Below are 144,179 nucleotides of genomic sequence, written 5' to 3' on the forward strand. Positions count from 1 at the left end.
ATGATCAGAGATTAAGGGAGCTAGGGCTTTACTCTTTGGAGAGGAGGAGGATAAGAGGAGACATGATAAGGAGGATGAGAGGAGACATGATAGAGGTATACAAGATATTAAGAGGAATAGATAGAGTGGATAGCCAGCACCTCTTCCCCAGGGCACCACTGCTCAATACAAGAGGACATAGCTTTAAGGTAAGGGGTGGGAAGTTCAAGGGGGATATTAGAGGAAGGTTTTTTACTCAGAGAGTGGTTGGTGCGTGGAATGCACTGCCTGAGTCAGTGGTGGAGGCAGATACACTAGTGAAGTTTAAGAGACTACTAGACAGGTATATGAAGGAATCTAAGGTGGGGGCTTATATGGGAGGCAGGGTTTGAGGGTCGGCACAACATTATGGGCCAAAGGGCCTGTACTGTGTTGTACTATTCTATGTTCTATGTTCTATGAAATGTTCTCTTTTGCAACAAATTAAATCAGCCAGGATTGTGCAGAGGGCAGCTGCAAGAGTCACCAAGCTTCCAGTGCCAATGTAGCATGCCCACAACTCACTCACCCTAAGAATACATCTTTGGAATGTGGGAAGAAAGCAGGGCACCTGGAGGAAACCCGCACAATCACAGGGAGAACATATGAACTCCTTACAAACAGCAGTGCAAATGAAGCTCTTTCATACAGACACCGATGTAAGGCATGTTGAGAACCGCTACATTACTGCACCACCCGTATTATAAATTATGTGAGCTATGTGAATATATTGAATCAAACAAGAACCAGTCTTCAGTTTTTAATTTAAACTGGAAGCGGTAATCAGTTTGAAGTTAAAGCGGCAGCTTTGCGAACGGGCAGAGCTGCCTACAGAGCACAGGCTACTGCCTTACATCAGGGAGTTGGCTGCTCAAGAAATATGGTGAGTAAAATGATCAAAATATAGTCTTTTATGCATCAACCAAGCGTAAGACAATGGGGTTATACTAACTGCCTTACAACAAACCAAGCAGCATGGGCTACATATTTGCACTGTTGTGACCGATTTCAAAGAAACTTGCAGACCAGCCTGATGGCATCACTGAGCACATCAAACATGGTCACGGGCATATTTGATCAATCCATAGTTTGGATGACAGCATTAATTTTTGCGTGCCTGGGATCTCTGTCCTCAGAAGATTTTAGACCATCTGGTGAACTACTTTGTCCCAGCAAAGGTGTTTGAACATTCAGATGTGTCTGTCACTTCAGTGGTAGCATTAGTAGACTGAAAATATTAAAGTAAACAAATTCATTGTAACTATTGAAATTGTATTGAATCACCTGCTGCTACCTTTGATCTTAAGGGTATAAAAATGTGAAGCACTTTGAATTTGAGGGACTTTACTAGAAGGTCTCCAGGATAATGCTTCCTTTAACTTTCCCAGACATGCTCAAACAAATACAGTTCACCTACCACTGAAACGATTCCATGGCATCATCACCCTGGCTCCACACTCATCATTGCAGCATTTAAATAAGAAAGGCACCTACATTAGATTCCTATTTGTTGACTACAGCTCTGTTTTCAATACAATAATTCTAAATAACTCATCTCCTAACCCCTAGGCCTGGAGATCTATACCTACCTGTGCAGCTGGATGCTTGGCTTCCACGCCAACAGAGCAGTCAACAGAATAGGCAGCAATGCCTCTATCATGATTATTCTCACCAGTGGCCCACGTGGCTGGGTCCTCAGCACTTTCCACCTCAGATACAACTCCATGGTCAGATTCTGCTTTAACTCTACCTACAAGTTGGCAGCTGACATTACTGCAATGGGTCAGATCTTGAACAACAGAGGGATTGAATACAAGAAGGAGATAGAGAGCCTAGAGACATGATGTCAAGACACCAACCTCGCCCTTTCCTTCAGCAAAACATAAGGACTGGTCATCAACTTTAGAGAGGGGGGTAGTGTACACTGAGAGTCTGTATCAATGGTGCTGAGGTATAAATAGTTAAGAGATTAAAGTTCTGAGATGTAAGTATTAATATGGACTAGCCACGTGGATGATCTAGCCAAGAAAGCATACCAGACCTCTACTTCCCTCAAAGGCTAGAGAAACTTGGCATGTCTTCGATGACACTCATTAATTTTTATAGAGGCACTGTAGTAGAGGTTCCCAATATTTTTTATTCCCTGGACCAATAACATTAAGCAAGTGGTTCATGGGCTCCCAGGATGGGAACCCTGCACAGTAGGAAGCATCCCATCCAGATGTATTATGGCTTGGTATGGCAGCTGTTCTGCCTGAGATGACAAAGAACTGCCGAGAGTTGCGAGCACAGCCCAGTCCATCACGAAAGACAGCCTCACCCCCATTGACTCTATCTACACTTGCAGGAAAGTAGGCACCATAAGTAAGGGCCCTGCCCAATCTGGAAGGTCTGTTGTCTCCACTTCCATTGCACAGAAGATACAAAGGTTTGAGAGTATGTACCACCAGACTCAAGTGCAGATTATATCTTGCTTTTATAAGACTAATGTTTTAAACTTTTGATCTCCCAGTCTATCTTATCATAACCCTTACACTTTATTTGTTTGCCTGCACCTGCTCATTCTGTAACCCAACATTTTGCATTTTTTTTACATTTTGGACTATTTCAATGTACTTACTGTATGTATGGCATGATCTATCAGATGGCTCACAAGCAAAAGTTTTTCACTGTTTCGTGGGACATGTGACAATAGTACACCAATTTCCAAATTATCATCACTAACTTCATTCTGGAATTCCTCACCCTGGAACAATTCTATTAAACCTTACCTGCACCCTCTCTTCACATTCATCCTAAAGTGTCATGACCAGAACTAAACACAACACATCACAGTGTTACCCAGTCGACATTTCATACTTATTTAAACATGATTTCTCACCAATATGGGTGATGTAAATGAACTGAACACCCTGATGCCTTCCAGATCATTGCCAAGAGACTTCAACTAGGCCAGCCTGAAGAGGTCACTGACAAACTATCACCAACATGTCACCTATAGCATTGGAGGAGCCTACAGACTTAACCGTGTCATTTCATGTTCACACTTCGGCAAGTCCGATGTCCTGGCTATACCTCCCCTCTCAGCTTACAGGCTGAGAATGAGGACCCCAGCATCAGTGGAGAGGTCTGCGAATGTACGGTCAAGGGAGGCAGAAAAGCATTTGTTGGACTGCTTTGAATCAGAGGACTGGACAATATTCAGGGAAAAGCAAGAGAAAATCTGCAGATGCTTCAGATATGAATGAATGTACCACAATCATCACTGTCTTCAAGACTTGCCTGGATGAGTGTGTGACTTCAAGAACATACCATACATACTCAAACCAGAAACCATGGATGAACCAAGTGATTTGCAATCTGCTGATGGCTTTAGCGTTCAAGACCAGCGATCCAGAACCCTACAAGAAGTCCAGGTATGACCTAGGATAGACCATTGTGAGGCAATTCTGTGTGAAATTAGACACAATCCGATGCATGCCAGCTACAGCAGACTTGCAGGCCTTTACTTCCTCTTAAATGAAACCTAACAGCTTCACTCTTCGATGAGCTCAACACCTTTTACGCATGCTTCGAAAGGGAGAATCACACTACATCTGTGTGAATTCCACAGCGTCTGCCGACCCCATGATGTCTGTCTCAAAGGCCAACGTCAGAAAATCCTTCGAGGCTGAACCCATGCAAGGTGTCAGGCCCCAATGGTGTCCCTAGCAAGGCACTGAAAACCTGTGCCAGCCAACAAGCTAAAGTGCTCAAGGACATCTTCAAGGTCTCATTGCTGTAGTCAGAGGTTCTCAGCTGCTTTAAATGGGCACCAATCATACCACTTTTCAATAAGAGCAGGGTGAGGGGCCTCAACAACTGTCTCCCAGTGGCACTCACATCCACTCTGATGAAGTGTTTTAAGAGGTTGATTATGGCTAGAATTAATTCCTGCCTCAGTAAGGCCCTGGACCTGTTGCAATTTGCCTATCACCACAAAAGATCAACAGCAGATGCAATTTCACTGGCTTTCCACTCAGCTTTGGAGCACCCGGACAACAGCAACACCAACTGTATGTTAGGCTGCGATTTTAAGTACAAAGGAAGGACACAATAGTATTTTGCATAGTCAATCAAGAATTCAATAAAGACCAGATGAGAAGCTTGCCTAGTTTTTTTTATCTGTCAAAGAGTGAGGAATGATCCAAGGTTTGGCTAAATTAAACAGCGGGCCAGATTGAAAAGGTCATGGGGTCAGAGCCGGAGGAGAGGGATGGGCTGGTGTCCAGCTTGCTCCTCCGTGGGGTTTATTCATTTCTGTGCTGAACTGAGGCTGTGGCCTGCAGCTAAATGGTTCCTGGATCAGCTGTAGCTCACTTCTTGGCTGTGAACTCACTTACGTGAACTTTAGTTGTGAATGTCATTTACTTACTTTCATTGTTTGCATGATTGTTTTATTTTCTGCACATTGGATGTTTGATGGTCTTCTTATTAATGGTTCTTTCGGGTTTCTTTGTTGTGTGGCTACCTGTATGGAGAGGAAATCTCAAGGTTGTATATAGTATACATACTTTGATAATGAATATACATTGAACTTTGAGCTATTCAGGTTCATCATATTCAGCATTGAAATGTTGGCATTTCTACATACACACATTTCCACATCAAACTCAGAGCATGACAGGACAGAAACAGGCCATTCAGTCCATCTAGTCTGTGTCCAATATTCGACCATGGGCATGCTTTGTCACACAGAGGTCCAGCCTCCACCCTGATCTCATACATCAAGGTCTTTATATGCCAACCTCAGCATGTCAGGCAGAGGGGCTGGTTGATGTTTCAGGTCCAGAGTCTGCATTAGGACTGACAGTGCAAGAGGGAGTGGAGAGCCAATGTGAAGGTGTGAGGGGGAGAGGCGAGGCAAGAGCTGGGAACTGATGGATGGACACAAGAGAAACTACAGATGCTGGAAATCCAGAACAACACACAAAATGCTGCTGAAACTCAGCAGATCAGGCAGCGTCCACAGAGAGGAATAAATAGTCGATGTTGTGAGTCGAGGCCCTGCATTGGGACTGGTAGAGGGATCCAGATGGGGGAGGGGTTGATGGACAGGTAGGGTCAGGTGGATCCAGCTGAGGGAGGGGTTGATGGGCAGGTGGAGACACATGGGGGAGGAGTCAGGTGGGGGATAGGCCAATGGGCAGTGGAGTCAGGAAGGGGAGGGGCTGATGGTCAGTGGAGTTGTGGGGAGGAGGGGCTAAAGGGTAGGTGGGTGAGGGTTGGTGGCAGGTGGAGTCAGTTGGGGGAGGAGAGTGTGGTGATAGTGTGCAGAGACTGAGAGGGATGGGGGGGGGAGGCAAAGGCCTGCATAACACGGATACATAATAAGGAAGGTGGTAAGTGGAACCTGGTTTCTTGTTGTTATAGCTGGGGGTGATGATGGGGACAAGCCCCACCACCTATTAAATGCTCCCAAAGGCAAGTGACTCAAACAGCCTCTGACAACCAAGTCCAGCTCTTGGCCTTCATGGATGGCTTAGCTACTAGGCCTAGTGGAACTGTTCCTACTGACAGGAGAAGGGACAAAGGCAGATTACAGGTGCCTCAAAACCATTCGCTTCAGGCAGATGGGCCTCATCAGCCATGGTTGGCAGCTCATCTAGGAGAAGGAAAGCTGTGATCTCAAACCTCTGCTGCCTTGCGGCTACACCTACACATGGGGAAGGCTTTGGGGGTAAACTCCGAGGGAAAAATCCTGAACTGGAGTCCATAAGACAGTGCTCTGTTTAATTCAACGCTGCTGGTACCAAACCGTATTGGTCTCTGCTGTTCCTTGGGGTTCATCAGCTGCATAGAGAGGTGGAGCTTACTACATGGGCAACAGCTCGCTCTCCATATCGTACTGCCCAGGCTTGCGTATCTAGACAGCTAGGACACAACATCCATGGTTGATCCTGACTGATGAAGGCCTCGCTCAAATGTGACCAGATAAAGTAAGGATTCTGAGTAGCTGGGAAAGATTTAGAGCCTTAGCTTTTCCCCTGCCTCTCTGGAATGTGGAAGGAAACTCAGGCAGTCACAGGGCGAATGTGATTCCTCACGGACAGAGCGAGAAGTGAACCCGTGTTGCTGGAATTGTAATAGCATTTCGCTAAGCGGTACACTACGGTGCTGCCCCAGTGGGAAGAGGGGAGGGAATAGAGGACACATTGGGTTGAGTTTGTGAGTGACAGGCAAATGGAACGAGGGTGGGGATGGGTGTTGGAAAGTATGGTGGGGTAAAAGAGAATCCATGTGTTTCAGAAGGAGAGAGGGCGAGGAACAGAAGAAGAACAGTTTACCTGAAATCATCAAATTCGATGTCCCCGCCATTGGGTTATGGATTACCTCTGGCTTGCATTTGGCATCATGCAGGTAGAGGAGGGGGCTGAGGATGGTGTGGGAATGGGGAAGAGAGTTGCTTTTGGGGGCTCAAGATGGCCAGTGTGGGCACAGCAGGGTGCTTGGCAAAGTGCTCTCTCATCTGTAGAGCAGGCCACGCTGAGAGCTTGTAATGTGACAGGAAAGGTTGGAGGAGGTGGGTGCACATCTCTGCCTCAGCTGGAAGGGCTGTTGAGGTCAACGTATGGTGCTGAGGGAGGATGTGCTGGTACAGGAGCTGCACTTCCTGTGGTTGCAGGTGAAAGTGCCTGGAAACAGTTCCAAGAGGATGAATGGGATTATTGCAGACAAGTCTCTTGCCGATTATACACAGAAGATGAGTGAATGGAATCAATGCTGGTTTACTTGGAACTTGTCTTTAAAAGGACAAAGACTGTTTTGCTAGAGAGACATTACCATTTCTAAGGGATAAACATGCATTCCCAGACTTAGCAGACACTCAACTGTGATTTACTTTACTAGTCTAGACCCTGGGATTCAAAAACTTTCCCCATTCCTTATATTCTGTCTGGGTAGCCTCCAGACTGATGGGATGATATCAATTTCTCCTTCAGGTTAAAAAAAAATTCCCACCCCCTCCCCTGTTATTCTATTCCCCACTCTGGGCTCTTACCTCTTCTTACCTGCCTATCATCTTCCTCGGTGCCCCTCTTACTTTCCTTTCCCCTATGGTTCAGCCTCCTCTCCTCTCCTATCAGATTCCTTCCCCTCCAGCCCTTTATCTTTCCTACCCACCTGACTTCACTTACCACTTTCTAGCCACCCTCCTTCCCCTCCCCTCACTTTTTATTCTGGTTTCTTCCCCCGTCCTTTTCAGTCCTGAAGAAGAGTCTGGGTTCGAAATGTCGACTGTTTATTCACTTATGCTGAGTTCCACCACCGTTTTGGAGCCCTGGAATGGTTCAGCACAGAAACAAGCGCTTTGGCCCATCTAGTCCTTGCCAAAGCCATTTAAACTGCCTACTCCTATCGACCTACACAGGGACCATAGCCTTCCATTCCCCTACTATCCAAGTGCCTATCCAAACTTCTCTTAAACGTTGAAATCGTGCTTGCTTGCACCCCTTGTGCTGGCAGCTCATTGCACACTCTCACAACCCTCTGAGAGAAAAAGCTTCCCCTCATGCTCCCCTTAAACTTCTCACATTTCACACTTGATCATGACCTCTGGTCGTTGTCCCACCCAACCTCAGTAGAAAAAGCCTGCTTGCATTTACCCTATCTATACCCCTCATAATTTTGAATTTGTCTATCAAATCTCCTCTCAGTCTTCTACATTCAAAGCAATAAAGTCATCACTTATTCAATCTTTCCTTATAACTCAGGTCCTCCAGACCCACTGACGTCCTTGTAAATTTTCTCTGTACTCTTTCAACTTTGTTTACATTTTTCCTGTACGTAGGTGACCAAAACTGCACATAATACTCCAGATTAGTCCTCACCAACGTCTTATACAACTTCAACATAGCACCCTGCCTTCTGTAGAATGCATTGATTTATGAAGGTCAATGTGCCAAAAGGTTTATGACCTTATCTATCTGTGACACCACAATTATGGACCTGTATTCTTAGGTCCCTTTGTTGTACCACACTCCTCAGTCCCCTGCTGTTCACTGTGCAAGACCTATCATGGTTGGTCCTACTGAAGTGCTTCTGCTTGGTACTGCGCAAGCACTGCCGGACGGCTGTTATAACGCACAGTCAGTGTGAACGGCGTGGGAGTTAAATTGGAAAAAAAGCTTTTTTGACTAGATCCCCTAAATTGATTTGATTGAGTCTCTCTTTAAAAATATTAATATCAGAAATACTGCGCAGGTCTGGCAGCAGAAGATTCCACTCTCTTGTTGATCTTGGGTAGAGGCAGTACTGGTAGCAAATCTTATTGAATGAAGGAGAGTACCCCTGTGGCTGTGCGTCTTGACAACAGGTACTCCTGTTTGAGTACTGCTGGGGGAGACAGCTTACCTAGGGGAAGCGACAGTGGCCGTGCCTCCGGCACAGAGTCCGGCCCTGTAGCTCAGAAGGGTAGGGCAAGGAAGAGGAGGGCAGTTGTGATAGGGGACTCGATAGTAAGGGGGTCAGATAGGCGATTCTGTGGACGCAGTCCAGAGACCCGGATGGTAGTTTGCCTTCCTGGTGCCAGGGTCCGGGATATTTCTGATCGCGTCCAAGATATCCTGAAGTGGGAGGGTGAGGAGCCAGAGGTTGTGGTACATATAGGTACCAATGACATAGGCAGGAAAAGGGAAGAGGTCCCGAAAGGAGAATATAGGGAGTTAAGAAGGGAGTTGAGAAAAAGGACCGCAAAAGTAGTAATCTCGGGATTACTGCCTGTGCCACGCGACAGTGAGAGTAGGAATGTAGTGAGGTGGAGGATAAATGCGTGGCTGAGGGATTGGAGCAGGAGGCAGGGATTCAAGGTTTTGGATCATTGGGACCTCTTTTGGCGCAGGCGTGACCTGTACAAAAAGGATGAGTTACACTTGAATCCTAGGGGGACCAATATCCTGGCGGGGAGATTTGCTAGGGCTACTGAGGTGACTTTAAACTAGAATGGCTGGGGGGGGGGGGGCGGGTCGGAATCAAATTAAAGAGACTAGGAGAGAGGAGGTTAGTTCACAACAGGGGCATGGGAACCAGTGCAGAGAGACAGAGGGGTGTAAAATGAGGGTAGAAGCAAAAAGTAGTAAGGTGAAAAGTAAAAGTGGCAGGCCGGCAAATCCAAGGCAAAAATCAAAAAGGGCCACTTTTCAATATAACTGTATAAGGGCTAAGAGTGTTGTAAAAGCGAGCCTGAAGGCTTTGTGTGTCAATGCAAGGAGCATTCGTAACAAGGTGGATGAATTAAAAGTGCAGATTGTTATTAATGAATATGATATAGTTGGGATCACAGAGACATGGCTCCAGGGTGACCAAGGATGGGAGCTCAACATTCAGGGATATTCAATATTCAGGAGGGATAGACATGAAAGAAAAGGAGGTGTGGTAGCATTGCTGGTTAGAGAGGAGATTAACGCAATAGAAAGGAAGGACATTAGCTGGGAGGATGTGGAATCAATATGGGTAGAGCTGCATAACACTAAGGGGCAGAAAACACTGGTGGGAGTTGTGTACAGGCCACCTAACAGTAGTAGTGAGGTTGGAGATGGTATTAAACAGGAAATTAGAAATGTGTGTAATAAAGGAACAGCAGTTATAATGGGTGACTTCAATCTACGTATAGAGATTGGGTGAACCAAATTGGTAAGGGTGCTGAGGAAGAGGATTTCTTGGAATGTATGCGGGAACCAACATGTCGAGGAACCAACTAGAGAGCAGGCTATTCTAGACTGGGTATTGAGCAATGAGGAAGGGTTAATTAGCAATCTTGTCGTGAGAGGCCCCTTGGGTAAGAGTGACCATAGTATGGTGGAATTCTTCATTAAGATGGAGAGTGACATAGTTAATTCAGAAACAAAGGTTCTGAACTTAAAGAAGGGTAACTTTGAAGGTATGAGACATGAATTAGCTAAGATAGACTGGCAAATGACACTTAAAGGGTTGATGGTGGATATGCAATGGCAAGCATTTAAAGATCGCATGGATGAACTACAACAATTGTTCATCCCAGTTTGGCAAAAGAATAAATCAGGGAAGGTAGCGGACCCGTGGCTGACAAGGGAAATTAGGGATGGTATCAATTCCAAAGAAGGAGCATACAAATTATCAAGAAAAAGTGGCTCACCTGAGGACTGGGAGAAATTCAGAGTCCAGCAGAGGAGGACAAAGGGCTTAATTAGGAAAGGGAAAAAAAGATTATGAGAGAAAACTGGCAGGGAACATAAAAACTGACTGTAAAATCTTTTATAGATATGTGAAAAGAAAAAGATTGGTTAAGACAAATGTAGGTCCCCTACAGACAGAAACAGGTGAATTGATTATGGCAAGCAAGGACATGGCAGACCAATTGAATAATTACTTTGGTTCTGTCTTCACTAAGGAGGACATAAATAATCTTCTGGAAATAGTTGGGGACAGAGGGTCCAGTGAAATGGAGGACCTGAGGGAAATACTTGTTAGTAGGGAAGTGGTGTTAGGTAAATTGAAGGGATTAAAGGCAGATAAATCCCCAGGGCCAGATGGTCCGCATCCCAGAGTGCTTAAGGAAGTAGCCCAAGAAATAGTGGATGTATTAATAATAAATTTTCAAAACTCTTTAGATTCTGGACTAGTTCCTGAGGATTAGAGGGTGGCTAATGTAACCTCACTTTTTAAAAAAAGGAGGGAGCGAGAAACTGGGGAATTATAGACCGGTTAGCCTAACATCGGTGGTGGGGAAAATGCTAGAGTCAGTTATCAAAGATATGATAACAGCACATTTGGAAAGCGGTGAAATCATCGGACAAAGTCAGCATAGATCTTTTGAAAGGAAAATCATGCCTGACGAATCTCATAGAATTTTTTGAGGATGTAACTAGTAGAGTGGATAGAGGAGGACCAGTGGATGTGGTATATTTGGATTTTCAAAAGGCTTTTGACAAGGTCCCACACAGGAGATTAGTGTGCAAACTTAAAGCACATGGTATTGGGGGTATTGATGTGGATAGAGAATTGGTTGGCATACAGGAAGCAAAGAGTGGGAATAGACGGGACCTTTTCAGAATGGCAGGCGGTGACTAGTGGGGTACCGCAAGGCTCAGTGCTGGGACCCCAGTTGTTTACAATATATAATAATGACTTAGATGAGGGAATTAAATGCAGCATCTCCAAGTTTGCAGATGACATGAAGTTGGGGGACAGTGTTAGCTGTGAGGAGGATGCTAAGAGGATGCAGGGTGATTTGGATAGGTTAGGTGAGTGGGCAAATTCATGACAGATGCAATTTAATGTGGATAAATGTGAGGTTATCCACTTTGGTGGCAAAAACAGGAAAACATATTATTATCTGAATGGTGGCCGATTAGGAAAAGGGGAGGTGCAACGAGACCTGGGTGTCATTATACACCAGTCATTGAATGTGGGCATGCAGGTACAGCAGGCGGTGAAAAAGGCGAATGGTAGGCTAGCATTCATTGCAAGAGGATTCGAGTACAGGAGCAGGGAGGTACTACTGCAGTTGTACAAGACCTTGCTGAGACCACACCTGGAGTATTGTGTGCAGTTTTGGTCCCCTAATCTGAGGAAAGACATCCTTGCCATAGAGGGAGTACAAAGAAGGTTCCTGGGATGGCAGGACTTTCATATGATGAAAGACTGGATCAACTAGGCTTATACTCGTTGGAATTTAGAAGATTGGGGGGGGGGGGATCTTATTGAAACGTATAAAATCCTAAAGGGATTGGACAGGCTAGTTACAGGAAGATTGTTCCCGATGTTGGGGAAGTCCAGAACGAGAAGTCACAGTTTGAGGATAGAGGGGAAGCCTTTTAGGACCGAGATTAGGAAAAACTTCTTCACACAGAGAGTGGTGAATCTGTGGAATTCTCTGCCACAGGAAACAGTTGAGGCCAGTTCATTGGCTGTATTTAAGAGGGGGTTAGATATGGCCCTTGTGGCTAAAGGAATCAGGGGGTATGGAGAGAAGGCTGGTACAGGGTTCTGAGTTGGATGATCAACCATGATCATACTGAATGGCGGTGCAGGCTCGAAGGGCCGAATGGCCTACTCCTGCACCTATTTTCTATGTTTCTAAGGGGTTTCCAATATGTGAGGTCCAGTTTGCTGTTGAGTTGAACTGACCCTGTGACGAACTTGGATGTTTGATGGAGTGATGTTGTGAACTTCTTTGAAGATGAAAATTAACCGTAGTTTAATACGACGCAAAACCTCGCATTTAGTCTTTGTTAAATTCCATCTGACATTTTTCAGCCCATTTTTCCAGCTGATGCAGATCCCTGTGCAAGCCATGATAACCTTCTTCGCTCTCCACTACACCCCCATTTTTGGTGTCACCCATCCATAGATTTGCTGATCCAGTTAACCACATTGTCATCCATATCAATGACCTGGATGATAAAGAACAACAGACCCAGCACCAGTCCCTGCAGCACACCACTAGTCACAGGCCTCCAGTCAGAGAGCTAACCTTCTACTACCACTCTCTGGTTTCTCCCACAAAGCCAAGGTCTAATCCAATTTACTACCTCAGCCTCAATGCCAAGCAACTGAACATTCTTGACTCACCTCCCATGCAGGACCTTGTCAAATGACTTACTAAAGTCCACATAGACGACATCCACTGCCTTACCTTCATCCACTTTCCTGGTAACTTTCTCCAAGCACTCTACAGGATTAGTTAGATGTGATCTGCCATGCACAAAGCTACGTTGACTATCCTTAATCAGTCCACGTCTATCCAAATACTTATATATCCGGTCCCTTAGAATACCTTCCAGTAACTTTCCCACAACTGATGTCTATAAATGACCTATAATTTCCTGATTTATGATTGGAGCCTTTTTTTAAAACAGTGTAAAAACATTGGCTATCCTCCCAATGCTCTGGTATTAAATTGAATTGACTTTATTACATACATCCCTCACATACATGAAGAGTAAAAATCTTTACGTTATGCCTCCATCTAAATATATTAGTAATTTGTAATAAATAGTATGTACAACAGGACAGTCCATATAACATAGAAATATGGTTGTGTCGGTGTGAATTAATCAGTCTGATGGCCTCGTGAAAGAAGCTGTCCCAGAGCCTGTTGGTCTTGGCTTTTATACTGTGGTACCATTTCCCAGATGGTAGCAGTTGGAACAGTTTGTGGTTGGGGTGATTCAGGTCCCCGGTGATCTTCTGGGCCCTTTTTACACACCTGTCTTTGTAAATGTCCTGAATAGTGGGAAATTCACATCTACAGATGTGCTGGGCTGTCCGCACCACTCTCTGCAGAGCCCAGCGATTGAGAGAAGTACAGTTCCCATACCAGGCAGTGATGCAGCCAGTCAGGATGCTCTCAATCATGCTCCTGTAGAAAGTTATTAGGATTTGGGGTCTATGCCAAGCTTCTTCAACTGTCTGAGGTGAAAGAGGCACTGTTGTGCTTTTATCACCACACAGCTGGTGTGTACAGACCACGCGAGATCCTTGGTGATGTGTATGCCGAGGAGGCTGTTCACCCTCTGAACTCCAGATCCATTGATGTCGTTAGGGGTTAGCCTGTCTCCTTTCCTCTTGTAGTCCAAAACCAACTCCTTTGTGTTTGCAACGTTGGGGAGAGGTTGTTTTCTTGACATCACAGTGTCAGGGTGATGACTTCTCTGTAAGCTGCCTCTACTATTTGAGATTTGGCCAATCAATGTGGAGTCATCAGCAAATTTAATTAGCAGATTGGAGCTGTGGGTGGCAACACAGTCATGGGTATATAGAGAGTAAAGGAGGGGGTTTAGGACATAGTCCTGAGGGCCACCTGTGTTGAGGGTCAGAGGAGCAGGTACCTCCCCTGTCGCTAAGTATGATGTAAATATCTCTACTAGGGCCCCAGCAATTTCTGCACTTGCCTCCAGAAGGTCCGAGGCGACACCTTGTCAGGCCTATCCATCCTGATTTGCCTCAGGGTAGCAAACATCTCTTCCTCTGTAATCCGTGCAGAGTTCATGAAATTAATGCCACTCACAAAACTAGTCACACCGTACTCAAATTTATGTGTGTTGCTTTGAACTTGCAGCACCTACAGAATTTATTGTGTTTGTGATTTGTTGCTTCCTCATTCCTACAAGTGTTCTTTTTGTCCAAGGCAAAATTTGATGGGTGTGCACTGAACTTTGATGCCAGTCCTCAAAAGTTACAGAAGCAGAGTTACATTGTAATCTGAATCAGTTTTATTATCACTGATATGTCATGAAGTTTTGCAGCAGCAGTACAATCAGAAATAGATTAAAAATACATAAATAACGCAAAAAGGGCAAAATAGTAAGGTTGTGTTCATGGACTGTCCAGAAACCTGGAGACAGAGGGAAATTCAGTAGTGCCAAATATGAAGTTAGTGACACATTGGGTTGTAGCGGCCTCGCCAGTTCCTACAAAAGGTGCAAATGTTTGTGTTAAATGCTTTTCTTGTAATTGCAAGATCCTGGTGGACAATGGTATTACAAAATATGTCAGGTCTGGTTCACGGATGAGGCTAACAGCAGGGGAGCTACAGGGCCTTGGTTGTCGCTCAGACCAGGCCCTCATGCCCTGGCATCAACTGCTACAGCAACTCGGGGAAGGAGGTGCCAGGGGCTGTGTGTGTGGAAGAACAGAGGCACGGTAGTAAAGTTGGAATCCATACTGGGCTGGGGGCTGTCTGCTGTCGACCAGCTTTATCATGGGTGCTGTTCTCCAGTGTTCGCTCTCAAGCTAAATTGGATGAGGAACTGCTGTGTGCTTGTTCTTAGGGAGGTGGCTCAGGACAACATCCCACACACCACCAATCTTCAGGCCATGCTGTTTGGGGATTAGTGTTCATATTACTTTGAGAGTGTATGTGCTACTGTAATTATATGCGCTGTATTTTGCACCATGGCCCAGAAGAACACTTTGGTTGAGCTGTACAAATGTATATGGTTGAATGACAAATAAACTTGAAATTGAAGCTGTTCCTAAAGTATTGAGTGTGTGTGTTCGGGTCCCTATACCTCTTCCTTGGTAGCAATGAGAATAGGACATATCCTTCATGAAGGGTCCCTTAATGATGGACACTGCCTTCTTGAGGCACCATTTTTGAAGTTGTGCTCAATAATGGGTTAGAGGGAGCCCACAGTGGAACTGTGAGTCTCACCAGGAGTATTCGTGATCATTAGTTCTCACTGCTTACTTGCAGGTTCACAGCTGCTGTTGATAACTCATTATTGCACCAAGCAATTAGCTATCATCAGGGCAGACATTTTATAATCATTTGCACATTTCATTTAGTACAAGTCCCAGAAAAGAACTTCAATCAATATTTGAATCTGCCTTCCATTAGTACTGTCTTTTTACACTGGCTCTGACGGTGGTGTCTGAAAAGACGATGCTGTCCAAGTTGCATGCCATCTTGGACAATGTCTCCCATCCATTACATAATGTACTGGGTGGGCACAGGAGTACATTCAGCCAGAGACTCATTCCACCGAGATGCAACACAGAGCGTCATAGGAAGTCATTCCTGCCTGTGGCCATCAAACTTTACAACTTCTCCCGTGGAGGGTAGACACCCTGAGCCAACAGGCTGGTCCTGGACTTATTTCCTGGCATAATTTACATATTACTATATGGTGCAACTGTAATGAAAACCAATTTCCCCCGGGATCAATAAAGTATGACTATGACCATGGCTCCTTGCGTACTGTGAATAATAAACCCGCCTTCAACTACAGCTGCGCCAGGACTGGAGTTATCTATCCATGTAGCTTGAGAAACCGGGGAAAGCTCTTGAGCAAGAGGAGAATAGACTCTCTGTAGCTTTGTTCTTCGAGCTGCCATAGCAGGCAGTGATGCATCCAGTCAGAATGCTCAAACTCCCGACGAATTATTGCCACTGGTGTGCCTTCTTGATTGCACCGGTGTGGTGAGCTCAGGATAAACCCCGAGATGTTGACACCTAGGAACCTTAAGTTGCTCACTCTTTTCACCACTGACTCCTCCATGAAGACTGGTGTGTTCTCCTGACTTCCCCTGCCTGAATCTACAATCAACGTCATTAAGACAAAGAAATTGAGTGCAAGGTTGTTGCTGTCAAACCCACTCTGTATCACTCCTGTACACCCATCTGAGATTCTGCCAACAGTGTCACCAGCAAATTTACAAATGGCATTTGAGACCCAAAGGAACAATCTTGTACAGAAAAGGAAATGAAGAAATAATTGAACAGGCTAAAAGGTATCCTCATTATTCAAAACAACAGGAACAAAAACCCAGGTTAGGAAGTTGGTTAATGGTGATAATTTCAAAAGCTACAATGCAAAGTCTCTGGTTACCTTTGACCACCTTGCTACTGAAGCAGACCCCTGAAGCCCATGTGGTACCTGATGTGCACCCACCACTCCATATCCAAAAATAAAATTAAAAAAATAAATCACTGACCAGTATCTTGCCAGGCCACATGCCAGTCCTCAGTAGGTTAAAGGTGGGGAGAGTAAGCAACTTCAAACCCCTGGCATAAACTGTCCTAGACCCAGAACATAGATGCATCTACAAAAGTGGCACACCTGCACCTTTACTTAGAAATTTAAGATCTGGCATGTGAGCAAATACTCAAACTGACAGATGCATTGTTGAAAGTAACTTGACGGGTTTCAGCACAATTTGGTACAGCAATTCCAAACACACAAGAATATAAAAGCTGCAGAGAGTAATGGACACAGTCCAGTCCATGTCAGGCACAGCCTTCCGCACCACTGACATTATCTTCAGGAGGTTCTACCTCAGGAAAGTGGCATCCATCAATGTTCTCCACCATCCAAGTCATGTGCTTTCCTGTTGCTACCACTGAGCAGGAGGTATAGAAGCCTGAAGTCCCACACCACAAGATTTAGTAACAGCTGCTGCCCAACCACCATCAGGTTCTTGAACTGACCTGAACAACCCCAGTGTTGCCTCAGCAGTAAAACACTATGGAGCACCTCTTGCACCACCATGACGTATCCCCGATTGTCTTTTTTTTTCGCATTGATGTCTTGATTTGCAGTTTTATTTCCTCTTTACTGTCTTGTATCATGTACAATTTATGACTTTTGTTATGCTGTTGGCAGCAACCTTTTCATTGCACTGTACCTCACCACATCTGTGCACGACAATAAACTTCACTGGACATCCACTCCGCAACATGAACGTGGGACCTGGAACATCAGAACCTCTGGACGATCTCAGTGACAGACCTAAGTATTGCTCTGGTCTTATGGCTCAGGAGTGCAGGCACTGCAATTTCAATCAGATGGCCAGTTATAACGAACAAGGCAGCAAGTTCATCTTTTGGACTCCTCAAGCCTTGAGGGTGAGCTTCACCACTTACCTCAGCAACTTCCACTGGGAAAAGTCAGCAACCGTCTTATTCAGTTTTGGATCACCAACACAGAAATAGCATGCCACAATGACTGCACACACGTCAACCAAAAGCTTCAGGTAAGACCGCGGACATTAAGAAACGTGGTGTATGCGCCAAAGGTAGGAGATGTGGCTTCCTGGGAGACTGCAACATCACGGTTTAATGGACAGCCATGTGGCAGAGCACTAATGGCAAGGACGGACCAGAAAGCCAAAGTCAACAGGTCTCATCTCTTCACAAAATACTTTCTTTTAGAGAGGGACGGTGGTAACAGACCCTTCCAGCCCAACTACCCCACACTGCCCAAATGTGACCAATTAACCTAGTAACCCGCATGTCTTTGTATTGTGGGAGGAAGACCGAAGCACTCGGAGAAACCCATGCAGTCACGGGGAAAACACAAAAACTCCTCATAGACAGTGGTGGGAATTCAGCCCCCATTGCTGGTGCTGTAATAGCATTACGCTAACCAATATGATACCAGGTCATCCCCAGCTTGAGCGTGGTCTTGTAATAATTTTGTTAGTAGAAAGAACTTAAAACAATGGCATCCCCTACCCAATCACTCAAGCTTATTACATCAGCACATCTGTGGTTCTTGCACAGAAAATATTTCCATATTAACATCATGACAAGTTCAGACATTCCCTGAACCATTGCCTAAATTGTCCTATTATCCACAACCCGAATCAGAAGTTATTGCAAGACGACTGATGCTGCAGTTTAAGAAACCAACGGAAACAGCCCATCTCAGTTTACCTGATATGCCATCTAGCAACTCCCAATCAACAGCACAAAGCATTGTATCACAAGAGTTGTATTGTTGTGAAGCAAGTCCATCTGGACTGGTTTGATGAGTAGAGGAGTCAATCAACCATAAAAACAATGTTATCAATTGAACGAAAGGCCCACCTTCATTCAAGGACAAAGCAGCAGTTCCACTCACACTTGAATGCAGTTTCACTCCAATATCTGCTACCCTGAGATGGCTGCAAGGAAAACAAGGTAATAGGCCAGCACACACAAAAAGCTGGAGGAGTGCAGCAAGTCAATGGAGCAGAAATAACAGTCGATGTAACAGGCAGAAACCTGTCACTAGTTTATTTACCTCCATAGATGACCTAATGAGTTCTTTCAGCATTTCGTGTTGTTGCTCATGATTTCCCACATCTGCACTATCTCTAGTGTTTAAGGTAAACAGCCACACTTCGTGGAGAGTGTACAGAGAAAGTGTAGAAAGGGATCAAGGGTCCTTGTCATGGATTGCCCGAGGAAGCTTTTTAAACAGAACTCTGATCTACAGGATATTCCCAGAGATACTCCTCTGATCTATGGGTTGCTTGCAGACACATTCCAGGCTGAAGTAGCAGACGCCAAAGGACATGAACTTTACGCAGCCACGGCACAGGCTTTCTGGGTGAGGACTACCATTTAGCCACCCTGGACATTAAAAGGGCCAAAGCCCTGTGTAAGCGCACGCAAACATTTGAAGTGTTTTGTCCAGAAAGGGCGGTTTTGTCTACAGAATGTGTTAACTTGGTAACTTTAAAAAAAAATGTATAAATTAGATAACACTGATAGAAGTCATGCATTATATTTGAGACAAGTGACTGCAGAGAAAGGAAACAACATGGAGGAACTCAGCAGGTTAAGCAGCCTCTGTAGGAGGAAAGGGTTTGTCAACATTTAGCATCGAATGCAGGGTTTCAATCTGGATCAATGATTCCACAAAACCATATGACCATAAGATATAGGAGCAGAATTAGGTTATTTGGCCATTGGGTCTGCTCCGCAATTCCATCATGGCTGATCCAGTTTTCCTCTCAGCCCCAATCTCCTGCCTTCTCCCCGTATCCCTTCATGTCCTGACCAATCAAGAATCTATCAATCTCTGCCTCAAATATACATAAAGACTTTGCCACAGGTAGCTGTGGAGGCCAAGAATTCCACAGATTCACCACTCTGGCTGAAGAAATTCCTCATCTCCATTCTAAAAGGACACCTCTCTATTCTGAGGTTGTGTCCTCTGGTCTTAGACTCTCACCAGAGGAAATAGCTTCTCCACATCCAATCTATCAAGACCTTTTACCAATCGATGGGTTTCAATGAGGTCATAGAAACATAGAAAACCTACAGCACAATACAGGTCCTTTGGCCCTCAAAGCTATGCTGAACATGTCCCTACCTTAGAAATTACCTAGGGATACCCATAGCCCTCTCTTTTTCTAAGCTCCATGTACCTATCCAAAAGTCTCTTAAAAGACCCGATCGTATCTGCCTCCACCACCGTTGCTGGCAGCCCATTCCACGCACTCACCACTCTGAGTAAAAAAAACTTACCCCTGACATCTCCTCTGTACCTACTCCCAAGCACCTTAAACCTGTGTCCTCTTGTGGCAACTATTTCAACCCTTGGAAAAAGCTTCTATTCACACGATCAATGCCTCTCATCATCTTATACACTACTATCAGATCACCTCTCATCCTCCGTCGCTCCAAGGAGAAGAGGCTGAGTTCACTCAACCTATTCTCATAAGGCATGCTCGCCAATCCAGGCAACATCTTTGTAAGTCTCCTCTGCACCCTTTCTATGGCTTCCACATCCTTCCTGTAGTGAGGCGACCAGAACTGAGCACAGTACTCCAAGTGGGGTCCTGACCAGGGTCCTATATAGCTGCAACATTACCTTTCAGATCCTAAATTCAATTCCACGATTGATGAAGGCCAATACACCGTATGCTTTTTTAACCACAGAGCCAACCTGCACAGCTGCTTTGAGCGTCCTATGGGCTCGGACCCCAAGATCCCTTGGATCCTCCACACTGCCAAGAGTCTTACCATTAATACTATAATCTGCCACCATATTTGACCTACCAGAATGAACTACCTCACACTTACCTGGGTTGAACTCCATCTGTCATTTCTCATCCCAGTTTTGCATCCCATCAATGTCCCACTGTAACCTCTGACATCCCTCCACACTATCCACAACACCTCCAACCTTTGAGTCATCAGCAACTTACTAACCCATCCCTGCACTTCCTCATCCAGGTCATTTATAAAAATCACGAAGAGTAAGGGGTCCAGAACAGATCTCTGAGGCACACTACCGGTCACCGGCCTCCTTGCAAAATATGACCCGTCTACAACCACTGTTTGCCTTCTGTGGGCAAGCCAGTTCTGGACCCACAAAGCAATGTCCCCTTGGATCCCATGCTTCCTTACTTACTCAATAAGCTTTGCATGGAGTACCCTATCAAATGCCTTGCTGAAATCCATATACACTTCATCTATTGCTCTTCCTCCATCAATGTGTTTAGTCACTTCCTCAAAAAAATTCAATCAGTCTCATAAGGCACGACCTGCCCTTGACAAAGCCATGCTGACTATTCCTAATCATATTATATCTCTCCAAATGTTCATAAATCATGCCTCTCAGGATCTTCTCCATCAGCTTACCAACCACTGAAGTAAGACTCACTGGTCTATAACTTCCTGGGCTATCTCTACTCTCTTTCTTGAATAAAAGAACAACATCCGCAACCCTCCAATCCTCCAGAACCTCTCCCGTCCCCATTGATGATTCAAAGATCATCGCCAGAGGCTCAGCAATCTCCTCCCTCGCCTCCCACAGTAGTCTGGGGTACATCTCATCCGGTCCCGGTGACTTATCCAACTTCTGATGCTTTCCAAAAGCTCCAGCACATCCTCTTTCTTAATATCTACGTGCCCAAGCTTTTTACTTTGCTATCTATATGCTCAAGCTTTTCAGTTTCAGATTACCCCTCATCCTTCTGAATTCTAGTGAATATGGGCCCAGAGCCATCAAACGGTCTTCATACGACAAGCCATTCAACCCTGGAATCATTTTCATGAACCTCCTATGAACCCTCTCCAGTTACAGCACATCGTTTCTAAGATAGGGGCCTGAACTTGCTCACAGTACTCCAAGTGAGGCCTCACCAGTGCTTTATAACATTACATCCTTGCTTTTATATTCTAGTCTTCTTGAAATGAATGCTAACGTTGCATTTGCCTTCCTCACCACAGACTCAACCTGAAAACTAACCTTGAGGCAATCCTGCACGAGGACTCTCAAGTCCCTTTGTGCCCCAGTTTTTCGTATTTTCTCTCCATTTAGAAAATAGTCGACCCTTTCATTTCTTCTACCAAAGTGCATGACCATACATGTCCTGACACTATATTCCATCTGCCATTTCTTGGCCATTCTCCTAACCTGTCAAAATCCTTCTGTAGTCCTTCTGGTCACCTCACTATAGGAAGGATGTGGAAGCATTGGAAAGGGTACAGAGGAGATTTACCAGGATGCTGCCTGGTTTAGAAAGTATGCATTATTATCAGAGATTAAGGGAGCTAGGGCTTTACTCTTTGGAGAGGAGGATGATGAGAGGAGATATGATAAGGAGGACGAGAGGAGACATGATAGAGGTATACAAGATATTAAGAGGAATAGATAGAGTGGATAGCCAGCACCTCTTCCCCAGGGCACCACTGCTCAATACAAGAGGACATGGCTTTAAGGTAAGGGGTGGGAAGTTCAAGGGGGATATTAGAGGAAGGTTTTTTACTCAGAGAGTGGTTGGTGCGTGGAATGCACTGCCTGAGTCAGTGGTGGAGGCAGATACACTAGTGAAGTTTAAGAGACTACTAGACAGGTATATGAAGGAATCTAAGGTGGGGGCTTATATGGGAGGCAGGGTTTGAGGGTCGGCACAACATTGTGGGCCGAAGGGCCTGTACTGTGCTGTACTATTCTATGTTTTATGTCCCTCTACTTCCTCATAACTATCTGCCCCTCCACTTACTGTCTGCCAACTTTTCAACAAAGCCATCAATATCATCCAAAATCATTGACACACAAGGTAAAAAGAATCAATGTCAACGGTGGCCTGTGGAAGACCACTAGTCATGGGCAGCCAGCTAGAAGTGGCTTCCTCCTGCCAATCAGTCACTGCTTTTCCATGCTAGAATCTTTCCGATAATACCAAAGGCTCGTAACTTGTTAAGCAGCCTCAGGTGTGGCACCTTGTCAAAGGCCTCCTGAAAATCCAAGTATACAACATCAACCAACTCTCATTTGTCTGCCCTGTTTGTTATTTCTTCAAAAAATTCCAACAGATTTATCAGGCAAGATTTTTCCTTGAGGAAACCATCCTGACTGACCCATTTTATCATGTGCCTCCGAGTAGCCTGAGACCTTATCCTTAATAATCGACTCCAACATATTCCCAACCACTGAGGTCAGACTGAATGGCCTATTGATTTCCTTTCTTCTACCTCTCTCCCTTCTTGAAGAGTGGAGGGACATTTGCCATTTTTCAGTCTCCCAGAACCATTCTAGAATGTAGCAATTCTTCAAAGATTACTAATGCCTCCAAAGTTTCTTCAGCCACCTCTTTCAGAACTCTGGGGTTTACACCATCTGGTCCAAGTGACTTATCTACATCCAGACCTTTTAGTTTCGCCAAGAACCTTCCCTCTAGTTATAGCAGATTCAGACACTTTATGACCCTGACACCTGGAACTGCCACCGTACTGCTAATGTCCTCTACAGTGAAGACTGATGCAAAATACTTAGTCAGTTCATCTGCCATTTTGTAGTGCCCCATTATTACCTCTCCAGTGGGCTGATATCCATTCTCACCTCTCTTTTACACTAAGTATCTGAAGAAACTTTTGGTATTCCCTTTATTATTGGCTAGCTTACATCTACATTCCATCTTTACCTTAATAACTCTTTTTTAGTTACTTTGTTGGTTTTTAAAAAGCTTTCCAGTCCTATTGATTTTTAATTAACTTCCTACTAATTTTTGCTCTATTATATACCCTCTTTTTGGCTTTTATATTGACTTTTACTTCTCCCATTAGCCACAGTTGTGTTGCCTTCCTTTTAGAATACTTCTTCCTCTTTGGGATGTATATACCCTGTGCCTTTCAAATTGCTTTCTGAAATTCCAGCCATTGCTGCTCTGTCATCATCCCTGCCAGTGTTCATTGCCAATCAATTCTGGCCAACTCTCTCATGCCTCTGCAATTCCCCCGTCTCCACTATTACACTGATACACCTGACTTAAGCTTCTTAAATTTCAGGGTGAATTTGATAATATTATGATCACTTCCCACAAGGGTTCTTTTACTTTGAGCTCTCTGTTTGAATTCTGGTTTATTCTAATGCAGAATAGTTGATCATCTAAGTGAGCTCAACCATAAGCTGCTCTAAAAATAAACATTTCATAGGCACTCTAGAAATTCCCCCTCCTGTAATCCAGCACCAACCAGTTTTTCCCCCATCTACCTGCATATTCAAGTATCCCATGACTACTATAACATTGCTCTTTTGGCATGCATTTTCTACCTCTTTGTAATTTGTAGGCCACATCCTTACTACTATTTGGGGGTCTGTATACAACTCCCATCGGGTCTTTTTACTTGCAGTTCCTTAGCTCTATCCACAATGATTCATCACCTTCTGACCCCATGTCACCCCTTTCTAATGATTTGATTTCATTTTACCAACAGAGCAATGTCACCCCCTCTCCTATCCTTTTGACACAACGTGCATCCTTGGACATTGTGTCAAAAAGCTCCCAGCTACAATTTTTCAGCCATGATTCAGTAATACCTACAAAATGCCCGCCAATCTGCAACTGTACTGCAAGTTCATCTACCTTATTCCACATACCGTGCACATTCAGATACTGTACAACACCTTCAGTCCTGTATTCACCCTTTTCAGTTTTGTCTCTTCCTTCAATGGATGCTGCTCGAGCTGCCAAGTTCCTTCAACAGGTTGTTTGATGCACTCTTTTTGCTTTTCTTAGTACATATATACTCCTGTTTTTAAATGAAGAAAAAAGCTGTGATCTGAAAATCAAAATGGTAGTTGGAGCACAGAAAATTTAACGACTAATTGACAACAGTGGGTTCTTCAGCACTGTTAGAGATGGTCCACACACCAAGAGCCAAAAATGGAGGTGAATTCACCAGTGATAGAAGCAGTCAGCAGGAATGAACACTCTGAAGACCCTTTCTGGGACATGAGCCCCTTTAGCTCCATCTGAATTGAACTGACTATTTCTTACATTCTTCACATACACGGGGAGTAAAAATCTTTATGCTACTTCTCCATCTAAATGCGCAGTCACAGTAATTCATAATTTATAATAAATAGAACAGTCGTGTAATATACAGTACACTCAAGTCACCATGAGTTCATCAATCTGATGGCCTGGTGGAAGAAACTGTCCTAGAACCTGTTGGTCCTGGCTTTTATGCTGCAGTACGGCTTCCCAGATGGGAGCAGCAGGAATAGATTGTGGTTGGGAAGACTGGGGTCCCCAATGATCCTACAGGCCCCATTTTTTTTTTTTTTTTTTTTTTTAAAAAACACACACGCTGAGGCCAGCTTTGCTGCCACTTCAGACTATGAGATGGAGAAGGCCAAATCTGCACTCAATCTCTTCAAGGCCTCAAGATCTGACAAAATCTTATTCTCACAAAACTCAAATTCAGGGAAGAGTTTCAGTCATAATCCACAATTTGATTGTTCACATCTTAAGGAAGAGGAATTTCAGGGGACCCAAGTACTACCTGGTACCATTATCCAATAGCCCTCTTGTCTACAGTGATGAAATGCTTTGGCAGGTTGATCATGGCTAGAATCAACACCTGTCTCAGGTAGGACATGGACCCACTGCTATTTGCCCATCACCATAATTGGTCTATAGTAGATGATATCCCAATGGCTCTCCAGGCAGCCTTGGATCACCTGGACAATACAAATACCCATGTCAGGATGCTGTTCATTGATAATAGCTCAGCATTTAAAATCTTTTTTACAACCCTGATCAAAAAGCTACAGAATTTAGGCCTCTGTACCTCCCTCTGCAACTGGATCCTCGACTTCTTAACCGGAAGACCGCAATCTGTGCAGATTGAACGTCACATCTCCACCTCACTGACAACTAACACTGGCACTCCACAGTAGTGTGTGCTTAGCCCACTGCTCTACTCCCTCTATACCCATGACTGTCAGGCTAGGCACAGCTCAAATGCCATCTATACATTTTCTGATGATACAACCATTGCTGGCAGAATTTCAGATGGTGACAAGAGGGCATACAGGATTAAGATATATCAGTTCGTCGAGTGATGTCACAGCAACAACCTTGCGCTCAACGTCAGCAAGACCAAAGAGCTGATTGTGGACTTCAGGAAGGGCAAGACGAGGGAAGACAAACCATCAGAGGGATCAAAAGTGGAGAGTGTGAGCAATTTCAAGTTCCTGGGTGTCAAAATCTGAGAAACTAACCTGGACTCAACATCTTGATGCAGCTACGAAGTTAAGACAGCAGATATATTTCATTAGGAGCTTGAGATTTGGTTTGTCAACTTAAAAACTTCTACAGATGTACCATGGAAAACATTCTGACTGGCTACATCACTGTCTGGTATGGGGTGGGGGGCAGGAGGGAAGGGAGGAGATAGTTACGGCACAAGATCAAAATTAGACAGCCCCATCATGGCTGCTCTCCTCCGTAGAGTCCAAGACATCTTCAAGGAGCAATGCCTTAGGAAGGCAGCATTCATCATTAACGATCCCTGCTACCCAGGACATGCCCTCTTCAGACTTTTTACCAGTGGGAAGGAGGTACAGAAGCTTGAAGGCACACACTAAGCAATTCAGGAACAGTTTCTTTCCTTCTGACATCCATTCACAAATGGATATTGAATCCATGAACACTGTCTCACTTTTTTTTAAATTTGTTTTTGTACTACTTATTTTAACTTGCCTATTTAATAGACATACATACTTGATACAACTCAGTTTGTCCATCTATATTTATCATGTATTTCATTGTACTGCTGCCACAAAGTTAACAAATTTCACGAGATAAGCCAGTGAAATTAAATTTGATTCTGTAGGTTAATAGCAATTAGTTATCTGAAGCTGGTAACTACAGTGGAGTGTTTCTGCTATTTTCCAAAAGGGAAGTTACTGGCAGGATCCCAAGGACTCTCTTCCCTTAGCTGAGAAGATACCTGTGGAATCAGTGCTGGTTCCATACATCCAGTTGAGATTCTTTACCGTGTGGCATCTCCTGAGCAGCACCAGCCACAATGTGGTCTGACCTAAAATAGAGTACATTATAGGCTCTTCGGCCCACAATGTTGTGGCAATCTTTTAACCTACCCTACGCTCAATCTAACCCTTACATCTTACATTGTCTATAACCCTCCATTTTTCTTACACCCATGTCTCCAAGTCTCTTAAATGTCCCTAATGAATCAGCGTCTACCCCTGTTCCCAGCGGACCTCCTCTAAAAAAGCTACCTTTGACATCCCCCCTAAACTTCCCTCCATTCACAATAGAAGCTACTACAAAATGTTGAAGGAACAGATCAGGCAGCATCTATGGAAAGGGATAAACAGTCAATATTCTAGAGGGAGACCTTTCATCTGGTATTGACCATGGCCAGCCTGTAAAAACTTTGCTGGCTGCTCATTCTATGCTCCTTATAATCTTATACAGCTTCATCAAGTCACCTCTCATCCCCCTTCACTCAAAGGTGAAAATCCCCAGCTTGTTCAGCCTTTCTTCTTTGACCTCAGAGTCATAGACACCATTAGGAGAAACTTTAAATTTAGCTGCCCAACTGAAATTCACCCTGCTGCCAGTGTCCTCACCATAACCCTGGTAAGGGAGGCTGACAGGTGCTAGTCCTTGCCCAAGGGACACCTGGGAGTACCAGCGACAGTTAAGAGGTAGTCCATCATCCTCATAGCCCTTGCGGACCCCTGCGCCTGGACGCAGTTTTACATCCTGGCAGCAGGGTGTTGAATGACAGCATCGGCGGAGGAACTCAGCAGCTCAATGGCAATAATGTCAACTGCGCAGGCGGAAGAACGCCATAATGGCATCGACGGCTGGGCAATTTGGTCAGCGAGCGACCACTGCGCTGTGAGAAGGTCATGGGGGACCACTCTCAGAACCCTCTTTCCTCCAAGACAACCACTTTCACTCTATGACAGGACCAATGAATGACAATAACCCTTCCGTGGGCAGTGGGACCCGCAGGCTGTATCACAGCAACAATGCTACTGCGGAAGAGGCTGGCGGCACTTCAAGTACCTCTGGTCATAATGACGATTCTGGTGGAAATCCTCTTCCAGGAACCCCAGAATCTGACACAACCAGTGCTGGAACGAAGACCCTCAGACTTAACAAACATTATATCAATACTGGCACTTTGAATGTTTGCACTCTAGGAAGCACAGGAAAACTTCACCTTCTCATTGATGAAATCAGCAGAATCGGCTGTGATATCATTGGAACAACAGATCAGATGGTCTGACAGAGGTCATTTTACAACAAAGAACAGCTACACAATGTACTACTCTGGATCTGAGAAACGAGGAAGAGCAGGTGCTGTGTTCATCTTGAAGCAAGAAATAGCTAAAGCAGTACTAGTCTACAACCCATTGAACGAACGACTAATGTCCATCCGCGTACAATGCAAGCCTTTCCCAATCACACTCATTGTCAACTACTGACCAACTAGCGGTGCAGAGGAGGAAGAGCTTGAGGAACACTACAACAACCTGCAAGGCCTCATTGATGATACTCCGAAAACTGATGTTGTGCTCATTTTAGGTGATTTCAATGCAAAAGTAGGTCAAACATCTCTGAATAAGGAAGTCACCAAATGAACGGGGGACACGGCTATTTGAGTTCTGTCAAGATAACCACCTCTGTATAATGAATACAATGTTTGATCAACACCCTTGGTGCGAATACACATGGACAGCTCCTGATGGTAAAACCAGGAACCAGATTGATTATATCCCCACCAACAAAAGATAGAAATCAAATATTCTGAAATCCAGGATGTATCTGGGAGCTGACAGTGATACTGATCAACTGCTGTTGGCCAAGTTGAAGCTCAGGGTTAAGAACATAAAACGAGCAAAACCACCAGTCAGATATGAGCTCTCAGACATACCAAATTCTTTCAGCATAGAGGCTGGCAACAGTTTTGAAGCCCTACTGAACTTACAAGAAGAGGTCGAACCAGAAGAACTTTGGAATGAAACAAGAGATGCATTGACAACAGCAGCAGAGAAACACATTCCAAAGTGACGCAAGCACAAAGGCGCAGAATGGATCACAAATGAAACGTTGTATGCAGTAGAAAAGAAGAGATTGATGAAAGGTCAGAAAGGAACAAGTAAGGAATACAAGGAGCTGAAGCGTGAAGTACAACGACAGTGCAGGCTTGACAAAGATGAGGCCAACAAAGGCAACAGCAAGATAGTTTATGCTGCAGCAAAGGAACTTACCGACACCTTTACATCAAGAATTGGTGGTGTGACGAGAATACACATAAATTAAGATGTTTGCTGGCCTGGACTAGCACCAGTGGCATCAGTAGTTGGTCTGCCACCTGTCCTCAGGGGAAGGAGAGAGATAAGGAACAATGAAGCAGCATTTGGAGATGTTAATGAAGGAGCCATCAGTCTGGGTATTGTCAAGAGCGGCTCCCCCTTTGAACCCTGAACTGTTTGAAGTGATGGACAGGCGATACCCGAGCAGGTGGATAAAAAGGGACAGGTTCGCTAAGGCAGGACACACACGACACCCGAGGTAACGAGACCCTGGAAGCGGTGCGTCTCTCACAAGTCGGTGGGAAGTATCGGGCCATAAACGCACAGGGTGGAAAGGTACGATCAGCGGGAACCTGGTGTGTGTCCACCCTCGCTTGGGTGCCGGGTTCACTGCAGAGGATCGACCGCATCTGGAGGAGGGGTCACAGTCGGTGACCTCAGGTGACATCACAAAGGACTCGCCCGAAAGCTGCTTATGAGCAATATCGCAGGTCTGTGAGTGGAAGCCGTTTCTGAATGATCAGTCATTCCCGTTCTCTCTCTCTCTCTCTCCCCCCCCCCACGTTGTCCATCGCCATGGCAACGATTACTGCGAACTGAACTAAATTGGACTGAACTTCGTGTCACTTTGAAATTGGTCATTTACCCCTAGACAATGATAGAGCTTGATTGATCCTGTTATCTTAATTCTGTGCACATGTGTTTATCATTGCTGAACTGTTGCATTTATTATCCTTTCGATTACTGTGTTGCTTGTTTCTTTAATAAAACATTCTTAGTTCTAGTAATCCAGACTCCAACTGAGTGATCCATTTCTGCTGGTTTAGCAACCCAGTTACGGGGTACGTAACAGTGGAATCAAAAATGACGAAGGAAAATTGCTGACAGAAGATGCAGATGTGAGGGAAAGGTGGCCCGAGTACACCAAGAAACTCTATGAAAATCACGAGAATGAAAACTGTGACAAAGCCATTGGCTGGACAACACTAGAACATAAACCAGAACCACTACTGTCAGAAGTAGAAAAAGCAATTAAGATCAAAAAGAATAAAGCTCCTGGTCCAGACAACATTCCAGCAGAACTACTGAAAGCAACAGGCACCTCAATGGCCCACATCTTGCACCACATTGTCTGTGCCATCTGGAAGACTGGCAAATGGCCAATAGACTGGTGCAAATCTGTCTACATTCCAATTACCAAGAAAGGAGACCTCCTGCAGTGCAGTAATTACAGAACAATTGCATTGATATCACACGACAGCAAGGTTCTATTCAATCATTTCTGAGAGACTAATCAACTACGTAGATAGAGAAATTGCACTCGAATATGCTGGCTTCAGGAGTGGCCGAGGTACCAGGGACCAGCTCTTCAACACGCGCCTAATAATGGAGAAAATGAGAGAGGTCAATATCCCCTGTACATCTGCTTCATAGACTACTCAAAGGCGTTTGACTATGTCCAACACACCAAACTGTGGACGACAATGATTCAACAGGGCGTGGCAACACACCTAGCGACTCTTCTTGAAACACTGTATGCTACACAACCCTCCAGCCTTCGGACCACATCTGGCCAGACTGAATCATTCTACAATGGAAAGGAGTCCACCAAGGCTGCATCCTTTCTCCACACCTTTTTAACATCTACACTGAGATGATCATGAGACTGGCAATTCCAAACGACACTGGCATTAAAATAGGAGGAAGAACCATCAGTAACTTGAGATACGCAGATGACCCAGCCCTGCTAGCCACAACGGAAGAAGACCTACAAGCACTACTCAATAATGTTGCAAAAGTCTCTGCTGAATTTGGATTGCTGATAAATGGCAAAAAGATCAAAGTTATGGTGATAAACAAAACTGCAATTCAAGCTGACATTTACATTGGAAATGACAAGATCGAACAAGTGTCTTCCTTTGTGTACCTTGGCGCAGAACTAAATGACACAAACGAATGCAGCAAGGAAATAAGGCAAAGGCTAGCAATGGCACGCACAAGCACTACCAACCTCTGGAACATCTGGAAAGATAGATCTGTGAGCACGGATACCAAGATACGCCTCCTCGAGAGTCTCGTCTGGCCAGTAACCCTATGTGACTGTGAAACATGGACCCTAAAGGCAGCTGATGAAAAGAAGTTGACAGCATTTGAGATGTAGACATACAGACGGATCCTCAGGGTGTCATACATTGAAAGCAGATCCAACAACTTCATCCTAGAAAAGACTGGCACGAAACCAATACTTCCTGAAACCATTATCCAAAGGAAACTTTGCTATTTTGGACACATCTCAAGAACTGATGACACACTGGAACGCACTGTGCTTGAAGGCAGAGTAGAAGGAAGCCGCTCCCGAGGCAGACAGAGGACAACCTGGATCGACAACATCAAGAAGTGGACCAGCCTCACCGCCAGAGATGCAAGAGGTTTGACTGCTGACAGATCGCAGTGGAAGAAAGCGGTTGCCGAGTCTCTGGCAGAGTATGGCACATGACGATGACTGAAATTCATCTGTCTGACGATGGGTCTTGGTAGTCACAGAAATGTCCATCGATTCCCAGCCTCTTGAATTTCTCCTCAACATGATCACGACAGGATGTAGAGCTGGGCGGGGTAATAGTATGTGGAGTTCAAGCCAGAAGGGCGTGACTCTTTGTATACTGGTTAGAAGATTTGATCAAAGGAGGAAATGTCACCATACCTCCTGTTTCATAACTGTGAATGGTCACTTCCAGAGAAGTCCCACTCTGACTACAAAGAGTATTTGTTAAATACTAACAGTCCAGGTGGTGTTGATGCTCAGGACTCATGTATCATATAACATAGAAGGGAACAGCACAGGAATAGGCTATTTGAACCAGAATGCTATGCCAAACCAGCTAAAAAAACAAATCAAAAACATCAAAACACCAATCCCTCCTACCTACACGTTGTCCATATCCCTCCATCTTCCTTACATCCATGTACCAATCCAAATATCTGAAAAGCCTCTAATGCATTTGCTTCTACCACACCAGGCATCCACAACTCTGAGCAAAAAAAAACTTACCCCTCGCATCCCTCTTTTCACCTCTGGTATTAGACATTTTAATCCCAGGAAAAAGATACTCCCCATCTTCTCTATGTCTCTCATAATCTTATAAACCTCCATCAGATCTCCCCTCAGCCTCTGGTGCTCCAGAGAAGCCAAACCAAGTTTATCCAGCCTCTCATGATAGCACGTGTCCTCTAAACTAGGCAGCATCCTGGTAAACCTCTTCTGCACTCTCTCCAAAGTCTCAACGTCCTTCCTATAGTGGGGTGACTGGAACCGTATGCAATACTCCAGATGAGGCCTAACCAGAGTTTTATAAAGTTGCAATATAACCTTTTGACTTTTGATTGCCTTGCCTCAACTAATAAAAGCAAGGATTCCAAAAGCCTTCTGAACCACCTTATTGACCTGTGTAGCCATTTTTGTGGGGTTATGAACTTGGATCTCAACATCTCTGCGCAGCAACAGTTAAGGATCTTGTCCTTTACTGTGTACTATCTCCTTGCATTTGCCCTACCAAGGTGCAACACCTTATATTATTCTGGGTTAAACCCCCTACTGCCATTTCTCTGCCCATATTTATATTGCGCTATTCTTTACCAGTCTTCTACACTATCCACAATCCCAACAATCCTGGTCTTATCTACAAGCTTACCAACACACCCATCTACATTTTTATCTAGGTCAGTTATATACAAAGAAGAGGATCCAGCACAGATCCCTGCAGAACACCACTAATTACAGACCTCCAGCTCGAATAAGTTCCTTCAACCTCTACCCTGTCTTCTACATACAAGCCATTTCTGAATCTAAACAGCCAATTCACCGTGAACCCCATGCATCATAATCTTCTAGATTATCCTTCCATGAGGGACTTTTTCCAAACATCTTACTAAAATCCATGGAGACAACATCCATTGCCCTACCCTCAATCTCTCTCGCTACCTTGTCAAAAAACTCAATCAAGTTAGTAAGACACAACCTGCTCCACACAAAACATGTTGGCTTTCCCTAATTAGGCCACAGGTTTCCAATTAATTATATATTCTACCCCTAAGAATTTTCTCCAGCAATTTCCCTACAACTGATGTGAGACTCACTGGTCTATACTTCCCAGGATTTTCCCTTGTTCCAGTCTTAAATAGAGGTACAACATTAGCCACTCACCAGTTCCCTGGGGTCAGGCCTATGGCAAGAAAGGATGTGAAGATACTAGTTATGGGCCCCAACAATCTTGTCTCTTGCTTCCTTCAACAACCTGAGGTAAATCTCATTAGGCCCTGGGGACTTATCCACCTTAATACTCATTAGGAGCCCCAACACTTCTTCCTCCTTGACCTCTGAACACTAACATAGTTATAGACTCAGCACTGATCTCCCAGACCTTCATATCATTTTCCTTGGCAGATACCAAAGCAAAATACTCTAAGTACCTCACTCATATTCTCCACATCCAAACAGATGTTCCCCCTTTATCCATGAGTGTTCCTACCCTCTTCCCTGTTATCCTTTTGCTCTTCATGCATATATAGACTGCCTTGGGATTCACCTTAATCGTACCTGCCAAGAGCTTTTCATGGCCCCTCCTGGCTTTCCTAATTCCCTTCTAGTTCTTTTCTGGCTTCTTTATACAGTTGTTTTATTTGATTCGAACTTCTGAAGCTTTACATACTTTTCTTTTTTCTTCTTGCCTAAATTCACCACCTCTGTGGACATTCAATGTGTTCTCATCTTTCCATCCCCATCCTTCCTTCTAAAAGGAAGAGAACTTTCCTAAACTCTGTGCAATTGATCTTTAATCACCCTCCACATGTCTGAGGTGGACTTTTCAGAGTCCAAATTAATCCTTAGCTCATGCTTAATATCCTCATGATTTGCCTGATGCCAATTTAAAACTCTCTGGCAAAGACCAGAGTTAAGGAGTTATGGTCACTGTTGCCTAACTGCTCACCCATTGAAAGGTCAGTCACCTGGCCAAGTTCATTACCCAACACCAGGTCCAGTATAGCCCCTCTTCTCATTGGACAATCCACATATTGATTTAAGAAACCTTCGTGAATACACTTAAATTCTGCCCCGTCTAAACCCCTTACAGTCCCCATTTATATTAGGGAAGTTGAAATCCCCATTTATTTAAAAAAAACACATTCCTTAATCTGATTACGTATCAATTCCTCAATATCCCGGTGGCTATTAGGGAGTCTGTAGTACAATCCCATCAGTGTTTGCACCTTTCTTTTTTCCTGAGTTCTAGCCAACTGGACTCTGATAATCCCTCCATTATGTCTCCGAGTGCAGCTTGATATTGTCCCCGATTAGTAGAACAACTCTTCTTCTCCCCTCCCCACTCCTTTTACCTCTAGCCTTTCTAAAACCGGTACATTAATCACCCATTTCCGCCCCTCTCTCAACCAAGTTTCCGTAATGGCCACAACATCGTAGTTCAATGTACTGATTCATGCTCCAAGTTTATCACCCTTACCCATAATACTCCTAGCATTAGAATATACACACATCAAGGTATCAGACCCATCATACCTGTTATTTCAATTTTGCCTTTCAATAATTTCTCTGACATCTACCTTCCAGTCTGATCCTTCCTTTACTGACCTAGTGCTCCAGTTCTCAGCCCCCTGCAAAACTAATTTAAACTCTCCCGAGTAGCATTAGCAAACTTCCTGGCCAGGGTATTGGTTCCCCTTCATTTCAGATGCAACCTGTCCCCCTTGTATATGCAGCCCCCCTGGCCACCCTCAGGGTCGCTCGGCTCGCTGTCGTCTAGGGAAACAGCCTCGGCCCCGCCAAACTGGGTAATTCGTTTGTGTGGATGATGTGTGAGGTACCCCACCCCGCCCAAATAACAGACATTACACCAGATGCAATTAAATGATTTACAGTTTATAGATATTACTGGAACTATATAATTAAAAGAGAATAAAATATAAAAGGAAAATAAAAGGCGCCACACTGATCAAAGTTCAATCTCTTCGTGCACAAAAACCGTTGGAGCTCAAGGACCTTCTTCTTCACCCTGCGAACCCTCGGACCACCTCGACCGGCCGCCTGGGACCAACAACGGTGGTCGACCAGAGGCTCCACACGAGCCCGTCTCCGTCTTCTCGCCGAACGTCCCGCTCGGGGTCCGACCCCGTTAGCGGACTCACAGCACCTGGTCCATCCTCTGTCTCGCTCTCCCGCCTTCTGCCCCAAAACCCCGCGCATACAGTATCTTCAAATACACCAAAACCATAACAACTATCCCAATTGGTTAATAGCACCCTCTTATCACCCTCTAAAACACAATAAGCTGCTAGCGCAAACTTTCTCAGCGTTAAAGCACAACAAAGCCGCATTCCCCAGATTAACATAACAAAAACGCCATTTTAATTAGCCTCCGCAGTAACATAAAAATCGAAACCTCCTTACACTCTCCCCCCACCAAATAAAGTCATGTCCTCATGACTTCTAAATAACTCGCCACCCAGTCCTACAGACACACAACACACACATACACAGATACACACAGTGACAGTGCTCCCCAAACAGTGGACCTTACTCCCGTCCCACGGGCGCTAAATAGGCCAACCTATCTGGGAGCTTCTTAACCCTCTGAGACCTCCGTACCCCCTCACCTAAACCCACAAGGCTCAGACACTACTAGGGATACCTCGGGCCTGCTTGCCAACTCCTCTCTCACTCAGGCCACCACTACAGCTCGGAGCCCCCAGTCCCATGTCCAGGGCCCCGCCTCTCCTCCTTCCCAATCCTGCCGCAACTCAGACTGCCCACAGCTAGCCCTCCCCACTACACCTGACTCAGTGGGAGAAGGGCCAAAGGTCACTTCCTCAATCACGGGGAAGTTAGCGAAAGGCAGCATGTTCCACATGTGCAGCACATCATCCTTCGAATCCATATCCTTCCTCATTCCTTCGATCAGTAGCTGCTGTTTGAGTTTCTCCAAACTGAAACATTTAGCCGGGGCTATCCCTTCAGCCTCCTGCAGTCGAGACGTCAGCTTCTTCGGGGACTCCTTCAACTCTCGCCACAGCCTCAGCAGTTCTGACTCAGGGTTCCTGACCATCTCAATCTGGGACGCAGTTACCCCACCAGCTTCTTCCACCCTGACTTGAAAAGCAGCAGTTAAAGAATGTTCAGCCTCCGGTTGTTTCTTCCTGAGGACGTCTTCCAGGTCAACTTTCAGTTTTTCCACTTCATTTAAACTCACGATTGTCACCTTCAGGTTCCTTTCAAGCGTCCGCCTCCCTTTTCCGAGACCGGTCCTCCATTTCTTTACCTCCTCGGGAGTGTAGTCAAACTCCCCTCCCTGGGCTATCGGTTTTCTGTTGACCTTAGTCAGAACACTTCCTTGATCTTCCCCAACTTGTAAATCTTCCAATCTGTTCTGAATGGACGTCTTGAGTTTCTGCTGATACCTTCGAAGGTGGGTCATTGTTTCTTCTCGCTGGATTAATTCGTCAGTATATGACCGCAGTGTGGTGCAAATCCCCTCTCTTCCCTGTGTCTCATTCAGATTGACGACCTGGGTTTCCATCCCCCAGTCCACCACCGTCTGTCCCAACACCAGGAAGTTCAACTGGTATGTCGGGTCATTTTCCTCACATTGCACCAAACTCCTCCGGCCAAAAACTCCTCCACATTTGACACTTCGCTTCGGTCGCCCGGGCTCACCCACTCGCCTCGCCTCATAGTCCCCCAAGGCGAATCCAAGCTCTAGGCGGTCATCCACATACGTCAAAACTCCACACACCTTCACTTCCCCCACGGTTTTCCTCATGCCCCGCGGGAAGGATGCAGGGGCTCCGGATATGCCCTTGGGCATCTTTTCGGATCGGAAGAATCCTAGGGAACTAATAAAGGCCATCTTCGGCTCAACATCCACCCCTCAGATGCAGCACATTAAACCACGTCGCATCATCCACACACACGCTGCCTTCATCTTCCACGCCGCCAGGGTCCAGTTGCCGCGACCTCTCTCTCACTGAGGTGTCTTCAGCGGTCAACTCTCCTCCCTCATGGTGGTTCGGAGCATCTACTAAGAGGGTGTCACCCTCAGCTACTTTCCCCAAGCCGTACCACCGCTGGGTCTCGTTTAAATTCGGTACCGGCTCAAGGCTGCTACACACGTCCTCAGAAGCAACTCGACACGCTGGGTGCCCAGACAATGCCCCCATGAACTCCAGGGTCATTAACCAATCATCGTCTTCTGGATAACTACTACCACTAGTACCCAAAGTCTCCGGTGCCCTTGCGGTTGTCAAGGGTAAATGCTTCAGACACCGGTTGTAAAACGAACTGTCCAACAACTTGATCTGTGCGCCGGGGTGGAGGATAGCATTAGCATCGCTTCCCTCTATCCATAGCGACACCCTGGGGCGTGGCCCCTCTAAGCCTTCAGGAATAGGGTCTTTTCCTTGCGGAAGTTCAGTGGTACATTGCTAGGAACGTGTTTCCCCAGAGACTGCAGGCCGTACCCCCTACTGGGCCTCCACTAAGTTTCCCGACACCTCTCTGATCAGCTGAACAACTGATCCCCTGAAATGATCTCCCTGGCTCTACAAGCAATTTAGCCGCCCTCCTCGCCAGAGAAGACACACTGAAAACTTTCCCCCCTCTTTCAAATAACTGACAGCTGTCACTACGGTGTAAGTGAACCTGACAGCTCTAACACCGTCACCAGCCCGCCTACTCAAACTTTCAACCAATCCCTGTCGCTCTCCCTCAACCAAGCACTGCCACTCATCTAACAACTGAGAGATCCGCTCCGCCCACGTCTCACACGTCTCCGCCCCTCTTGGGGTGGACACTATCCCCAGTGCCAGGCGGAGCCTGCCAGAGCTAGAACATTCATTCGCAGACTCTACCTCCAAATCAGACCACTCTTTCCTCTCTCTCCCAACTGCATGGACAGCCCCGAGTGCCACCTCTAACTCGTCAATGCTAGTCTGAACTCGAACGAAGACCGCACCCACAACGCATACAGCAATCAACAGCAAATAACCCACAGAGACACACATTACAGATTTAATCAGGGCACCCACACAGCATACCAACAGACTCAAGCATCCCAGACAAAGCCCCCACAATGCAGCCCCCCTGGCTACCCTCAGGGTCGCTCGGCTCGCTGTCGTCTAGGGAAACAGCCTCGGCCCCGGCAGACTGGGTAATTCGTTTGTGTGGATGCTGTGTGAGGTACCCCACCCCGCCCAAATAACAGACATTACACCAGATGCAATTAAATGATTTACAGTTTATAGATATTACTGGAACTATATAATTAAAAGAGAATAAAATATAAAAGGAAAATAAAAGGCGCCACACTTATCAAAGTTCAATCTCTTCGTGCACAAAAACCGTTGGAGCTCAAGGACCTTTTTCTTCACCCTGCGACCACCTCGACCGGCCGCCTGGGACCAACAACGGTGGTCGACCAGACGCTCCACACGAGTCCGTCTCCGTCTTCTCGCCGAACGTCCCGCTCGGGGTCCGACCCCATTAGCGGACTCACAGCACCTGGTCCATCCTCCGTCTCGCCTCCCGACTCCCCGCCAAAACCCCGCGCATACAGTATCTCCAAATACACCAAAACCATAACAACTATCCCAATTGGTTAATAGCACCCTCTTAACACCCTCTAAACCACAATAAGCTGCTAGCGCAAACTTTCTCAGCGTTAAAGCACAACAAAGCCACATTCCCCAGATTAACATAACAAAAACGCCATTTTAATTAGCCTCCGCAGTAACATAAAAATCGAAACCCCCTTACATATAGGTCACTCCTTCCCCAGAAAAATGTCCAATGATCCCAGATCTTGAAGCACTGTCCCCCACATCATCTCCTCTGCCACTCATTCATCTGTGCTATCACCCTACTCCCTCCCGCACTAGCCCGCGGCACAGGGAGTAATCCGGAGATTCCCACCTTGGAGAGCATTCTCTTCTCCCTCTTTCCCAACTCTACATACTCAATGCATAGGACCTCTTCCCCTTTTCTGCCTATGTCATTGGTGCCAATATGCATCATGACCTCAGGCTATTTCATACTTGTGTTCTTTCCAGTTTAATGGCATCATTCATTTAGTACCCTGCTGGAAAGAGTGCAAAAAAAAAATCAGAGGATGTCGCCAAGACTTGAAGGCTGGATTTATAGAGAGGCTGAACAGTCTAGGACTTGACTCATTGGGACCAGAAGTGAATCTGTAAAGGGCATATAAAACCATGGAAGGCAGAATAGGGTGAATGCAGTCTTTCTGAGTTGAGGAATCAAAAAACTAGGTATAGGCTTAAGGTGAAAGGGAGAGAACACAAGGGGCATTTTGTTTTCATCCAGAGGATGGTCTGTATGTGGAATGCGCTGCTGGACAAGGTAGATGCAGTATATTAATAGACAATAGACAACAGGTGCAGGAGTAGGCCATTCAGCCCTTTGAACCAGCACCACCATTCACTGTGATCATGGCTGATCATCCACAATCAGTACCCTTTTCCTGCCTTCTCCCCATATCCCTTCACTCCACTATCTTTAAGAGCTCTATCTAACTCTTTTTTGAAAGAATCCAGAGAATTGGCCTCCACTGCCTTCTGAGGCAGAGCATTCCACAGAACCACAACCCTATGTGTGAAAAAGTTTTTCCTCAACTCCGTTCTAAATTGTCTACCCCTTATTCTTAAACTGTGGCCTCTGGTTCCGGACTCCCCCAACATCGGGAATATGTTTCCTGCCTCTAGCGTGTCCAATCCCTTAATAATCTTATATGTTTCAATCAGATCCCCTCTCATCCTTCTAAATTCCAGTGTATACAACTCCAGTCGCTCCAATCTTTCAACATATGACAGTCCCACCATCCTGGGAATTAACCTCGTGAACCTACGCTACACTCCCTCAATAGCTAGAATGTTCTTCCTCAAATTTGGAGACCAAAACTGTACACAATATTCCAGGTGTTGTCTCACCAGGGCCCTGTACAACTGCAGAAGGGCCTCTTTGCTCCTATACTCAATTCCCCTTGTTATGAAGGCCAGCATGCCATTAGGTTTCTTCACTGCCTGCTGTACCTGCATGCTTACTTAATACTTAAAAGTACAGTACTTGGGCAGGTATGTGGATAGAAAAGGTTTACAGCAGGGGTTTCCAACCTTTATGCCATAGATGCCTAACATTAACCAAGGTATAGACCAAATACAGGTGGTACAAACATCCTCAGCGCAGGAGATTCTGAGGGCAGTGTGCCAGGTACCTCCTCATTACCTACTCTCCTTCCAGGACAAGGTCAGAATCAGGGATGTTCACAAATGATTTGTGTTCATTCTCATTCTTAGCTCTTCAGAAAATGAGTAATCCATGCCCAATGCAGCAAGATAAATCATTCATGTTGCTGTGACAAGCATTCATGCAGTGAGCAAAGTTTAATGTCCCTCTCTTGAAATACAAAGCATTTTTAGCACCAATACTCACACCTTAATGCTAGTCACTTTGGGCAGATGGGGCTCATCAGCTGTGGCTGGCAGCTCATCTAGAAGAAAATTGATCTCAAACCTCCACTGCCTTGCAGCTATATGCATCATATGGAAGGCTTCTGGAGTAAACCCCAAGGGAAAAAGGATAAAAAGTTTAGGGGTAACACGAGGGGGAACTTCTTTACTCAGAGAGTGGCAGCTGCATGGAACGAGCTTCCAGCAGAAGTGGCTGAGGCAGGTTCGATGTTGTCGTTTAAAGTTAAATTGGATAGATATATGGACAGGAAAGGAATGGAGGGTTATGGGCTGAGTGCAGGTCAGTGGGACTAGGTGAGAGTAAGAGTTCGGCACGGACTAGAAGGGCCGAGATGGCCTGTTTCCGTGCTGTAATTGTTATATGGTTATATGGAACAATCCAGAGTGGGACCCTAAGGCAGCCTGCATTGAGTTCAGTGCTGACTGGCAACTCCTGCGATGCTGCTGGAACCAAACTGCTGTTCCTTTGAGTTCATCAGATGGGTGGAGAGAGGGAGCTTGGACTATGGGCAATGGCTTGCTCTCCTTGTACTGCCCAGGCTTGCGCATCTAGACAGCTAGGACACAATATCCATGGTCAGCTCCAACCGGAGGCCTCAGACAGACCCACAACTTCAAAACACTGACCTGAAACATACTTGGACCAGTTATATAATTACTTTGGTTACAAGAGCTGGACAGAGGCTTGGCAACTAATAAATGGCTATTCCTACCTGCCACCACCATCTCCTGAACACAAGTAGTTTGTGTAAACGGTCTGCATAACATTGTGGGCCAAAGGGCCTGTACTGTGCCATAAAGCTCTATGTTCTTTGGAGTATGTTTCTCAACACCACACAGGATAAACTGCAAATCAAATGGAACTCCATCAATTCAACGTCTCTGCTGTAGAGCAGCTACTCTGACAGCACATCTATCAAAGTGCTAAGGAACCTAGAATGAGTTGTCAGCAGTGGCAGAAGCAGTACAAGTGCTTCTAACAACCTGCATCTTCACAATCTCTTCCTCCTTCCTAGCCGACCCACTTAAATATTTTCCAAGTGTTTCCTTCGTCTTCCTAAGAAAGCTGTCCACTGAGCAGGAATCACCATGTACTAAGCTTCGGAAAGAATTCCAAGGGCAGAAACTACAAATGTAGAAACTAGAACAGAAATACTGGAAATGTTGTTGATGACAACATTCGGATGAAAGGTTGGTAACAATCAACTGCCTTGTCAGAGAAAGTAAACTGACAAGTATTTCCCCATAGACGTTTATTACAGGTTGAAACATGGCATGCCACATACATGCCAATATATTTCTCAATTCTAATTTTAACTCGTTGCTGAGAGCGACTTGTTTTTGACCACACCTGATGAAATGCAAGCACTGGAATATATAGGCAAGGTTTGACTTAACACAAGTGCAGTTGCACAACTTGTTATTTGGAAATTACAATTAAAAGTGGCCAAAGTACTCAAGGTATGCACAGCAAGATTCAGTATCTACAGAACTGCTGAAGGGTGAAATTGCGTCAAGTTGTCAACAGCTTGGCCACAGTGATTTAAAAAAATTTAAAATCAAAAGTAAAAAAGGAGTGACAAACAGCTTAGCCTTAAAAAAAAAATTGTACAAGATGGAGGTAATGACATTTAGGACTCTTAATAAGGAGAATCAGAAATCGACACACACGAGAGAAAATCTGTAGATGCTGGAAATGCTGCCAAAGGGTCTCGGCCCGAAACATCGACTGCACTCTTTTCCATAGATGCTGCCTGACCTGCTGAGTTCCTCCAGCATTTTCTGTGTGTTGCTTGAATCAGAGTCAGGTTTAATATCATTGACAATTTGTTTTGCAGAAGCGGTACAGTGCAGTACAAGAAATTGCTCTGCTGCCACTGGAGGAAGCTATTCCTAAAATGTTGAGTGTGTGCCTTCAGGCTTCCGTATCTCCTCACCTCCTCCCTGATGGTAACAATGAAAAGAGGGCGTGTCCTACGTGATGGGGGCCCCTAATGATGGATGCTGCCCTTTTGGAGGCATCGGCTTGTAAAAATGTCCTTGATGACGAGGCTTGTGCCCATGATAGAGATGGCAGAGTTTACAACCCAAACAGAAATCCAAACAGTAAGATATTGGCACCCAAGGGTAAGGAAAAGAGAGAGAGAGATTTTGGACATTGTGGAGGGAACACCATAAATGCCCACCATTAAATCCAGAAGGTAAAGTGAAAGTGTTGATCCAAATTCAGATGAAAACTGGTCATCTTATTTGGACAATGGAATTCAGTGATCAGTAGGTAATACTGGAGGAGAGATCACCAGTGGTAACAGTACCAAGGTAGCAAACCTTATTAATGACCTCATGAATGGTATCAGAATAGGCTGAGGAGGCTATGGTGACAAAAACCTGACACTAGATAAATGAACATAGAAGCCTACAGCACATTATAGGCCCACAATGTTGTGCCAACCATGTAACCTACTCGAGAAACTGCCTAGAATTTCCCTACTGCATAGCCTTCTTGTTTCCAAGCTCCATGTACCCAAGAGTCTCTTAAAAGACCCTATTGTATGCACTTTTACCACCTTTGCTGGCAGTGCATGCCACGCACCAACCAGTGTGTGAAAAAAAAAACTTACCTCTGACATCCTCCTGTACCTTCTTCCAAGCACCTTAAAACCATGCACTCTCACGTTAGCCATTTCAGCCCTGGGAAAAAGTCTCTGATTATCCATGCAATCAATGCCTCTCATCTTATACACCTCTATCAGGTCACCTCTCATGCTCCAGTGCTCTGAGAAAAAAAAAAAGGCCAAGTTCACTCAACCTATTCTCACAAGGCATGCTCTCCAATCTAGGCAATATCCTTGTAAATCTCCTCTGCACTCTAGTATCCAAATTCCTCCTGTAGTGAGGTGACCAGAAATGAACACAATACTCCAAGTGGGGTCTAAGGTCTTATTAACCTCATCAAGAACTAAATGAGTTGATCAACAAGAGTAGTTCGAGGCAATAGGGCCATGACAATGAAGCAGTGTTACTAACAGTCAAAGGCTATAAAGGCCACGAGAATCAGAATTGGCACATGAAATTTTAACATTCCAGTAATACCCATGTCAGGCTGCTGTTTATTGATTAAAGCTCAGTGTTCAACACCATCAGCCCCTCTGTACTAATCAACAAGCTTCAAAACCTAGGCCTCTATACCTCTCTGCAACTGGGTTCCTAACATCCTCATTGGTAGACAATATAGTCAGTGGGGATCAGAAACAACATCTCCTTGCTGACAATCAACACTGGCACACCTCAAGGATGTGTGCTTAGCACACTTTGCCCACGTTTTTGACTGACTACGCACAGCTTGATGATCACCTACAAATTAACCAAGAGGGGCCAATATCCTGGTGGGAACGTTTGCTAAGGCTATTGGGGAGAGTTTAAACTAGAAATGCTGGGGGGGGGGGGGGCGGGGTCAGTGAGAATAGAACTGGCATGATGGAGGAAAGGGAGGTCGGCGCACAAGTAGAGAAAGTTTGGAGACAGTGCGAGAGGGAGGACAGGCAGGTGATAGAGAAGGGGTGCACTCAGTCTGATGGTTTGAGATGTGTCTATTTTATTGCAAGGAGTTTCATGAATAAAGCAGATGAGCTTAGAGCATGGATCAGCACTTGGAGCTATGATGTTGTGGCCATTACAGAGACTTGGGTGGTGCAGGGGCAGGGATGGTTACTTCAAGTGCCAGGTTTAAATGTTTCAGAAAGGATAGGGAGGGAGGCAAAAGAGTCGAGGGTGTGGCACTTGATCAGAGATAGTGTCACGGCTGCAGAAAAGGAGGAAGCCATAGAGGGGTTGTCTACAGAGTCTCTGTGGGGTGGAGGTTAGGAATAGGAAAGGGTCAATAACTCTACTGGGTGGGTTTTTTTTAATATATAGACCACCCAATAGTAACAGGGACATTGATGAACAAACAGGGAGACAGATTCTGGAAAGGAGTAATAATAACAGGGTTGTTGTGGAGGGAGATTTTAATTTCTGAAATATTGATTGGTATCTCCTTAGAGTGAGGTGTTTAGATGGGGTGGAGTTTGTTAGGTGTGTTCAGGAAGGTTCCTTAACACAATATGTAGATAAGCCTACAAGAGGAGAGGCTGTACTTGATCTGGTATTGGGAAATGAACCTGGTCAGGTGTCAGGTCTCTCAGTAGATGAGCATTTTGGAGATAGTGATCACAATTCTATCTCCTTTACCACAACATTGGAGAGGGATAGGAACAGACAGGTAAGGGGAACTATGAGGCTATTAGGCAGGAACTTGGAAGCATAAATTGGAAACAGATGTTCTCAGGGAAATGTACTGAAGAAATGTGGCAAAGGTTCAGGGGATATTTGTGTGGGGTTCTTAGTAGGTACATCCCAATGAGACATGGAAAGGATGGTAGGGCACAAGATCTGTGGTGCACAAAGGCAGTTGCAAATCGAGTCAAGAGAAGAGCTTACAAAAAGTTCAATAACACTGGGTAATGATATGAATCTAGAAGATTACAAGGCTAGCAGGAAGGAGCTTAAGAATGAAATTAGGAGAGCCAGAAGGGACCAGAAGGAGGCCTTGGTGTACAGAATTAAGGAAAACCCCAAGGCATTCCACAAATATGTGAAGAGCAAGAGGATAAGACGTGAGAGAATAGGACCAACCAAGTGTGACAATGGAAAGGTATGCATGGAACTGGAGGAAATAGCGGAGGTACTTAATACTGAAATAAAGTATTCATTCAGTATGAAAAAGGATCTTGGCAATTGTAGGGATGACTGCAGTGGACTGAAAAGCTTGAGAATGTAGATATTAGGAAAGAGGATGCGCTGGAGCTTTTGGAAAGCATCAAGTTGGATAAGTCACTGGGACCAGACAGGATGTACCCCAGGCTACTGTGGGAGGCTAGGGAGGAGATTGCTTAGCCTCTGGCAATGATCTTTGAATCATCAATGGGGACGGGAGAGGTTCCAGAGGAGTGGAGAGTTGCAGATGTTGTTCCCTTATTCAAGAAGGGGAGTAGGGATAGCCCAGGAAATTATAGGCCAATGAGTCTTACTTCAGTGATTGGTAAGTTGAAGGTCCTGAGAGGCAGGATTTATGAACATTTGGAGAGGCATAATATGCTTAGAAATAGTCAGCATGGCTTTGTCAAAGGCAGGTTATGCCTTAAGATCCTGATCGAATTTGAGGATGTGACTAAGCACGTTGATGAAGGAAGAGCAGTAGATGTAGTGTAATGGATTTCAGCAAGGCATTTGATAAGAAGGTACTCCATGCAAGGCTTATTGAGAAAATAAGGAGGCATGGGATCCAAGGGGACATTGCTTTATGGATCTAGAAGTGGCTTGCCCACATCAGACAAAGAGTGGGTGTAGATGGGTCATATTCTGCATGGAGGCTGGTGACCAGCTGTGTGCTTTAGGGATCTGTTCTGGAACCTTTATTCTGATTTTTATAAATGACCTGCATGAGGAAGTGGAGGGATGGGTTAGTAAATTTGCCAATGACACAAAGGTTGGGGGTGTTGTGGATAGTGTGGAGGGCTGTCAGAGGTTACAATGGGACATTAACAGGATGCAAAACTGGGCTGAGAAGTGGCAGATGGAGTTCAACCCAGATAAGTGTGAGGTGGTTCATTTTGGTAGGTCAAATATGATGGCAGAATATAGCATTAATGGCAGAACTTTTGGCAGTGTGGAGGATCAGAGGGATCTTGTGGTCTGAGTCCATTGGACACTCAAAGCTGCTACACAGGTTGACTCTGTGGTTAAGGCGGCATACGGTGCATTGGCCTTCATCAATCGTGGAATTAAGTTTAAGAGCCGAGAGGTAATTTTGCAGCTATACAGGACCCTGGTCAGACCACACTTGGAGTAGTGTGCTCAATTCTGGACACCTCACTATAGGAAGGATGTGGAAACCATAGAAAGGGTGCAGAGCAGACTTACAAGGATGTTGCCTGGATTGGGGATCATGCCTTATGAGAATAGGTTGAGTGACAAGTTTTCTTCTTGGAGTGACAGATGATGAGAGGTGACTTGATAGAGGTGTACAAGATAATGAGAGGCTTTTCCCCAGGGCTGAAATGGGTAGCACGAGAGGGCATAGTTTTAAGGTGCTTGGAAGTAAGTACAGAGGAGATGTCAGGGGCAAGTTTTTTTTTTTTAAAAAAATAATACAGAGAATGGTGAGTGTGTGGAATGGGCTGCCGGCAGCGGTGGTGGAGGTGGAAATGACAGGGTCTTTTAAGAGACTCCTAGATGGCTACATGGAGCTTAGAAAAATAGAGGGCTATGGGTAAAGCCTAGGTAGTTCTAAGGTAGGGATATGTTTGGCACAGCTTTGTGGGCCAAAGGGCCTATATTGTGCTGCATAATTTCTATGTTTCTAAATTCTCCAGTGACGCAACTGTTGTCAACAGAATCTGAGATGGTGATGAGGAGGCTTACAAGATTGGCTGGCTGAATGGTCATGCAACAACCACCTTGAGCCCAACATCAGTAAGGCTAAAGAATTGATTGTGGACTTCAGGAAGAAGTTGGAGAACACAAACCAGTCTTCAAGGGGTTAGCTATGGAAAAGGTGAGCTGCCTCAGGTTCCTAGTCATCAACAGCTTAGAGGATATATCCTGGACCCAACACGTTGATGCAGTCATGAAGGCAGCATGCTGACAGCCATATTTCATAGGGAGATGGAGGAGATTAGAAGCAAAGATTCTAGAAAATTTCTATAGATGTAGCATGGAGAGCATTGTCTGGTTGTGTCACTGCCTCTGCTGGGGGTTCCTGTCCACGGGATTGAACAAATGCTGCAGACGGTTGTATACTCACCCAGGTCCATCAACAGCCAGCCTCCCCACTGTTGAAGGCATCTTGATAAGCCATTGTCTCAAGAGGGCAGCATCCATCATTAAGGACTCACTTTTCAGAACATGCCCTCTTCAGCAGGGAGGATGTACAGGAGCTTCAAGATCTGCACTCAATGTTTTAGGGACAGTTTTGTCCCCCCGCCTTCAAATTTCTGAACAGTCCATGAACATGTCACATTTCACTTTTTTGCAGTTTTTTAAAGTTATATTCCTTACTGTAACTTTTAGCAATTTTGTTACATTGCACTGTAATGCTGCAAAACATATTACATTTGTAAATTATAATAAATCCAATTCTGACATTTGAATTTCAAGAGAAATCTTCAAACAAGTGAGGTAATTGCACATTTTTCTGAATGCATTGAAAGGTATAATATCCTGTCTTTCAAGTGATCGGGAAAGTCCAAAAATATCCATCAATTTTTCTCTCCCCCTCCCCCCCCCTACTACTTTCTTTCAGGTATGAAAAAAAATGGGAACAATTACACCTGGGGAAATTACCTCCACTTCAGTTTAAACTCATCTGAAACTTGGCCTGTAAGAAAGGCGAATACAAAGCTCTACCACTTTGGAAAAACTGCTTCAAGACCCTGGGCAACTTGACGTACAAAGCACTTTGGATTATTTACTGAAACTGAAAATCATTTGCCACATTCCTTCATTAGTAATAGTTTCATGAGCAGAATATGCTTGAGCTAAAGGATCAACTTATTGCATTAGTCACCATCCATGGCTTCCTCTTCGACAGTGACTCAGGAATAGATCTGACAACCACGCCCAGCTGTAGAAACAGTATTAGTTTATATCCAGTCTTAGTATTTCAGTGAAGCAACCTGTGGTATGAACTTCTATTGGCTGTTTGAGATAGGCACGCAGTTTTAATATTAGACTACAAGACCATAAAAACACTGGAGCAGAATTAGACCAGTTGGGCCATTATGCCTGCTCCACCATTCCATCATGGTTGATTTATTATGCCTCTCAACCCCATTGTCTTGCTTCCACCCCACTGGCTTTGGTGCCTTAACTCATTAAGAACTTATCAATCTCTTTAAATATACTCAATGCCTTGGCCTTCACAACCATCCATGATAATGAATTCCATGGGTTCAACAGCCTCTGGCTAAAGTCCTCCTTACCACTGTTTTAAAGGGAATGTCCTTGTATTATGAGGCTCTGCTTTCTGGTTCTAAATACCACCCCCCCCCCCCCATAGGAAACATCCTCACCGCATCCACTATCAAGGCCCTTCACTATTCAATAGGTTTCAATGAGATCCTCTCATTCTTCTAAACTCCAGAGAAGACAGGCCAAGAGCCATCAATCTATCCACTTGGTAAAATTTCCTGGAATACTATGGCCTCATATCATTTAGCAGTCCCTCATGTGTGGCATCTTTTGAACAATTACATAGTTTAAGTCATCGCTTTAAATTCTGGGATTTGTAGGCATATCAAAATCATCACTGACTTAAACGTGAACTATTGTGTCAGCAGCAGTGTAATGATAAAATTACTACAAGTGTTCATGAACCATTCAGACTTCCAAGGGTAAAGAGGAAGCTGTTGTTTCTGAATCAGTGGTTTGCCAGGCTCCTGTACCTCTTCCTTGGTGGTGGCATTGAAGAGGACATATACAAGATGGTGAGGATCCTTGGTGATGAATGCTTCTTCCTTGAGATATTGCTTCTCAAAAACATCCTCAGTGGGAAGGGTCTCAGCCTGAAGCGTCGACTGTACCTCTTCCTAGAGATGCTGCCTGGCCTGCTGCGTTCACCAGCAACTTTGATGTGTGTTGCTCAGTGGGAAGGGTTGTGTCTGATGCAACGGACTCAGTCTACAATCCCCAATGTTAGAGTATCTCCAATTTGATTAGAGCTTACAAAAGATTGACACTTAACTTGCACCAATAAGGCCTGGCTGACTACAGCTGAGAAAATCCTACAACCCAATTCCCTTAGCTTTTACCCCAATTGTGATAATCTAAAAAGACCATCATGTGCCATGGTAATTCTGATCAGCAATAATTCAATTAATTATGGAGTTTCATGGATGAATCCTGTTGCAATAAAAAACATTGGAAAAATCTGTCCAAAGTTATTACTTTAAGGCAATTGAACACATATCTAAATATTAGATTTCAAAACATGTTCTCAACTGTCTAACTGGTGTGACACAGTACCTGTGAAAATGTTGCTCCCCTTGTTACAAAACTATTCACTGGCTCATCTAGCAATGAAGATCATGTACATTTTATTTTATTATGGGTGTGATAAAAAGAACCATGAGTCACAAGTGTTGTGTGCCACCTTGGGCATAATGCGTTCACAGTTCACCACAACTGCCTTGGACTCACATTCCACCTACTCTGCTCCTCTACATTCTTATCATTAGTTTACACTGGTAATTTATACTAATGAACATGACAGCGCATGTTTGAACATGGGAGAAGGCAGAGTGCCTGGAGAAACCGCAGTCACCAACAAAAGTTCCAGGGTGCTGGAGGCCAGAAATGTATGTGGGGGTTCCTGGAACTAACTGCAGTAGCACAGCACTCAATTCTGCCGCCTTGTAGCTGAATCTAAATCTTAGGTCCTGCATGGGTAGAATTTACACACTACCCCGACCATGGAATTCTCCTCGTGTTCCAATCATCATACAGGAGATGAAGTCCAGGGGATTGTTTGGGCAAAGAATAAAAATCAGCCAAGTAGAATTCTCCAGGAGTTACAACCAGTCTTACTGCTGTGCAAATACAATGTGATATTTGTAGAATCTGTGGTAAAGTTACATGCTTGTGTAGAGTACAATGCAACAGCAAGTTTCCTCAGTACATTAGCTACACAAGGAGCACACTGTAAGCTAGAAAGTGATCTGCACAAACACAAAACAACCTGAAGCACTTAAATTTCATGTTTATTTTATTAAAAGCTTAAAAATTATCTTGAGTAACCTCACTATGCCCTGTACATGAGCAAACAAATTTAGAACCACAGGTAAGCTCATGAAATTGCCACCATCTGTGCCAGTGATCAGTATAGCCAATAAAGAACAACATAACAATATTTGTCAAAGTAGCAACACATGCATTAATTCTAAGCAATGATTACATCCCTTCATTTCTACACACCCTGCTCAAGATAAAGATGAGCTATTATGCAGTCAGTTTGAATCCCATTAGATTCATACCTGCCTGGATTCAGGTTTTAATACCGAACAACACTGGGCTTGAAATGCAGTGGTGCTGTGTGAAAGGACTGCACTATAATTATGTCAGTGCACACATCTATATTAGAAAAGGATTCCATTGATACCTATTGGCTGGGTGGTTGAGTGGTCCAAGCCCGGGCCCCAATAATGTTTGGCACCATTCTAGCCAGTTACCTCATTGCTCAGAAATGATCTGGAATTCAGAGGAATTCCCCAGCATTGTTTAATTTGCTCTAAGCATTTTTAAAGTGCAACCAAGTTAACTCCATCCCGACTTTGTTCAGAAAGTTGTCAATCATAGGTGTTTGAATTTAGCATTATAAGTGCAATGTGGAATGTTCTGGGGGCAACCAGTCAAGCCCTGAATTAGATTTGTGCACAAAGTATACCTGAATGTGATAATGAAAACCAAATACTCTGAAAAACTTAGCAATGTGGGCAATGCTTCCATCCAGTGCAGCAACTTCTAAGTGCAAGTACACCACGCTGATACCTGAATGATAAGCATGTCTTGTCAATATTCAGACCACAGGATGTGGACCGATTCATCTATATGGATGTACACAAGTAATTGATGCATCATTCACAGGGATTGTTAACATCAGATAGATTCATTTGATTTGACTTTTTCCAACAAACCTGGAACAATACCACTATTATTTCAACTATGATTACTTTAATACCTGCTGGCAAAAATACCATCCTATTTGGAAATAACCTGAAAGGCTCAAAGGAAAAAATCTCTTCTCATTCAACTATCAGTGGCAGTATTCTTTTCCCAAGCCAGTTACAATCACCTCTGAATACTGACTGAAACCCAAAAATTGATAGAGCCCAGAAATCTAATTAAGCCCATATTAAAATTCAGTCCACTGATTCAGCCCAAACATCAATTGCAGAACAAAACCACAGGAAGTCGGGGGGGGGGTGGAAAAAATGCAATTTTAAATTCATTGCAACAATGAAACTAAAACAATTCAAACTGCAACAGCCAAGCCTTCCTTTTCATTAAATGGCAACTATTCAAAAATGGGACACCACAAGGTTTAGGGAAAACTCCCAGATTCTGAGACCAGAATTCACACTGAAGGATCAGATAGATACCAGGGAACTGTGACAGACTTTGGTTTAACCAGGATACCATTTCCAGTTCATCAAATTCTCCTCCAATGGGAAAAAAAAAATCAGGCATAGTTCCATCTTCGCCATCCAGAATTTTGCTGAAGTTATTCAAGACTCAAATGAATAATTGGCATGCACTTCGTGGAGTCTGTAACTTTCGCGATTCATCTGTTTTAAAGAAAAGCACTCATTGAAGACTAAACAGGTTCCAGTTCCTATAAATAGTGAGTATACAATTATAATCAGTCTTTAATCACAGCCAAGAATCTCCACCTTGTTCAGTACGAATGCACAGTATAATATTTCCAACAGGTGACGTGATGAAGTTCATGGTTTGCTGGATTTCACCTGTGTGTGAAAGTCTGTCCATCACCACATTGTCTACATGGGATCAGACAACAATTAAGAACTACATCCTTGGTTAAGGAGCATCTTTCTTCAATAAATGGGAGTCCAAGTTTCAGCTCAACTCAATTTAAAACAGAACTGCATTCGGAAGGAAAATGAGTGCAGGAGGCTGTGGAGAAAAGTCAGAGGTCTGCCAAACAATGGGGGCATGTTGGTTGGCACTGATGAAGTTTACAGGTGTAAGCTGGGAAACACCCATTGGGCATACAAGTGATAGGATACTAGGGCACAAACGTACTGGTTATTTGCCCAAAATAGTACTTCAAAGACGAAGGTTCCTTCATGAACTAATCATGGCTGAATTAAAGTATTTGGAACTACTCAAGCAGGATCTGTACAGAGAAAACATTAACATTTGAGAATTAGTTCTGAGGGATTAATAACGTGAATGGTTTCTTTCCTCATGTTTCACAACTTACTAGCCATTTCCAGTTTTATTTGCATTTCAGTAGCATTGCTTTTGAATGACAGCTGGAGATAAAGTAGGTGGTCTTAAATGGCAGCAATCCTGTGTTGGAGAAATGGGAATATCAGACTGGCTGCAGTAGGAGAGGGTGGAAATCCAAGGGTAGTTATTACAATATCACTTGCACTGTTGGTTGAGTATATGGGAAGGAAATCCTGACGTATGGGATTATTTGGAATGGTAGAATCCACCACCAGATGTGGGTGGTAAAATGCTAACTATCACTTTGAACTGGGTGCCAATTTCATTCAACTACTCCACAGAGCAAGGGGGCTACTATGGTCTTGAAGATGAAGTAACTACTGTGGTTATCAACTTTCAAAGGCATCTAAAGCTAGGAAGACTGACAAAACCCCCAATAGTTGTATATTGTATAAACTGTCAATTGATAATGCAAATTAAATTACTTTTCAGTCTGCACTGACATCTAGTGGTGGGAGCTGCACAGCCTCTCTCCAGGTTGCACCTTGTTCATCGAAATTGCCACTTCTGGTCAAGTTCACCCATCAATTAGCACATCAGTAACCACATAGACCAGGAGTTGGATTGTGCCCAGTGAGTGAGAGTATGACAAGATATATTTTCCACTTAGGTTTGCAGCTAAAGATCAAAAAGCTATTGTGAAGTGCTGCCTTTTTAGAGTTGCACTGTACCCAGAGAACAAAATTCATTAGAAAAGGCAAATAAAAATAAGGCAGGGGCCAATGGAGAGGCCATTGTGCAAGTGGGCTAGTGCTGGAGTAGCTTTGGGTCAGTTTTGGGAGAAGTATCTAGTAAGTTTCTTTATTTTTCCATTTCTCATCTGTTAAGGCATCGTTAGAGTGGTGAGAATGGCTCCACAGGCAATGTTTTGTTCTGTGTGCAAGATGTGGGAATTCTGGGAGACCACCAGCCTCCCAGATAGCCACATCTGAACAATCTCCAGCTCCTCTAAGAATGTGTTAAGGAACCAGAGCTGCAGCTCAATGACCTTCAGCTCACAGGGCAAACTGAGGAAGTGATAGGAGCTACCTCCCAAGTTGCAGGAGGCAGGTAACTGGATGCGTGCCAGAAGGACGAGGAATTGCAGCCAGTGCCAAGTACCCCTGTGGCTCTTCCCTTCAGTATACCACTGAATACAGTTGGGGGAAGGGTTCAACCTACTGGGGGAGTCACTGCAACCAGGTCTCTGGCACTGTAACTCAGAAGAGAACAGGGGTCAAGGGGATTGCAGAGGTGATGGGAGGTTCCATAGTCAGAAGAATAGACAAAATTCTGTAGATGCAATAGAGACACCTAGATGGTTTGTTGCATCCTAGGTGTGGGTCAGGGATCAGGTCCACAGCATTCTGGTGGGGGGGGGGGGGGGCAGGGGGGGTGAACAACCAGTAGTCTTGGTACATATTGGCACCATTGATATGGGTAGGAAAGGCGAGGATGTCCTGGAGAGAGAATGTAAGGAGCTAGGTGGAAAGTTGAAAAACCAGGACCTACATGGCTGTAATCTTTGGATTGCTGCCTGTGCAATATGCCAGGGAGGACAAGAATGGTATGATTTGGCAGATGAATGCATGGCTGAGAAACAAACTCTGCTCTTTGCACTGGATTTATGGGTCATTGGGATCTCTTCTGGTGAATGTACGACCTGAACAGAAGGGATGGGTTATGCCTGAACCCAAGGGGAACCAGCCAGGTTTGCTAGCACCATTCGTAAGGGTTTAAACTAATTTGGCAGGGGGCATGGAAACCAGAGTGATAGTGCTCAGGATGGGGTATTTTTTTTTTATGAACAAAAGCAATGTGTAGTGAGACTGCTAGCAAGGAGAGACTGATAGGGCAAAATTGCAGTCAAAAGAATGAGTTGCAGTGTAAAAGGCAAACAAATCAAAAAGGTGAATAGAGGACTGAAGGTGTTATATTTCAATGCATACAGTATACAGAACAAGGTAGATGAACTTAAAGCACAGTTACAGTTTGGCATGCATGACACTGTCAGCATCACTGAATCATGGCTGAAAGGATAGCCAGGAGCATTACATCCAAGGATACACATCGTATGAAAGGACAGGCAGGAAAGGCAGAGGGGGCAGAGTGACTATTAGCAAAAATAAATAAATAAATAAATCAAATCCTTAAAAAGAGGTGACATAGGATTAGAAGCTGTAGAATCACTCTGGGTAGGGCTAAGAAACTAAGGGTGAAAACACTCTGATGGAAGATATATACAGACCTCCAATCAGTAGTAAAGATGTGGTCAACACTAACAAGATCTAGAAAATGCACATCAAAGGGGCAATGTTATGATAGCCATGGGGGATTTCAATATGCAGGTACAAGAGGGGAAAAAAAAAATCAGGTTGGTGCTGGATCCCTAAGGGGGAATTTCCAGAATGCCTATGAGAAGGCATTTTAGAGCAACCTGTACACACTGCAACAGATATTAGGTGTTTTCAGATTTATTCACTCTGGAGACAGTTTCTGAAAATCTGTGTTTTTGGGGGGTGAAAACACCGTTTTAGTGTGGACAGACAGACAAAAAGAGAAAAAGCTTTGTTTTCAAAATTATCCGGCGTAGCGTGGTCATAGCCTAAGAGTCAGAGATAATGAGGGAGTCATCAGTCTCATCTTTGCCTAGATGGAGGTGTGAACTGTTGGAGTTGCCAGGGTAGAGATGTTAGGACTGCATTGTAAGTAGCTGATAAGTAGTGTCATTCCACACGCTCCCCCCCCCCCCCCACCCCCATTCAAGAATGGGTTTTCCAGTTTGGCAAAGATTGTTTCTTTAACCCCTCTTTCAAACCACCCGTCCTCCCCATCTAAAACGTGAACAGTTATCAAAGGAGTGTCCTTGTCCTTTATGGGTAGATACACAGCATAGTCTTGACGTGAGGTATTAGCCCTATGTTGGGCCATTCATTTGTGAAGTGGTTTTGTCTCGCTGATATACAGATCTGTGCAGTTCCAACTGTATTGGACAGCATATACCATATTGCTGTTTATGTTCAGGTGTAGGATCCTTGGGATGGATGAGTTTCTGTCTGAATGTTTGTAGGTTTAAAAAAAAACAACACACAGGGAACAGGTGTGGTCAAGGTAGCCACAAGATTAAGGCTTCTCTTAAATACTTGCACCCCCCATCTTCATTTGTAATGTTGGTGGACACATTCTCCGTATAGTGATGCACCCCCAACTTGTGTTCTAATGGGTGATAATCGTTACTCTTCTTTTAATATTAGGAGATTAATGAATATTGTTTATATGCCTTCACCCAGAATCCCAGAATGTGTTATTTCATTGGATGCTGAGAAAGCTTTTGACAGAGTTGAATGGACATATTTATTTAACAACCTTGAGAAATTTAATTTTAGTTGGATATTTATATCTTGGATTAAACTAATAAATCTCACCCCTTTGGCTTCGGTATTTATTAATAATCAAAGATCCCCTCCTTTTCATCTATCCCATGGTACTAGGCGGGGTTGTCCTCTTAGTCCATTACTATTTGATATTGCTTTGGAATGGGTTGCTATTCATGACTCCCCTAATATATTTGGCATTACCCGTGGAAATGAGACTCAAATTATCACTATATGCAGATGTACCATTATATATTTCTAACCCAGGAAAATCTATTCCGGCAGTATTAACTTTGCTTGCTCAGTTTAGTAGTTTTTCTGGTCATAAACTGAACCTAGGTAAGAGGGAACTTTTTCCATTAAATATGCAGGTTCCCATTTATAGAAGTTCTCCATTTAGAGTGACTACTGACTATTACTAAGAGACACGAGGATCTATTCAATTTCAACCTTTTACCATTAATCAGGTTAAACAACTGGTTACTAAGTGGTCCCCATTGTCCATCATTAATTGGCCAAATCAATGCTATTAAAATGATTATTTTACCTAAATTTTTATATTTTTCAAACAATTCCAATTTTTAATTCCTAAATCCTTTTTTGATGTTATTATCCAATGTTAATGTATTCTGTGAGGGCTTGCACCTCATGAATGTTGATCCTGACCCAGGTGTCATCCACAAACCTGAACCAGTGAGTTGGGGGTTATCCGAACACTGTCACAGCACAAAGAATGTGCCCACCAATATTACAACTAAAGAGAAGGAGCACAAGTATTTAAGAGAAGCCTTGAAAGCTTGCAGCTACCATGACCAGGCCTTCATCAAGACAGGAAAAAAAAACCCCAGCAGGGACATCAGCCCAACAGAGAGGCAAGGAGCAAAGCAGACAGAAAAGTCATCATCCCGTATGTAGCTGGAGTTTGAGAAACTCAGCAATTTCAACACCAAATTCTGTTTTTTTTTCCAAACCTATAAACACTGAAACTCATCCATCCCAAGGATTTACACCCAAACGGAACAATATTGTACACTATCCAATGCAGTGAGAACTGCACAGATCTGCATATTGGCAAGACAAAAGAACTGCTTCACAAACACATGGCCCAACATAGGAGGGCTAATACCCCAGATCAAGACTACTGTATATCTAAAGGGCAAGGTGCACATTTAATAACAACAAGGTGCACATTTCAGACAGGGAGGACAGGTGGTTTGAAAGAGTGGGTAAAGAAGCCATCTTTGTCAAACTGGAAAACTCATCCCTGAACAGAGGGGTGGGGTACAACACCTATCAGCTACTTACAATGCTAACACCTTAAACTGGCATCTCCACAACAGTTCACACCTCCATTTATGCAAAGATAAAACTAATGACCCTCATGTTACTTCTACGACTCACTCATGCAATTGCTACACCTTTCAACAACCTAGTTTACAAGCTGGAAAACTACCCACCATGGATTTGAACTGAAGAAGCCTCTTGGATGAGTGGCAAAATTTTGACAAAACAGGAAGACCAGTTGGCTTGATTTACTACTGCTTGATATACAATGACCTGGATGACTGAGAACCTTCATGGACAGAAGTAATATTGTGACTTTATAAATCACTGGGGGGCTCACTTGAAGCATTGTGAGCAGTGTTGAGCCCTTTAACCAAGAAAGGATGTGTTGCTGTTGAAGAGGGTTCAAAGGCAGTTCACCAAAATGATCCCAGGATTGAAAAGGCTCGTCACAAGAGCACTTGCTTGCTCTGGGCCTCTACTCAGTCTCAACCCAGTTTCAACTACACATTTCTCTATGGATGCTGCCCAACCCAAGTTCCTTCTTAGTTTTTTTGTTCCAAATTCCAATTGCAATCTCTTATCTCCATAGTATCCTAGGCATCAAGTTTGTGAAAAACATCCCAGAGCACCATTGTCCAAAGAAATGCAGTGTTTATGCCAACATTCATGACCATGCTAGCTACGGGATTGACTTCAGCATTTTAAATGAGAAGTGGGCACCCCGGGGAGAAAGCAGCCCAAATGCCTTCAAGAATACGAGGAGGATTCAGTCCTTGCAAGGAAGTAGTACTGCTCAGTCCAGGACTGTGCCTCAATGTTGATGGCACCACAGTTCCAAGCTAGGTGGAGATACCTGGAGGGAAGCACCAAATAGTGGAGTTTCCATGTTGCCCTCATCCCATCAGTGGTGGATTTGGTCATTTATTGGGTGATGATAGCAGACCCTTGGGGGATTCAAAAACCCAATGCTTCCGGCACTCTTCATCCTAGCACCCTTGCCATTTGACAATTTACAAATGAACATGAAGGCATGAAAGATTAAATGACAGTGCCAGTTAGCCACTCGTAATTTACCTCAGAACAATGAAGCCAAATTAGATAAAGTTTAAATTTATACCTACTCATTTGCCCCCTCCCCACAGGAAGTTTCCCCAATCTCACCTCAGGCAGTGGTAACTGCAGACTCGTATTCTCCTGCTCCACATCCCAGTTCTGGCCTTCTCGGCAGGCAGTAAGCAAGCTGTATTTCCAACACTAAAGCAAAACCAATGCATTACATTTCATACCGTCAATCTCAAGTCAATTTTTGTCTAAACACTTACCAATTGGTGAAAAACTACCTCCAAATTTCCTTCCTGCTCTACCTTTCATCTGATAATTCTTCAATCCAAATACATTTCTGGAAACTGACATTCCATTTCCTCCAGCCACACCTCAATGGCATCAGTTTACATTTTTAACGACTGTACAGAAACAGCAAATTTATGGTGGGTAAATCCTGGTAGCTGTTTTATTTGGGTACACACCAAGATTTAGAGCAGTGAAGAAAAAGCCTCATTATGCAGCTTGTCCAGCAAGCCAGCAACTTGAGATGCCACCTGTTCTGAAGCACAACATGGAACATTAGAAAATAAAGATCCCACCCCCTCCCACTGGGCAGAAGATACAAAACCTGAAAGCATGTAGCACCAGACTCCAGGACAGCTTCTATCCCACTATTGAATGGTCTATTACAATAGGATAGACTGGACTATAAACCACCTTATGATCTTGCATTTTGCCTACCTGCACTCTGCAGCTGAAATACTAATCGCAATTGTATTAGCTTGTTTAACCTCAATACACTAATGATTTATCTGTGCTCTACAAAGGTGGCTCAATAGTGCCCCGGATTTTAGAAGTTTTGTCAGTTTCAGACAACAAGCCAAATCTACACAAATTTCTATACAGTAGGGAGCATCCTAACTGGTTGCATCACAGCCTGGTATGGAAACTGAGTAGAACCGGGTGGGGGGGTGGGGGGGGCACGGACACACACACACAGCCTCATAGTGCATCTATACTGGTGGTGTCTGTGGAGATGTTGCCAATCCATACTGACTGGTCTGCAAGTGACGGATGAGTTCCACAATGAGGAACAGAGTCAGAGCACTAAAACAGAGGCCCCTCAGCCCATCTAGTCTATGCTAAACTTTTACTCTGCCTAGTCTTATCAACTTGCACCCAGACCATAGATCTCCATACCCCTCCTATCCAGCTCATTCCATACTCACCACACTTCATGCAGTGCTCCCTCCCTCTTACTCCCCTTGAATATTTCACCTTTCACCCTTAACCCATGCACTCCAGTTTTGGACTCACCCAACCTCAATAGGGAAAAGTCTGCTTGCATTTATCCTTTCTGTACCAACTTTGTATACCTCTATCCCTGAAATGTAGAAGATTGAGGAGAGATCTGATGAAGTCCTAACCTGTTCAACCTTTCCCTATAACTCAGATCCACAAGTCCTGGCAACATCCTTGTACATCTTCTCTGCACCTTTTCCATCTTACTGACATCTTTCCTGTAGGTAGCTGACCAAAACTGCACACAACACTCCAAACTGGGCTTCACAATGTCCAACATAATTTCAACATTAAATCCCGACTCTGTACTTCATAAGTCAATGCATTGAGTACAATGTAGAAACAGAAAACCTACAGCACAATACAGGCCCTTCTGCCCACAAAGCTGTGCCAAACATGTCCTTACCTTAGAAGTTACGTAGGGGTACCCATAGCCCTCCTTTTCTAAGCTCCGTGTACCTATCCAGGAGTCTCTACAAGACCCTATCGTATCCGCCACCACCACCATTGCCGGCAGCCCATTCAATACACTCAGCACTCTGCATAAAAAAATTGGCCCTAATAATCCCTCTGTACCTGCTTCCAAGCACCTTAAAACTGTGCCCCCTCGTGCAAACCACTTCAGCCCTGGGAAAGCACCTCTGACTATCCATACAATACCTATCATCTTGTACACCTCTATCAGGTCACCTCTCATCCTCTGTCGCTCCAAGGAGAAAAGGCTGAGCTCACTCAACCTATTCTCATAAGGCATGCTCCCCAATCCAGGCAACATCCTTGTCAATCTCCTCTGCACCCTTTCTATGGTTTCCACACCCTTCCTATAGTGAGGCAACCAGAACTGAGCATAGTACTCCAAGTGGGGGAGTAACCAGGATCCTATATAGTTGCAACATTACCTCTCGGCTCCCAAACTCAATTCCACCATATGCCTTCTTAACCACAGTCAACCTGCGCAGCAGCTTTGAGCATCCTATGGACTCAGACTTCAAGATCCTTCTAATCCTCCACTCTGCTAAGTCTTACCATGAATACTATATTCTGCCATGTTTGACCTACCAAAATGAATCACTTCACCCTTAACTGGGTTGAACTCCATCTGCCACTTCTCAGCCCAGTTTTGCATCCTATCAATGTCCCACTGTAATCTGACTGCCCTCCACACTATCCACAACCTTTGTCATCTGCAGATTTACTAATCCATCCCTCCACTTCCTCATCCAGGTCATTTATAAAAATCCACGAAGAGTTGGGGTCCCAGAGGCACACCACTGGTCACCAAACTCCATGCAGAATATGACACATCAACAACCACTTTGCCTTCTGTGGGCAAGCCAATTTCTGGATCCACAAAGCAACATCCCCTTGGATCCCATGCCTCCTTGCTTTCTCAAAAAGCCTTGCATGGACTACCTCATCAAATGCCTTGAAATCCATATACAATACATATACTGCTCTACCTCCAACAATGTGTTTAGTCACATCCTCAAAAAATTCAATCAGGTTCGTAAGGCACGACATACCCTTGACAAAGCCATGATGACTATTCCTAATCATATTATATTTCTTCAAATGTTCATAACTCCTGCCTCAGGATCTTTTCCATCATCTTAACAACCCCTGAAGTAAGACTCACTGGTCTATAATTTCCTGGGCTACCTCTACTCCCTTTCTTGAACAAGGAAACATCCACAACCCTCCAGTCCTCCAGAACCTCTCCAATCCCCATTGATGATGCAAAAATCATTATCAGAGGCTCAGCAATCTCCTCCCTCACCTCCCACAGTAGCCTGGGTACCTCTCATCCAGTCCCTGTGACTTATCCAACTTTCTTTCCAAAAGCTCCTGCACATCCTCTTTCTTAATATCTATGTGCTCAAGCTGTCAGTCCACTGCAAGTCATCTCTACAATCACCAAGATGCTTTTCTGTAGTGAATACTGAAAAAACTCATTAAGTATCTCTGCTGCCTCCTCTGGTTCCATACACACATCCACTGTCACACTTGATTGGTCCTATTCTCTCAAGCCTCATCCTCTTGCCCTTCACATACTTGTAGAATGTCTTAGGGCTTTCCTTAATCCTGTCTGCCAAGGCCTTCTCATTTGGCTTCCTGAATTTGTCTTGCACTCCTTCCTGCTAGCTGTATAATCTTTTGGATCTCTATCATTACCTAGTTTTTTTGAACCTTTTGGAAGCTCTTTTCTTATACACCACAGTTCCTGTACCTTACTATCCTGTGCCTCATTGGAACGTACCTACGCAGAAATCCACACAAATATTCCCTGAAAATTTGCCACACTTCTTCCATACGTTTCCCTGAAGACATCTGTTTCCAATTTATGCTTCCAAGTTCCTGCCTGATAGCCTCATTTCCCCTTACTCCAATTAAATGCTTTCCTAACTTGTCTGTTCCTATCCCTCTCCAATGCTATGGTGAAGGAGACAGTGATCACAATTCTATCTCCAAAATACTCTCCTACTGAGAAATCTGATACCTGACCAGGTTCATTTCCCAATACCAGATCAAGTATAGCCTCTCCTCTTGTAGGCTTATCTACATCCTATATCAAGAAACCTTCCTGAACACACCTAACAAACTCCACCCCATCTAAACCCCTTGCTCTAGGAAGATGCCAATCGATATTTGGGAAATTAAAATCTCCCTCCACAGCAACCCTATTATTACAGCTCTCCAGAATCTGCCTCCCTATCTGCTCCTCAATGTCCCTATTACTATTGGGTGGTCTATAAAAACACTCAATAGAGTTATTGACCCCTTCCTGTTCCTAAACTTCCACCCACAGAAACTCTGTAGACAATCCCTCCATGACCTTCTTTTCTACAGCCATGACACTACCTCTGATCAACAGTTGCCTTCCTCTATCCTTTCTGAAACATCTAAAGCCTGGCACTTGAAGTAACCATTCCTACCCCTGAGCCATCCAAGTCTCTGTAATGGCCACAACATCATAGCTCCAAGTACTGATCCACACTCTAAGCTCATCCGCTTTGTTCACAATACTCCTTGCATTAAAATAGACATCTCAAATCATCGGTCTGAGTGCGTCCCTTCTCTATCATCTGCCTATCCTCCCTCTCACACTGCCTCCAAGCTTTCTATTTGTGAGCCAACCACTTCTTCCTGTCTCTTCAGTTCAGTTCCCACCCCCCAGCAATTCTCGTCTAAACTCTCAATAGCCTCAGCAAACCTCTCCATCAGGATATTGGTCCCCCTGGGATTAAAGTGCAACCCATCCTTCTTGTACAGATCACACCTGCCCCAAGAGATTCCAATGTTCCAGAAATCTGAATCCCTACTCCAATCCCTCAGCCACACACATTTATCCTCCACCTCATTTTATTCCTATACTCACCGTCACGTGGCACAGGCAGTAATCCTGAGATTACTACCTTTGAGGTCTTGTTTCTCAACTTCCTCTTAACTCCCTGTAGTCTGTTTTCAGGACCTCCTCCCTTTTCCTACCCATGTCATGGTATCAATATGTACTACAACCTCTGGCTGTTCTCTTTTCCACTTCAGGATATAGTGGACGTGATCAGAAACATCCCAGACCCTGGCACCTGGGAGGCAAACTACTTTTAAAAAAAGTAGTCAAAAACTGTTTACCTGTGATGCCACTTAAGAATTATGGATCTGCATTCTCAGATCCTCCTGTTCTACTGCACACCTCAATGTCCTACCTAGCCCATACACCCAGGCTTACACTGGTTGGTCCTTACACTGCCGGTTTTCAATCTATTGCATCACCTGGTTCAGATTCTGCTGCAAGCTTTGATAGACTTGTTCACTGTCCCACTACACCTGAATCTTGGTTTCATCTGCAGACTTGCTGATCCTGTTTACCACAATGATATAGATGACAAATAACAGACCCAGCGCTGATCCCTATGGCATTCCACTAGTCACAGGCCTCAAATCCACAATCTCATGAAGCCAGTGTCTAATCCAATTTATTACCTCATCTTGAAAGACAAGCAACTGAACCGTCTTGAAAAACTTCCCATGTGGGCCTTAAAATCCACTACCTAGCTTTCAACTGTTCTGGTAACTTTCTCAAACTAGCATTGGTTAGACTTGACTTACCACACACAAAGCCCTTCCACAATATTCCTGACTCTCTTCCCAGCCTAATCCTCGAATAAAGTACAGTATGTCTTTGCTAAGAGGGTAGTTTGCAAGACTTCTTCCAATTCTCATCTTTGTATATAGATAGCAAAGGGCACTGTGTCTTCAATTCAATAAGTTTAGTATACACAGACGCTCCACTAGCCTACTGTGGCCGCCCTGACAAAGCATCCATTTGCAGAAATCCTAGCCTAACCCACCTTATACTTTCTGCATCCACTCCACAATCCCCCAGCTTTCCCCACAGAATTTGACCCCAAGCTCCCCCCTCCCACTTCACCCTACAGAGACTGCCTGAGGTGCTAAGCAGTCAGTATTTCCTAGTTACAACCTACAACCATCAACCAGAAGAAAATTATGGATGCCTCCCCAACAAAAACAGCCCACCTGTCCAGAAGAGAAATTCCAGACTTAGAGCTTTGACATTCACAGCCAAACTTCACTGAAGAGCTAATCTGATTTGCAGTGAACACAGTAGGGGACAGCATAAACAAGCATTTTATATCAATGCAGCCCATTGCCAAAGGAAGTCAGAAGTACCATTTTGCAAACACTTACAAACCCCATTTCCAGAAAAGTTGGGATATTTTCCAAAATGCAAAAACAAAAATCTGTGATATGTTAATTCACGTGAACCTTTATTTAACTGACAAAAGTACAAAGATCTTCAATAGTTTTACTGACCAACTTAATTGTATTTTGTAAATATACACAAATTTAGAATTTGATGGCTGCAACACACTCAAAAGTTGGGACAGAGGCATGTTTACCATTCTATTACATCACCTTTCCTTTTAATAACACTTCTTAATCGTTTTGGAACTGAGGATAGTAATTGTAGCAGATTTGCAACTGGAAATTTTGTCCAGTCTTGCTTGATATAAGACTTCAGCTGCTCAACAGTCCGTGGTCTCCGTTGTCTGATTCTCCTCTTCATGATGCGCCATACATTTTCAATAGGAGATAGATCTGGACTGGCAGCAGGCCAGTCAAGCACACACACTGTCTATAAAGCCACACTGTTGTAGCCCATGCAGAATGTTGTCTGGCATTGTCCTGCTGAAATAAGCATGGACGTCCCGGAAAGACATCGCCTTGATGGCAACATATGTCTTTCTAAAATCCTAATATATGCCTCAGAGTCAATGGTACCTTTTTATACATGCAACTCACCCATGCCGTGGGCACTGATGCACCCCCATACCATCACAGATGCTGGCTTTTGCTGATAACAATCTGGATGGTCGTTTTATCTTTGGCAGGGAGAACTCGACGCCCATCTTTTTCCAAAAACTAGCTGAAATGTAGACTCGTCTGACCACAGCACACGGTTCCACAGTCTTTCGGTCTATCTGAGATGAGCTCGGGCCCAGAGAACTCGCCGGCATTTCTGCATGGAGTTGATGGATAGCTTCCTCCTTGCGTAATACAGTTTCAAGTTGCATTTCTGGATGCAGTGACAGACTGTGTTGAGTGACAATGGTTTTCCGAGGTACTCCCGAGCCCAGGTGACTACAATTGTCACAGTAGCATGACGGTTTCTTAGGCAGTGCCACCTGAGGGCTCGAAGATCACGCGCATTCAACAGTGGTTTCCGACCTTGCCCTTTACGCACTGAGATATCTCAATTCTCTGAACCTTTTCACAATATTATGTACTGTAGATGTTGAAAGACCCAAATTCTCTGCAATCTTGCATTGAGAAATGTTCCTTTTGAACTGACTAACAATTCTCTCACAAATATCAGCACAAAGGGGTGAGCTACGACCCATCCTTGCTTGCAAAGACTGAGCCTTTGAATGATACCTCACCTGCTACCAATTTCCCTGCTTAATGTGGAGCCTTCCAAACCGGTGTTACTTGAATACTCTGTGCACTTTTCAATCATATTTTAACTGTCCCAACTTTTGTTGAGTGTGTTACAGCCATCAAATTCTAAATTTGTGTATATTTTACAAAATACAATTAAGTTGGTCAGTAAAACTGTAGAAAATCTTTTCTTTGTACTTTTGTCAGTTAACGTTCACGTGAATTAACATATCAGAGATTTTTGTTTTTATTGCATTTTGGAAAATATCCCAATTTTTCTGGAAATGGGGTTTGTACATTAAATGGTTGCACAATGGCACTTATAACACTGGGTAAACCAAGGATAGTTTTAGGTAATATTACCTGCACCATCAAATGACACAAGGACCCAAATTAATTGTTGACTCACCAGAAAAGCCATAACTGGAAGGATGACCACTGCCAGGCCAAGCAACACTATCAGTACAATCGCAAAACCAGGGAAGTGAGGAGGTTTATGCGGTCTGTCCAGTCTTGCATCTGAAAATCAAATGTTTCCTACTTTAGTCTGTTGGCTTCAGGTATTTTCCCCCCACCCCCATAAACAATGATTGTTGACAAAAATGCTAGACAGCAATGAGATCATGGTACAGTGATGCTAACACCAAGGATTTGTTACATCTGCTTCCAGCCCGCTTTCCAGTTCTGCACATCACTGCTTTGAAGGGGCCCTCCTGCTCAACAAGACTTGAAGGAATCTAAGCCCACACCCAGCTCTTGACTCAACCAGCACTGCCCTAATAACTGCAGTACAGCAACTCAAAGTCATAAGGGAATTTACCAAGTTCCTTGGTGAGCAAAACCAGTTTCTTCAGCACTGTGTTGCTCAACATTTTCAGCATCTGCAGAAACTCGTGCTTAGTATAGTAACACTGACTACTTCGCACTACAATGGATTTTCTAATTCTGTTACTTAGAATGTACAATTTATTTAATTTTTTTAGCTGGTGAATGCTGCTTACATACAGTCCCTGGGATGCAGCTACATGCTTTGTAGCAAACGACAGTAAGCATGACTGACATTCTCAGAAACCCCACCACCAGGTTCAGGCACAGTTACTACCCCTCAACCATCAGGTTCTTGAACAAAAGTGAATAACTACTCGTTCTATTTTTGCTATTCCCACAACCAATGATCTCACTTTAAGGACTCCACCTTGTTGTTTCATGCTCTCGATGTTTATATTTGAATTTGCACAGTTTGCTGTTCATTGATCCTGTTCACAGTTACTGTTCTGTAGATTTGCTGAGTATGCTCGCAGGGAAAAAAAAATCTCAGGATTTGTGGTAACATGCAAGTACTCTGGTAATAAAGTTTTATGTTGAACTTTGCAATGCTTGCATGTCTGAACAGAAGGCAGCCTTTCAGCCCATTGCGTCCAGAGCAATTCATTGTTTCTCTTCACCACCCCCTACCACTTTCACATCCACACTTTAGGCAACAGTAGCTAGCTCACACAGGGATGGGAGCTGAAACCGAGGCAGTAACAAGGAGAACATACTAACTCTGTACAGAGGCCAAGAATGAACTTGCATTGCAAGAGCCAAAACTACACACCCAGCATATTTGACTTGTTCATTATCTGTCATCCATAGATTTAAATTAAATTTACTATATTTCTTACATACTTCACATACATGAGAAATAAAAATCTTAACATTACATCTCCATCTGAATGTGCAAGTTATAGTAATTTGTAATAGTATGTTCAGTAACAGTCAATACAGCTTAGAAATACAATTGCATCAGTGTGAATTAATCAGTCTGATGGCCTGGTGGAAGCTGCTGTCCCGGAGCCTGCTGGTCCCGGCTTTAATGCTGTGGTACTGTTTCCCGGATAGTAGCAGCTGGAACAGTTTATGGTTGGGGTGAATCTAGTCCCCAATGATCCTTCAGGCCCTTCTTACACACCTGTCACTGCAAGTATTCTGACTAGCGGGAAGTTCACATCCACAGATGTGCTGCTCTGTCCGCACCACTCTGCAGAACCCTGCGATTGAGGGAGGTCAACTCCCCTCAATTGGTTCCCATATATAGGCATCCATTAGTTTTGAGATTATGGATTTGCACCTTGGAAGGTTTCCAGGGCGTAGGCCTGGGCAAGGTTGTATGGAAGACCAGCAGTTGCCCATGCTGCAAGACTCCCCTCTCCACGCCACCGATGTTGTCCAAGGAAAGGGCATTAGGACCCATACAGCTTGACACCAGTGTCATCACAGAGCAATGTGTGATTAAGTGCCTTGCTCAAGGACACGCACACTGCCTCAGCCAAGGCTCGAACTAGCGACCTTCAGATCACTAGATAAATGCCTTAACCACTTGGCCACATGCCAACATCTGGTTCCCATACCAGACTGATACAGCCAGTCAGGATGCTCTCCATTGTGCCCCAGTAGGAAGTCCTTAGGATTTGGGGATTCACACTGAACTCCAACTGTCTGAGGTCAAAGAGGCATTGTGCCTTTTTATTTGGAATCCCTGTTAAAAGAGGATCCTTTCCTTTATCCTGAGAAACTGGACCTGTGTTCCAAGAGGGAGCTGTACAAGTGTTAACTGCAAAATACGAGGCCGTCAGAGGCCGTCAGATCTTAATTTTGGAAGCACAGACTGACAGCAAGCTTGATAGCTGGTGGCTCCCAGTGGAAACATCAACTACAGCCCAAGGTACTGAGACCAAAACTTGTTATTAATAGTGTCACACCTATTTGAAAGCAAGTTGCGAAATAGATGAATAGATGTGCCAATGATGAGTGGGGGGGGGGGGAGAGAAAAGAAAAAGGAGGGCTGTGGGCAGTATCAACTAATAATCCCACGGCCTCATAGCTCCAGTAACCCAGGTTCAACCAACCTCTGGTGCAAAGTCAAAACCAGCTCATCTCCTCTGTGTGGTACATGGGAAGAAACTAAATCCCATGAGAAATTCCCTAGGACATGCAAGTTAGCAGGTGAATTGGCTGCTGTAAAGTCACAGCTGTGGAAGAAACAGTGAAGTTAGTTACTGGGAAAGATCAGGTTGTGAGAGCCAGTACATGGCATTCAATTTGTACCCAAGTACCCACAGAACAACAGTTGCCAGAAATCTTAAATCTGAGAATCTTGCAGGGCAATTAGAACATGGGAGCTCATTCCAAGCAATGAACATTTCAGGAAAACATTTGATTAAAGTTTCAATTCTGAGTGCAGGCATTAAGTTTCAAAATTCTGCCCAAGTACATGCCATTAGGAAGGAAGACTATTAGCCCATCACCTGCATTAGCTCTCTAGTTAATTTTATCTCTTAAACTCCTCCCCCCCCACTCTCAATCCTCACCATCACTCCAACATTAACTAATTCCACCCCCCCCCCCACCCCACCATCTGCACTTCAATCCATGCCAAGGCCTGAAGAGTAAACCTTCAAGAAAGTCAACTTCACTGTCAGAATTCAAATCAATAAAAAGCAGATTTAGATTACTTTCAGGCTGCCCTTTGGTTAGAAATAGGTTCAGTTTTTTTTGTCATTGCCCACAAGTGCTATACAAATGCTCTCAATGTGGTATAAATAACCTTTTAATAAGTGGCACAGAAAGTACACAAGACTGGCAAGTTACTGAAGGAGATGAGAAAACATTAAAAACACAAACATGAGGAAATCTGCAGATGCTGGAATTTCAAACAACACACAAAGTTGCTGGTGAACGCAGCAGGCCAGGTAGCATCTCTAGGAAGTAGTACAGTCGACGTTTCAGGCCAAGACCCTTTGCCAGGACCGAGTCACCAGCAACTTGTGTGTAGTGAGAGAAAACATTAATTTGGTTTCAGTTTCACAGATTTCTTGAATTAAATAATTGTCCTTTCCCATAAAATATATTGTAATTATTTTTTAAATATCAATTTTAGATCAGGCTTTAATTTGGAAAGCCAAAGGAATAACAACTTTCGGATTTGTTTATAGGGGATTGTTTAATGTCTTTTACTCAGCTAGCAGATAAATTTGATTTTTCCAATGTACACTTTTAGATATTTACAAAGTAGGATTTCCCCCCCTGTACTTTGCTTCCAAATTATCCCTCTGCTTATCCATCTAATATATACCCTCTTCCAGGTTAAACCACGCCAAAAAAGATTAATAGCTACAATTTATAAATGGTTATTGAATTTACAAATGATATCAATAAAATTAAAGCAGCCTGGGAATTGGAATTTCAAGAGTTACTTACTTTCAGATGATCAGGGGAGTAAAATTTTTCATCTGGTAAATACTTCATCTATTTGTGCCCGTCATTCCTTGAGACAGTTCAGGGCAGTGCATCAGGCACACATGTTAAAGGATAAATTAGCCTGTATTTTTTCCCCCAATATTTATCCTATTTGTGATAGATGTAATACTCAGGTGGCCACTTTAACTCACATGTGCTGGTCTTGCATAAAGTTGTAGAGAATTTTTGGAAAGATGGTTTTAAAACCTTATCAAAAGTGTTGTGTCTGGATTTACAACCAAACTCATTTACAGCTGTTTTTGTGATTATTCCAGGATATACTTCTACTCAGCAGATGATAGCCTTTTCAACCCTAGTGGCTAGGAAAGCCATTTTACTTAAATGAAAGGAGCCTAACCCTCCTACCACCTTTTATTGGCTTTCCTCTGTGTCCTGGTTAAGTCTAGAGAAGTTGGACATTGGATACATCCTTTTAAATTTGAAGAAATCAGGTGACCTTTTATTCAATATTTTCATATGATCTGATTTTTGTACTGATTCTCTTCAAGCTTTTTTCAGAACCTTGGATTTGATCAGAGAGTCTCTCTTCTCGGTTTTTCTCTCAGGATGGACTGCCCAGTCCTTTTTCCTATTTAGAATAGTTGTTTTCTTTTTTTAAATATATAAAAATTCTAATAGTCCTTCCTTTCTTCATAAATTGAGAATGAATTACATCTTCCCCTGTATTATATATTCTATATCAAATTTATACTTTGTAAATCAACACCAATTCTATTATCTACCTTGTGTACTGTTACTGACATTAGAGATATTCTTGTTTGTATACACATTTTTTTAAAATCCATAAAAAATTGAAAAAGGAGAAAACTAGTTTGCTTGTTGAAATGTTGGACTCTTGAATTTGTGATGGGACCTCACACATTGGGGTGTCTGCAAGTCAGGTATCACACAAGCTAGGGAGCTTCTGGGTAGCAAAGGACAAACCATTTGGTCAAACAGGCAAAACGACTGGTGGTACATCCTGAGGTTATCCCAGCCACTTAACTTCCTGAAAGGCTGTACAGTAACAATGGGAACAGGTATGAAAAGGGTTCTCCTGCTACAAGAATCATACCCTCACACTTATTCTTGGAAAATTACAAAAATCAAAAAATCTGGTGTTCTTATCAGAGGGCAAACAACAGGAATTCTGTAGATGCTGGAAATTCAAGCAACACACATCAAAGTTGCTGGTGAACGCAGCAGGCCAGGCAGCATCTCTAGGAAGCGGTGCAGTCGATGTTTCAGGCTGAAAGGTCTCTGCCTGAAACGTCGACTGCACCTCTTCCTAGAGATGTTGCCTGGCCTGCTGCGTTCACCAGCAACTTTGATGTGTGTTTAACAGAGGGATTCACATTGCTACATGAAAAGTAGCTGCAGCTGATGCACCTACAGTCCACCAGGAGGCAGTAGAGGACTACTGCTGGCATGTCAGAAAATCTGAAGACTGCATCTTGCATGGACACATCTTGTTACACAGCTGTCAGGAAAATCCACTTGGAGGACATGACAAGCTGGCATATCAACTGAAGACAGCCGAGAACACTAGTGCAACCAGGTTCCCCCCCCCCCCCAAAGTGATCAAATGTAGTACAATGGTTATAGACTTTATAGCCACCTCCTGCCCCTTAACTAGTCTCACCTGTCACCTTAAACTCCTTCCTCCCATTTTACTGACTTTCCTTTCCAGTCCTAAAGTCAATGTTTCAGGCCAAGATCTATTTTCCACCATAGATGTCCAACAAGTTCCTCCTGTATTGTGTATTAACCACTTCTAGTTTCTTTGCACTCCTGAGGAATCTAAATATCCCATTTGAAACTACCAACCCCAATTTGTTAGAATGCAGAAAGGGGATCCAAAGTTTATATAATAAATCTTAACATCCAGAATGCCTTTTCCAATAATTAGAATCCCACCAGTCCATTGCAACAAGTTGCATGTTCACCCATTGGTTAAAATTGCTTCATGGTCAGTAACATTCATTGAAAATGGTATTGCTAGGAAAGACTTCCAGTACACCTGACACCAATCCATGGCGAAAGCAAATACAACGATCAACTTCAATGGATTGTTTACATCCTGGCATGAACAAGATCAGAGTGGTGTGTATAGGGCAGATGTTAGATACAGAAAACAATGGCACTGGTTATATTCCAGACAGCCAATAGATGCACAAGCTCCTGGGCACTTTTTGAGAGCTAGCCTAGATTACAGAGATGTCATTGTCAATCAACTTTCAATCACACTTGTGCAAAGGGAGAACACCACAGCTCATCACCACACTGTTCTGAAGTCTGAAGAGAAATTCCTTGTTTTAAATATATACAGAAATGACTAGCCATTATGGATATTGGCCATTTGGTAACCCATGTTGAAATTCTTTAATTGCAAGGGCAATCACAATTAACAGTTGTTAAAAGTCAATATTAAAAAGCTACCAACAATACTGTTAGTAAAGTGTTCTGTAGTTGGTGTGGCTTACATCCTCCTCTTTTCTTGGTATGCAAAATGGCTCCAGTCCCCTGCTGTACAATGGGTATCTATGCCTTTCAAAGACCCTTAAAAGACCTTTCCTGTCCGGGCTGACTGAGTACTGCAGGCTATCCTTGCCTGGACATCTTAACCCTTGCCTTGCTGCAACTTCCAGAGCGAGAAGTGCCATGATGCAATAGAACCTCATTATAGAAAGTGCTGTACAGCAAAACAAACTGTAGTTAATTTCAACACTTGGCTCAAAGCGCCAAACTGCTGAGTACTGGACTCAGCTCAGTACATCACAGGCCCATCTCGCTGTCAGACCTACAGGCTGTGCTGCAAAGTAACATCCCAATCAATGTTCCCTCCAATTTGCAATGACCAGTGTGCACAAAAATCTTGTGCGGTGCAATTTTTTGCCAAATGACAACAACTGAGTGCACTGAAATTTTATGTAGAGGTTCTCGTTTTAACAGCTAGCAAGACACTGTCAATTATAACTTTGATCTCCTCTGGGTTTGATTGTTTTCTCTCCTTCATCTGCACTCAGAATATGTAGCAGACCTGCAGTGAGTAATGAAGGATTTTCCTCAGAGCTTTTGCACACCGGCCATGAGATTTGCTTGCTAACTGATGCTTTAAAAAGACAAGTTTCCAAATATCACTCCACTTCTTCTCACTTACAAACTTTTGCATCGTGACAATACATGCAGGTAAAACCAGTTTGTATTGTACACAAATACTTCTCATAGCTGCATATTCCTGACCTCAAGCTCTCCGTATAGCAGTTTTATTAAGCCATTCTACTTTAAATTAACTAGCAGTCCTTTTACATTTCATGCTCTTTGCTTCTTTGGAATTAGAGTGAATCAATCATTTCTTCAATTAAAGCACAAATAAGCCAGTGCTAAAAATCTGCAGACAAATCATTGCAAACTCCACCAAGTCAAGGCCATCCTCAGAAATGGGAATGTGATTGTGTATGACTGTCAAATATACTTAGCATGCCAGCAAGGTAGAGGTGACAATGTTATGTGCATTTTAAATTCTATTGTGCACTAATAGCAAAAGGTGTGCGTGTGCACACCTGTGAGGGAACATTGTGTGGATTGAATGTTGGATCACTGGGATCAATATTCTTGCAGCTGCTTTTCAACACAAATGAATACATCAGTACTGCAAATACTGTTCCATTGTCATAACAATTTCATGTTAAAAACAATTAATGTCAAAATCATCTGCACAAGGTTTGAACCCATAGATGCCAGAGCTGATATGAAATTTAGAACACCACAGTTGTTAATTGTGCACTGTAGAAATGAACTTCAGATACCATTTCAAGAACAAGGTTTGCAATTTCACTAAGAGGGACTAATTAGTTTTATTTTAAAATCTGAGACATGTCAGCACAAGCAAGGCTGCCACTTCTCAGAAGTCAGTATATTGTTATTGCGGCAAGCAACCAATGAGAAAGCTCCACATCTTCCTTGTACCGGGTGACTACAGTGGCTGTTCTGAGACAACGGATTTCAGCCGCCACCACGGCCCCTTGAGAAAGGAGAGACTACCAACTCCCAACTGCTGAAGCAGCAAGCCAAAATAGCCCACAATTATCATGTGGCAACATTAACAGTCAACTGTTGTTCAGTTAATTAGCAAGGGAAAGTCACAGGGGTGGTGGGGGAGGTGCCAGTCTGTAGGAGAGAAGTGCTTTTGCATCTAGTCCATTTTCGATGAGAAGCATTTTACTCCCTAGAGCAGAAGTTCCCAGCCTGGGGTACATGTACCCCTCGGTTAATGGCAAGGCTGCATGGCATAAAGGTTGGGAACCCCTGCCCTAGAGTGAAGGGGTAAAGGGTAACATTTTAGAGGCTATAAACCCACAAGCATAATGCTTCAGTCCATAATGGTTTTCTCAAACTCATTGGCCTTTTGTTAATGAGTCAGTGATCCAGCTGAATCAGACCCTTCCCATCCACACGTACTATCAAGCACCAATAAATTATACCCCACATCCTATTCTTTATTCTCAATTCCACTTCCCGGCACCCTCAAGATTCTACTGCTTGCAGTTAACCAGTGAGATCGCACATTTAGGATACGAGAAGAAACCCATGCAGTCGAGGGAGATTGTGCAACCTCCACTGAGTGGAGGGGCCAGGACTGAATTCTGGTAACTGGGGCTATAAGAGAGCAGCACTAGTTGTAGCATTGTGTAGGATCATAGACCAACATGGATCTATTGAGGATAAAATCTATCAGCCTAGTTTGCAGATATTTGACAATGCTCAGTGATTAACCAAAAACTTGGGAATGTGTATTAGACGTATCTCTCAATGAAGCAGTTTTCAAGGTGACCATAGTTCAAGGGCAGTGGTTGTCCAAGCACTTTAGTCATTCCCAAGTCAACAAGATAAAGTTGACCTATTGCAGATGACTATTAAAATGCTTGAACAACACATGTAAAAGTTGCTGGTGAATGCAGCAGGCCAGGCAGCATCTCTAGGAAGAGGTGCAGTCGACGTTTCAGGCAGAGACCCTTCGTCAGGACTAACTGAAGAGCGAGTAAGGGATTTGAAAGTTGGAGGGGGAGGGGGAGATCCAAAATGATGGGAGAAGACAGGAGGGGGAGGGATGGAGCCAAGAGCTGGACAGGTGATAGGCAAAAGGGATACGAGAGGATCATGGGACAGGAGGTCCGGGAAGAAAGACAAGGGGGAGGACCCAAAGGATGGGCAAGGAGTATATTCAGATGCCCCACCTCCCCCTCATACCCCATCTGTTACTTATTTTTATACACATTCTTTCTCACTCTTTTTCTCCCTCTGTCCCTCTGAATATACCCCTTGCCCATCCTCTGGGTCCCCCCCCCTTGTCTTTCTTCCCAGACCTCCTGTCCCATGATCCTCTCGTATCCCTTTTCCCTATCACCTGTCCAGCTCTTGGCTCCATCCCTCCCCCTCCTGTCTTCTCCTATCATTTTGGATCTCCCCCTCCCACTTTCAAATCCCTTACTCGCTCTTCCTTCAGTTAGTCCTGACGAAAGGTCTCGGCCTGAAACGTCGACTGCACCTCTTCCTAGAGATGCTGCCTGGCCTGCTGAGTTCACCAGCAACTTTTGTGTGTTGCTTGAATTTCCAGCATCTGCAGAATTCCTGTTGTTTGCGTTATTAAAATGCTTGAGACAACTCTTAAGTTAGAAAAGCACACATATTACCATGTACTGCCTCAAAATTCATTTTCTTGTAGGCATTCATGGAGCAAAGAAATAGAACATATTCAATAAACTACACAGAATGATTGACTAGTTTTGCAAATACAGATCAAGTACTGGGAAGATAAATTGTAGAGTTCTTGAAAGTTAGTCAATAGATTGTGGAATCAGTTTGGAGTCAAGGTTATTCATATTGGTTCAGGAACCTGATGGTTGAAGAACTGTTCCTGAACCTGGTGGTGTGGGACCCAGGGCTCCTGCACCTCCACCCCCAATGGCAACAGCGAGAGAGTATGGCTCGACAACATTGCTGTACTGTGGATCAGAATCCCAACAAGCACTAACCACTTCCACATTTGCATATTGCACACATCTAATACCAACTTAGTTCCACAGCATTTTTGTCTTGCACCCTCAGACTCGAAGCACACTACAAATCACCACCGCAAGACAACTCAGGTGGTGCAAATGGCTGCTGTGAAAATTTCAGGACTGGACAATGGCAGTAGGAGATACACGGCCTCAAAATAAAATCCACATGGAATCTTAAAGGATCATTAGTAGTAAAATTTAATGACCCAAACAGAGAAAAGATGGAGACAAAGGAACCATATACATACAATGTTTATGGACTTATCAGGACTTTTTACCCATAGCTTTGGATATAACCCTACAGTTAAAAAGGGGATCACCTATGCAATAGTATCCATACTAGTGTCTCCTTGCAAATTTAAAGACATGGGGGCAAGTTGCCAATATACCAGAGAGAAGCCAATAACCCAATAAATATTCAAGAATGTAAAAAAATATTCCACTAAGAACACTAAACAGCATAAAGTTAGCACAATTAAACAGTTCTAAACTTGTAGAGGGACAAGAAATGCAAACATAAAGATACAAGGGAAGGATGTACTGCTGAGGTTTGAAAGGCATTAGTCAGAGTATACTTGGAATAATGCAAAACAGTTTTTGGCTCCTTAAGAAAAGGGATGTTTGCATTGCAGAAGATCCAGAGGAGGTCCATGAGAATGACTGCAGAAATGTGAAAGTTAACAGCATTTGATGGCTCTGGACCCGTATTCACCGAAGCTCAAATATTGAAAGTCCTAAATAGAGTCCATGTGGAGAGGATGATTCCTATAGTGAGGGAGTCTGGATCCAGAGAGCACAGCCTCAGAGTAGACTGTCTTTTTGGAACAGATTAAGAAGAACTGGTTTAGCCAGAGGCTAGTGAATCATTGCCACAAACAGAAGTGGGGGCAAGTCAATGAGTGTACTTAATAGGTTCTTGATTAGTCAGGGTGAAAATTAATAAGGGAAATTTCATTACAGCAGCATTTAAAAGCACTTAGTGTACAAACTTAACTGAAAGAATATACACAATTTACCAATATGCAATGTTCAATGAAATAATAAAACAGACCATTGTACAATGACGTGTTCTCCTGTTGCAGGGAGATGGTCTGTTGTATATGCTTACTGAATTTGGTAGGAAAATTTTGTAACAATCCTTGTAACAGTGGAGTTAAGAGCATTCAAAAGGGTGCGCCACTGCTTATTCAGTAGGTCACAGCAAGGGTGTGCCAAATTGTCCATAATGGATAATAGTTTGTTTAGTGACCTCCTCTACCACAAACTCAAGAGTCTAGGTTGCACTCAAAGATGGCTCAGGCCTTTTGAGTTTATTTGGTCCTTTTTGCATCACCAGTACTGATGCTGCTCCCCCAACATAAAGCCACAAAGGTGGCTGCACTTGCTACAACAGACTGGCAAAAGATCTAACATCCTGCTGCATATATTGAAGGACCTCAGCTTTCTTAGAAAATAGAGTCTGCTCATCCCCTTCTCGTGAACGGCCTTGGTGCTGGCTTTCCAGTCAAGTCTGTTGGCGAGGTGAACACCCAAGTATCTGTACTCCTCCACGACTGCAACTTCTCCCAGAATGTACACAGGACTCGTCAGTCCTCTTCCAACCAAGATCAATCACCATCTCTGGCTTTTGCCACATTCAGGAGGCAGACAATTCCTCCCACACCACTCCACAAACTTGTCCACCAGCTCTATGTACTCCAACTCCTGCCCATCTCTGATACACTCAACCACCAGAGTCAGAACTTCTGCACGTGACTCAGATTTGTACTGACAGTCTGAGGTGTACAGAAACTGCAACAGGACAGTCCCTTGTGGTGCTCCAGTACCACTCACCACCATCTGAAACAGAACCACCCAGCAGTACAAACTGGGGTCTGTCAGGTAGTCAGTAATCCAGCAGATAGCAGATTTGTCTACACCCATCCTTTGCAGCTTCTCACTCAGTGATTGGATTGTATTAAAGGCACCAGAGAAATCAAAAAACTGTGATTCTCACAACAGCACCAGCATCACCTAGGTGGGCATGAGCTCTCTGCAACAGGCAGATGGCATCATCCACTCCCAAGAGGTAGGCACACTGTAGAGGTCCAACAAAGATCTCGTGTCGTTTAAAGTTAAATTGGGCAACTATTTGGACAGGAAAGGAATGGAGGGTTATGGGTTGAGTGCAGGTCGGTGGGACTAGGTGAGAGTAAGAGTTCTGCACGGACTAGAAGGGCTGAGATGGCCTGTTTCCGTGCTGTAATTGTTATATGGTTATTTCACCTACGGTCCAAGGTAAGTCAGGACCAGACTCTCCAGCACCTTCATCACGCGATATGTGAGAGCAATTGGTCTGTAGATGGAGTCACCTTCTAGGGTATAGGAACAAAGCAGGAAGTCTTACATAGCACCACTATCTTTTCCCTGACTCAGACTTTGAAGGTGCTGCAAAATACCAGACAGCTGGCTCACACAGGTCTTCAGTACCCTGGGGCTGATACCGTCCAGTCCAGCAGTCTTGCCTTGATGTAGTCTCTCCAGCTGTCTCTTAACCTGACCTGCTGTCACAGGCAGGGGCAGGAGGGTGGTCATCCCCGTGGAGGAAGGATACTCCAAAGTTGGGAGGTTTGGAACATAAGTACTTGAAGGGGGAGGGAGGGAGGGAGGGAGGGATGGAAGGAAGTGTGGGGTTTGGGCAAGTGGGGAGAAAACAGATCAGGATTGAGAGATGATAGACTAGCCATGAAGGAATGGCTGAGAACAGTCAATGGGCCAAATGGCTTAATTCTGCTCCTATGCCTTACTGCCATTGGAACAAATGACAGTAGTAAAATGGAATAGAACACACCCTTCAATACATGCCAACTGTAGTGATCATGCTAATTTAATTAATTTCAACTGCCTACATATAGCCCATACCCTGCCCGTCCATGTGCTTGCTTAAATCTATTAACCATTGCAATATCAGCTTTCAACTTTGACAGCACATTCCAGGCAACTACAACTGCACAAAGATGCCTAGTAAGTCTCCAAACTGTTATCCTCTCACCTTAAATCCAAGTCCTCCAGTATTTAACTATGCCTTAAATTAGAGAAATTCAAGTGCATTATCAAATGTGTAATGAGATACTTGCAGAACATGCACAGCAACATACAAGCAGCATTCACAAGGGATATATATATATATATATATATATATATATATATATATATATATATATATTACACACACACACACACTCAGCAAATGTCTTTTTTGCCTCCTCCAAAGTTTCCACATCTTTCCTGCACTGTGGTGCAATATGTGCAATGCTCCAATGTTGCCTAACCCAAACTTAGTTTCAATACAACTTCAACTTTTATACTCTGCAAATGCAAGTTTGCGCACCTTGGTCAGAAGAACTGAGGTCCACCTCACCTGCAAAGCTCATTAGAGGAGCAAAAACAAGACCCAAGCACAAAATACACTAATCTTGCTAACCCTTGCAATAAGCAAATCAAGCAACTGCACTTATTTGAGGGATGGAAAAGTGTAAATGTTGCACTTGCACAAAACCCTAGTTTGGCAAAATAGAGCCCGGAATGGTGTGCAGTATCAAGTCAGAAGAGATGCTGAACAGTGTAAAGATTTAATGATACCAAAAATACAAAGGTGAATAGATCAGATTGAGGGGAAAGATTTTTTAAGTGGAAGGATTTTGGTACATGGATATGGAGAAGTAATTTCCGTTTGAGAGACTTGGTTGAAGATAGAAGTTGGTTCCAGTGGGGCATAAACCATCACGGTTTGATTGCAGTCAATGTCCTTCTGTCATCCAACTGGCTCACAAGTCAATGAAAATCTGGCAGCTTTCATTACTATTCCCCATCACCATTTCAAATTTAAAGTCACTTAATTTTACGTTTAAATAATCCTGATGAAAGGCATCAAAGTCTGAATAGCTCTGAGAAACTCTCTTCCACAAAGTCACCAACTGGTATCAGGAGGCAGTGGCTTTCATTGCAGCAAGCAAGCCCAAGCTGAGAAAGTTTTTACAAGATGTAACAGCTGCCTATTGAGGGCAGTGCAACCCCCAAAGTAGCACTGCATGGAACTTTAATCCTCATGGGTACAGCTTTACCAAAAATACTTTCCATAACCCAAGAAAGCAAGTGGAAATGCTTTACACTGGAGATGATTAATTAGGCAGGTTATTTGGTGAGAGAAGGTGGCGCAGCAAGTACAGATGTGAATACTAATGCCCAAGAGCTAGAAGATCAAATCCACAGAGGCTGCCTTGTTCAAAGTCCAAAGGTTAATTAAATTTATGTCATCATCAGCAATCACTTAGTTGAGTATGATTCATTCTCTGGTGGTTGATCTGGGCACTTGTGGGTCTTGAGATGACTGAAGAGGCCGATCCATGATCCACAAGTCCTATTGCAGTGCTGGCAGGTGTAGATCACTGAAGTGGTGGTGGATGTAGCTCGTTGGGCCTTTCCCCGTCTCTCCTCACATTGAAACCGCTTAGGTGGAGGTATTCTTCGAGACAAATGGTTCCCTCAGACAGTCCTCCAGCTTTCCCTTTCCTGTGCCAATTTCTCCCATTCATTCAGGTTGATATGGCACTTTCTGCCCTCCAGGACTGTGCTTTGCATCCGTGAGTTGGCCAAATGAGTTGTTTGGGGAGGTGGGAGTCAGGCCAACCCATCAAAACTCATGTTAGTCACGATTGTGGCTATGGAGTTAATGTTAGCTTTCTCCAGGATGCTGGAGCTAGTATGCCTGTTCTTCCAGCCAACTCAGAATCTTGGAGGCATCTTTGATGGCAAGTTTCTAGAGATTTCATGTGCCTGTTATATGTTGTCCTTGACTCAGCTCCATATAGCAAGGTGGAGGACTATTGCTTTATAGACCAGAAGCTTAGCGTTGGTCTTGATATCCCAATCTTCAAAAACATCTCAACCTGGCAATAGCTCCATTTGCACAGCCTATTCTGCAATTCATTTCCAGGTCAGTGTTGGCTCTTGAAGAAAGAAGGTGCCAAGATATGGGAAATAATCAGTGTTTGCCAGAGGGATGTTGTCAACTTAGGTGATTGATGATTTAGGAGATTGATCTGGTGCAGGACTTATTTTCTCTATGTTTAGATCAAGTCCCAGGAACTTGCATGGTCTGCCAAAAGCATCCATTATGCACTGTAAATCCTTCATGAGCTATGATGCTGGTGTTCTCTGCATATTAGAGCTCCAAGTAGTTAACACCTTGCTCTTTGCTGTGAACCTGTTAAGGTTAGAGACCACCCCCCATCTGTCCTACAGATAATCTGGACTCCTCATGGGAGGTTTTGGCCTGTGAAGTGAAGAATGGTTACAATGAAAACAAGAGTTGGGGAATTGATGGTTATATTTGATCCCACTCTCAACCTTAAAAGATGCCATTTCTGAGCCCGTCACTAATGACTGTTGCACTCATGATTGTCCAAGAGCTGCAAGATCTTGAGGTATTTCTCCAAGCACCCGATTTTAGATAGTACCTACTAAAGGGCAGGACGATTTACAGAGTCAAATACTTTGGTAAAGTCTATGAAGGTCATAAAGTGGGAGAGTTTGCTCCTGCAATTGATGTACTATTTATTAATAAATAAATCACATCCTATGTTCCTCTGGCTGGACATAAGCCACAGACTCAAGGAGGAGAACTTCTGCCAGAGGTGAAAGCCAGTCAAAATTTGGGCGAGTACCTTTCCTGTTTCAGAGGACAGAGGCCTCTATACTTTCCAGTTAGCTTTATGTAGTCCTCATCTCCACCACCCAAAATACCAAATAGTTGATTGTGGTTAATTGGGACACCTTAAGAACAGTACATTTTGGCCAAATTAAGTAGTTGGCCCAATTAGCCAAAGTTTAATGAAAATATTAAGAGTAAAAAAAAATACAAGCTGCTGCTTAGCCAAGTAGCAAATTCTGTATTTATACAAAATACATTGTCAACATAATCAACATTTTACTCCTCCCTCACTCTTAATATTGTCAATCTTCCCTCAGTCTTGATGCAGGGTCTCAACCAGAAACATGGATCATACCTTCACTACCCAAGATACCACCCAACTTGGACTCATCCAGCATTTTGTCTCATCCCCATTTGTCTCAGCTTTCAAGGTGAGATTGTTCAGTTTTAGCTGATAATTGACAATACTGCAAAATTACTGATCTTTGTAATCTGAGAACTCTTCAAAACAAAAGATCATCATTCTACCACAAATTAAAGGTTCAAGGTAAATATGTCACTATATAACCAAGATTCATTTTCCTGCGAGCACTCAAATCCTTAATAACTATAATAGAATCAATGCAAGACTGCACCAACTTGGGCATTCAACCAGCATGCAAAAGACAATAAACTGTGCAAATCCAAGAAATAACAATAACAAGTAATAAATAAAGAACACAAGTTGAGTCCTTGAAAGCAAGTCCATTGGTTGTGGGAACATCTCAGTGATGGGACAGATGAATTTGAGTGAAGTTATTCACTTTGGTTCAAGAGCCTGACATTTGAGTAATAACTGTCCCTCAGCCAGGTGGTGAGAGTCGAGGTTCCTGTGTTTTCTTTCTCATAGCCACAGCAAGAAGAGCATGAGCTGAGTGGTGAGGGGTGTTCCTCATGAAGGATGTTTCTTTCTTCAACGACGCCTCAGGTAGATGTGCTCAGTGATGGAGAGAGCTTTACCCATGACGGACTGGTTGTACCAGTTATTGATCTACACAATTTTAACTTTGCAATTGAGTAATCTTTTACCCCATTTGATAAAAAAATTCATAATGTGTCTTAAACGATAACTTTCAATCTGTAAAAGGACAAAATAAATTTTAGTTTGCACCATTCATTTTCATAGATGCAATATGTAGGCAAGATTCCTTCATGTTGTAAAATTAACGTGGGATCATAGCAACATGATTTGGCTGCACTACTCCCATGAGTCAGTCTAGTCAACAGGGAAGGTTTCTAAACAATGTGAATCAAATTAATGGCAATGTCCAGTGGGACCCATTATCTTTTGCAATGCTAACTTCAACAGCCAGTTACAGAACCATCCATAATTGTTAATGCTGGAAGCAAATAAGCCACTAAAGTTATTTTTCCCCCATCCAAATTCTGGGTGCTAAATGGGGAAGCATTTATGTTAATAGGGCAGTGTGAAAAGTCTGGTACTCCAATAACAGGAATTGGTTTCCAAGTAGACAGTCACCCTGGGATCTGGTTCATTAAGTATACCTTCAGAAGGAGATCTGGTCAGGAAAGCCACAGAATTTGGGTCATCCAGCTCCTGATCAAACAATAGAAATCTTGCACTAGCAAATTTAGGACTGGTGCAGAAAAAAACAACTTTTCTCAGCGTAGAAGGGACATCTACCACTTGCAAGCAAATATCATTTTAGACAAAAGATCCACAAAGTTATATTTAATTAGTAACTGGCACATACAATTATCAAACCAAGACAATACAGCCAAGATACAAGCCCACAACAGTCTGCCATTCATACCCATGAGCCAAGTGGCAATTTACAGAATATGTTCATTGCTATTTGATCCAAATTTATGACTCTTGCAACTCAGTTACACTTCCTGCAAATGAATACATGCAGCACTTCCACAACAATTATCCACAAAGCTGCATCCTCAACCCCCTACTTTACAACTGCAACCTGTTTCTGCTCTTCCTCCAACTACAAGCTAGAGATGAGAGCCATAGTGTCAATGAGACAGTCCAGAAAGCACAAAATGCTTACTGGCATGCCGACATTTTGGCACCACAATAAGTTTTGGGAAGTGGGCTGAAGTAAACGCTCATATCAAGAATATTGAGTTGGAGATGATTGAGAGCTTCGTGTTTAGAGGTACAAATATCATCAGCTGTCCAGGTCCAATATAAACACTATAACCAAGAAAGCACACTGGGTTCAGAGGGCCAGGAAATACAGCATGTCCAAGGACCATCAATCTGTATAGGTACCCCATTGAGAACATTCTATCTGGATCCACAAGCTTTGTAATGGCAAATGTTTTGACCCAAGGGTGCAAGAAAGGGCAGAAAGTAGTGAACACAGCCTTGTTCATCAAGAAATCAATCACCCCTCCCATGCCCCTCACCCACTGGTTGGTTGATTGTCTCCACTTTCCATTCTCTTGGAAAAGCCACCATTACCATCATGGACCCCCACCCTCCCTTGTCATTCTCTTTTCTATCCCTTTCATCAGGAAGCTGAAAGCTTGAAAACACCAGTCTGAAGGACAGCCATTTTGCTTGGACAAACCTACATATCTTCTGATCTCTCAATACTTACCCGATCTGTTGCATATTATTTTGATTGCATTTTTTTTTGATTGTCCCTTAGTAGTACCTGAATGTACTCGTGTTTGGAATAATTGTCTGCATGGCATCTTGCACCATTTCCCCACCCCACCCCCCAAAATACATCTCACAAGTGACAATCGTTGTTCTTTGTGCCTTGAGGTGCATCAGACAGCAATCTTATTTTCTTTGGCATTTGTCCATTTGACTGTTTTTAAATTTAAAAACACACAAGAGGCCAAGTTACCAGCTTGACACTCAACCCAGCACTGATGGAAAGTGCGCAAGGGGTTGGCTGAATTCAAGTCCGGGACCACTTGCCTTGAGGTGCAGTGTGGATGCCACTACATCACCAGCTGGTGATATGACAACAACTCAACTTAAGTTTCCAAGATGCACATTGAAAATAGATTTTAGGTTTCACTGGAAAGTTGTGAATTCCATTTTATGCCCAGATGCTCTTCTCACTGCTGCTGTCAGGGAGGTGGTACAGGAGCCTCAGGACTCATAGCACCAGGGTCATGAACAGATGTTACCACTGAATCATCAGGCTCTTGAACCAAAGGGGATAACTTCACTCAACCCCACTTGCCCTCATCATTGATTCCAACAACATATTGACTCATTCAAGGACTCATGTTCAATATTTATTGCCCATTTACTTATTTCATTTTTTTTATATTTGCATAGTTTGTTGCCTTTTGCACACTTGCTGAAAACCTAAGATGCTGTAGTCTGATTCTATCATGTGTTTATTGAGTAGGCCCACAAGAGGAGGAATCTCAGAGTTTTATATGGTGACATTATGTACTTCAATAATAAATTTACTTTGAACTTTGAGATGCTACTCAAAAACAACATGTACAGGATTCGAGATTCTTGAACAGTTTGCATAGCCTCCCAAGCTTACTGATAACTGATCTGTTTAGAAATTAATGGGACAACAAGTTCACATTACATAGCAGTGACAAGTTTTTCCTTTGAAAATTTCACATGTCAAACCTAGTGGCAAACTGGGTATAGGACTTGGAGTAGGGATGGCTCAAGATTGAAGTGTTGAATGGACAGACTTGGAATGACAAATGTAAATAAAAGTTCAGTATTAGACAAAGTGGTTTGAAGCCTGTTCCATTTAATAGGCACCAAAATATATCCAGCCCTGATGAAGCGCCCAAGTCAGAAATGCCCAAAGATGCTGCCTGACCTGGAGTTCCTCCAGCATTTTGTGCATATTGCTCTAGATTTCTGTCATTCATAGAATCTTGTGTTCCTAAACTAACTGCTCTGATCTAAAATTGGATACAATTGGACCCTGCTCTAGAGAAGCAACCACAAAGAGACCACAAGATTTAAGATTAGCTTTATCACATGTACATTGAAACAGGCAGAGAAAGGTGTTTTTTGATTGTGCTAGAGGATGCCTGCAAGCATCACTACTCTTCTGTCAGCAGAACATGCCCAAAGCTTACTAACCCTAACCATACATCTTTGGAATGTGGGAGGAAACAGCAAGAAACCCTTGCAGTCACAGGGAGAATGACAGACAGTGGCAGGAATTGAACCCTGATCCAAGAACATAACAAGAACACAAGAAATAGGAGCAGGAGTAGGCCATCTGGCCTATCACGCCTGCTCCACCATTCAATACAGTCATGGCTGATCTGGCTATGGACTTGGCTCTATCTAACCTGCCCTCTTCCCCCATAACCTTTAATTCCCCTACTATGCAAAAATCTACCCAATCTCATCTTAAAAATATATTTACTGAGGTAACTGCCACTGCTTCATTAGGCAGAGAATTCCAGATTCACCACTCTGGGAAAAGCAGTTTCTCCTCATCTCCATCCTTAATCTACTCCTGAATCTTGAAGATATGTCCCCTAGTTCAAGTTTCACCTACAAGTGGAACCAACTTTCCTGCCTTTTTTAATCTATTCTTTTCATAATTTTATGTTTCTACGAGATCTCCTCTCATCCTTCTGAATTTCAGAAAGTACAGTACCAGACAACTCTCCCCAGTCCAACCCCCTCATCTCTGGAATCAACCTGGTGAGTCTCCTCTGCACTGCCTCCAAATCCAGTTACATCCTTCCTCAAAGGGAACTAGAACTGCGTGCTGTACTCCAGATGTGGTCTCACCAGTACCCTATACAGCTGCAGCATAACTACCGGCACTATAAAGCAATTGCACTAACCGCTATTGTGCCCCCTCATGCCACACAACCATAGGGTGACTGCAATTTAAAAACACAACTGGGGAAATTCAAATCCAAATTGAGTAGAACTTAACAGGAACCAGAGATTCCTAAAAAAAGGGACAGTCAATGACTGAGCGAGTCATTGGTTTTGCTAGAGGACAAAATATGCTGCCTGTAGGAGCTAGACAGAACTTTAGAAACTGCACAAACACTATGAAAGGGAAAAAATGATTGAGATCAGGAAGCATTAGCCTTCTGAATTACAAATCATTTCAAAAAGTTGCTACATTGACCACAACAACCATTCAAGTGCTTTCACTAGGTCCAACACCCAAGAATCATTTCTTAACCATAAGCTGTTGGACGGAAGGGAAAGCAATAATTACCAACCAAATATTACCAGAATTGAACCGTTGCTCTGAAGTCTCTACCAGAAATAGTCAGATATTTCTAAGATTTCTTGCCTATGCTCTCCAACCCTTATTCCATTTGTCTATCACCACCTGACTCCCCTGCAGGCTTAATCAGCCCTACAAGACTTGATATTTAGTGATTCCTCAACTCAATCATTAGCTGTTCATCAATTTACAATGGAGGCTTTAACCAGGTCTGCATTACCTCTACCCAGGGAAACTAGTGGAGGTGTTGCCTCAGCATTGGAGCCAGGATTGAACCAGTCAGTGGAGTTTTAAAGAGTTTGCACATCCTCCCCATTACTGCACAATTTCCTCCAGGTCCTTGGTTTCCTTTAATATTCAAACTCTTAGAACAACTTGCCATTAAACTGGGCAAGGGATAGAATGTGGAGAGAATAAATCTGATTTAAAGTAACAGGTATCTACTGATCAGTGCAGACCAGTAGGTCAAGCAGTTAATTTTTGTGCTATCTTAACCAGTCTTAGACCAACTCCTTTATATCTTGTCTAAATTGTGTTTAGCAACATTCCCTTCAAGGACCTTGGGACATTCCATAAGCTTCAGTGGATAGATGCCTGGCTGGTTGCCAGTGATGTGGTGTTCCACAGTAATCCGTGTTGGGACAAATTCTTTTTACATTATATGTCAATGATTTGGATGATGGAATTGATGGTTTTGAGAAGTTTGCAGATGATACAAAGATAGATAGAGGGGCAGGTAGTTTTGAGAAAGTAGAGAGGTCACAAAGGACTTAGATGAGTTAGGAGAATAGGCAAAAAAATGGAAGATTGAATACAGTATTGGGAAGTGTATGGTCATGCACTTGCTAAAACCATAGAAACACTACAGCACAGAAACAGGCCTTTTGGCCCTGCCAAACCATTTTCTGCCTAGTCCCACTGACCTGCACACAGACCATATCCCTCCATACACCTCCCATCCATGTATCTGTCCAATTTATTCTTAAGAACCTGCATTTACCACCTCGTCTGGCAGCTCATTCCATACTCCCACCACTCTGTGTGAAGCCCCCCCTTAATGTTCCCTTTAAACTCCCCCCCCCCACCCTTAACCCATGTCCTCTGGTTTTTTTTTCCCTCCCCTTGCCTCAGTGGAAAAAGCCTGCTTGCATTCACTATCTATACCCATCATAATTTTATACACCTCTATCAAATCTCCCCTCATTCTTCTACGCTCCAGGGAATAAAGACCTAACCTATTTAACCTTTCTCTGTAACTGAGTTTCTCAAGTCCCAGCAACATCCTTGTAAACCTTCTCTGCACTCTTTCAACCTTATTTATATCCTTCCTGTAATTTGGTGACCAAAACTGAACACAATACTCCAGATTCAGCCTCACCAATGCCTTATACAACCTCATCATAACATTCCAGCTCTTATTCTCAATACTTCAATTAATAAAGGCTAATGTACCAAAAGCTCTCTTTACGACCCTATCTACCTGTGACACCACTTTTAGGGAATTTTGTATTTGTATTCCCAGATCCCTCTGTTCTACTGCACTCCTCAGTGCCTTACCATTAACCCTGTATGTTCTACCTTGGTTTGTCCTTCCAACTTGCAATACCTCACACTTGTCAATATTAAACTCCATCTGCCATTTTTCAGCCCATTTTTCCAGCTGGTCCAAGTCCCTCTGCAGGCTCTGAAAACCTTCCTCACTGTCTACTACACCTCCAATCTTTGTATCAGCAAATTTGCTGATCCAATTTACCACATCATCATCCAGATCATTGATATAGATGACAAGTAACAATGGACCCAGCACTGATCCCTGTGGCACACCACTAGACACAGGCCTCCTCTCGGAGAAGCAATTCTCTACTACCACTCTCTGGCTTCTTCCATTGAGCCAATGTCTAATCCAATTTACCACCTCTCCATGTATACCTAGTGACAATTTTCCTAACTAACCTCCCATGCAGGACCTTGTCAAGGGCCTGACTGAAGTCCATGTAGACAATATCCACTGCCTTCCCTTCATTCACTTTCCTGGTAACCTCCTTGGAAAAACTCCAATAGATTGGTCAAACATGACCTACCACACACAAAGCCATGTTGACTCTCCCTAATGAGTCCCTGTCTATCCAAATGCTCATAGATTCTGTCTCCTAGTACTCCCTCCAATAATTTACCTACTACCGATATTAAACTTACCAGCCCATAATTTCCCAGATTACTTCGATCCTTTTTTAAACAACAGAACAACACGAGTCACTCTCAAATCCTCTAGAATCTCACCTGTAGACACGACATTTTAAATATTTCTGCCAGGGCCCCTGCAATTTCAACACTAGTCTTCTTCAAGGTCCGAGGGAACACCCCGTCAGGTCCCGGGGATTTATCCACTTTAATTTTCCTCAAAACAGCAAGCACCACCTCCTTTTCAATCTATACAGTTTCCATGATCTCACTACTTGTTTCCCTTAATTTCATAGACTTCATGCCAGTTTCCTTAGTAAATACAGACGCAAAAAACCTATAAGATCTCCCCCATTTCCTTTGGTTCCACACATAGCTGACCACTCTGATCTTCAAGAGGACCAATTTTGTCCCTTACAATCCTTTTGCTCTTAATATACCTGTAGAAGCTCTTTGACTGCCAAGGCAACCTCATGTCTTTTAACCCTCCTGATTTCTTTCTTAAGTGTTTTCTTGCACTTCTTATACTCAAGCACCTTATTTACTGTTTCCTATGTCATACAACTTCCTCTTCTTCTTTATCAGAGTTGCAATATCCCTTGAGAACCAAGGTTCCTTATTCCTATTCACTTTGCCTTTAATCCTGACAGGAACATACAAACTCTGCACTCTCAAAATTTCTCCTTTGAAGGCTTCCCACCTACCAATCACATCTTTGCCAGAGAACAACCTGTCCCAATCCACGCTTTTCAGATCCTTACTCATTTCTTCAAATTTGGCCTTCTTCCAGTTCAGAACCTCAACCCTCAGACCAGATCTATCCTTGTCCATGATCAAGTTGAAACTAATGGTGTTATGATCACTGGAACCAAAGTGCTCCCCTACACAGACTTCTGTCACTTGTCCCAACTCGTTTCCTAACAGGAGATCCAATATTGCATCCCCTCTAGTTGGTCCCTCTATATATTGATTTAGAAAACTTTCCTGAACACATTTTACAAACTCTAAACCATCTAGACCCCTAATAGTATGGGAGTCCCAATCAATATATGGAAAATTAAAATTCCCTACCACCACAACTTTATGTTTCCTGCAGTTGCCTATCTCTCTGCAGATTTGCTCTTCCAATTCTCGTTGACTATTGGGTGCTCTGTAACAATCCCACTAATGTGGCCATACCTTTCCTGTTTCTCAGCTCCACCCACAAGGACTCAGTAGACAAGCCTTCTAATCTGTCCTGCCTGAGTACTGCTGTAATATTTTTCCTAACAAGCAATACTACTCCCCCACCTTTCATTCCTCTGCCTTGATCACATCTGAAACATCAGAACCCTGGAATATTAAGCTGCCAGTCCTGCCCCTCCTGTAGCCAAGTTTCACTAATTGCTATAACGTCATAATTCCACATGTCAATCCACGCCCTCAACTCATCCGCCTTCCCCGCAATACTCCTAGCATTGAAATATATACACCTCAGAAGATTTTTACCACCACTCAACTTTTCTATTAGCAGATTTGCTTGAACTTTTATCATTAATAAAAAGTTAACAAATTTCTAAGTGAAGCCAAAATTCAAAAATGGAGGCATAAAGGGACTTGGGAGTTTAATTTGCAGGTGGAGTCTGTGATGAAGGCAGCAAATGCAATGATAACATTCATTTTATGAGGGCTAGAATATAAAAGCAAGGATGTAATGTCGAGATTTTATAAATCACTGAGGCCTCACTTGGAGTATTGTTAGCAGTTTTGGGCCCATCTTGGAAGGATATGCTGAGGCTGGAGAGGGTTCAGAGGAGGTTCACAAAAATGATTCCAGGATTGAATGGCTTGTCGTATGATGGCTCTGGGTCTGTATTCACCAGAATTCAGAAGGATGAGGGAGGACCTCATTGAAACCTATCAAACAATGAAAGGCCCTGATAGAGTGGATGTGGAGAGGATGTTTCCTATGGTGGGAGAGTCTAAGACCAGAGGGCACAGCCTCAGAATACAAGGCTTCTTTTTCAAATGGAGATGAGAAATTCTTAGCCAGAGAGGTGAATCTGTGGAATTCTTGCTACAGGCAGCTGAGGAGGTCTAGTATAAGTACATTTAAGGCAGAGGTTGATAGATTCTTGATTGAGCAGGGCATGAAAGGATATGGGGAGAAGGCAGGAGACTGGGGCTGAAGGGGGAAATTTGATCAGTCATAACAAAATGGTGGAGCAGGCTCAATGGGCCAAGTGGCCTAATTCTGCTCCTATATCTTAGGGTCTTATGATTCAACCCTTCAGTGATCAAATTTCAAGCTCAATTTTTTTTTTTTATTTAAATAAAAAGTACATTCATGTCACCATATAGAAGCCCAAAATTCATTTTCTTGAGGGCATACTCAAATCAATAGAACCATACTAGAATTAAAGAAAAAAAGCTGAAAATATTATAAATAAACATCAGAATCTAAGAGTCTTTGAACATGCATCCATAAGTTATGGGAACATTTCAATGATGGGGCAAGTGAAGTTGTGAAGTCATGAAGTCATCTTCTGTTCCTGAACCTGGTGGTGAGTCCTCAGTCTCCTGTACCTTCTTCCTGATGGCAGCAGCACAAAGGAGAGCATGACCTGGGAGATGATAATGGATGTTGCCTTCATGTGACAACACTTTGTATAGATGTGCTCAATGATGGAGATGACTGGGCTGTATCCAGTACTTTTCGTAGGATTTTTCCATTAAAAGACATTGGTGTTTTACATACCATGCTGAGACCATCAGCGATTATGCAACAGCTGCACAATTGTTCCTTCTGGAACAATGATTGCCAATTACCTTCTTAAAAGTTATGGAACGTGGCAGAATTGTTTGTTAAATAGTATTATAATAGATGCAGAACCAATAACAGACCAATTAACAGGTTGATAAGTATTACTCCACTAATGAAACAGTGATTAAAAATACTATTGCAACTTCCAATTCAAACCTAGGCAAAGTTCACACTAGTTTTATCCAACTTCTAGAGAATATAGTAGCATTTTAAATGCTCTTACCACCAACGGTGAAAGAATAAGCATCCACTTTAAAATCTGTCCCTGTCAGAAAACCATTCGAGTTAACCAAGTTGAAGAACACACCCAACACCTCATGGCTTGCTGGTGGGGTATTTAAGAATACCAGTTCACTTGTCGAGATCACAGACCCATGCCTTTGAATATAGAAAAAGGGGACAATTAGGTTATATGTTCCATCAAAACAGTACACACTAACCTCCTATTTTAGATATTCCCTTGTCCCGTTATTTTTTCCCCTCAAACACTTCACTTGGCTCCCTCTCCCAGTTCTGAAGGATTGATAAGAGTTAACCCATCTTTCTAATCACCACACTACAGACGGATGCAAAAGTTCTGGAGAGGGACAGAAGATTCAAGAGAATACGACACCGGATTGGAGACAGGAAAGGCTGGGTTATTGTTTCCCCTAGAGGAGGGGGAAAGGGCTCACCCAATGATGATAGGTACATAGAGGGCAGATGGAGAAAACTTCTACCACCCTCACTGACCATGGGTTTACAGGGTATATTCCCCAGAGGTTGAATGGAGTCTAGAATGAACTGTCTGAAGGAGATTGAGGGAGTTACTCAGCAATTAACAGCATGGAAAGTAATGGAATCACCAAAATATTCAAGGCAACACATCATTTAGAGGTACAGTGGGATGCATGGACATTGCACAGGACCTGTACTCACCAATTATGGAATCCTATGCAATTAACTACTTTTCCAGTATTGATTATACACTCCCACCCCTCAGTGACCTCAATGAGGGTAGCACAGTTCAGTGGCCACAATAGTTCCACACAATGGACACTGGAAGTGACACTAATGGCTGTCATTAATTGTATGTTAATTCAGACATCCACTGGGTTTAAATATGAACAAACTACATTAACACTTCCACTGTAACCCTCTACACTGAACCTCTAGAAAACTCCTGCTCCTTTGGCTAACTTGACACCCAAGTTCTATTATTCAAGACAAAGTACCATACAAATTCTCCTGAAACAAATTCCTTTCAATTAACTTACTGTCCAAGTTGTTAGCAAATTAATAGATCAGAGGACAATCAAATCCTTTTGGACCATCAAGATTCTAAACCCAAGACACTGATATAGCTTCATAGGTTTGGACCTTAAACTTACCCAAAATGCTTTATCACTGCTTGGACGAAATGGCTGTATTTTGGCTTTAGGATTGTCTGCAACTGACAAATGAGTTAAAACAATTTTTTTTTTAATGGATTCACTTTACAAATCATAGAATTTCAACTTGGTCAGAGGCCAGAACTTCTCCCAGTGCTGCCCAACCTGTGCCACCACAAGGGAACCAGATTGTGCACTTCAAACTACTGTATCCTCAACTTCTGATCTGTGAAGAAAACCAGCTTGCTATTTGACTGGTCCCCAAAATTTGTTGAGAACAGGCAAAGTTACTTTGAAGATGCCAATGAACATCTATGCATACTAAACAGTACCCTCCCAACTCAGTGCAATGCAAATTAGCAATGGCACCTTTAAAAAGGAGTACTGCCCAATTTGAGGGATTAATAAGGGGTCCATATTGACTAGAGCTATGAACCAAGTTTTCTTTCAAGAATTTGGTATGTTACCTTTTGAGCACCATTGAACTTGTTTGCAGGGAGGTAGAGAGCCAACTATTCATTATCCAATATCTAGATGCTTGCCACTTAATTTTGTCCTCTGCCAACGGGAGATTTCTACCCCCCCCCCTCCACCCCCAACCCAGTCATTGTGCAAGAAGTGGTTCATAGAGACATACCTACTGCCCCACATTCCAAAATACACATCTCCATTTTCACTTGGGGAGTTTGCACCTTCCCCCATGACAGGGGAGTGTCACACAGATGCCCCATTTCCTCATACATCTGAAAGATCTGCAAGTTGTTTGGGTAATAGGCCAATTTTTTTTCTTTATATATAAAAGAAAGTGGGGTCAATGCACAAGGAGAGCTTGGCAAAAGCACAATGGCCCAAAGGGCCCACTTCCATAAACTCAGTGCCAAGCTCCCACCCCCCCCCCAACCAAGAACAGTCTCCTAACACTAGCAAGCTTGTTCTGAGAGTAGCTATGCATAAAGGATTAGAGTAGAGGTGAAAGAACAATTGCTTAATACAGCCTTAACTGGAAGCTGCTGGGAATTAATGCTGCACACTTCATCTATGTTAAGGAATGATAATGCCTGGGCAAGTGCAACTTCCAAATTAACACCTCAAACACCAGATGAAACGTGACAGGGTTTTGCCATAAAATTCATTGTTAGCTAAAAGATAGGATGCACTTAAGTATGTGAACTTGTTCTAACAGAACAATAGCTTGATAGATATACCATCAATAGATTAAGGATCAAAACTACCATCTATTCTGGAGATGAAGGCATCTGCCTCAAGGAAAGAAGGTTGCCTTTGCAGGACTGAGTGCCTGGCCCTCTTTGTAGGTGGATAACACTGACTTCTTGGTTTCTGAGATTGCTTTTTTAAAAAAAAAGTACCTGTAATAAAGAGCATGTCTAACAGGTGAGCTGGGGCTTTTCCCTTTGGAGAAAAGGAACCTAAAGGTATACAAGAGGTACATTAGCTAGAGATATGGCATAAAGTTAATTGGAGGAAAGTATGGGGACACAGCAGTGGCAAGTTTTTTTTTTAAAAATACATAGAGCACTGTGTACTAAGCCCTGCTGGGGTGCTTAGAGGTAGATACATTATGGGCATTTAGGAAACTTAAACAGGCACATGGGTGATTAAAAAAAATGGAGGGCTGTGTAGGACTGAAGGGTTAGATTGATCTTGCAGTAGGTTAAAAGGATGGCACAACATCATAGGCCAGAAGGTTTTATGTTCCAAAGACCAAAGTCTAATACTTCTTGGTTTCTCACATTGTTGCTCCTGTTGAACCTTGATTGCCAACTGCTCAAAGCACCTCAGCATTCCCAGTGGTGGCTGTATATCCAATTAGGTCACTGATCAATGGTTCCAACTCCACACCCAACCACAGGGACCAGAAATAGTGCTTGCTGAGAGTTTCTGTACCATGAATACAAGCTTAAAGCATAGACTGAGTGGTATGACTATTTCCACAAGATCACAAGACATTGGAGCAGAATTAGGACATTCAGCCAATCAAGTCAGCTCTGCCATTTGATCATGCCTGATCCATTTCCCTCAATTCCATTCTCCTTCCTTCTCTAACCTTTCACATCCTGACTCAAGGATCCATCAATCTCCAACTTAACCATACTTAACCTGGCCTGTGGCAATAATTCCAGATTCACCATGCTCTGGCTAAAGAAATTCCTCAGCTCCATTCTAAATGGATATCTATTCTGAGGTTGTGCCATCTAGTCAGGGCCTCCCTCACAGCAAGAAACTTCTCCACATCCGTTCTATCTAGGCCATTCAACATTTGATGGTTTCAATTAGATTCTCCTTCATTCTTCTAAGTTATAGCAAGTACAGGTCCAAAGCCATTAAACATTCCTCATACAATCCTTTCAATTCCAGAATCATTTCCATGAATCCCATTTGAACCCTTTTCAATGCCAGCACATCCTTTCCAAGGGGCACTAAAAACTGCTCAAAATACTCTAAATGAGGCCTCACCAGTACCTTAAAGCCTCAACCCTACATCTCTGCTTTTATATTCTAGTCCTCTTGAAATGAATTGCAGGTTGAATAGGTGGGTGACAAAGGCAACTACAAGTCTTATAGAATCCTGGCTGAGGATTTCCATGTCCCTTTGAACCTGATTTTTGAATTTTCTCCATTTAGAAAATAGCCTGCACTTTTAGTCCTTCTTCCAAAGTGCATGGTCATGCACTTCCCAACACTGTATCCTATCTGCCACTTCTTTTGCTTATTCTCCTAATCTGTTCAAGTCCTTCTGCAGCCCTCCTGTTTCCTCAACACTACCTGCTCCACCTGTCTTCATATCATCCACAAACCTGGTCACAAAGCCATCAATTCTAGCATCCAACACATTGGCATACAAAGAGAAGCTGTTTCAGAGACCATTGTGGAACACTAGTTACTGGCAGCAAATCAGCAAAGGCTCTCTTCATTCCCACTTTTTGCCTCCTGCCCATCAACCACTGCTCTATCCACGTTACTAACTTTCCTGTAATACCATGGGCTCTCATCTTGCTAAGTAGCCTTAGTGTGGCACCTTAAGGGCCTTCTGAAAACCCAAGTACACAACATCCACTGATTTTCCTTTATCTATCCTGCTTGTTATTTCATGAAAGGCTAATGTAGTAGGTACAAAGTAAATAGAACTCCAGATACTGCAGGGCAAAAAAGTGAGTAGGTTTTAAGGCAAATATTTCAGCTGAATTCGGAGAGAAATCAAGAAAAATGGGTTACACACTATTTGAAAGTTGCAGCATATCAACAAACCCTAGGACAAATTGGGTGCTTGTTATACCACTTAGTTTTAAGGACAGTCGATACAGACATTTGGCCAAAAGGCTCAAAGTTGCCATTCAATTTGGCCAGTAACATTCAATGTTCAGTGGCCACTATGTGGCCTGTTAGTCTGCTTCTGGAATAGTAAAGACCCTTGCACTCCTAGAATCCAGGATTGAGATGAACAATCCATTATTATTCACCTCAGTAATCAAGAGTCAAATATACAAAGAGACAGCAAGCAATTAAAATGCATTGAAAGGCAGCACTTTCTGGAGAAATACGCTGTCAGATGGAGGAAATTAGTTTGCTCAAAAGAGCAAACAAATCTTTTAATGTAGTGCTTGCCCAATGAAAGTATTTTATTTCACACATGGAACCAAAGGAAAATAGAAACTTAGTCATTTTAATGACTGCCAAGTTAAACCCCCAATGCTGCTTACAGCGGATAAAGTTCAGACAGAACACAAGTGTAAACTAGTGTGTCCATAGGCGGTGTTAATTTGCTTGAGAGCAAAGTGGCGGCACAGTAACGCAGCAGTTAGCACAATTGCTTCACAGCACCACTGATCACCGATCTGGGTTGATTCCTGCTGACGAAGGGTCTCGGCCTGAAACGTCGACTGCACCTCTTCCTACAGATGCTGCCTGGCCTGCTGCGTTCACCAGCAACTTTGACGTGTGTTGCCTGATTCCTGCTGCTGGCTGGAAGGAACTTGCACATTCTCCATGACTGGATTTCCTCAGCCGCTCCAGTTTCCTCACCCATTCCAAGCAATACATGGATTAAGGGCAGCAAGTTGTGGGCATGCAATGCCAGTGTTGGAAATGTGGCAACACTTGCAGGTTGCCCCCCAAGCAAATCCTCACTGATTTGATGCAAACGACACATTTCACTATGTTTTGATGGGTGACAATAAAGCTAATCTTTCTAAAAGTGGTAACCAGCTTTCTATCTTCTTGGATAATGTGGTCACTCATCCAATCTCTTATAATCCACTTCCTTGGCCCCAGAATCAATGCACAGCTAGTGCAACTACCACCCAGAAGCCTTATGTAATCAGAGGTGATGGACAGCTCAGTTTATTGGCCCCAAATTCCAAAGGTAATTTTAACTCAGGTGCTGCAAAATTTCCAACCCACTTTAAACCCATGAAGTCTGTCACTAACATTAAGTCAGTTTACTGCAATTACCTCAAACTATAGGCAGAAATGTGCGAGGAAGAATCTAAAAACATTAAAACGAGAACGAAGTTGTTCCCCCCCCCCCCATTCCCCTTTAGATTGTAATTCTTGTAGAGATTCACTTAGTTATCAAGTGTGACATTAAGATTTTATATTTAACAGTAACAGAGCTCACCTTCCCAGCAGGCCTGCATTGTCCAATTACACCCATAACAATTAACCTTCTAGGCCAAGTCTTTAGAACAAGGGAGGAAACCCAAACAAATATAGGGAGAACATACAAACTCCTTAAAGACAGTGGCAGAAATTAAACCCAGATCACAGGCACTGTAATAGCATAAAGCTAACCACTACACTTCCAAATACAAAATAAGCTCCATCACTTGCACAACCATTTGCAACACATTTGTCAATAGTGTACTCCTTAAGAATGAAAAGCAAGAACAGAACCTCCCTAGAACGAGTGTCTGGGAGATGCTTTGGAGCCACCATTGCGTTTTTTTGTTACTTACAGCTTCAGTTACCGCTTTGCCAAGTGCGCAAAAATACGCAGACCGTGAATCTCTGAGGGTGGTGTTGTACTCTCGGTTTTCGATTTTAAATGAAATGGGAAGGGCCCCCAAGTTCATACTAGACCCTGGAATAAATGTAAAACAAGTCAAGGTGCATTTACCATTAAAATTGAAAACAGATTTCTCACTTAATGTGAGATGGCATTAAATCTTTGCAGGATTATTGCACTGGGTCAAATGTTCTTAAATATTACCTTAGTTTTCTACTGAATGCTACATTGTTAATTTGTAGCAGTTTGAAGAAAGTGATACAAAGGCTGGTCATGCAGTCAAATTGATTTGGTTAAACCTCCTAAGTTACTCAAAATACCAGACTGGTCCAAAAATGTTTTTAAAAACTGAAGTTATCATGCGATATATCAGACCAAGAAAAGCATACACAGCTTTAGAAAGTTCAATGCTATTATGCAGATCTGATTACTTTTGTATTGTAGACCACAAAGATCCAATTGCACCCTCTTCACTGACCTTGACTTCCACTTTCAGTGTGCTTATTGGAAGCTCAAAGCTTCAAACTGGTAAAGTTCTTGCAGCACAAACCACAAAACATTTGTCACAGTTAGCCCAAGGTTAGCATTTGTGAAGGCAGTAACAAGTTGACCATGTGAATGGTTGCGAGAATCCCAGACCTGGTCCAGTAAACAAGGTAGGGTTTCCTTCCCCAAATGTGCAAGTGCCATTCCAGTTTCACTAGCACCATAACTTTTAATATATATATTTTTTTTATTAAATTTCCCCAACTAAGATCTAGACTTGCCTTGGGAGCTGGTCCATGCTGTGATGCAGGTCCTGTAAATGAATCTCTTCAGCTGTACCCACACAAACAAAACTGCCATCAGAAGGGACTACTCCAAGGGATCATTTCAGATGGGGTGAAAAATGCAGACCTACAGGCATGTCACTATTACAAAGCACTGGTCAACAGTTGGCTAGTAACTAGCTTGAAGGTTCATCCCAGACACTTGCCAGTCATATCCAAACAGTCATCATGAATGCTCTTAACATGTTCAGCACTTTTGACATGTTCTCACATCTACCTTGGGTTTACAGCATCTTGTACCCCACTTCTGTTCTCCTGATTCTTTCAACTAGATTGCTAGATCTAATGGACATCCATTCCAAACAGGAAATTTCTTCATGGATAGATCTCTTGGCTGCCATCACCATCCTGCTTCCCAAAGGAGAATGGGACTTCTCAACTTTTTCCACAATGAATTATTTGAGCCATTTCCAATGTCTGCTTTCTGGTACACCCAGTCCCCCTTGCTGTAACTGCAGGAACACATCTCATTGAATGACTTAAGACAAGTAAGCATTTAAATTTGATTTAGTACATTATATTCTACACTTAGATGTTGCAACCAGGCAGTCACCTGGCTAAACACATGTAATTAGGCTTCCAAATGTTACCTCCCAAGTTATAGCAGGAAATCCAAATGTTTAAACAATTTAGACCTGGTGATAGCATTGATGAGACTCAAGGGATAAACTATATATTGTGCACCACACCAGAGATTCACACAGACTTCCAATAAGATTATTGAATAGATACAAGGGTAAGTTACAAACTTGCCGGGTGAAACTTACCATTTACCTTCAGTGATCTCAGATCCACCGATGAATTGACGAGATCACTAAGCAGCATCAACACCTCAACACTGTCAACATGCACTGGGGTAGACAGAAGTGCAGTCCCTTGAATATTCACATCACCTTGGACAGGTCTGCAAGCATACAATTGTTAAATACATTGGAGTATATGAATCAAGACCACCTGCACTGGTAGTTCAGCTTAGCATTAAGATCCAACTGTTTCAATATCTCGTGCACTTGGAAACTACTCACAAAACTGTTCCGATATTAAACTCTTGGACCACATACTCTTCTTCTAGGATTGTTACAACCTTGTGAAAACCAAGACAAATGTTAAGACTCCAGGAATTAATTAAAAATAGAGCAGCCTAAAGTTACCCAACATGATTGTGCAGAAGACATACCCATCTGCTCAAGAGTTGAAGCACACCAGGTAGAAACGTTTGCTCATTGGACCATGGGCCAAATCCTATGCTCAAGGCTGTAAATTCAATAAGCAACATCTCAGGATTGAGATTTGAGAGACTGTAGCCTGAAATACAAAAATCAAATCATTAACCTCATCATAGTGCAGTTGATCAGTTACATTTTGATCACTCAAGAACTAGACAGGTAGATGATTCCACATTTTGGTTTAAGAACAGCTTGTGTATTTCAATAATGCCAAGACTGCAGCAGCTTAATAAATGCAATTTCAGATTAGTATTACATTGCAAACATTTCTACTGGGCAAGTACCTCAAGATTTTGCTGCCTACTATTATTTACCAGGATATTGTCTTGGATATTTAGAAGGATCTGTAAACAATGATAACAATGCTGTCTCCCCATATCCAAACCCTTAAAATACTGCTCTTGCAAGGGACAGCTGAAAAATGCACTTCAATTGTAGCTAGAATGTTAAGAACAAAATAACCTACAGAAAAAAGTTCAATGAATTTTGGTCCTGCTGCTCTTGTATACATTGTTAGTGCTAGTTCACAGGCAATGCTTGTAGGAAAATCCCAGCTTTTGTCCATTCCATACTTCAAACAGTTCACTCATCTCATCTCAGTAGAGCTGAGATACAGAGCTCAATTTCAACTAAGTGGCAAAAAAAATCCAGTAAATAAAGTTTAAAAAAAACAGGGATGAGCTATTCCAAACAAACAGCTTAAATGGCATTAGACAAAATGCTGGAGGAACTCAGCAGGACAGGCAGCATTTATGGAAGGGAGTAAACAGCCCTCCTTCAAGACTGGAAAGGAAGAGAAGTCAGATTAAGATGGGGAGAGGGGAGGAAGTAATACAAGGGTGACAAGGGAGGTGAAGTAAAGAGCTGGGAAGTTGATTGGCAAAAGAGGTAAAGGACTGGATAAGGAGAAATCAGACAGAGGACAGAAGAGTATGGAAGAAAGGGAGGGGAGGAGAACTGGAAGTTTTAGGCAGGCAAGGCGACAAGGTGAGGGGGAAAAAAACCAGGAATGGAGAATGAGAGATTTCAGGCCATCTTAGTCTGACCCCTTCCCACTTCTGAAGAGTGGTCTCTGCCTGAAATGTTGACTGTTTACTCTACCTTAAATGCTGCCTGACCCAAGTTCCTCCAGCATTTTGTTCCATTGCTCTGGATTTCCAGCATCTGCAGATTTTCTTGTGTCTGTATGGCATTAGAGTAAACTTGCTCATCATTTGTAGCTTTAATTTGTATGCATTTTACTTTTCCCCCCAAACATTATGCATGATCACCTGTACTAGCTTGAACCAACTCTTCCATTCAAGTTAAGAGCACTGAATAATGAATTTACTGCCAAGAAATGTAGCGTTATAAACATGAAGCTAATCTTAAAAATATTTAAGGACTCACCACTGCAAGCAACAGAGTTGATATCAATTACCAGTTCAATTGGAATCAGATCTTTATGGTAGATGAAGGTAAGCATTGTCCGAACAATATCAGAACCTGTGGGCAAATTAGTCTCCTTCTGGAACATCACTGCACATTCAACTAGAACTGACCCATTCCTGTGTCAGAAAAACATTAAGAGCAGGAGTGAAAGTTATCACTTATCGTGAGGAAAACTGAGAACAAGAGGCTATGCTGCCATTATAGGAGGTGTGAGGATAACTAGAGTACTGATAAGTATTGGTCGCTTCATGATTTATCGAAGCCCTTCAACATTTAATGAACTAATAGCTGGGCTAGTCAGGCACTCAATAAGACTGCCTAGGTTTGTATCATCTGGTGTTGAGTCAGAGAATCAACCGAAGCACACAAGATTCCAAAAGTCTTGACTGGGAAAGAGGGTGCATCAAGGATCTAAAATTGAGGTCACTTAAATTAAAGATGTCACCCACTCAGAATGAGCAAATTTTCCAAGGGATATAAATCTAGCTCAAAGGTGAAACACTTAGGAGTATTTTCAGGAATCGAATATGATCTTGGAAAAAAAAATGGTGAAAGTACTAGGTTAAACAAAAACACCAAAGGCGAAGTCCAATTGGATCATCCATGACCTTCCATGACAGGCAAGAGGTTAACTTGTGCCTTTAACCAAAGCTTAGGGAGCCAGCTCTGCCATTTACAATTTGGTTTACTTATTACACATCCATACTGCATCCCTCAAAAATATTTCCAATGTGTTTACAGAAACTGCATCTATTGGCACAAACTTCATAAGACTCAGCTCTGATGTTCTCAGTTCCTAAACACTCCCATTGAGATTTCAATCCACTTAAGACTCCCTAGCCAGGAGGTCCACATTCAGCGCTTTGTTAACCATATTCATGTTGAGAATGTTATTTTGACACCCGGCTCTGGAATTAACCCTCACCAAAAAGAATTAGGCCTTCAAGCATACACAAGGATCATAATACCCTCCAGACTGACTTAAGTAATAAACAACCAGGTGTCATTTTGTTCTGGAAAAGGTTTACATTCCAGTGGTTGGGTCAAACCAGATCAGCATAATGAGAAAAGAAATTTAAGATCTTGGAATGTGCAATTTTGCAATTTCAAGTGGCTACTTGTTTAAAGTTGCTGGTTCAAATGTACCTTGATATTTTGCAACCTTCTCACCCCAGAGCTTAAGTGACTTATGGTGCAGCATTGACTTGTGTGCAGTTGTAACAAGAGACAAACCCAGTATGCTTTGGGTCAAGCAATTTAAAAAAAAGTGAGAAATCAATTATGCAAGCAGAAACTTGAACCAAAGTCTAACTGGGATACCGTCCCACTCTTGAATTGGGGAGGTTAACAAGTTTCTTTATAACAAAATTCTGGAGGAACTCAGGTCAGGGAGCACCTTATGGGGGGTGGCAGGGGAAGGGAGAGAAGTACTGTCAACATATTGGGTCGAGACCCTTTGGTTCCTGCAAAGGGCCTCAACCCGAAACTGCAACTGTACTCTTTTCCATAGATGCTGTCTGGCCTACTGGGTTCCTCCAGCATTGTGTGTGTTGCTTGAACAAGTTTCTTTGCATGGGTAATCAAAGGCAAACTGGGCAACCCCGGCCTTGCCTGAAGATATCCTCATTGTTCCATCCACCCTCTAATTGCTTCAGGCCATTAGATCTGAATCAACTTGCATTTCCAATATAGTAGCACATTAGTTAACACTTCACAGTACTAGCATTCTGGTTTAATTCCAGTCATTGTCTGCAAGGAATTTGTATGTTCTCCCCGTGACTGCATGCTCTGGTTTTCTCTCAGTCCAAAGACATACTGGTTGTTAGGTTAATTGATCATTGTAAATTGTCCTGTGATTCGGCTCTAAAGATAATCTAGCAGTTTTCCATTGACCAGGGCCATCTCATGTTAGTTTATTCACTCCATAGGTTTGCATAATGACTATTATACATACTATACCTGTACCTTCAATAAACTATGACAATTTTCTACTTGCCTAAAGCCAAGCACCTGGATTCCAAGGAAGTTGTCACCATAGCGAGCATGGAAAATGGCATTCAGCTGAAACAAGAGTTGTCAAAAAAAAACTACCATGAAAAGTGAAAAGAAACAATTCACATTTTGATTACTTGTATAACACGAAAGCAAAGCTGGCTTCACTGAAGTCAGGGTCAAATGCATCTTCACAGAAAGAAATATCTAGTTGTCGTCCATTGGGGTCACTGCTTCCCACCACACCACCCTCCCCCCCCCCCCCCCCCAAAGCCAAGGGGCTTAACAGCATCAATTTAGCCACTTCCATTTACAATGGAATTAGATTTAGAACCCCAGGTTTGGATGGAGGAGGACATTGTAAACATGAGCAATTATTCCATCTTCATCTTGGGCATTTTTTACAGGCAAATAGTTCCTGAGTGTGTAATTATCTGGTCCTAATGGAACTGAGCCCAAAGCCAGAGGTCCATAATAACAAGGCAGAGAAAAGGGGAACCTAAATTAATTAATATGGACATTGCTTAGATACACTAGTTTAGATTTAAATAATATGGTTATGATACAATGCTACTTCATGTTTTCATGATCATAGCTTACATATTGAGCTTTAAAAATCCAAAGAAACCCATTATAACAAAATCAGACACTTACAGTTCCTTTCACAAGAGTCTCCATCACCTTGTAGCCTTCCGAAGATGTATCAGTCAATGAATTTGTATAATTTCTATTCAGGATTTCAAATTGCAACCGAAGAGGTGTCTGGATTTCAGTAGTATTCTGCCCAGTCAGTGAAAACGATGATACATTTTCAGTCAACTCAAATGTCAAAGCACTGGTGCCCGAGTTTGCTCCAATAGTGGTTGCCCTGGTAACAGGTTGCAGTTCCGAAATGTTTGGTCCCTTGTAGATGCCGTTAGTTGGCGGACTTGTAAAAGGATCGTAGTAGCTGGTTTTCTTCAACGTGAATTGTTTACCAATAAGCCCCGGACCCCAGTGGGAAGATGACAAAGCTTCAGTAGGGTCAAGGCTGGTGGGCGATGAAGTAGCGGAGAAATACTCCCCAGAACTAGTTAACTCAGTAGAGCTAGCTTCCCTCAAAGTAGTTTGCTCTGCTTGTGGTAATGCCATGGATGTTTCTGCTTTGGAGTTACCAGCCAACCAACTAGTTACAAATGAAGCTGTGGAGTAGTCCAAATCTTCTGGTAGCCATTGAGTGGAATCACGAGAAGCAGCTGTAGAGTGTGCATCTGAAACATCTGGAGGTTTGCTTGTGGCTACAGACACCATCTCATTGGTAGTGAGAACAGATATGGAGTCTGCAGAAACACCTGGAATCAGGTTAGTGACAGAGGAAGCAGCTGTTGAGTATTCAGAAACATCTGGCAGCCACTCCATTGAAGGTGCAATCATGGAGTATGGAAAAATATCTGGAGTTTGACCAGTAGAGTATGGATCAGTCAAAGAATGACCACTATAAACAGAGGGAGCTGTTGAGTATGTGTCAGAAATATCTGGATCCTGCTCAGATACAGACAAGGCAGTTGCATGTTCAGAAATGTCAGATGACCGCTCCAAAACCAATGCACTTGTGGTGAATGCAGCAGCATCAGGAACCAGGGTGGAAACTGCTGGACTCTCAGCAACCAGTGAAACCGAGTATTCAGAATCAACTGCCGGCCACTGTACCAAAACTGAACTTGCCATGGAGGATTCTGAAATATCTGGAGTTTGAAAGGTAGAGAACAACTCCATTCCATTCATGGTCTCGTCCCTGTAAGATGGATTTGTTGAGTGTGCCACAGTTACATCTGGAATATGAATAGAAACAGTTGAATCATTTGCATTTTCAGAAGCATCTGATAACCTGTCTGCTGAAACTGATGCAGGCATGGAGTTTGGAGAAACATCTGGAGTCTGACTGATGGAGAACAGGCAAGACACATCTGGTGCTGGTGTGTTGGAAACAGGTGTAGTATTTTCCTCAGAAACACCTGACAACCTAGTGGGAGAAAGAGACAAAGCCACGAAGTGTGCAAGGGAAACATCCCGTGCTTGGCTAGTTGAAGTAGATTCTTTGGAGGACACCGACACATCTGCAAGTCCATGGAAAGAATCTGATGCAGCCATGGTGTTTGGTTCATGAACATCTGGAGCCTGAGTAATGGAAACAAAAGAGGCCATTGTGTTTGTGTCAGATTTTCTTGGGGACCTGCTGATGGAAACTGAAGATGACAATTCACCTTTGGAAACATCTAGCATTTGCCAGCTCCTGGAGCTATTGAATAGCTCAGGATTACCAGACTGCAGGGATGCAGAGTGTTGTTCTAAACTGGAGTCCCAGCCAACTGTATCAGATTTTGTGTGCGCTATATAGGCTGGCTCTGAACCAAGTGAACTAGATGCTGTTGTGGATGGTATAGGTTGCCTTGTTTCAACAAGTTCAAATGATACTCGTTTCCCAGTGCTAAATTCTAAAGATCCAGTGAGAGACAGCTCTGTATCCAAAATACGTATGCTGTTTAGAGTAGGTACATTTTGTGAGCTGTCTGTTGTATCAAGTGTAGGATATCCTTCAGATTTAACCTCTTGCTGTGTTGCAAATTTAAGCTCAGACGGGGCCACTTGGAGAGAAACTCTCTCATCTTCAGTGGGAGAGACTGGCAGAAAGTGTTCAGAGGATGAGCCTGAATTTGTCCCATTTTTCAGTGTATGTGTAGATACAAACTTTGTCACGTTTTGCGCATTCATACTCGGAGAGTACAAAATTTGACCATCAAGTCCACTGCTCTTCAAAGAGTAACTCATTTCATTAATAAAGCCCTCAGCTCCAGTTAGATGTTTTCCGAAAAGGTGCAAAGGAAGCTTAGCTCCTTGAATCTCCGACTTGTTCGGTGAAGCAGTAGACTTGACAGGTAACCATTCAGCTAAAAATTCACAATATTAATTAGCATTTTTTAATCCCTCTCAACAGCAGACTTCAGCTAACTAAGCATGCATTGGGATTAATATTATATACCATCTTCTCTCCCTTCAGACATGGCATGTACTTGCAAAGGTAGTTTGTTTCTTATTTGTCTGAGGGGAGGAGAGTCAAGACCAGCACGTTGTCAGGGCAGGGGATTAGGAAATATTTGAGTATAGCTGATGGAGAGGACACAACTAGGTCAGAGTTAGAAGAAAACACGAAGGGAAAAGGAAAACAGCAAGAGACTTCAGATGCTAGAAGTGAGCAAGTGGTAAACAGAGGAAATGGGACAGAACCAGAAGTCAGCTCTGGCAGAGCTTGCAGGCTATAAACCAAATCTAACCTTATGAATGGCTGTGATGCTTCAGTTCCCAGATAAGCTCGATGCTTTTTATGCATACTTTGAAAAGGAGCATAAAAGTATGGCTTTGTGGATCCCTGTAGCATCTGGTAACCATGTGATCTGTTTCAGATGTTGACGTCAGAACATCTTTCAAGAGGGTCAGGTGCTGATAATGTTCCTGCTAGGGCTCTGAAAACCTGTGCCAACTGGCAGGAGTGCTCAAAGACATCTTCAGCCTTTCACTGCTGCTGTTGGCTGTTCCCACCTGCTTCAAAAGGGTGACAATCATACCAGTGCCCAAGAACAAGGTGAGCTGCCTCAATGACCATCACCCAGTGGCACTCACACCTGTGTTGAAGTACTCGAGAGGTTGGTCATAGCTAGAATCAACTCCTGCTGAGGCAACACCCTGGACCCACTGCAATCTGACTACTGCAGATGCAATCCGATTCCACTTGGCTTTGGATCACCTGGACAATACAAATACCTGTTCAACAACCATAGCCTCAGTTCTAATCAGCAAGCTCCAAAACCTGGGCCTCTGTACCTCCTTCTGCAACAGAATCCCAACTTCCTCAGTGGGAGACCACAGTCTGTGAGAATTGGAAATGACATCTCCATCTTGCTGACAATCAACACTGGCACACCTCAAGGATGTGTGCTTAGTCCAGTGCTCTACTCTCTACACCAATGAATATGTGACTAGGTACAGCTCAAACACTATCTATAAATTTGCCAATAACTATTGTTGGCAGAATTTTAGATGGTGACAAAGAAATGTACAGGAGCTGGTCAGATCAGCTAGTTGACTGTAAAGTTGTTACTGTGACACCAGTTAAAGTCAGCAAGACCAAGGAATTAACTGTGGACTTCAGGAAAGGGAAGTTGAGGTAACACACCAGTCTTCAAGGGATCAGAAGTGGAAAGGGTGAGCAGTTTCAAGTTCCTGGATGTTGACATCTGAAAATCTATCCTGGGCACAACATATTGATGCAATTATAAAGACATGACAGCAGCTATATTTCATTAGAAGCTTGGGAGAATTGGCATGTCAAAGATGCTCACAAATTTCTACAGGTGTACTGTGGAAAGCATTCTAACAGTTTGTACCACTGTCTAGTGTGGAGGGGCAATGCATCTGCACAGGATTGGGAAGCTACAGGAATTTGTAAACTCTGCCAGTTCCATGGGCACTCACCTCCCCAACATCAAGGAGGCCTTCAAAAGTCAATGCCTCAAAGTTAGCGTCATTAAGGATCCACGTGCAATCTTCTCATTGCTGCTGTCAAGTATGTACAGGAGCTTGAAGACAACATTTCAGGAACAGCTTCTTCCCCTCCATCAGATTTCTGAATGGACTTTGAACCCTTAAACTACCTCAATTTTCTTCCCCCCCCCCCTTTGGAATTACTGATATTTTATAGACTGTACACTCATTGTAATTTACTGTTTTAATGTATTGTGATGTACTACTGACACAAGACAGATTTCATGACACATGCCAGGGATATCAAATTCTTCCCACAATACCCCACCCACCTACTCCCCTGCCCAGTTGTATCAATTGCTTTGTGCTTGCAAAGAGAAGTATATTTTTGGCTGCAGCAAGCTGACAGATTCCAATCCAACTTTAGGCAGTAAATTGCTGCCACATTTAATGCATGTGCTCAGGCCAGAAAGCAATAAGGGACAGAAAATGATAGTGTCCAGTATGGCCAGATGACCCATTGCCAGCCCAGAGGTACACAGTAAAGATCTTTCCAGAGGAGGGGTAGAAGATTTAGAAGAAAAATCAGCTTACATAGGTACTGGCCCCCAATTATTGTCTGTAGAATTTAAAAACACACTAATGCAGGGAAATGGTATCTGACAATTGGGAACCAATAACTGACTAGCTGAGAAAGTGGGTGACTGGCAGGAACAAGGCTGGCAAGCCCGTAAAGTTAAATGAGATCTTTCCAAGTTAACCCTAGTCACAAATGCTTGTCATGCAAACAGTCAACATTGGTGTTTAGAGTACAATCTACAAGTACCTTAGACAGCAGTCCTGTTTTAATTGGTTTTTTAATTGGTGGTTTGATAGGTCAAGTAGATCAGCATTTGCCAACAGGCAACCAAGACAAAATACTGTTTATAATAGATCCTAACAGATTGCTTTGAAGTTTTCTTGTTCCTTTTGCATTCTACACTTCTACCATTGGAAAGATTTGTTACCCCAGTGGAAATCAAACTATAATCAAGGATATTGAAATCCTCAGACAGTGGGTATCTAAAGTGTGTTAGATAACAGATCTGAACAGCTTTCCTCAAATTTTGAAATGGCCTCTTCACTATAAAACAGTCTCTTGACTACAGCTTTAGTACAGATGAAGAGTCTGCATTATGGACCAACTCAGTGACCTGCACTCTGTTTTAGTAAAGTGCCAAAGTACATTTTGTAACCCAATAGAGGTTGAATCCATTACCCCAGTATTCTTTACATATTCACTCAGCCCCTGTAGCAAGGCAGCAAACACCAGGCCTCCAACGAGGTCCTGCAGAATGACACAACTTCGAAATTCTAAAAGTCTGAGGTGCATGAGGAATGATACAACAGATTAGAGTAATGTAGGAAATGCCTGACTTTTCCTTGAACAGAGTCACTAATTTATCCCCAAAAAATCACTGAAAGAACATGGCTATTGCCTCAAGTTTGCTAAATTTACTCACTTTTCCCAACTATGAACCAAACTCTAAAGGTCAATACAAACCAAGCCAAAAACTATACAACTAACCAATGTTCAAAACTCAAGCCAAAGCTACATGTTTAAGGTGCAAATAAAGCGCAAATGATTTGGAGGAATCCATATTTTTTCCCCCACAATAGTTGAGTGCAGCCTGGACTAGAAAGAGACCTTTTCTGTTTTTCAGGTAATGCCACAGAAGTTCTCAAAACTAAAGCCCCTTCAACTTCATCCAATTTCCCAGGGCTGCAGGTTATCAATGGCATGCTTGTATCTATAATGAAAGTTGAATTTTGTTTCAGTACTAAATGCGAGCAATCCAGTGCTACCAAAACTAATTGGTTTAATTGTCTTTGGAGCATTCAAAGGCTATTCAGATATGTCAAGTTCTCATGAGGGAAAGCTAACAGCATGTTTATTGTTATATTTTCAATACAGAAACACTGGTTAGTAGTGTGTAGAGCCTGCCTATTCTCATTGCCACATCTCTTCTCCAATGTAAAGGAAGACTGACCAGTAGATCCAGCCCTCATGAGGAAATCTGGAACTTTGTCATAGCATCAGAATAAGTAGTGGGGGGGGGGGGGACTGGATTGAATGTCAAGAAGCTTGAAGAAAATTGAGCAAGGCTAACAGGGGTCTGTAGAAATCCAAAAATAACACACCACCAAGATACTACCTAACCTTTCAGTGCCACTTTCCTGTACCAAGTCTAGATTCCTCAATTTTCAATATACAAATGCCTGCCAATCTTGAATATAGTTAGCAACCAAAAGACCATCTTAGGAAAAAAAAATTCAAATATTCTGTGATACAGCAAGGGGGTAAGTTATTCAGCCAATGAAGCCAAACCAATCCATTTTACATTAATCCAACAACACCTTTTTTTTTTTATTCTCCCCACTTTCCCCAAGAGCCCCAGGCTGCACCACCCCCTACACACCTGAGAATTTACAAAGGCCAAAGATCGTATCAACCCATGTCTTTTGGATTGAAACCAAGAAAAGAGACGACTGCTGTTTCCAGAAACCACAGGCATCCTCCCTATATTCTGTTAATATGAATGATCATTTCATTCAGACTTAAACCACCCCAGTCTAAACCAGGGGTTCCGCAGACTCCAGCTTGGGAATCCCTGTTCTAAACCAACGATGGAGCAAGCCCAAACTGACATTTGAAAGACATTACCCAAACACAGGTATCCATCTGATGAACCTTTAGACACCTACTATTTGAAAGATACCACGGTAAGGAGACCCCTCTCTGTGCAATGTTCAACATGGTCTCACCCATAGTCAGTTGTAGCATGACTTCAGCTTAGTCCCACATCCTTTTTGCAAAAAACATGCAATTTGCCTAATTAGTTAAAATCCATTTTAAGTTGGTGATTTGTGCTCCATACACCACTTCTCAATCTCACCATTTACCTTTTCCTACTTAGGTAGACAACTCCACAATTCCCACTCCCATGTTATATTCCATCTGCCATATCCTTACACATTATCAATCCACCAACACTTTGGGGGGGGGGGGCACAGCACCTTTAGGCACAATTCTTTACCACTTAATTTTGTGGCATCAAATTTGGATATTACATTTGATTGAGTCATCTACGTAATCATAGGTTAGACTAGTATGTACCCAGTCAATCTTTACAACTCATTGGTCAGCCTCGAACCAAAAACCATTTATCCCTTGGTTTGGTCATTAACTCATGTTTAATGATAGATAACATGGTGGTGTACCAATCACCAATTGGTGGCTCAATTCCCACCAATGCCTGCAAGCAGTTGGTACATTTTTATGACTGAGTGGGTTTCCTCTGAATGCTCCAGTTTTAGCCCTTCCCCACACCTATCCCAAAGATATATGGTTAGGGTTAGTGAGTTAGACATCATAGCATGCTCATGTCTTCCCCCTCCACCTGCGCCCCCCCCTCCCGACCTTTCCATTTTGCTTGAGAGAGAGATTTCAACTTCTAATCTGTGGAAACCATTCCAGAATTTATAGAATTTCATTCATCATCTCTGAACCCCTTCTGTCCATAACCCAAGTGGCAGGTCAGTCTCTTGGGATATATTGTTTGTCATTCCAATCAACCTCCAAATCAGAATTTAATTTGTTCCCCCCCCCCACCCCAATCTAAGAAATTCACTTTCTCTATTCCCTATGCAATGTCTCTAGTTGGTCTGCAAGTGACCCATGTTAACTTCTGTAGGGGAAAGAAACAGGGCATGACCAAAGAACTGGATGTCAAACAGGCACAAGAACTACACAGTACCCCCTTGCTATTCCTGGATCATCTGAGATTCCGAAGCTGGTTTAAAGATGTGATCAAGTCTTTTATATTAAAAAAAAATACACACACCCCTGTAGAGAGGTTAATCAAGGCTACCTAAGAAATGGTTGTGAAATACTTACCTAGAATCACAAATATGGGAAGTAGAGAGTTCATTTTGGGAAAAAACTGCCACCTCATTTCTTGTATTCGATTCTGGTTCAAACAGTGGAAATCATTCTCTGTAGACCTTTTGGCGGGGGGGGGGGGGGAAGAAGGAGAAATTGGTTTGTTCAGAATATTTTGCTTCTTTAATAGGCATCTTCATTAGAAACAAATCCCTTTCTTCAATGGAACTATATACTTTAACACTACAAATCTATCCTCAAGACATTCCTTCAGTTTCTCTATTACTCAAGTTAGTTCACCACACAAATATTCTCAACCCCATTTGATCACCAACTGCTAACCACTCAATAGCCATGTTTTGCTCCTGTGGAAAGTATTACTAATTCTTTGAGACCTAATCCTTCAGTCCTGACCCAATCTTGCAGCAAAAGCTGTAGCAGAGCTCTTGTAGAAATCAAACAGTATATGAACTCTATGCTGTGTAGTCACTGTTTACCTTAAACTATTAAAAGGTACAAGACAGTAAGCTCAAAACCATTTGCTGCTTTCACCAATCACCCATCAGCCTTCGTTGCTATCTCCCCTTCCTTCCATTGCCCATCACCTTCCACTTGGTTCCACATCATTTGCCACTCTTGTTTCCACAAGATATAGGAACAGGATTAGGCCTTTGGGCCCATCAAGTCTGCTCTGCCATTTTATCATGGTTGGTCCATTTTTCTTTTCAGCACCAACCTCCTGCCTTCTCCCTGTATTCCTTCATGCCCTAAGAATCTACCAACCTTTGCCTTAGGAAAGACATCCTTGCCTTAGAGGGAGTACAAAGAAGGTTCACCAGATTGATTCCTGGGATGGCAGGACTTTCATATGAAGAAAGACTGGATGAACTGGGCTTGTACTCATTGGAATTTAGAAGATTGAGGGGGGATCTGATTGAAACGTATAAAATCCTAAAGGGATTGGACAGGCTAGATGCAGGAAGATTGTTCCCGATGTTGGGGAAGTCCAGGACGAGGGGTCACAGTTTGAGGATAAAGGGGAAGCCTTTTAGGACCGAGATTAGGAAAAACTTCTTCACACAGTGGTGAATCTGTGGAATTCTCTGCCACAGGAAACAGTTGAGGCCAGTTCATTGGCTATATTTAAGAGGGAGTTAGATATGGCCCTTGTGGCTACGGGGATCAGGGGGTATGGAGGGAAGGCTGGGGCGGGGTTCTGAGTTGGATGATCAGCCATGATCATAATAAATGGCGGTGCAGGCGCGAAGGGCCAAATGGCCTACTCCTGCACCTATTTTCTATGTTTCTATATATCCAATGACTTGGCCTCCACAGCCACCTGTGGCAATTCCACAGATTCACCACTCTGGCTATCCTGGAGATCTCTCATGTTTCAGCACAGATGAAGGGTCTTGAACTAACACCTCAAACTGTTCACATCCCTCCATAGATGTTGCTTTAGCCTTTTACACCTCACTGTACTAGATCATCACTTCATTTTACCATCTAATCAGCCACATCCACTTTTTTGTTTGATTTCTTGTAGGTGCTAACAATTGGAACACCCAATTCCAGCACAGTATCAATGTTAATTTTCCATCAGTGCCAAAAGCAATTATCTGGACTGTTCTTGTTTTCTTTCTATTATTCATCATTTTTCTACCTTACACAAAGTTCATTTTCTCATTTCTCCAGTTCTGTTGGGTCAGAACCAAGTTCACCATTTTCATCCACAGAAGGTGCCTGGCATACCAAGTGTTTTTATCATTGCTTACCATCCAAATTCCCAGCATCTGCAATTGCTTTAACTGATTGGTTGCTGGCCTCCATTTCCCATAAACTGCAAACCATGTCACATTCCACAAAGCTACATATTACCCATATTGTTTTGACTTATTTGAGGGAATCTTCAATAGTCAACCCAAAACAAGCATGGCTAAAGCAGAGTCCCAAGTTCCCAGGGCTGGATTTGAAGATATTTAACCGATAAACCCAAAATAAAAGCCGGGAATGTCACAAAATATTAACCTGTGCAAAAACAATTTGAGATGCAATGCTAATTAAATCTGCTCATAGGAATTTAGCCCATTATATCTATCTGCACATCAAGCATTATGAAATCTCATTTCCCCTTAAAGTTCCAACATCAATAGAAAAAGCACCACCAGGTTACTGTGAAGACCAACCCACAAAAAAAGTACACATTCTCATCTAATCAAAGGTCACCTAACAGAAACAAGCAGTTTCTCAACAGATGCTGTCTGATCTTCAGCATTTCCTCTTTCGTTTCTATGTTTTATGAAACAAATTCTAAATTTATTCTTCTAATAATGTCAGTTTCCACCACCTTCTCAGCTCACTGTTGGAAGTAAACTTAATTCAAAATTGATTGCAAACTTTAAAGTTTATTCACTAGGCTCAGACTATTCTATTCCCCTCACACCTAGCCTTTTAAGTTAGGGATTCCCAACTTGGGATCCACAGTCCCATCAGTTAATGGTAGTGTCTGTGACATTAAAAATGGCTGGAACTCCTGCTTTAAGTGAACACAATTAGTTATTTGAGGTAGATCATTCCCTTGCTTCCTTGGCATTAAGGATAAAGAACAAAGCAAGATCAGGGTAATTAGTGGAGACTCAACCAAGTTCATTTGGATATACAATTGGGCCAAGACCCATACCAACTATTTCTATCTCATGGACATTAATTACATTTTGGAATATTTGACACTTTCCATTTATGAATATGGGCTGCCCACCACTTCAGATCAAAACTGGAGATCCCAATCTAGGGACAGCAACACAACCTTTCCTGTATTGCATGCATCCATCAAAATCAGACAGCACAAACCCAGCCTCATCAACCACTGGTCCATTTGACCATCAATTACCCTTGGAAAATAATCCTGTTACCATCATGGCTCATAGGTTCCCATCTTCAGCAATTCATGCATTTATCTACTGAAATGTTACCAAGTATTCCGTCAACCACCCACTCCAACAGAATGCACCAACTGCCTTCTGGTAGGAAAGATATCTCCTGGTTATCTGAAACCTATTCCTTCTGGTAGTTCTAGATATTGTGCTATGGGGAAAAAGTATCCCATCCACCTTCAGTTTTGTATACCTCAACCTCCTCTGTTCAAAGGAGACCAATCTCTCCTCTCAAGACTCTTCATGCCAAGTACCAACCTGGCAGATCTCAGCTGCACATCTTGTGTCAATATGCACTTATATTGTGTGCCATCTCAAACTCCAGACACTTTCACCTTTAATCTAGATAAAATTTCATAAGCTTGACCATATAATCATCTTATATTCTATGGAGTGGCTATTGAAAGCTAGTATACCCATGTAGGAGGACTAAACAGTTGCCATTTATCAGAACAGGTCAAGACCCTTCATCAGACCAGGAAAGGAAGGGGGAAGCAGCCAGAATAAGGTGAGGGAGGGAAGGAATACAAGCTGACAGATGAAGCAAGCTGGGAGGTGGTAGGTAGAAGAGGAAATGGGCCAAAGCAATCTGGGAAGAGAGCCAACCATGGGGAGGGAGGAGCAGGTGAGTAGGGAAGCCAATTCCCATTTCCTTTTCTCAGTTCCTCTGTTTCCACATCTGTTCTCAGTGTGAAGCCTTCCATTCCAGAACATTTGAGATATCCTCCTTCAAAGAACAGGGCTTCACTTCCTCTTCCCTGGATGCAGCATTCACCTGCATCTCTCATTCCTCCCCCCGCCCCCACATCATTTTCTGTAACTTCCGCCATCTTCTGCAGGTTCCAACTACTAAACACATCCTTTCCACTTCCCCTCTGCAAGATTTACTCTGTGAAACTCCCTTGTTCACATGTCCTCCCGTACCCCCGCCCCACCCCACCACTGATCTCCCTCCTGGCATGTATCCCTGCAAGCATGGCAACAGCTACACCTGCTCAGTCACTACCAGAGCACCAAATACTCCTTCCAGAGGAGGAAACACTTCATCAGCCATGATTGAATGGTGCAGCAGACTCAATGGCCTAATTCTACTCCCATGTCTTATGGTCTTAAGTCTGTTGGGGTCATCTATTTTATCCAGTGCTTCAGGAACAGTCTCCACATTGGGGAGACTGACAAGACAGTAAATTGAGGCAATCACATTATCAAGCACCTACTCTCCATCTGCTGGAACAGGCAGGATTTACCAGTTGCCACCCATTTTACCCCATTCCCATTTTGATGTGCTGCTCATTCCTAATGTCACCCATGTGGATCAACACTTAGTATTCTTTCTGTGTAGCTTCAAACCTGATGGCATGAATCTCAGTTTCTCTAACTTCCAGCAATTTCTCCTCCTTTTACCCATTCTGGCTCCCTTCCTATCTTTTCCCTTCTCACCTGCCCATCACCTCCCTGGTACCTCTCCACTTTCCCTTTCTGCAATGGTCCACTGTTCTCTCCAATCAGATTCCTCCTACAGCCCTTTGCCCCTTTCACCTCAGAGCTTCTCCAATACCCTGCTCCCTTTACCCACCTTGCCCCTCACCTGATTTCACCCATCACCTCCTCTCCCTTTCATATTCTATCTTCTTCTCCCTTCCTTTCCACTCCTGAAGAGTCTCAGACTGAAATGTCAACCATTTATTTCTCTCTATGGGTGCTACCTGACCTGGTGGAAGAGCACAGCATTTTGAGTTTCTAGGAATTCCAGCATGTGTAGAATCTCTTGTGTTTATACCACATCTACCTGCTCCTTATGTACCTTCAGAGATCATCATACTTGCACACCAAGGACCCATTCCACAGTAATGTATCATTCATTGAATGAAAGCACATCTACTTGAATTTATCAGCATTAATTCCATCTGCTATTACTCTGCCCATCTTACCAACCAATACCATCCTGTAATGTACAACTACCTTCATTATATTGACAACATCTCTTGGATCCATGTCCTCCAATTTTACCATAGTGGGTAGCCTTTTACAATTGGCCAGACTGCTCAGTACACAAGTCACCTCTTACAAAGCAGTTGAGCATTAACACTAGGTCATTTGCTGAATGGGGTGGTTGGTGTTGCCAGCTTTCCTTTTCCAGTTCAGGAGCTTCAGCTCACATCTCAAGTTCTTCCCAGCTACCTTATTGGCCCTTTGGCTGGAATGGACTGAAGGCCTGTTTCTTCCCATGTGGCAACATTTAGATTGGAAAGGAAGCATGGACAGACTCCAAGGTGTCTTTGGAGAAAGGTAGGACTCAAGCAAACAATCTTTTCTGATAAACCTTCTACTGAAGAGGGAGATATAGATACAAAGTACTTAAAAGTATATGCAATAGTCATGACAACTCATTCTTTAGCTATCCACCACACAAAAGTACACTTTACTATATCCAACTATACCTCACTATGCAAATGATAAAGTCTACCAAAAACTCTGGGGGTCTATTAAACAGTGGAGAAAATCTGATGCCTCCAATTCCAATTGCATAGTACCTTAACTTGCTGAATTGTTGAAACCAAATCATTGACACCATTGTAAACCTAACTGAAATGGAATATATCTGGACACTCACTGGGAGATTAAGTAATGCCTTTGGATTGAAAGCTACCAAAATCTGGGTGGAGCACACAGAATACATCACTTCTGCTCTTTGAACAAAAAATGCCCTCATTCCAAACTATAATACTTCAACTATACAGCATTAGCCATTTACCAACATTTGGCTTTTATACAACAGCACACTTGGCTTAAATTAAAGCAACAAAAGGGATTTTGTTCAATTGCATAATCTGGATATTAAATTTACCTTGGAAATACAAGGAATTTAATTTAGTACATTAAGCAGCATGGATATGTCATCAACATTAAACAGCTCTTGTAAAGCTTAGAAGGATAAAGTACCAAGATATTTATTGCAAGTAGCAAAAGTTGCTCAATGAGATATTACAGAGTATGACATGTTAACAGCCATGGCACTGAAGCTCACTAATAATAGAGCGCAAAGACACTCAGCCACAGTAGCTTAAGAATTCAGTTAAAGGAAAAAATGTTTTGGAAAGATTAATTTGTAGCAAAATATCCTGACTGGCTTATTAAAAGCATAAACATGAGGAATTCTGCAGATGCTGGAAATTCAAGCAACACACATCAAAATTGCTGGTGAACACAGCAGGCCAGGCAGCATCTCTAGGAAGAGGTACAGTCGATGTTTTGGGCCAAGACGTCAACTGTACTTCTTCCTAGAGATGCTGCCTGGCCTGCTGTGTTCACCAGCAACTTTGATGTGTGTTGACTGGCTTATTAATTTCCTTTGGGTAAAGACAGGTTTCCTTCTATTCTGACATTTAATATCAACCAGATTAATGAGCTTTCCTCAGGAATGCACCTGCATAGACAGAAAGTCAACTGACAGCAAACATAACCGGACTACTTCCACATGCAAAGCAACAAACTGTACTTGTAAATAATCTTGGTTGAACCAAGATTACTACATTATGCTAAAACTGGCCTTGAAGTCAACACCTGCTCTGAGCTGAAATATAAATCTTTATTCCATTTGAGGAAAAACCTTTGTTCGATAACTTAAGTTTAATAATTTGAACCCTTACAAATTGCTTAATTGTTTTCAATCTGCCCTTATCTAGAAAAGAAACATAAAAATTGACCTTTGCAATTCATATAACAAGTACTTTTCCTGAGATTCATCAGCTCATACTCAAAGTCGCACATTAACACTTATGCACCAAGCAGCCTTTACAAAAAAAAATACAAAATTAATTTATCACAGTAAAAGTTACATTGAACTTAATGCAACTTTGAAAAGTCACAGTCTAGAAACTACTTCTCTTCACATAGGCAACCTGAGCTATTTTCAGGTACTTTGTGAATAAAACCATCCCATAAGCAGACACTTGGGCCAGTATAACAACTTTAACCTTTACAAACCTTTCATCACTACCTTACTAACACTTTTTAAAGTGTTGCAGTTTTAAAAGCTAAATATATTTGATAAACAACTAAGAATGCTGTTGAGTCCAAAATCTTGATAACCCACGGTGTAGTAAGGCCAATATTCAACTAACTTTCTTCTAGTGTTAAATAAACCTGATGCAAGTTGGAGCATTACAAGATATCGATCATTGTTTTTGGTGGTAGGTTGGCGAGGTCAGAATAATAAGGTGTCAAAATCAGAAACAATTATTTTGATCTGCAAAAAAAACCATTACAAATACTTTCTCAACTATAAAGATGGCTACGGAAAACGTTTCATAAGTTTACTCACCAATTCGTACCCTACAGTTCTACAAAGAGAACTTCGAAAAATATGCTAGTCCTCCCGTTATTTATTCATTGTCCCACCCAAGCAAACTTCGAATAACCTGCTGCAGTTCCATCTGGGAAGTGGGCAGCCCAGCCTACCAACAAAGCTCAGCTGAAAGCAATTGGAAAATAATTAATCGTCCAGTCTGCCGCGACTGACTCAATGGGCCACGTTTATTTTTTTTTTGGGGGGGGGAATAATGAATAACACAGAGGTATTTGAATTAAAATACGTTTCCTTTAATCAATTATTCAACCCCTTCACATAATTTTAACAATTGTTACAATACCTCTATTTGCAGCCCCGTGAGATAACTGGTCGGTTGCACTTGACTGATAGGCTGTTTCCAGACTAAACTTGGGACTTTGTTTAATAGAGTTATCTGCGCTCGATATAATCGCAGGTGATAAATGGGCTGTTTATAAATATCTGGTCTATTTCCCTACAAATCTGCGTTCTCACACCCTACATCCTCACATACATGTCTACCCACTTTTATTCGGATTTTAAGATGTGTATGGCACATAAGGTGGACAGTGTTTAATTACTTAAAAGCTGGTGGTGTTCGAAAGTGCGTCTGTAGGTTGTGTGTTTGAACTATGTTCTTAGGATTCTAGACAGAAATTCAGGGGTACAGTATCTACAAGTGACACAGGGTGCAACTGCTCCTCTTGGCTCCACAGACCTGGGTCATGTATGTGCAGAGATCCCACATTCATGCTGCGACTGTATGGGTCTGTTTGAATGCTTATTTCCTCCCACGCTGCGGAGAACTGTTTGTTGGTAAACTGTCTTTTGTAATATAAAGTGTTTGATAAGAGAACTAGGATGAAGTTACAGGATAGATTCGAGAATATTTATTGTCGTTCATCTGTACCTAAGTGTAATGAAGAATAACATGATTGTTACTCTGGATCCGATACAGCATAAGTTACACAATAAAAACACAATATTGTGTCCCGTGCTCCCGATGCAGCCTCCGCTACACTGGTGAGGCCCGATGTAAAAATTGGGGGACCGCTTCGTCGATCACCTCCACCCCAACCACCACAAGCGGGACTTCCCCGTGGCCAGACAGATTAATATTAATTCTAATTCCCATCCCCGTTCCGACGTGTCGGTCCTGGACCTCCACTTGTGCCAAGATGAGGCCACCTCCAGGATGGAGGAGCAACACCTTGTATTATAGCTGGGTGGCCTCCAACCTGATGGCATAAATATCGACTTCTCCTTCCGGTAAAAAAATTCCCTTCCCCCTCCCCTCTTCTTCTATTGCCTATTTTGAACTTTCACCTTTTCTCACCTGCCTATCACTCCCCCCTGGGTTCCTCCCTCCTTCCCTTTCTACTATAGTCCACTCTCCTCTCCTATTGGAGTCCTTCACCTCCATCCTCTGACCTTCCCCACCCACCTGGCTTCACCTATCAGCTTCTAGCTAGCCTCCTTTCCCACTGCCCACCTTTTCATTCTGGCATCTTCCCCCTTCCTTCTCAGTCCTGAAGAAGGGTGTCGGCCTGAAATATTGACTGTTTGTCCATTTCTATAGATGCTGCCTGACCTGCTAAGCTCCTCCAGCATTTTGTGTGTGTTATAATAAGTATAGATAGGTAAGATTAGTTTACGTACATAGACTGATTGTACTATGTACCTAACATGACGCTAGGCACAGAGGTATCTGTGCATAAGGTGCCTGATAGGAAATGATGAAGTAATGGTAATGGGCGATGTGGTGGGATGAGTTAATGGGTGAAGGTGTTGACTAGCCTGATGCGCAGGGTGTGGGGGTGGAAGTAACTGTATTTGTGTCTAGTGGTCTTAGCATGGATGCTACCTAGCCTTCTCCTTGAAGGGAGTGGGACAAACAGTCCATGAACAGGGCTGGTGGAATCTTTTCTGATATTGCTGGCATTTTTCTGACACCTTTCTGTGGCAGGAAGGCGGATACCAGTGACGCATTGGGCAGTTTTAACTACCGGTTGCAGAGTCCTCCTGTCTGCCTCAGTGCTGTTTCTGTGCCACACAGTGATGCAGATGGAAAGGAATAACTAGAGGTTTAGGATTTCTCTGAGAGTCACTTAGACTTGACAGATTCAGTGACCTCCTTTGTTGTGAAAAATCTCCATGGTAAAACAGGCAGAGGAGTGGTTGTGGGAAGAAATTAATACCACTGGCATATGTCATGATATTTGTTGTTTTTTGGCAGCAGTACTTCGCAATACGTCGCAATACGTCATAAGAAAAACTATGTTACAATTAGAAATATGTACAAGAAAAGAAAATTACATTGACTGGTGCAAAAAGAGAGGGGAAAAATATTGAGATCGTATTCATGGGTTCAATGTCCATTCGGAAATCTGATGGCAGAGGAAAAGAAGCTGTTTCTGAAATAATTTGTGTGCTTATTCAGGCTCCTGTACCTCCTTCCTGAGGGTAACAATGAGATGAGGGCATGTCCTGCATGACTGGGGACCTTAATGATGGATGCCACCTTTATGAGGCACCACCTTTTGAAGATGTCCTTTTTCCAGTTAAGGCTAGTGTTCGTGGTGGAGCTGGCCGAGATTACTAATCTCTGCAGCTTTTTCTATCTTGTGCAGTGGCCCCTCCATACCAGATGGTGATGCAACCAGTTACAATGCTCTTCATGGCACATCTGTAGAAATTTGCAAGTGTCTTTGATGATATATCAATTCTCCTCAAACTCCAAATGAAATGCAGTGACACACACAAAATGCTGGATGAACTCAGTCGGCCAGGCAGCGTCGATGGAAAAGAGTACAGTCAGCGTTTCGGGCTGAGACCCTTCGTCAGGACGCTGTTGTGCCTTCTTTGTAATTGCATCAATATGTTGGACCCAGGATAGATCTTCAGAGATGCCGACACCTAGGAGCCACCTGGCCTAGTTTACAAAAACCAATTTTCTACAATGTTATGACTTAATAAGCAATGTTAGATTGATTATAGAGACACAAGAGTCTGAAGTTCTGATGCAGGGTCTCAACCCATCAAGTTGACCATCCTTCTGCCTCGAGAGATGATGTCTGATCCAATGAGTGCCTTCAGCAATGTGTTTTTTGTTTTGCTTTAGAATGATTACATTTGGGCCTGTGCTGAAGAGCAAGGGAATACTTGGAGACTGTTGAGGAAGATGTGAGAGAGCAGGGACCCAGATCATATAAATTAGGCACAGGAGTAGACCTCTTCCTCTTTAGCCTCTTCATCTTTAATTAGATCATGACCTATCTGATTGTAACTGCATTTCTGCATGCACTTGATACTCTTACTTTTCGAGAATCTATCTAGCATTGCCTTTACATCTGCAACAATTCTATTTCTGGTGTCCTTTGAGGAAAAGAGTTCCAAAGAATTACAGTACTCTCAGAGAAAAAGTTTGGCCTTGTCTGTCTTAGATTCCCCCACAAAAGAGAACATCCTCTCCACATCCACCTTGTCAAGTCATTTCTCATTCTTCTAAGCTCCAGTGTGTTGGTGCGTTGCGAAGTGGTTAAGGCGTCAGTCTAGTGATCTGAAGGTCACTAGTTCGAGCCTCAGCTGAGGCAGTGTGTTGCGTCCTTGAGCAAGGCACTTAACCACACATTGCTCTGCAACGACACCGGTGCCAAGCTGTATTGGCCCTAGTGCCCTTCTCTTGGACAACATCAGTGGTGTGGAGAGGGGAGACTTGCAGCATGGGCAATCTTGCCCAGGCCCGCGGCCTGGAAACCTTCCAAGGCGCAAATCCATGGTCTCACAAGACTAACAGATCCCTATATAAAAAAGCTCCAGAAGAGCATCATATTCTATAGTCCCCTTCCTCCTTTACCTTTGCCTCTCCCCCTCCCCTTCCCTCTTCCTCTCCCTCCTTCCTCTCCTTCACCCCCTCTCTCCTTCACCCCCTCCCACCTTCCACATTCCACTCCAACCCTTCTCTCCTCCTCCTGACACAAGGGTTCCCAACCTGGGTTCCATGGACCCCTCAGTTAATGGGAAGGGTTCATGGCATAAAAGAAGGTTATGAACTACTGGAGAGGGATATGGGCTTAAAGCAGAGAAATGGAACTAGTGCAGGTTAACAACCTTGTCAACATGGACGAGTTCAACCTGTTTTTTTTTGTCTTATATTGCGCCAGGATTCTATGACCCCAAATAAAATCATGTTTCTTGCAAGTATATTTTTGGTAAATGTAAATACATCAACATTCACATATAAACACAGAATCTGGTGAGTACTTCGCTGGAAGCTAATGCATTCAATTAATGGAATAGCAAAATCTGAAATTTGTAATCCATGATTGGTTGCTCTGATTTCATGTATTGTTCTGTCTTGTGATTTCTTGTAGGTCTTGTGGGCGGAAAGTTGTTAGGAAAAAATTCTAAGCTTTGTCAAAGTCTGCCATAATGCAAAGTGTGTAACTCAGGGTTGTTTGGATTAAGGAAAAGGTGAAAAGAATTAAGATATGCTGAGCACATTCATTTAGACTTGTGTTCACTTGCAGAGAGATATTTATACAAAGAAACCACATTCTCAAAAGAATGAATCTTACTCAATGATATATGACATGCCCACACTGCTGGAGGGTTATAGTGTTTTGGGAACAGGAAATTGGAGCTAGCTACATCAGCACAATTGATCCCCACCATATTTCTCTATGACACTATGACTCAAATAATCTCTCTTGCCTGCTCTCATTCAATGCTTGCTGTACAGTTTTAGACTCTCTGATCTAGCGCTGGTGTCAGAGGCACTGAGGCAGGCATAAAGTGCTGCCAGATGGTGATCATATCAATGAAAAAGTTCCGTCAGTCTGCCAGAAACTAGTTGGTCTTCAAGCACATTGCGATGTCTGTGAGGGAACGCTTCCCGCTGGCCCATTCCAGGTTGCGGGTGTACGTACTGAGAGATGGACTGAGGCTTGGTGCAGCCAACGCCAAGGCTCGGTGGGGAAGGGTCACAGCCTAAGCTCCTTCTGCTACTGAACATGAAGGGGCTGAATCCATGGGGAAGGCCTTCAAACCATGAGTCGCAACAGTTCAATGGTTTAAAAAAGTTAACACTACTGAACATAATGACCATTATCGTAAAAGGTTTTGCACTGTTTATTATTTTGTATATACACTCCATGGCCACTTTATTAGGTGCAAATATCTAACTTTAATGCAAATATCTAACCAGCCAATCATGTGGCAGCAACTCAATACATAAGAGCATGCAGACATGGTCAAGAGGTTCAGTTTTAGTTCAGACCAAATATTAGAACGAGGAAGATATGTAATCTAGGTGACTTTTGACTGTGGAATGATTGTTGGTCCCAGCCAAAGTCGTTTGAGTATCTCAGAAGCAGCTGATCTCTTGGGATTTTCACGCACAACGGTCTCTACAGTTTACAAACAGTGGTGTGAAAAAACAAAAATCATCCGGTGAGCGGCAGTTCTGAGGGTGAGAACACCTTGTAAATGAGAGAGGGCGGAGGTATAGGAACATAGCAAATAGGTGCAGGGGTAGGCCATTCGGCCCTTCAAGCCTGCACCGCCATTCAGTATGATCATGGCTGATCATCCAACTCAGAACCCTGTATCAGCCTTCCCCCCTACCCCCTGATCCCTTCAGCCACAAGGGCCATATCTAACTCCCTCTTATATATAGCCAATGAACTGGCCTCAACTGTTTCTTGTGGCAGAGAATTCCACAGATTCACCACTCTCTGTGTGAAGAAGTTTTTCCTAATCTCGGTCCTAAAAGGCTTCCCCTTTAGCCTCAAACTGTGACCCCTCGTTCTGGACTTCCCCAACATCAGGAACAATCTTCCTGCATCTAGCCTGTCCAATCCCTTTAGGATTTTATACGTTTCCATAAGATCCCCCCTCAATCTTCTAAATTCCAACAAGTATAAGCCTAGTCGATCCAGTCTTTCATCATATGAAAGTCCTGCCATCCCAGGAATCAATCTGGTGAACCTTCTTTGTACTCCCTCTATGGAAAGGATGTCTTTCCTCAGATTAGGGGACCAAAACTGCACACAATTCTCCAGGTGTGGTCTCACCAAGGCCTTGTACAACTGCAGTAGTACCTCCCTGCTCCTGTACTTGAATCCTCTTGCTATGAATGCCAGCATACCATTTGCCTTTTTCATCGCCTGCTGTACCTGCATGCTCACTTTCAATGAGTGGTGTATAATGACACCTAGGTCTCGTTGCACCTCCCCTTTTCCTAATCAGCCACCATTCAGATAATAATCTGTTTTCCTGTTTTTGCCACCAAAGTGGATAACCTCACATTTATCCACATTAAATTGCATCTGCCATGAACTTGCCCACTCACCTAACCTATCCAAGTCACCCTGCATCCTCTTAGCATCCTTCTCACAGCTAACACTGCCGCCCAGCTTCGTGTCATCCGCAAACTTGGAGATGCTGCATTGAATTCCCTCATCTAAGTTATTAATATATATTGTAAACAACTGGGGTCCTAGTACTGAGCCTTGCGGTACCCCACTAGTCACTGCCTGCCATTCTGAAAAGGTGCCGTTTATTCCCACTCTTTGCTTCCTGTCTGCCAACTAATTCTCTATCCACATCAATACCTTACCCCCAATACCATGTGCTTTAAGTTTGCACACTAATCTCCTGTGTGGAACCTTGTCAAAAGCCTTCTGAAAATCCAAATATACCACATCCATTGGTTCTCCCCTATCCACTCTACTAGTTACATCCTCAAAAAATTCTATGAGGTTCGTCAGAAATGATCTTCCTTTCACAAATCCATGCTGACTTTGTCCAATGATTTCACCGCTTTCCAAATGTGCTGTTAACACATCTTTGATAACTGACTCTAGCATTTTCCCCACCACCGATGTTAGGCTAACCGGTCTATAATTCCCCGGTTTCTCGCTCCCTCCTTTCTTAAAAAGCGGGGTTACATTAGCCACCCTCCAATCTTCAGGAACTAGTCCAGAATCTAAAGAGTTTTGAAAAATTATCACTAATGCATCCACTATTTCTTGGGCTACTTCCTTAAGCACTCTGGGATGCAGACCATCTGGCCCTAGGGAATTATCTGCCTTTAATCCCTTCAATTCACCTAACACTACTTCCCTACTAACATGTATTTCCCTCAGTTCCTCCATCTCACTAGACCCTCTGTCCCCTACTATTTCCGGAAGATTATTTATGTCCTCCTTAGTGAGGACAGAACCAAAGTAGTTATTCAATTGGTCTGCCATGTCCTTGCTCCCCATAATCAATTCACCTGTTTCTGTCTGTAGGGGACCTACACTTGTCTTAACCAATCTTTTTCTTTTCACATATCTATAAAAGCTTTTACAGTCAGTTTTTATGTTCCCTGCCAGTTTTCTCTCATAATCTTTTTTCCCCTTCCTAATTAAGCCCTTTGTCCTCCTCTGCTGGACTCTGAATTTCTCCCAGTCCTCAGGTGAGCCACTTTTTCTGGCTAATTTGTATGCTTCTTCTTTGGAATTGATACTATCCCTAATTTCCCTTGTCAGCCACGGGTGCACTACCTTCCTTGATTTATTCTTTTGCCAAACTGGGATGAACAATTGTTGTAGTTCATCCATGTGATCTTTAAATGCTTGCCATTGCATATTCACTTTCAACCCTTTCAGTGTGATTTGCCAGTCTATCTTAGCTAATTCACGTCTCATACCTTCAAAGTTACCCTTCTTTAAGTTCAGAACATTTGTTTCTGAATTAACTATGTCACTCTCCATCTTAATAAAGAATTCCACCATATTATGATCACTCTTACCCAAGGGGCCTCTCACGACAAGATTGCTAATTAACCCTTCCTCATTGCTGAATATCCAGTCTAGAATAGCCTGCTCTCTAGTTGGTTCCTCGACATGTTGATTCAAAAAACCATCCTGCATACATTCCAAGAAATCCTCTTCCTCAGCACCCTTACCAATTTGGTTCACCCAATCTATATATAGATTGAAGTCACCCATTATAGCTGCTGTTCCTTTATTGCACACATTTCTAATTTCCTGTTTAATACCATCCCCAACCTCACTACTACTCTTAGGTGGCCTGTACACAACTCCCACCAGTGTTTTCTGCCCCTTAGTGTTATGCAGCTCTACCCATATCGATTCCACATCCTCCGGGCTAATATCCTTCCTTTCTATTGCGTTAATCTCCTCTCTAACCAGCAATGCTACCACACCTCCTTTTCTTTCATGTCTATCCCTCCTGAATATTGAATATCCCTGAATGTTAAGCTCCCATCCCTGGTCACCCTGGAGCTATGTCTCTGTGATCCCAACTATATCATATTCATTAATAACAATCTGCACTTTTAATTCATCCACCTTGTTACGTATGCTCCTTGCATTGACACACAAAGCCTTCAGGCTCGCTTTTACAACACTCTTAGCCCTTATGCAATTTTGTTGAAAAGTGGCCCTTTTTGATTTTTGCCCTGGATTTGCCGGCCTGCCACTTTTACATTTCACCTTACTATTTTTTGCTTCTACCCTCGTTTTACACCCCTCTGTCTCTCTGCACTTGTTCCCATCTCCCTGTTGTGAACTAACTTCCTCTCTCCAAATCTCTTTAATTTGATTCCCACCCCCCAACCATTCTAGTTTAAAGTCACCTCAGTAGCCCTTGCAAATCTCCCCGCCAGGATATTGGTCCCCCTAGGATTCAAGTGTAACCCGTCCTTTTTGTACAGGTCACGCCTGCGCCAAAAGAGGTCCCAATGATCCAAAAACTTGAATCCCTGCTCCCTGCTCCAATCCCTCAGCCACGCATTTATCCTCCACCTCATTGCATTCCTACTCTCACTGTCGCGTGGCACAGGCAGTAATCCCGAGATTACTACCTTTGCGGTCCTTTTTCTCAACTCCCTTCCTAACTCCCTGTATTCTTCTTTCAGGTGAATGCTTCAAGCTGAAAAGAAGGCGACGGTAACTGGAATAACCACCCCTTACAACAGTGGTGTGCAGAAGAGCATGACAAACTTGAAGTGGATGGGCTACAGCAGCAGAAGACCACAAACATTCACTCAGCGGTCACTTTACTAGATACAGGAGGTAACTAATAAAGTGGCCCTGAGTGCATTTTTATCATGAATAAAAGTTATTTCTGAAAAAAATGCTTGCTGTAAAGTTTCAAGGCTGAGACATTTCGAGCACAAGATTAGACTGAAGAAGCTGGGACAGTTGTACTCAGAACAAGAAGGTTAACAGGAAAAGTTCAAGATCATGTCTCAGTTAGATAATGTCAATGGTGCGAGGTGTTCCCATTAGAGTGGGATTCAAGGACTAGGGCACAGAGTGAATATTTTCAATGAGAGAGATAATGCAGAGAACTCACTGGCTTGTGTGGCTGCTGGAAACAGGGTTTTCCAGAGGAAGCTGGCCAGACACTCAAGGGAGAATGAAAGAAAGGATACAAAAAAAAGAGCAGGTGTACAGGACAGATGGGATTACCATACCAGGACACAATGGGCCAAATAAATGGGAGAGTTTTGCGGGAAATGGATGGATATGGACATTGTGTTAAACAGAAGGGATTAGTTTAGTTAGGCATTTAATTCCTGGATTAATTAGTTTGACACAGCATCTTGGGAAGATAGGGTCAATGTCTGAAGGAACAGCGAGATCTTGCAGTTCACAGCCGTGGATCCCTCGAAGATGGGGCATAAGTTGATAGGGTTGCTAAGAAGCTGTATGGTGAGTTGGCCGTCATTAGTCAGGGATTGAGTTCAAAATCCATGAAGTAATGTTGCAGGTCTATAAAATCCTGGTTAGACTGCACTTGGAATATTGTGTTCAGTACTAGTTGCCTCATTATAGGAAGCATGTGGAAGTTTTAGAGAGGGTGCAGAGGTGATTTACCAGGATGATGTCTGGAATAGAGAACATGCCTTGTGAGAATAGATTGAGTAAGCAAGGGCTTTTCTCTCTGGAACAGAGGATGAGAGGTAGCTTGATGGGTGTAAAAGATAAGAGCATAGATGGAGTGCATAACCAGAGACTTCCTCCCAGGTGGAAATGACTAATTCCAGGGGACATCATTTTAAGGTGATTGGTGGAAATATAAGGGGATGTCAGAAGTACATTTTTACACAGAGAGTAGTGGGTGCGTGGAATGCCATTCCAGAGGTGGTGACAGAGACAGATACTTTAGGGGCATTAGATAGGCACATGGTTTACAGAAAATGGAGGGGTATGTAGGAGGGAAGAATTAGATTGGTTTTAGAGTAGGCTAAATGGTCAGCATAACATTGTGGGCTGAAGGGCCTGTTTACTCTTCTATATCCTATGTTCTATGTTTTAATCAAGACAATCATTAGTGTGATACACTATCTTGTCAGAACCATTGTCCAATAGTCAAGAGGAGTTACAATCAGACTATGCAGTGCATTGACTGGATTACATGTCCAGTGCCGTGTCACATCTTGGTCTCCAAGGAATGGCTGACCTATTCACTGTGGAGAAGAGCAGGGAAGGTATGGCAGGTTCAGCCTTACAGACAGAAGATAAGTGGTTTGAAAGAACATGGTTTGATAGATGTGTACAAAACTATGAGGGAAATTGACGGGGTTAATGCAAGCAGGTTTTTTTCACTGAGGGTGGGTGAAACTACAACTAAAAGTCAAAGGTTAAGGGCAAAATGTGAGATATTTAGGGGAACCTGAGGGGGAGCTTCTTCATTCAGAGGGTGGTGCAAGTGTGCAATGAGCTGCCAGAGGAAGTGATGGATGTGAGTTTGGTCACCAGGGGTATGGAGGTCTATGGTCCAGATGTGAGACGGTGAGACTAGGCCTAATAAGTTTGGTATGGACTTGATGGGCTGAAGGGCATGTACTGTACTATTCTATCTGCTATGCTCTAAGATGAGGCACAGTAGGTGTGACTGACTGACCATCTCCCGGCGGTGTGCAGACACACGCAATCCAGCCTGTCATTGTGCCACTCGAGCACAGGAAGGCAGCACTGATAGGAGATGCTAGAGCCCAGCCAAGCATGGATGCCAACGCTGCAACAGTTCTGTATCTTCTCACCCAGTCTGCAGCAGCAGGCAAGCCTGAGGCTTGAGGCCTAGTCCTTACTACAACTGAGGCTACACAGCTCCCATGTTGACTGTCCTGCCACCAGACAAGGATAACAGACCTGCGGCAACTTATATTATCACTGTCCAAAGAGTCTTGTGATCACAAGTGAAATGCCTGAGACAACCTATCAAGGTTATACTGCACCAACTTCGGTGGTTCCGAGTAGCCAGCAGCAACACGGTCTGCAGCCAGGTCAGCTCCTCTGAAGCAAACCGGCTCTTCTGACACGCTGGTGGGCTCCTCCAATATCCTGATGGGCTCCTCCAATAGCCCAACAGTCTCCTTTCCTGATATCCTGAACAGTTCCTTCTCTAATATCCCGGCTGACCCCTTTGACACCTCGGCCAGCTCCTGCTCTAACACCCCGGCCGGCCCCTTTGACACCTCAGCCAGATCCTTCTCCAAATCCCAGCTGGCCTCTTTGACACCTCAGCCAGCTCCTGCTCTAACACCCTGGCTGGCCCCTTTGACACCTCAGCCAGCTCCTGCTCTAACACCCCGGCCGGCCCCTTTGACACCTCGACCAGCTCCTGCTCTAACACCCCGGCCGGCCCCTTTGACACCTCGGCCAGCTCCTGCTCTAACACCCCGGCCGGCCCCTTTGACACCTTAGCCAGATCCTTCTCTAACACCCCGACCGGCTCTTTTGACACCTCAGCCAGCTCCTGCTCTAACACCCCGGCCGGCCCCTTTGACACCTCGACCAGCTCCTGCTCTAAAACCCTGGCCGGCCCCTTTGACACCTCGACCCTTCAACACCTCAATAGCATAACAGGCAACATAAAAGCAACCAACAATTTGCAAGACAATTGTGCAAGCAGTCACGAGCAATCAAGAATCAGCAGTACGGTCACATGCGCAGATGTCAATAATCAATCTTAAATAGATGTGAGCAAATGAACAGACTCAATAACTATCAACAGAACAAGGAGAGCAGGAAAGGCCATTGAACGGATGTTGTGCAGGGCCGATGAGGATATTACATCTGAGTGAGTTTTGTGGAGAAGCTGGATAGCTACAGGGAATAAATTTCACAGATGACATATAGTCCTGGTGGTGATGAACACGTAGTGTCTCGCTGATGGCAATTTGGTGAACAGGTGACTGCCAGGGTGGGTAGAAAATTATACTTTTCTTGTCAAATAAACAGTAATACCATTGGGATAGGTCATTTTCTTTATTTACTGTAAACCATCATTTCAACACAGACTCCAATACGACCACGTCACTAATGCTTCTTCCTTGTTCTTTCCGCCAGAGGTTCATCAGGCCCGTTAGCAGGACCCCAGACTGTTGTCTTTCCCCACAGACCTTTCCGGCAGCTGCACCAGTCTTCAGTACATCCTGCAGCACCTACACCTGCACCTGGGAATGGGCCAGAAAGCAGCATTCACTGATGGACATCTTCTTACATTGAAAGGCCGACAAAAAACAAATAAATGGGTCATACAAGAAGCAGATAATTTTATTTATTTATTGAAATACAACGCAGATAGGCCCTTCCGGCCCCTTGAGCCACACCACCCATCAACCCCCAATTTAACCCTAGCCTAACCGCGGGTCAATTTACAATGATCAATTAACCTACCAACTGCTACGTCTTTGGGCTGTGGGAGGAAACCAGAGCACGCAGAGGAAATCCACACGGTCCCAGGAAGAATGACAGCAGCAGAAATTGAAGCCGGATTGCTGGTACTGTGTTGCGTTGTGCTAACTACTACGGTACTGTGCCAAGACTACATCCTATCACTCGATTTCAGCTTCCCCCCCCCCCCACCCCTTTTCCTTCTCCCCGGGCCTCCTGTCCCATGATCCTCTCATGTCCCCTTTGCCAATCACCTGCCCAGCTCTTGGCTTCATTCCTCCCCCTCCTGTCTTCTCCTATCATTTCGGATCTCCCCCTCCCCCTCCCACTTTCAAATCTCTTACTAACTCTCCCTTCAGTTAGTCCTGATGAAGGGTCTCGGCTTGAAATGTCGAATGTACCTCTTCCTAGAGATGCTGCCTGGCCTGCTGCGTTCACCAGCAACTTCGATGTGTGTTGCTTGAACTTCCAGCATCTGCAGAATTCCTCTTGTTTGAGCTGGTCATCAACTTCAGGAAACAGGTATATCCCCTGTCTGTATCATTGGCTACTGTATTAGAGATGGTTGTGAGCTTCAAGTCCTCAGGTGTAAATATCACCAACAAAAAACCTAAGGGCGAGATTGCTGTGTTGGGAGAAAATGAGGGATTGCTGCATTCCATGTTTCACGGAGACAGGGCCACGCCAGATAAATCGGTAAGACCCAAGGGCTTCTCAATCCACCAGATTGATGCTGGATTAGGAGAAAGCAAAAGTTATGTTTCGTGATAAATCCATTGTGGTGCTTGGACACAAGTAGCAATCTTGTCGTGCTTTTATTCCCCCGACCTGGAATAGCTAATGATTAAGTGCAGAATGTTTTGCTTACCAAAGTTCTCCTCTGTGATCCTGACTGCACCTTACATACCACCAAAGGCTGATGTTAAACAGGCACTCCGAATATTGAGTGCTGCGATCAGCGAACAGAAATCCGCCTACCCCGGCACCTTTCAACTCATTGCTTGGGACTTCAGTCAAGTTTGTTTGAAGAAATTCCTGCCCAATTATCATTAACGTTATCACCCACAGCACAAAGTTCAAAAGTTCAAAGTAAATTTTATTACATGTATGCCGCCATATACAACCCTGAGATTTATTTTCTTCCGGGCATACCAAATAAAATCCAAAACCTGTAACAGAATCAATGAATGACCACACCAGCTGGGCGAACAAACACTGTGCAAAAGACAACAAACTGTGCAAATACAAAAAGAATGAAAAATAATAATAATAATGTCCATACAAGATACGATCAACCTACCAAGACCATTATAGAATACATAGATATACTAAAACAAAAGCTTGGTGCATTCAAAGCCAGACTAAACAGATACATAAAATGGGACAGACAAAGAAAACAAAATTATCAGTTCAGAAACAATGAAAAAGCTTCGCATGAAACATTGAATCTAAATTTGATGGACCAAAACCTCAGCAGAGGAAATGAACTTCTGGTCTAATATATGGAAAATCAGGGTGACGCACAATCAAGAAGAAAGCTGGATTAGGGAGGAAAAGGAACACACTTACTCAACTGAAGAGATGCAAATACCTGCAGTTACAACAGATATGCTAAAAGCAGTTATAAAATATATCCACAACTGGAAAAGTATGGGCAGTGATAATATTCATACTTATTGGTATAAAAATGTACTTGCCTTCATCAGTACTTATTAATACATATCAACAGTTTTCTTAAAAATCTTGAAAATGTGCCTGAATTTTTGACAGAAGGTAAAACATATCTCTTACCTGAAGGAGAAATGACCCAACAAAATATCATCCTATTAATTATTTACAAGCTGTAGGTAAAACTGTAACATCATGCATCCTGTAACTAATCGCCACTCACTTAGACACCACAATATACTTACAGAACAGCAAAAAGGATGATGTAAGGATAGAAAAGGCTGTAACAACTGATAATAGATTTTGTCATTCCAAATCAAGCCCGGCGGAAAAGCAGAAATCTTTCATGTTGTTGTACTGATGACCAAAAGGCATTTGATTCTGACTCACATTTGTGATTAATAGAAGTTCTTAATATATATAAACTACACCCAATACTTATGAAATTCCTCCAACATCTAATGAAGTATTGGCGTACTATAATCACCCTATCTATTAACATTAAAAAAGAACAACCACTGTTATCAAAATAAACTGAGGCAATTTCCAGGGTGACTCTCTAAGCCAACTATGGTTTTGTCTACCTTTAAGCCTGCTCTCTATTTTACTGTATCAGACAAAAACAGGATATCAAATCAGAGTCAACCAAATGAATTATACCTCGACACATCTTCTATACATAGATGATTTGAAATTATACACTCCTTCATCAATAAAACTAAAGCAATTAATTCAAATAGTAGAATTATTTTCTAAAGATAAAAATATAAACTTTGGACTAGATAAATGCAGAGCATTAAACATAAAGGAAGGTACAATAGGTCTAGGAGAATATAAAACAGAGCAGCAGGACACAATACAACTGATGGATGAAGTGAAAAACATGTAAGTATCAATGAGCAAAGAAAATAGATCATAGTGCGATAAAAGGAAAACTTCCAAGAGAATTTACTTCAAGGCTTAAGAAAATCTGTCAATCAGAGCTCAATAGTAAAAATATAACAAAGAAAATAAATACTTTTGCTACACCCCTATTAACATATTCGTTTGGGATAATATCTTGGTCCGAAACCAATCTGGAAATTTACAAAGAAAAATAAGACAAATTTAAAAACACTATGTACACTCAAACACACTTAGATTAACACTAGCTGGGACAGAAGGAGGAAGGGGAATAACAGACACAAAATTTCTATTTTCATCAATGAAAACTGGTTTCAGCACTGCACATGTGCATGTGCAATTCTGTAAGAAGTACACATCACTGAACTTAAATGAAAGTACAATCCAGAAAAGTGAAGAAATTATCACAGTAGAAGAAAAAGTTAAACAATGGAAGAGCCTCCATGGAAGACAACCCCACAATCTGAGCAGACTAGATGTCAACAAGGAAGCATTGAACACCTGGCTCAGAGTTGCAGACCACTTACCAAAAATAGCGGGTTCTTTGTGGCAATTGTTACGTACCCCATAACTGGGTTGCCAAACAAGCAGAAATGGACCACTTAGTTGGAGTCTGGATTACTGGAACTAAGCAAGTTTTATTAAAGAAATAAGTAACACAGTACTCTAATCATAAGGATATAAATGCAACAGGTTAGCAATGATAAAACACACATGTACACAGGACTAGGATAATAGGAATCAATCAAGCTCTATCGCACTCTAGGGGTAAAATGATCAGTCTCAAGTGACGCAGAGTTCAGTTCAGCTTAGTACAGTTCGCAGCAATCGCTGTGGTGTCGTTGGAGAGAGAATATGCAAATCGGATTCAGACAGACCTTTGTTCTTTGCAGTTAGCTTTCGGCGCGAGCCCTTTTAATATCTTCTGAGGTCACCGACTGTGACCCCTCCGTTCCGGATACGACCGTTCTTCCGCGGTGAACCCGGCACCCAGGCAAGGGCGGACACACACACCAGGTTCCCGCCGATTGTACCTTTTCACCATGTGCGTCTATGGCCAGTCCCGCGACCAGACCTCCAAAACTCTCACCAACTTGTGGGGTGCTATACCGCACTTCCAGGGTCTCGTTACCTCGTGATCTCGTGGTGTCGTGGTGTGTCTCTTGCCTTAGAGAACCTGTTCCTTTTATCCCCCTGCTGGGGTATCGGCTGTCCATCAAACTTCAAACAGTTCAGGTTCAAAGCAACCGGTCTGACAATACTCGGAACTGTGTCTCTTTTCGTTAATCTCTCTCGTCTCTCATTAACATTTCTGAATGTTTCCCCATTGTCTCTCTTATCTCTCTCATCGGCATCAATCTTCTGATAACTTGGTCTTTTGTCACACAATACAGGACAAGGTAATTAAAACAAAAATGATCAACAATACATAATAAAAGTCCAACAAATTCAAGGCAATTAATACAAAAAATACCAAGAGAAACTGGAAACAATCCAACACTCTACATGATCCAGTAGCAGTTTAACTCAATCTGATTACTTACACAGGCACAATCAAGTGACAAACATTATTCACCAAAACCTTGCTAATCTAGTTTTAGATTCAGAGTCTCACAAATTATATTATGACCGATCTGTTAATACAGATAGGATAATCCATAATAACCATCCGGATATAATACAGGATAAGCAAGCAAGAACAACTTACTTAGTAGATATAGCCATTCCAAACACACACAACAAACCAAAATCAATAAGTGAAAAACACCAGAAATATGCTGAATTAAAAGAGGAAATTGAAAGACTATGGAACAGGAACAGGATATACATTAACAATAATTTTTTTAGGTGTTAACCACCTGGTTGGTCCTATATTGCCACAATACTAAGCACCACTAGAATAGTCTGAAAGTTCCTAGCAATTAAGAAATGAGTATGCTTGGCTATGCCCAGACCTCAGGGTTTACCAGCTTGAGCTGAGAAAAAAATGAAAATACAACAATAATAATAATAAAAATAAGCAATAAATATTGAGAACATGAGATGAAGAGCCCTTGAAAGTGAATCCATAGGTTGTGGGATCAGTTCAGTGATGGGGCAAATGAAGTTTTGTGAAGTTATTCCCTCACAAGCCTAATTGTTGAAAGGTAATAACTGTGCCTGAACCTTGGTGGTGTGAGTCCTGAGGCTCCTGTATCTTCTTTCTGATGGCAGCAGTAAGAAGAAAGTATGACCTATGTGGTGGGATCCTTGATAATGGATACTGCTTTCTTATGACAATGTGCAGTGTTGATATGCTCAATGGTGCATAGGGGTTTACCTGTAATGGACTGGGCTGCATCCATTACATTTTGTCGGATTTTCCAACTCACGGGCTTTGGTGGTTCTACACCAAGCTGTAATACAGCCAGTCAATATACTCTCCACCACACATCTGTAGAGGTTAGTTGAAGTTATAGATGTCACACTGAATCTTCGCAAGCTCCTAAGGAAGTAGAGACACTGACGTGTTTCTTCATAATGCACTTGTGCGCTGAACCCAGGACAGTAATATGATGACATTGAGGAATTTAAAGTTGCTGACCCTCTCCACCTCTGATCCCCCGATGAAGACAGGCTCATGGTCCTCCAGTTTTGTCTTCCTGGAGTCATTAATCATCTACTTGGTCTTGCTGACATTAAGTGAGACGTTCTTGTTGTGGCACCACTCAGCCAGATTTTCAGTCTCACACAAGGGGTTCCAACACACTGAACTCATTCCATTCCTAGACCGCATTTTGGGAAATCTGAACATCTGGCTGTGCTACTTCTAGCTGCATACAGGCAGAGACTAAACAGCAAAACTCCAGGTATAAGGACAACAATGAGGTGGTCACAGGAGGCAAAAAAGCAAATGCAATGTTGCTTCAAGTCAGTGGACTGGGCCGTGTTCAAGGACTCATCAGTGGATCTGAATGAATACACCATGTTTGTCACAGACATTATAAAGTCATAGATGGGTGTGTCCCCACAAACTCATCCAGATTCTTCCACAACCAGAAGCCCTGGATGAACCAGGCCAGATCAGTGGTGGTCGGTTCCGACAACCAAGTAAAATACAAGAGGTCCAGGTCTGACCTCTGGAAAGGCATGTTACGTGGAATGTGGCAGCTCAGGATGAAACCTGAATCACTGAGTGTTCGACAGCTTCGGCAGGGTTTGAGCACTATCACCTACAAAGTGAAATCAAGCAACATAGGTGACAAAAAGATTTCGCTCCCAGATGAGCTCAGTGCCTCTCATTTATTTATTAGGCTACCCCTTTGAGCAACGCCACCCAACAACCATGACAACACCAATTAACCTTAACCTAATCACGGGACAATTTATAATCTACTTGGTACATTTTTGCACTTTGTGAGGAAACTGGAGCACCCGAAGAAAACCCACACATTCCACGGAAAGGATGTACTGAGATTCCTTAGGGAGAACACTGGGACTGAACTCTGAACTTCTGATGTCCTGAGCTGCAATAGCTATGCACTAATTGCTGTGTTCTCTTTGACATCAAAACATGGAGACAACTTCATGAATTCCCACAGCCTCCTGGGTGATTTCAATCTTGAGATTTCAGTCTCCGAGGTCAATGTGAGAGCACTCTCAGCACCAACAGAAGGTATTTGGCCCAGATGGAGTATCTGGCCAAGTACTGAAGACCTATGCTGATAAACTGGCTGGATTGTTCACTGATATCTTTAACCTCTCACTTTGGCAGTCTGAGGTACCCACCTGCTTCAAGTCGGATTCAATTATACCGATGTCCAAGAAGAACATGGTAACTTGATTCACTGACTATCATCCAGTAGTACTTACATTTACTGTGATAAAGTCCTTTGAGAGGTTGGTGATGAAACATATCAACTCTTGCCTGTGGAATGACTTGGATCCACTCTAATTTGCCTACCATCACAGCAGGTGAACAGCAGATGCCATTTCATTGGATCTTCACTCAAATCTGAAACATGTGGACAGCGAAGATGAATACATCAGGATGTTCTTTATTGGCTATGACTCTGTACTCAATACTATTATCCCCTCATACTAATCAATAAGCTCCAAGACCTTGGCCTCAATACCTGCTTGTGCAAATGGATGCACATTTTCCTCACTTGCGGACCCCAGTCAAATCATATTGGTAACGTAATCTCTTCCTCAATCACCATCAGCACAGGAACAACACCACACTAAGCTGTGTGCTTTGTCCCCTGCCACTTCACTTTATACTTACGATTATGAGACTAAGCACAGGGCCAATGGCATATTTAAGTTAGCTGATGACACCACTGTTGATCGCTGAATCAAAGGTGATGATGGATCAGCATAAAGGAGAGAGACTGAAAATCTGGCTGAGTGGTGTCACAGCAACAACCTCTTACTCATTCTCAGCAAGACCAAGAAGATAATTACTGACTTCACGAGGAGGAAAACGAAGATCTATGTGCCGGACAACATCGGGGGACCAGAGGTGGAGAAGGTCAGTAACTTTAAATTCCTCTAAGTTATCATTTCAGAGAATCTATCCTGCATCTCTTTTAATTCAGCATATTTGTCTTTCACTTACTGATTTCTGTATGCTATGTGTGTTTGCAATGGCTATATCTATTGAATAAGGCATTCTTGCTTGTTTATCCTGTAATATTATATCTGGACAGATATTATTGGTTGTCCTATCTATAATAATGGATTGGTCATAATATAATTTGTAGGACTCTGACTCTCAAACTGGATCAGGCATGTATTTATAGTAAGGTATCGTGTCTTTTATGAGTTTGTATTTTAAAGCAAGATTTTGATGAATGATGTTTGCCTCTTGATTGCGCTGGTGTAAGTAATCAGATTGAGTCAAACTGCTGCAGGATCCTGTAATGTGTTGGAATGTTTTTGGTTTCTTTTGGCATTTTCTGGATTTATTGTCTTGAATTTTTTGGTCTTTTATTAGGTATTTTTGATAATTTCTTATGCTAAGCCCCCTGGTCCTGCATTGCCACGAGAAACCCTTCTGTTTCTGAGAAGAGGTCCTCAATTCTGAGCCAGGCATTCAATGCCTCCTTGGCGTCATCTAGTCTGCTCAGGTCATGAGGTGTCTTGCATGGAGGGTCATGCTCTTCCATTGGATAACTTTTTCTTCTATAGTGATCATTTCTTCATTTTCCTGGTGTGCTTTTATTTAAGTTCAGTGGTGTGTATTTCTGATCAGAATTGCATATCCTAGCATAAAGAGTGCTGAATTCTGTTTTTCTTGATGAAAATATATCCTTTAGAGATTTATCTGACTGTTGTATAAATTTTTTTATGTCTGTTATTCCTCTTCCTCCTTCTGTCCTAGGCAGTGTTAATCTAAGTGTGTTTGAGTGTACGTAGTGTTTTCTAAAATTGATCATTTCAGTTCTTACTTTTCTTCGTAAATTTTCCAGATCAGTTTTGGACCAAGATATATGCCAAAAGAATACGTTAATATTGGTATAACAGAAGTGTTTATTGCCCTTGTTATGTTTTTACTATTGAGCACTGTTTGGCAAATTATTATTTTTTTCCTCTCAGCTCAAGTTGGTAAAACCTGAGGTACAAACATGGCCAACCTCACTCATTTATCCATTGCTAGGAACTTTCAGACTATTCTAGAGGTGTTTAGTATTGTGCCTTTCTGAAGATTTACATAGATATTGCTGTGTAGTCCTAATTGTTTAACACTATTGTGTAGTGCCTTTGCGATGATACCAGTTGTAGATATTACTATCAGGACAATGTATACCTTGTTCATGTTCCAAATTCTTTCAATTTCCTCTTTTAATTTAGCATATTTCTGTTTTTTTCCACTAATTTATTTCTGTAAGTTATGTGTGTTTGGAATGGCTACATCATCATCATCATCATCATCATCACCATCATCATTATCATCATCATCATCATCATCATCATCATCATCATCATTTTCTTTCATACCTGCACAGTTTGTTGTCTTTTGCACATTGGTCACTTGTCTGTCTTCTGTGTGGTCTTTCATTGATTCTATTGTATTTCTTTGTATTTACTATGAAAGCTTGCAAGAAAATTAATCTCAGTGCTGTATATGGTGACATATATGTACTTTAATAATAAACTTACTTTGAACTTTGAACAATTTGACCTGGATTAACCACACACATGCTAAGGCCAGGAGAGCGTGTCAATGTCTCTACTTCCTCAGAAGGCTAAGGAAATTCAGCATGTCCCCGATGACTCTTGCCAATTTTTATAGATGCATCATAGAAAGCATCCTATCTAGGTGCATCACAGTTTATGATGGCAACAACTTAGCCAAAGTCCACAAGAGATTGCAGAGAGTAGTGAACACAGCTCAGTTCATCATGCAAAACAGTCTCCCCTTCATTTACTTGTCTACGCTTCTTACGGCCTCAGTAAAGCAGCCAACATATCAACCCCTCTCACCCTAGTCGTTCTCCCTTCACGCTCCCCAAGAGGCACAGAGGATATAAAAGCTGAGAGCACACATCATCAGATTCAAATGCAGATTCTGTCCTACTGTTATCAGATTCTTGAACCGACTTTACAGAGGCTAAAAGGTGAACTCTTAGTTTCCCAGTCTACTTCATTGTAGACCATGCACTTTATTTGTTAACCTGCACTGCATTTTGTCCATTGCTACAACACTATATTCTGCATTATGCTGTCTGATTTCCTTGCTGTACTTATGATCTGTCTGGATGGCAGACGAAAGCTTTTCACTGTATTTCGGAAAACAATACTGAACATTGATTTCTCAGACTTCTGGTAATTCCTTCCCCCACTCTCTCTGCTCTTTGTCTATTCCCCATTCTGGTCCCCCTCTTACTCCTTCTCTTCTCACCTGCCAATCACCTCCCTCTGATGCTCCTCCTCCTTCCCTTTCTTCCATGTTCCACCGTCTTCACCTATTAGATTCTTTTTTCTTCAGTCCCTTATCTATTCTGCCTGTCACCTCCCAGCTTCTTACTTCATTTGACCTTTCCCACCCACCCTTCTTCCCCTCTCATCTGCCTTCACATATCACCTGCCAGTCTCCTCCCCTTTCCCTACTTTCTTATTCTGGCTTTTGCTACGTTCTGTTCCGGTCCTGATGAAGGGTCTCAGCCTGAAACTTTGAGTGTTTTCTCCTCCATAGCCGCTGTCCAACTTACTGAGAATCTCCCGCATTTTTTGTGTGTGTTGCTCAAGATTTCCAGCATCTGCAGAATCCCTTGTGTTTATCCCTGTATCTTAGTACTTGTGACAATCATAAACCAATAAATCAATATCTATAGACTCATAGGAAATCTATAGACTTACTTTCAAGGACTCTACATCTCATGTTCTCAATATTATTTATTTATCTTATTTATCTTGCTATCTAGTTATTTATTTAATATTTATTCCCTTTTTCTTTGCTAGTTTGTCTTCTCATGCATGTAGGTTGCTTATCAGTCTTTGTGAGTAGCTTTTCATGGATTCTGTTGTATTTTTTTGTTCCACTGTGAATGCCTGCAAGATGGTGACTTGAGCGTACTTTGATAATAAATTTACTTTGAACTTGGAAAATCTTTCAAAAGCAGACCATTTCTACCTCAAGATATGACCCACTGAACAACATGTAGAGCTCAGTGTTATGCAACTTTACAGCCTCTACGAAGACCACTGTATCCCTTTCCAAACCAGGGAAGTTCATAAGCCCACAGATACTCGTGGTCAGTGGCAAAAGTGTACTATAAACACGAGTGAGTCTGTGGGTGCTGGAAATCCAAAGCAACGCACACAAAGTGCTGGAGGAACTCAAGTTAGGCAACATCTGTGGAAAGTGAATAAACAGTCAACGTTTTGGGCCAAGACCCTTCTTCAGGACTGAAAAAGGAAAGGGGAAGATGCCAGAATGAAAAGGTGAGGGGAGGTGAGGAGGATAGCTAGAAGGTGATAGGTGAAGCCAGGTGGGTGAGAAAGGTCAAGGGCTGAAGAAGAAGGAATTTGATATGAGAGAGGAGAGTGGACCATGGGAGAAGGGGAAGGAGGAGAGGACCCATGGGGCAGTATAAGAAGGTGAGAAGAGGTTAAAGGCCAGAGCAGTGAAAAGAAGAGGGAAAAATTTCTTACCAGGAGAAATCGATATTCATGCCATCAGGTTGGAGGCTACCCAGACAGAAAATAAGGTGTTGCTCCTCTTCCCTGAGGTTGACCTCATCTTAGCGCAAGAGGTGGCCATGGACTGACATGTTGGAACAGGAAGGGGAATCGGATTTTAAATGTTTAATATAGTATACTATATAAACAATGGGATCTTGTTAACCGTGCATGTATTTGAAAGCATTTTATATTCTACACCTAGATCAAGTATCTTGGGCGAGAGGAAGAGAAAATAACACGAGTTTAGAAAGTATGAGTCTGAAAGCAAGCATGCCAAGTGCATGATGAGAAGGAAATCTCACCACACAGGTGTGGAAGGATTTACAACTAATCCCATGATAAATACTTATTGCTACTAATGATTGTGTAATTTGTACCATGATGTATGTAAATTCAGCTTATTTGCAACTGCATATTGAAGACAGAGTTGTTGTAGTTATCGAAGATGGTTTAATTTAAAGTTTTCAAGAACTGTCTTGAAGCATTGTTGAGTAAGGCATTTCCATTTTAATAGGATAGAACTCAATAAGCGCAACTGAACATGTATGAATATTGTGAGACACACTTCAGCATCTTTCCAACCCAGAGAGCCACAACAAACACTCCTACACTGGCGTCATGACAATGGTGTTCCCAAATGATTTTGCTGTTTTAGTGAATCATTCTCGTCTACCTTGGCTTGCCTTACATATCCAATGGTATTCCACATTGTGTTGGAAGATGGTGCAGTCACTAATGTAAGTGTTGTAAGACTAGCTGGTCCCAGCTGCTAGGTAGTTGTTTGTAAGGTCATTAAGATTAATTATTGCTCTTCATTCCAGAGAAACAAACTGATAATCTCACCGATGACTTTAACAATGACTAAGTGAAGTCAGCAACAGGAATACTTTATTTCATCAGGTTATCTACTATATACAGTCAGAAACCATTGAAGGAAATATCTAAATAATATTTATAGAATGAACAAATCAGAGTCAGAGTCGTTTATTATCACTGACATGTCATGAAATTTGATGTTTTGTGACAGCAGTGCAATAAGCTACAATAATAAACAAATAGTGCAAACGAGAAATATGAAAGTAGTGTTCATGGTTCATTCAGAAATCTGACAGCAGTTTTACTAAAATGTTGATTGTGGGTCCTACATCTCCTCCCTGGTGGTAGAAATGAGAAGAGGGCATATCCCAGTTGGTAAGGGTGCTAAATGACAGATGGCATTTTTTTGAAGCTCTGCCTTTTGAAGATGACCTCAGTGGTGGGGAGGGTTGTGTCCATTGTAGAGCTGGCCGAGTCTACAACTGTATGCAGCATCTTTCAGCGTTGTATATTGGAACCTCCATGCCAGACGGTGATGCAACCAGTTAGAATACCCTTCATGGTATATCTGTAGAAATTCGTTGGAGTCTTTGGTGACATTCCAAATCTCCACAAACTCTTAATGCAGCATAGCCATTGATATGCCTTCTTCATGATTACGTCATGTGTTGGGTCCAAGATAGTTTCTCTGAGATGTTGATACCCAGGAAC

General features: G+C 43.0%; 2 protein-coding genes across 2 annotated transcripts; both read right to left on the reverse strand.

The window, feature by feature from the left end:
• Positions 1-50,187: 50,187 nt before the first annotated feature.
• LOC140211811 (uncharacterized) lies at positions 50,188-99,941 on the reverse strand. Its single transcript, XM_072281962.1, has 8 exons — positions 99,888-99,941; positions 99,630-99,766; positions 97,983-98,107; positions 93,010-93,071; positions 91,863-92,017; positions 65,814-65,923; positions 58,262-58,354; positions 50,188-51,772 (listed from the first exon to the last, which is right to left on the reverse strand). Exons 2-8 carry the CDS (start codon positions 99,685-99,687, stop codon positions 51,713-51,715), a joined length of 663 nt encoding a protein of 220 aa, XP_072138063.1. The 5' UTR covers positions 99,688-99,766; positions 99,888-99,941; the 3' UTR covers positions 50,188-51,712.
• Positions 99,942-100,008: 67 nt separating this feature from the next.
• Positions 100,009-104,991, reverse strand: LOC140211812 (uncharacterized). Its single transcript, XM_072281963.1, has 4 exons — positions 104,166-104,991; positions 103,516-103,580; positions 101,478-101,635; positions 100,009-100,167 (listed from the first exon to the last, which is right to left on the reverse strand). The coding sequence occupies exons 1-4, from the start codon at positions 104,922-104,924 to the stop codon at positions 100,010-100,012; spliced, it is 1,140 nt and encodes a 379-aa protein (XP_072138064.1). The 5' UTR covers positions 104,925-104,991; the 3' UTR covers position 100,009.
• Between the last annotated feature and the right edge of the window lie 39,188 nt (positions 104,992-144,179).

Source organism: Mobula birostris, chromosome 18 (assembly GCF_030028105.1).
Source record: "Mobula birostris isolate sMobBir1 chromosome 18, sMobBir1.hap1, whole genome shotgun sequence".
NCBI classification, from domain to species: Eukaryota; Metazoa; Chordata; class Chondrichthyes; order Myliobatiformes; family Myliobatidae; genus Mobula; species Mobula birostris.

Excerpts from the sequence above, each read along its gene's own strand:
- LOC140211811 (XM_072281962.1), bottom strand. The coding sequence starts at position 99,687 with ATGCTGCTTAGTGATCTCGTCAATTCATCGGTGGATCTGAGATCACTG. Across the intron at positions 92,018-93,009 it reads GCAGTGATAAAGCATTTTGG|GCATGGGTCTGTGATCTCGA; the intron begins GTAAGTTTAAGG and ends CTATATTCAAAG. Across the intron at positions 65,924-91,862 it reads TTATTCTTTCACCGTTGGTG|ATGCAAGACTGGACAGACCG; the intron begins GTAAGAGCATTT and ends TTTGATTTTCAG.
- LOC140211812 (XM_072281963.1), bottom strand. The coding sequence starts at position 104,924 with ATGATTGCACCTTCAATGGAGTGGCTGCCAGATGTTTCTGAATACTCA. Across the intron at positions 103,581-104,165 it reads AGACTCTTGTGAAAGGAACT|CTGAATGCCATTTTCCATGC; the intron begins GTAAGTGTCTGA and ends CTCTTGTTTCAG. Across the intron at positions 100,168-101,477 it reads CAACTCTGTTGCTTGCAGTG|GCTACAGTCTCTCAAATCTC; the intron begins GTGAGTCCTTAA and ends TTTGTATTTCAG.